The 131,562-nt window shown below is 41.9% G+C and overlaps 1 protein-coding gene across 1 annotated transcript; it reads left to right on the plus strand.

Annotated features, from left to right (window-relative positions):
• The first annotated feature begins 57,569 nt into the window (after positions 1-57,569).
• LOC109873548 (interleukin-6 receptor subunit beta) lies at positions 57,570-120,065 on the plus strand. The gene is made up of 16 exons (XM_031808971.1): positions 57,570-57,863; positions 71,977-72,051; positions 72,662-72,955; positions 81,924-82,065; positions 82,251-82,405; positions 82,502-82,656; positions 83,082-83,241; positions 83,428-83,510; positions 88,691-88,928; positions 92,844-93,044; positions 93,306-93,407; positions 94,721-94,864; positions 95,123-95,263; positions 99,897-99,993; positions 100,267-100,348; positions 117,335-120,065. The coding sequence occupies exons 1-16, from the start codon at positions 57,836-57,838 to the stop codon at positions 117,968-117,970; spliced, it is 2,733 nt and encodes a 910-aa protein (XP_031664831.1). The 5' UTR covers positions 57,570-57,835; the 3' UTR covers positions 117,971-120,065.
• The last annotated feature ends 11,497 nt before the right edge of the window (positions 120,066-131,562 follow it).

Here is a 131,562-nt window from a genome sequence, read left to right on the forward strand (position 1 = left end):
GGTTCAATTGTTGTGAAGAAGGCTTCAGGGCACCCAAGAAAGTCCAGCAAGTGCCAGAACCGTCTCCTAAAGTTGATTCAGCTGCGGGATCGGTGCACCACCAGTACAGAGCTTGCTCAGCAATGGCAGCAGGCAGGTGTGAGTGCATCTGCATGCACAGTGAGGCGAAGACTTCTGGAGGATGGCCTGGTGTCAAGAAGGGCAGCAAAGAAGCCACTTCTCTACAGGAAAAACATCAGGGACAGACTGATATTCTGCAAAAGGTACAGGAATTGGACTGCTGAGGACTGGGGTAAAGTCATTTCCTCTGATGAATCCCCTTTCCGATTGTTTGGGGCATCTGGAAAAAAGCTTGTCCGGAGAAGACAAGGTGAGCGCTACCATCAGTCCTGTGTCATTCCAACAGTAAAGCATCCTGAGACCATTCATGTCTGGGGTTGCTTCTCAGCCAAGGGAGTGGGCTCACTCACAATTTTGCCTAAGAACACAGCCATGAATAATGAATGGTATCAACACATCCTCCGAGAGCAACTTCTCCCAACCATCCAGGAACAGTTTGGTGACGAACAATGCCTCTTCCAGCATGATGGAGCACCTTGTCATAAGGCAAAAGTGATAACTAAGTGGCTCAGGGAACAAAACATCGATATTTTGGGTCCATGGCCAGGAAACTCCCCAGACCTTAATCCCATTGAGAACTTGTGGTCAATCCTCAAGAGGCAGGTGGACAAACAAAAACCCACACATTTTGACAAACTCTAATCATTGATTAGGCAAGAATGGGCTGCCATCAGTCAGGATATGACCCAGAAGTTAATTGACAGCATGCCAGGGCGGATTGCAGAGGTCTTGTAAAAGAAGGGTCACAATGCAAATACACTGAAGCAGCAAACTTTGTGGAAATTAATAATTGTGTCATTCTCAACACTTTTGGCCACAACTGTACATGGGTACCGGTACAAAGTCAATGTGCGGGGGCACCAGTTAGTCGAGGTAATTGAGGTAACATGTGCATGTAGGTAGAGTTATTAAAGTGACTGCATAGATAACAGAGAAAAGCAGCAGCGTAGAGAGGGGGGGGGGGCAATGCAAACAGTCTAGATAGCCATTTGATTAGATGTTCATGAGTCTTATGGCTTGGGTGTAGAAGTTGTTTAGAAGCATCTTGGGCTTATAGGGCCTTCCTCTAACTCTGCCTGGTACAGAGGTCCTGGATGGCAGGAAGCTTGGCCCCAGTGATGTACTGGTCAGAGGTGGTCAGAGGCCGAACAGTTGCCATACCAGGCAGTGATGCAACCAGTCAGGATGTTCTCGATGGTGCAGCTGTAGACCCTTTTGAGGAACTGAGGACCTATGCCAAATCTTTTCAGTCTCCTGAGGGGGAATAGGTTGTCATGCCCTCTTCACGACTGTCTTGGTGTGCTTGGACCATGTTAGTTTGTTGGTGATGTGGACACCAAGGAACTTTTAGATCTCAACCTGCTCCACTACAGCCCCGTAGATGAGAATGGGGGTGTGCTCTGTCCTCCATTTCCTGTAGTCCATAAACATCTCCTTTGTCTTGATCACGTTGAGGGAGAGGTTGTTGTCCTGGCACCACATGGCCAGGTATCTCACCTCCTCCCTATAGGCTGTCTTATCGTTGTCAGGCATACCACTGTTGTGTCATTGACAAACTTAATGATGGTGTTGGAGTCGTGTCGGGCCATGCAGTCATGCATGAACAGGGAGTACAGGAGGGGACTGAGCACGCACCCTGCGGGGGCCCCATGTTGAGGATCAACGTGGCAGATGAGTTGTTACCTACCCTTACCAGCTGCGGAAGCCCGTCAGGAATCCAGGATCCAGTTGCAGAGGGAGGTGTGTTTGTCCCAGGGTCCTTAGCTTAGTGATGAGCTTTGAGGGCACTATGGTGTTGAACACTGAGCTGTAGTCAATTAATAGCATTCTCACATAGGTGTTTATTTTGTCCATGTGGGAAAGGTCAGTGTGGAGTGCAATAGAGATTGCATCATCTGTGGATCTTTTGGGGCGGTATGCAAACTGGAGTGGGTCTAGGGTTTCTGGGATAATGGTGTTGATGTGAGCCATGACCAGTCTTTCAAAGCACTTTAAGGCTACCGACGTGAGTGCTACGGAGCGGTAGTCATTTCGGCAGGTTACCTTCACTTTGTTGGGCACAGGGACTATGGTGGCCTGCTTGAAACATGTAGGTATTACAGACTCAGTAAGGGACAGGTTGAAAACGTCAGTGAAGACACTTGCCATTTGGTCAGCACATGCTCAGAGTACACGTCCTGTGGCCTTGAGAATGTTGACTTGTTTAAAGTTCTTACTCACATCGGCTATGGAAAGCGTGATCACACAGTCGTCCGGAACAGCTGATGCTCTCATGCATGTTTTAGTGTTACCTGCCTCTAAGCACGCATAGAAGTAATTAAGCTCGTCTGGTACACTCATGTCACGACTATGCTTCCCATTGTAGTCTGTAATAGTTTGAAAGACCTGCCACATTCGACGAGCGTCGGAGCCGGTGGAGTACAATTCAACCTTATTACTGTATTGATGGTTCGTCGGAGGGCATAGCGGGATTTCTTATATAAACTTCCGGGTTAGAGTCCCGCTCCTTGAAAGCGGCAGCTCAACCCTTTAGCTCAATGCGGATGTTGCCATGGCTTCTGGTTGGGGTATGTACGTACGGTCACTGTCGGGACGACGTCATCGATGCACTCATTGATGAAGCCAGTGACTGATGTGGTGTACTCCTCAATGCCATAGGAAGAATCCCAGAACATATTCCAGTCTGTGCTAGCAAAACAGTCCTGTAGATTAGCATCTACTTCATCTGACCATTTTTTATTGACCGTGTCTCTGTTGCTTCCTGCTTTAGTTTTTGTCTGTAAGCACTAATCAGGAGGGTAGAATTATGGTCAGATTTGCCAAATGGAGGGCGAGGGAGAGCTTTGTACGCGTCTCTGCGTGTGGAGTAAAGGTAGAGTTGTTTTCCCTCTGGTTGCACATTTTACATGCTGGTAGAAATTAGGTAAAACGGATTTAATTTTCCTTGCATTAAAGTCCCCTGCCAATAGGAGCGCCTCTGGATGAGCGTCTTCCTGTTTGCTTATGGCCGTATACAGTTCATTGAGTGCGGTCTTAGTGCCAGCATCGGTTTGTGGTAGTAAATAGACAAATACGAAGAATATAGACTAAAAATCTCTTGTTAAATAGTGTGGTCTATAGCTTATCATGATATACTCTACCTCCGGCTAGCAAACCGTGAGACTTTCTTCGATTTTGTGCACCAGCTGTTGTTTACAAATATGCATAGACAGCCACCTCTGGTATTACCAGAGGCTACTGTTCTATCCTGCCGAAAAAAAACTCCAGCTGTATGTTTTTCATGTCGTTGTTCAGCCACACCTCGGTGAAACATAAGATATTACAGTTTTTAATGTCCCGTTGGTAGGATATACACTACCGTTCAAAGGTTTGGGGTGACTTAGAAATGTCCTTGTTTTTGAAAGAAATTTCCATTAAAATAACATAAATTGATGAGAAATACAGTGTAGACATTGTTAATGTTGTAAATGACTATTGTAGATGAAAATGGCAGATTTTTTATGGAATTTCTTAATAGGCGTACAGAGGCCCATTATCAGCAACCATCACTCCTGTGTTCAAATGGCACGTTGTGTTAGCTAATCCAAGTTTATAATTTTAAAAGGCTAATTGATCATTAGAAAACCCTTTTGCAATTACGTTAGCACAGCTGAAAACTGTTGTCCTGATTAAAGAAGCAATAAAACTGGCCTTCATAAGACTATTTGAGTATCTGGAGCATCAGCATTTGTGGGTTCGAATACAGGCTCAAAATGGCCAGAAACACTTGGCTAAGCACTTTCATTTGAAACTCGTCAGTCTATTCCTGTTCTGAGAAATGAAGGCTATTCCATGCAAGAAATTGCCAAGAAACTGAAGATCTCGTACAGCGCTGTGTACTACTCCCTTCACAGAGCACCGCAAACTGTCTCTAACCAGAATAGAAAGAGTGGGAGGGCCGGTGCACAACTAAGCAAGAAGACAAGTACATTAGTGTCTAGTTTGAGAAACAGACGCCTCACAAGTATTCAACTGGCAGCTTCATAGTACCCGCAAAACACCAGTCTCAACGTCAACAGTGAAGAGACGACTCTGGGATGGGCAGACTTCCTCTGTCCAGTGTCTGTGTTCTTTTTCCCATCTTAATCTTTTCTATTTATTGGCCAGCCTGAGATATAGCTTTTTCTTTGCAACTCTGCCTAGAAGGCGAGCATCCCGGTGTCGCCTCTTCACTGTTGCCATTGAGACTGGTGGCATACCCTCTCATACCGCCTCAATTAGATTCTTGGTTTTAACTTAACAGCCCTTCACTGACACAGAGGTAGGCTATTTAAAGAGCGCATGGTAGGTGGAGGAATTGACTTACAAATCGATGGATTTAGCAGCCTTTAGCCTAATTCCTTCTGTCAAACAGGTAGGCCTACCTCATCTTTCTTAAATAGGAAGAAATAGGCTCCAACACAAAGCCCTCTTTTTGTTCATAAAGTCTAATTAAAGTTAAGACCATTTAAATGAATTATGCCTACTTGAATTTGCCTACTTTCAACACCATGAGCTGTCCATTTCCGATTGATTGTGCCGCTTCTGTTGCTTCAAGTTTTAGCACCACAATGTAAGTTATTTGAATCAAGTTAATTGTGAGGTCTATAACTCTGATTAATACATAATGGGCAATAAAATCAATTATAGTAGTATCAAACTATCAAAGTTGACCTTCAGTCCTCCTTCTCATCTTTGCGCTCTCGCTCTCCTTCTCTCCCAACATGCACTTCGTAGGCTATAGCTTATAGGTTATGGATCATTTGGTTAAAACCACACTAAATATCCTATAGGTGCAATTGATATTGCGCACCCAGCGGCGAATCAGAGGTAAGGGGCAGCATCGGGCACACATTGATATATAGCCTAATAAGCAACTAATTCTAAAACACTGAGAAATATTGACTTTTCATCAATTACAAATGACATGAGACTCCCCTGGACTAAACACTCCCCTTAACTGAAATTTTAAAAGCATGACCATCCCCCATTTTCCTGCAGGTAACCATTCTGTACATTTTGATCTGTCTCTAATTGTTGCAATTGAGATCAGCTGTGTGGGTCAATTTAGTGCTTATTGATGGCTTAACGAGACATCAACTGGTGTCTAGTGCCGTCGATGGTTGCAATAAGCCCCTTGTTATTTAGTTATATTCCAATAGGCTACATTCGGTAGGCTACCCGTTAGCCTATCCATTGTCACATAATGAAAGGTGTGAAAACGAATAATAGTCTACTATGTTTCCCTGGCTGAGTTGATCTGATTTACACCATCTGTTGATTGACAGATGTAGGCCTACTGAACAAACTGAGCTCCAGTGTGGATGCTCATCCACGTTTTATAGTTAGGCTAGGTATAATTTGTCAATATACTGTGGTTGTGCTTTTTTGGTGTGCAATGGAAGCCTGTATTGTGTGGCTTTAATATTTAATTTCATAAAGCTGTCAAGATTTTTATGCATTTAGGCCTGGACTACAGGAGAAAGAGGGAAGAGCACGCCCCCATCCACAGTGCTGTAGTGGAGTGGGTCGAGTTCAAATTCCTTGGCATCCACATCACTAAGGACTTTACATGGTCCACACACACCCACACAGTTGTGAAGAGGGCACAACAGTGCCTCTTCCCCCTCAGGAGGCTGAAAAGATTTGGCATGAGCCCTCGAATCTTCAAAATGTTCTACAGCTGCACCATTGAGAGGATCTTGACTGGCTGCGTCACTGCTTGGTATGGCAAATGCACCGCCTGTAACGCGTATGCTAATAATCGGGAAGCAAGTACAAGGAGTAAATTTAATAAATAAACGAACATGGCACAAAACAAGAAACACGAGTAGCGTACAGATATGAAACATATAAATAGAAACAATAACTCCTGAGGAAAGAACCAAAGGGAGTGACAGATATACAGTGCCTTGCGAAAGTATTCGGCCCCCTTGAACTTTGGTACCTTTTGCCACATTTCAGGCTTCAAACAAAGATATAAAACTGTATTTTTTTGTGAAGAATCAACACCAAGTGGGACACAATCATGAAGTGGAACAACATTTATTGGATATTTCAATTTTTTTTATTTTTATCAAAAACGGAAAAATTGGGCGTGCAAAATTATTCAGCCCCTTTACTTTCAGTGCAACAAACCCTCTCCAGAAGTTCAGTGAGGATCTCTGAATGATCCAATGTTGACCTAAATGACTAATGATGATAAATACAATCCACCTGTGTGTAATCAAGTCTCCGTATAAATGCACCTGCACTGTGATAGTCTCAGAGGTCCGTTAAAAGCGCAGAGAGCATCATGAAGAACAAGGAACACACCAGGCAGGTCCGAGATACTGTTGTGAAGAAGTTTAAAGCCGGATTTGGATACAAAAAGATTTCCCAAGCTTTAAACATCCCAAGGAGCACTGTGCAAGCGATAATATTGAAATGGAAGGAGTATCAGACCACTGCAAATCTACCAAGACCTGGCCGTCCCTCTAAACTTTCAGCTCATACAAGGAGAAGACTGATCAGAGATGCAGCCAAGAGGCCCATGATCACTCCGGATGAACTGCAGAGATCTACAGCTGAGGTGGGAGACTCTGTCCATAGGACAACAATCAGTCGTATATTGCACAAATCTGGCCTTTATGGAAGAGTGGCAAGAAGAAAGCCATTTCTTAAAGATATCCATAAAAAGTGTTGTTTAAAGTTTGCCACAAGCCACCTGGGAGACACACCAAACATGTGGAAGAAGGTGCTCTGGTCAGATGAAACCAAAATTGAACTTTTTGGCAACAATGCAAAACGTTATGTTTGGCGTAAAAGCAACACAGCTCATCACCCTGAACACACCATCCCCACTGTCAAACATGGTGGTGGCAGCATCATGGTTTGGGCCTGCTTTTCTTCAGCAGGGACAGGGAAGATGGTTAAAATTGATGGGAAGATGGATGGAGCCAAATACAGGACCATTCTGGAAGAAAACCTGATGGAGTCTGCAAAAGACCTGAGACTGGGACGGAGATTTGTCTTCCAACAAGACAATGATCCAAAACATAAAGCAAAATCTACAATGGAATGGTTCAAAAATAAATATACCCAGGTGTTAGAATGGCCAAGTCAAAGTCCAGACCTGAATCCAATCGAGAATCTGTGGAAAGAACTGAAAACTGCTGTTCACAAATGCTCTCCATCCAACCTCACTGAGCTCGAGCTGTTTTGCAAGGAGGAATGGGAAAACATTTCAGTCTCTCGATGTGCAAAACTGATAGAGACATACCCCAAGCGACTTACAGCTGTAATCGCAGCAAAAGGTGGCGCTACAAAGTATTAACTTAAGGGGGCTGAATAATTTTGCGTGCCCAATTTTTCAGTTTTTGATTTGTTAAAAAAGTTTGAAATATCCAATAAATGTCGTTCCACTTCATGATTGTGTCCCACTTGTTGTTGATTCTTCACAAAAAAATACAGTTTTATATCTTTATGTTTGAAGCCTGAAATGTGGCAAAAGGTTGCAAAGTTCAAGGGGGCCGAATACTTTCGCAAGGCACTGTATATAGGGGAGGTCATCAGGAAGGTGATGTAGTTCAGTTGTCTCATTAGGTGCAGGTGTGTGTAACGATGGTGACAGGTGTGCATAATAATGAGTAAACTGGCGACAACGAGCACCAGAGAGGAGGAGCAGACGTGACACCGCCCTGGACTGCAAAGCGCTACATAGGTTGGTGCGGATGGCCCAGTACATCACAGAGGCCGAGCCCCCTGCCATCCAGGATCTCTATATCAAGTGGTGTCAGAGGAAGGGCCTAAAAATTGCCAAAGACTTCAGCCACCCATGCCACAGACTGTTCACTCTGCTAAAGTCCGGGAAAACGGTACCGGAGCATCAGCTCTCAGACCAACGGGCTCTGAGACAGCTTTTAGCCCCAAGCCACAAGACCGCTGAATAGCCATAAGACTGCTAAATAGTTAACTAAATGGTGACAGAGACAATCTGCATTGACCTTATCTTGCACTGATTATATACACACCCAAGACTGTACACTGAGTTCACAAACATTAGGAACACCTTCCTAAAACTAAGTTGCACGCCCCCCTTTTGCCCTCAGAATGACCTCAATTCGTCAGGGCATGGACTCTACAAGGTGTCGAAAGCATTCCACAGTGGTGTTAAGTTGAATGGATGACCTTTGAGTGGTAGACCATTCTTGATACACACGGAAACTGTTGACTGTGAAATACCCAGCAGCGTTGAGACACAATCCATGTCTCAATTGTCTTAAGGCTTAAAAATCCTTCTTTAACCTGTCTCCTCCCCTTCATCTACACCAATTGAAGGTAACATCAATAAGGGATCATAGCTTTCACCTGGTCAGTCTGTCATGGAAAGAGCAAGTGTTCAGAAAGAAAGAGGAAATATTTTGTACACTCTGTATACAATCACTGGTTCTTCCTTTAAAAGTTGTCATACTGCAGCCCAGCTTGCGGGGTGTCACAGAATTCTATAGAACGTTATTTATTAAGTGTTAGTCATTGTTGCCAGAATGGCGTAATTTACCACAATCTGCCACCATCTACCACAAATGGTCGCGGCATAAACTCAAACTTTTAAAGACAGAACCACTGTACATACTCACTCATACACACTACACTGACACTCTCACACAAAACCCACACATTAATTTACACTACAAACTCACACAAACACACACTTTCACACTCATCCTATGCTGTTGCCACTCTGTTCTTTATCATTACTCGTATTATTATCTATTCTGAAAGGACTACGTTGTTCCGATTACAATACCAACCAGAGGGCGAACATAATGTTACTTGAAAGACACCGTAGAGATAGATAGAGGACTCATTTTGTATCTGTACCTTTATAGCGTCTGTGATAGCAAGGGCAGCTCCACTGAGGCTCTCTCTATTTTGAAGTAGTCCATGTGCTCTACCCAGGACCTAAAAATGATGCCTGTTGCACCACCTGGGCGCAAGCCCTTATATGAGCGATGCCTGGACGTGGATTCTACGCCTGGTAGGGAGCAGATGTAGGGTGTTAAATTGGGACTATTTTCTTTCATGATATGCACAGAAAATAATCTACATTTTCAATAGGATGTGAGTCTCGTGTTCATATTTCACAACCTCCGTGTGCTTTCGAGTTGCCTATATACACGAGTCAATAGCAAAATAATACACTTGATTTATGCTACATGCTAAATGTGCATTCTCAATATGTCTGATCAGATATTACGTATTTGCCCAGCCAGAGATCAAATGACCAAATGTACAGAAGGAGATTTGATTAAACAAAATTGATTGATTATCAGCCAAGTACTTTTTGTCGGGATATAGCCTAGGCTACTACGCAAGTGAAGAGCAAAATAATCCACCTGTTATACTAGGCTAGCTACATAACATGCTAGCAAAATGTTCTGATAACACTGTTAGACGAGCAAAATGGACAATACATTATTTTCATGAACACTCACCTCAATTTCGTTAACATTTTCCAAGCCTAATTGTAACCAAATATCCAAACGGAGCTTCCATGAAAACAAAAACATTTATTTATTTATCGAGACCCCACGATAACGCTGTCCCAATCATAACAGTGCTGAAATTCTAGTTGACCACACTATTTAAAGTATTTAAACGGCTGGATGACTTTGGGAGTTTCAGTGAGCAACAATATGATAAATACCTTCAATGGCATTAGCCTATTATTCCAATTGGAATTCATTGATATTCAGTGATATTCAATCCCCCAGTCATTATTGATTGATCCCCCGGTTGTGGTTAGAAAGCCTGCATGCATAGTGGTGGGACATGCCTCACAAAGTTTAGAACTGATCTGAATCTGAATCCAAATCTGAACCAAATCATAGACGTCTATGTTTCACAAGTTTGGACAGCACAGTACAGTGGGGTATAGAAAAGAAAAAGTAGAGTAGAGCACAGTAGAGTACAGTAAAGAAAAGTATATTAATGAAAGGTTCAGTACAGTACATACAGTACAGTTAGACTAAGAGTACAGTACAATAAAGAAAAGTAGAGTACAGTAGAATTCCACACTATAATGTACTGAACTATATATATATATATATATCACTCTTACTGTACTGTACTGTCTATCCAAACATTTTTGATTGGATCAGATTTGGTCTTGTTTGGCGGCAGAGCTCATTATTGTAATATTTTTTTTATTTAACTAGGCAGGTCAGTTAAGAACAAATTCTTATTTACAATGACGTTAACTGCCTTCTTCAGGGGCAGCTCAGGGATTCGATCCAGCAACCTTTCGGTTACTGGCCCAATGCTCTAACCACTAGGCTACCTGCCGCCCCATTAAGTCATTAATACTAGCCATTGTGTAGAATAATACCCAAATATGCAAAAGAGGATATTGCATATTTCTACCTTTGTATACCTATTTAAGATACATCACCTTGAAGAGAATGACATTCAGAGGAAGGCCCTAAAAATTATAAATTGTCAAAGACTCCAGCCACCCTAGTCATCGTCTGTTCTCTCAGCTACCGCACGGCAAGTGGTACCGGAGTGCCAAGTCTAGGTCCAAGAGGCTCCCAAATAGCTTCTACCCCCAAGCAATAAGACTCCTGAACAGCTAATCAAAAGGGCTACCCAGATAATTTTCCTCCCTCTCTGGAATGCTACTTTTACTCTGTTATTATCTATGTATAGTCACTTTAATAACTCAGCTACTCTGTTATTATCTATGCATAGTCACTTTAATAACTCAGCTACTCTATTATATATGCATAGTCACTTTAATAACTCAGCTACTCTGTTATTATCGATGCATAGTCACTTTAATAACTCAGCTACTCTGTTATTATCTATGAATAGTCACTTCTACCTACATGTACATAATACCTCAATTACCTTGACTAACTGGTGCCCCCACACATCGACTCTGTACCGCTACCCCCTGTATAAAGCCCCGCTACTGTTATTTACTGCTGCTCTTTAATCATTTGTTATTCCTATATCTTACTTTTTTTTAAGGTATTTTCTTAAAACTACATTGTTGGTTATTAAGGGCTTGTCAGTAAGCATTTCACTGTAAGGTCTACACCTGTTGTATTCGGTGCATGTGACTAATACAATTTGATTTGACATTCATATCCACCCAGTAACATAATGCAATTCTGTTACTGGGTGTAAATCCAATGTAGTTCAATAACCAAAATATTTTTTTTCAAACTCAAGGTGTCATTATAAGGGCACAAGGAGAGACCCAAATGCAGACACAGGAGGCAGATGGTTGAGCTCCGATAGTTATTATAACAAAAGGGGTAGGCAAAAGGCAGATCGGGGAGTCCAAACAGTACAAGGGGATAGGCAGGCTCGAGGTCAGAACAGGCAGAGTGGTCAGGCAGGGAGGTTCGGCTTCAGGACAGGCAAGGGTCAAAACCAGGAGGACTAGGAAACCACAGAGACTGGGGGAAAAAGGAGCTAGGAAAAATGCTGGTTGACTTGGCAAACAAGAGGAACTGGCACAGAGAGACAGGAAACACAGGGATAAATACACCAGGGATAATAAGCGACACCTGGAGGGGGTTTGGGACAAGCACAAGGACAGGTGAAACAGATCAGTATGTGACAGTCATGTCATAGCTAATACCCCATTCTTCTGCAGACATCTTTGAATCTTAATTCGAGCAGATATGTAAAGTTTTGGAAAACTTACATTAAAAACTGAGGGAGCTTATACTAAAATTCTGTTACCAAAGTTTGTAATCGGCACAATTTTTCCAGTAAATGTGGTTTTTGTCAAATGTTCAGTGTAAATTGAAAAAGTAGTTATTGTGAATATAGTTGTATGGTTTGTTAAACTTTAAAATCAATGGGTTTTGTTTGGCATAAATTTTAAGTGAAAAAGTCTCAGTGCATTTTAAGGCTCAGCGCATTTTTGTTACAATGGAACTGCCCAGAACTAAAGTTCAAAGCAAATCTTTTGTCACGAATCCCGTTTCCTGAGTCTGTTTTTTGCCTGTGTTCTGTCCTGGAGTGTTTTTTCCGGCGTCCTGGAACGCACCCTGTCTGGTTGCCGGGCAATGTAGCCAGTTGGGAGTTCTGATTACCCGCACCTGTATCCCATCAGCTATCTGCACACCTGGTCCTGATCATCATCTCTCCTTCTTCATAAGCCCGGACCTGACATCCATTCCCTGCCGGATCGTTAGCCATGAACAGTATGTTGTGCCATAGTATCAGCCTCAAGTTGGATAGAATTTGTTTTGTTTTACGTTTTGCTTGCCTTAAACTTACCTCTGTTTGTTCTGTCTTCAGTTACTCACCCGGATCATTTACCCCATTCCCGCCTGGTCGTCGGAGGATTCCGCTTCCCCATTGGATCCACCTATTTACTCCCATCAACTCACCACCGCTGCCCGCTACGCCACCTGGATATATCTACCCATTCACATTCACTTGTAAATAAATACTCACCTTCTTCCTACTCTCCTTGTCCTGGTCTGCTTCTGGGTTCGATTTTGAAAAAACGTGACATCTTTAGTGCAAACAAGTGATGATGTAATACTAAAGATGCCAACAAGACCTTATTATACCTCTGGAAAAAAAACTTGTTCTCCATCCTAAATGGCACCCTATATACCTATACAGTGAACTACTTTTGACTAGAGCTGCCTGGGCAATAGTTCAAAAGTAGTGCACTGTATAGGGATATAGGGACAGAACCTTAAGCTGTTGTTGGGAGAAAACAGAGCCAAGCATTCTGGTTCAGTTGAAGATTAGTTTGTCAGACTAATCGCCATGTAGAGCCCTCAGCCTGCGTTCCAAATGGCACCCTATTCCCTATTTTGTGCACTATTTTTGACCTGATCCCATAGGTACTGTATGGAGGAGGACTGACTGCTGGGTTTAAATCCTGTTCACAGGTCTGCTGGGAATGGAGCATTAGCTATGCCCATGGCTGAGAAAACTCACAGTCATGTAGTTGAGAAACAGCCTTTTGCAGAACAAGGGCAGCCTACTCCAGTAATTAGTCTGTTGCTATCCCAATAATCCTATTTCCATCTGTGCATGGAGGCTGGATGTTTAGTCACCTTTCAGACAGGATTTGTAATATTAATTGATCTCTTTGTAGAGAGCTACCCTTTAGTAAGGGGCGGCAGCGTAGCCTAGTGGTTAGAGCATTGGATTAGTAACCGAAAGGTTGCAAGTTCAAATCCCCGAGCTGACAAGGTACAAAATCTGTCGTTCTGCCCCTGAACAGGCAGTTAACCCACTGTTCCTAGGCTGGTATTCCTAGTAAAATAAAAGGTAAAAATAAAATAAAAAAATACCAATCAGGTGGTTAAAGTGTTGGACTAGTAACCGAAAGGTTGCAAGTTCGAATCCCCGAGCTGACAAGGTAAAAAAATAACCCATTGTTCCATTGTAACCCATTGTTCCTAGGCTGTCATTGAAATAAAGGTAAAAAAATATATATATATAACCCATACATTTATTATCAGTACAATTTATGTCAACAACAAAAAGTGATTTTCTTCTCACTGTTGCAGTTACCCATATGTATGGCTAGGGGTTATGAATGAGTTGGGAATCATTTATGTACAGTTCCAGTCCACCGACTCATTCAAGGGTTTTCTGTATTTTTACTATTTCTATTATTTTAGAATAATAGTGAAGACATCACAAAACTATTTGAGTTTCCTCAAACGAGCCAACCTTTGCCTTGATGACAGCTCTGCACACTCTTGGCATTCTATCAACCAGCTTCACCTGGAATGCTTTTCCAGAGGTCTTGAAGGAGTTCCAACATATGCTGAGAGATTGTTGGCTGCTTTTTCTTCACTCTGCAGTGTAACTCATCCCAAACCATCTCAATTGGGTTGAGGTTGGGTGATTGTTTAAAAAAAAAATGTATTTCACATTTATTTAACCAGGTAAGCTAGTTGAGAACAAGTTCTCATTTACAACTGTGACCTGGCCAAGATAAAGCAAAGCAGTGCGACACAAATGGCGTGAGGAGGTAGGCAATAAATAGGCCATAGTGGCGAAGTAGTTACAATTTAGCAGATTAACACTGGAGTGATAAATGAGCAGATGATGATGTGCAAGTAGAGATACTGGTGTGCAAAAGAGCAGAAAAGTAAATAAAAAACAATATGGGGATGAGGTAGGTAGATTGGGTGGGCTATTTACAGATAGACTATGTTTAGCTGCAGTGATCGGTTAGCTGCTCAGATAGCTGATGGTTAAAGTTAGTGAGGGAAGTCTCCAGCTTCAGCGATTTCAGCGATTTCTGCAATTCGTTCCAGTCACTGAGAACCGGAAGGAAAGGCGGCCAAAGGAGGTGTTGGCTTTGGGGATGACCAGTGAGATATACCTGCTGGAGTGGGTGCTACAGGTGGGTATTGTTATCATGACCAAAGAGCTGAGATAAGGCAGAGCTTTACCTAGCATAGACTTATAGATGACCTGGAGCCAGTGGGTCTGGCGACGAATATGTAGCGAGGGCCACTAGAGCATATAGGTCGCAGTGGTGGATGGTATAAGGGGCTTTGGTAACAAAATGGATGGCACAGTTTGGCAGTGTGAGTGAAGGAGGCTTTGTTGCGAAATAGAAAGCCAATTCTAGATTTGATTTTGGATTGGAGATGTTTAACTTCTTGGTGACTGGGGGGCAGTATTGAGTAGCTTGGATGAAAAAGGTGCCAAGAGTAAACTTCTTGCTACTCAGCCATAAAAGCTAGAATATGCATACAATTTGTATATTTGGATAGAAAACACTAAAACTGTTTGAATGATGTCTGAGTGTAACAGAACTCATATGGCAGGTGAAATCCTGAGAAAAAAATCCAACCAGGAAGTGGGAAATCTGAGGTTGGTTGGGGGGGGGGGGGAAGCTGGCCAGGTGTAGATGAATGCTTATTGAAATTCTCGATTATCATGGATTTATCGGTGGTGACCTTGTTACGTAGCCTCAGTTCAGTGTGCAGCTGGGAGGAGGTGCTCTTGTTCTTCATGGACTTTACAGTGTCCCAAAACCTTTTGCAGTTAGAGCTACAGTATGAGAATTTCTGTTTGAAAAAGCTAGCCTTTGCTTTCCTGACTGACTGCGTGTATTGGTTCCTGACTTCCTTGAACAGTTGCATATCGCGGGGATGATATTTGATGCTATTGCAGTCCACCACTGGATGTTTTTGTGCTGGTCAAGCGCAGTCAGGTCTGGAGTGAACTAAGGGCTATATCTGTTCTTAGTTCTACATTTTTTGAAAGGGGCATGCTTATTTATGAATGTGAGGAAATTACTTTTAAAGAACGACCAGGCATCCTTGACTGGCGAGATGAGGTCAATATCCTTCCAGGATACCCGGTCAATTAGATTAGAAATGCCTGCTCGCAGAAGTGTTTTAGAGAGCATTTGACAGTGATGAAGAGTGGTCGTTTGACCGCGGACCCATTACGCACGCAGGCAATGAGGCAGTGATCGCTGAGAACAGCAGAGGCTGTACCTGGTGCGTTCCTTGATGATTTGTGTGAGATTGAGGGCATCTAGCTTGGATTGTAGGACTGCCGGGGTGGCATATCCCAGTTTAGGTCACCTAACAGAACGAACTCTGAAGATCGATGAGGGGCAATCAATTCACATATGGTGTCCAGGGCACAGCTGGGAGCTGAGGGGGGTCTATAACAGGCGGCAACAGTGAAAGACTTATTTCTGGGGAGATTCATTTTTAAAATTAGAAGCTCGAACTGTTTGGGCATAGACCTGGAAAGTATTACAGAACTTTGCAACTCCTCCCCCTTTGGCAGTTCTATCTTGACAGAAAATGTTGTAGTTGGGTATGGAAATCTCAGAATTTTTGGTGGGCTTCCTAAGCCAGGATTCAGACACGACAAGGACATCAGGGTTGGCGGAGTGTGCTAACGCAGTGAGTAAAACAATCTTAGGGAGGAGGCTTCTGATGTTGACATGCATGAAACCAAGGCTTTTTCCATTACAGAAGTCAACAAATGAGAGTGCCTGGGTACACGCAGGGCCTGGGTTAACCTCCACATCACCCGAGGAACCGAGGAGGAGTAGGATTAGGGTGCGGCTAAAGGCTATCAAAACTGGTCATCTAGTGCGTTGGGGACAGAGAATAAAAGGAGCAGATTTCTGGGCATGGTAGAATAGAGTCAGGGCATAATGTGCAGACACGGGGTGGGGTGCGGGTATAGTGGAGGTAAGCCCAGGCACTGAGTGATGATAAGAGAAGTTGCATCTCTGGACATGCTGGTTATACTGGGTGAGGTCACTGCATGTGTGGGGGGTGGGACAAAGGAGGAATCTGAGGCATGTAGAGTGCGACTAGGGGCTCCACTTTCAACTAAATTAATGGCAACTTTCCAAAACAACAGTATACAAGGCAAATTGACATTGTAGAGAGACATAAAGTGAGGCGTAATGCAATCACAGGTGTTGATTGGGAAAGCTAGCTAAGACAACAATGGGTAAGACAACAACAGCTAATCAGCTAAGACAACAGGTAAATTGGCGATGAATGTTCAGAGAGGGTCGGTTAACTATACACAGAGCCTGAGTTCGGGGCTAGGGCAGTCCAACAGGCATCAGCTATGTAGCCAAGTGATCAAAGAGTCCAGTGAACAGTAATACATGGAACAGGAAAGCCGCAGGGTAGTTGTTACTACGCTAGCACGCGGGAGACACGGCATTTAAAGTTAGCAGGCCGGGGTATGTAGAACCGTCTGCTCCGACATCCGGCAACGGCCGGTTGAGGGCAGAGCTGATGGAATTACGTCTGCGGACCAGTCGTGGTGGTACGACAGGGCGTTGTGTCGACAAAGGGTCCGGGCCAGATGGCGAAAGAGGTATTGTGGTTGTAGTAATTTTGTTTGTTAGCCGGGAGATGCGCCTGGCTCGCGGCTAACTGGTGATGGCTTCGGGGCAGGGGCATTAGCCTCTATAGCCACTCGGCAGCTAGCAGGCAGCGATGATCCGCAGCAAAGGTCCAGAGCTTATAGCAAGTATCCGGTGGAGTAGTGGATTCTAGCTGTGTCCGGGAGGCATCGGCTGGGTAGCCGGGTTATCACAGAGTAGGCCAGGAGGTGGGCCTGGCTCAGGGCTAGCGTCGGGGCTGGGTCACTCGGTGGCAGCAAGCTAGGTGGCAGCAAACTGCTACGCCATCTTGGATAATGATGTAGGCTAGGTCATCTGATGAAGCACTCCATCACTCTCCTTCTTGGTCAAATAGCCCTTATACAGCCTGGGGGTGTGTTGAGTCATTGTCCTGTGGAAAAACAAATGATAATCCCACTAAGAGCAAACCAGATGGGATGGCGTATCGTTGCAGAATGCTGTGGTAGCAATGCTGGTTAAGTGTGCCTTGAATTTTAAATAAATCACAGACAGTGTCACCAGCAAAATCACCCCCACACCATCACACCTGCCCTCCATGCTTCACAGTGGGAACCACACATGCGGAGATCATCAGTTCACCTACTTTACGTCTCACAAAGAGACAGTGGTTGGAACCAAAAGAAATCCATAATCCATAAAGTCCATTGCTCGTGTTTCTTGGCCAAGCAAGTCTCTTCTTCTTATTGGTGTCATTTAGTCGTTTCTTTGCAGCAATTCAACAATAAAGGCCTGATTCACACAGTCTCCCCTGAACAGTTGATGTTGAGATGTGTATGTTACTTGAACTCTGTGAAGCATTTATTTGGGCTGCAATTTCTGAGGCTGGTAACTCTAATGAACTGATCCTCTGCAACAGAGGTAACGCTGGGTCTTTCAATCCTGTGGTGGTCCTCATGAGAGCCAGTTTCATCATAGCGCTTGATGGTTTTTGTGACTGCACATGAAGAAACTTTCAAGGTTCTTGAAATTTTCCACATTAAGACACGAAGGTCAGTCAAAGTAATGATGGACTGTCGTTTCTCTTTGCTTGTTTAAGCTGTTTTTGCCATAATAAGGACTTGTTATTTTACCAAATAGGGCTATCCTCTGTTTTACCCCCCTACCTTGTCACAACACAACTGATTGGCTCAAACACATTAAGGAAAGAAATTTCACAAAGTAACTTTTAACAAGGGCACTCTTCCTTGGCTAAATGGAGAAATCTGGAAATTGATGAAAGAACGAGATTATGCTCTAAAAATAGCCCTAAAATCTAAATTAGAGCATGACAGACGTAGGTTTACCATGTTGAGAAATAAGGTGATGAAAGAAATCAGACAGGCCAAGGCAAACTTTTTTATTAACATAATTGGTGAAGCAAAGGGAAATTCTAAATTGATATGGGAGAATCTAAAAACGTTAACAGGGAAAGACCATAGTAACACTGCAAAAAGACTAGAAATCATGGTGAATAACAATCTAACACAGGATGCAGTCGAAATAGCAATAGCTTTCAATTCCTACTTTATTGACTCTGTCAGGGTACTGACACAGAACCCCTCCACTTGTTTCTTGGGCTCAGTGCTAGTGAATGACACTCAACCTGTCTTCATCATAAGGGAGGTTTCTGAGTCAAAGGTGAACAAGGTGATTAGCTCACTAAAGAACTCTAAAGCCAAAGATGTGTTTGGGATGGACTCTACCTTTCTTAAAAACTACAAAGAGTCACTCATTGGCCCCATTACTAAGGTCACCAACACATCTATTGGTCTCGGTGTGTTTCCAAGGGTATGGAAGTCGGCCATAATAACGGCCATCTTTAAATCAGGAGACCCTGCTAACGTGAGTAACTACAGGCCCATTAGTATATTACCTGTGGTGTCAAAGTTTGTTGAAAAGTGTGTAGCAGAACAACTGATTGCCCACCTCACCAACAGCCCCTTCACATTACACTCCATGCAGTTTGGCTTCAGAGCGAAACACTCCACAGAAACGGCCAACTGCTTTCTTCTGGAAAATGTGAAGTCCAAGATGGACAAAGGGGGTGCTGTTGGGGCTGTGTTTCTGGACCTAAGGAAGGCTTTTGATACTGTTAACCATGAGATTCTCATCACAAAATTGTCCAAGTTCAACTTTTCCCCTGATGCCTTGAGATGGATGAAATCATACCTTGAAGGCAGAACTCAGTGTGTCAGAGTGAGCAATGAGCTGTCGCCCACTCGTAGCTATGATGTGGGCGTGCCCCAAGGGTCAATACTGGGGCCCCTCCTGTTCAGCCTGTACATTAATGATCTGCCTTCTGTCTGTACTGGGTCTGAAGTTCAAATGTATGCAGATGATACAGTGATATATGTGCATGCAAAGAGCAAACAACAAGCTGCACAAGAACTCACTACTGTAATGGTCCAGGTTACAAAGTGGCTCAGTGACTTGTGTTTGCATCTCAATGTGAAAAAAAATGTTTGCATGTTCTTCACAAAGAGGGCAACAGATGCTACTGAGCCAGATGTCTATGTGTCAGGGGAGAAGCTCCAGGTGGTATCCGATTTTAAGTACCTTGGCATCATACTTGATTCCAACCTCTCTTTTAAAAAGCATGTGAAAAAGGTAATTCAAATAACCAAATTCAACCTAGCTAATTTCCGATTTATACTAAATTGTTTGACTACAGAGGTAGCAAAACTGTACTTCAAATCTATGATACTCCCCCACTTAACATACTGCTTGACTAGTTGGGCCCAAGCTTGCTGTACAACATTAAAACCTATTCAGTCTGTCTACAAACAGGCTCTCAAAGTGCTTGATAGGAAGCCCAATAGCCATCATCATTGTCACATCCTTAGAAAGCATGAGCTCTTGAGTTGGGAAAATCTTGTGCAATACACCGACGCATGTCTTGTATTCAAGATCCTCAATGGCCTGGCTCCCCCTCCACTCAATATTTTTGTTAAACAGAAAACCCAGACATATGGCAGCAGATCCACAAGGTCTGCCATGAGAGGTGACTGTATAGTTCCCCTAAGGAAAAGCACCTTTAGTAAATCTGCATTCTCTGTGAGAGCTTCCCATGTCTGGAATACACTGCCATCAGACACACATAACTGCACCACATATCACACTTTCACAAAATGCTTGAAGACATGGCTAAAGGTCAATCAGATTTGTGAACATGGTCCCTAGCTGTGTGTTGCCACTCCATGTTGTCTGTTGTCTGTAGCTTGTGAGGTGTGGAAACACTTTGTTGCTTTTATGAATTTTGTCTTGCTGCTTTTTGTTTTATGCTGCTCTGTCTGTATGCTACGTCTTGCTTGTCCTATGTTGCTCTGTCTGTATGCTATGTCTTGCTTATTCTATGTTGCTATTGTCTATATTGTAATTGTTTTTAATAACCTGCCCAGGGACTGCGGTTGAAAATTAGCCGGTTGGCTAAAACCGGCACTTTTACTGAAATGTTGATTAATGTGCACTGTCCCTGTAAAAAAAAAAATCAGGGCACACCTGTTAATTGAAATCCATTCCAGGTGACTACCTCATGAAGCTGGTTGAGAGAATGCTAAGAGTGTGCAAAGCTGTCATCAAGGCAAAGGGACACTACTTTGAAGAATCTTTGTTTAACACTTTGTCACTTTTTTGGTTACTACATGATTCCATGTGTGTTATTTCATAGTTTTGATGTCTTCACTATTATTCTACAATGTAGAAAATAGTACAAATAAAGAAAAACCCTGGAATAAATATGTGTCCAAACTTTTGACTGGTCCTGTAGGTACCCTTCGATTAAAGGGTTACCGCAAACTCTTACAAGTTTAAGAAGGCATCCAACACAATACTGCGTCTGTGATATGAGAGGGTGAAAAACAACAAGATTTGAAAACTGAAATGTTGCTTTGTGTGACTTAAAATCTGACAGAAACTGCTACACTTATAAACAGTTAATTCTAGACCTCAAACAACCAAGTCAATTCAGATATCAACCCAGAAAGATACAGAGAGGCCCACCCTAGTTGTTTATGGCAATTTTGGCTACTTTTACACAAGCCGCTCCCTCTGACATTAGACCCCGCCGAAAACAGGACAATGTCTTAAAATCCAAGAGGGACAATAGACTTTTTGGGTTGTAAAATCGAAAATGCTTATTTGACTTGGCAAATACTAGGTAAATAGCATCTGAAATAGGGTTATAAAATTAAGTGTTATGGAAAACTTCTCGAACTGATCCAAGTTTGGCTCAGCGGAGATGACTTGTAGGCGACCACAGATACAACAGAGAATCATAACTAGAATTATAATATAATAAGCAAATGATACGCTAGATAACAATGCCATCTGTGGTGGTAGCCGGCACTGTGCTCAAGCTTTTAGTGTTAACATTTGGGATGATACTGGATTATGTTGGTGGTCGAGAGTTTTTTCCCCCCTCAGTACTGTGATAAAAGACACGATGCGTGGTATTTGATGGAGTAGTGGAGCACACAAGCTCAGCAGTTGAAGAGTTAAATGTTAAAATAATTATTGTGGTTGCTCTGCACAGAGACTTTAACATGAGGTGTTAACATGCTCAGAAATGTGTTACAACTGTCATCTCACAATGTGTGCGACAGGCACTCATGTTACATGAGTTGGTTTGAGAAGCACTTCTAAGATGAACATTCATGTTGTCTCCCATCTTGATCGCACCATAACTTTGTTTTAAAAAGTATGCCATGTGAACCTCCATTTGACGTTTGGGTGTGTTGGACAAATGACAGACAAGCCAAAGCTTATGTGTGTTAGACAAAGAGGGCAAAGAAGCTGAAATGAGTGGCATTGTACTTGCCCTTACTGGCAGTCAGGAAAAGTGAAGAGCTTATATCGAGGAACCAAAACACACACATCCAATTAACTTCATTTGCACATGTAGTTCATCATTGTCATCTCAGTATGTGAAGAGTAGAGCCAAGTACAATGCTTAAGATACAGCGTCAATGACATGCCTGGGTATACACTTCCTTCTAAAGACATAGGCTTTTCTAGGCAAAATCAACAGCTCATCAGTTTTGGTACGCAACGCAACTGGTACGCAACTGGTACGCAACGAATGACTCAAGAGCTGAATAAGTGTGATTCATTGAGTTCCATGATACAGTTAATCTCATGGGGCTCCTGAGTGGCGCAGTGCTAGAGGCATCACCGCAGACCCTGGTTCAATTCCAGGCTGTATCACAACCAGCTGTGATTGGGAGTCCCATAGGGCAGTGAATAACCGGCCCAGCGTTGTCCGGGGTAGGGTTTGGCCGGGGTAGGCCGTCTATGTAAATAAGAATTTGTTCTTAACTAGTTAAATAAAGGTTTGATAAAATGAATGTAAAGTTATGTTTTACATTTTAAATCACTCATAGCAGGTGAACAGAGTGGGAGAGTGGGAAAAATGAATTGTGGGAAGGGGGAAAGTCTGAATGGTTGTAAATTGATTTTTTTTTTTTAACTGCAAAACGAAACATGAAGCAAATGCAGTGCTCACAGGCAACTACACACAAACAAGATCCCACAAAAACCCAGTGGGAAAAGGCTGCCTAAATATGATCCCCAATCAGAGACAACGATAGACAGCTGCCTCCAATTGGGAACCATACCAGGCCAACATAGAAATAACAGAACTAGAATACCCACCCTAGTCACACCCCGACCTAACCCAATTAGAGAATTAAAGGCTCTCTAAGGTCAGGGCGTGACACATACGTATAATATGATGCAACCACCACCATGTATGAAAATATGAAGAGTGGTACTCAGTGATGTGTTCGATTTGCCCCAAACATAAAACCTTGTATTCAGGACACAGAGTTCATTTTTTTGGGCCATTTTTTTGCAGTTTTACTTTAGTGCCTTATTGTAGCAGGATGCATGTTTTGGAATATATTTTCTCTTATCACAGCCATTAAACTCGAACTGTTTTAAAGTCACCATTTGTCTCATGCGGTGTCCTTCCTCTCCGGCAACTGAGTTAGGAAGAACGGCTGTATTTCTGTAGTGACTGGGTGTATTGATACATCCAAAGCCTAATTAATAACTTCACCATGCTCAAAGTGATATTCCATGTCTGCATTTATTATTTTTAAATCTACCAATAATATTAGAGAGTTATTGGAAAACCTCCCTGGTCTTTGTGGTTGAATCTGTGTTTGAAATTCACTGCTCTGAGGGACCTTACATATAATTGTATGTGTGGGGCACAGAGATGAGGTATTCATTCAAAAATCATGTTAAACATTATTGTTGCAAACAGAGTGAGTCCATACACTTGTAAATAACATTTTACTCCTGGGGCCCTTGTTAAGGTCAACTGCATCATGAACTTTACAGAGTACCAGGACATTTTAGCCACAAACGGGATTGCCTCTGCCAGGAGGCTGACACATGGCCGCAAGTGGATCATCAAGTAAGACAATAACCCTAAGCAATAATCAAAATCAGAAGAGAGGACAGAGACCAACATGTAGACAGAAGAGAGGCAATAATCAAAATCCACAAAGAAATTGTTAATTTGCCGCAAAATCAACATTTTGCAATGGCCATCTCAGTCTCCGGACTTGAACCCCATTGAAAACCTGTATTTTGAATTGAAGAGGGCAGTCCATAAGAGCAGACGAAGGATATCAAGGATCTGCAAAGATGCTGTATTTTAAAATCTCTATGAAAGTGAAGTAATACAATAAGCTTTGTCTCCATCAAAACAATGAAATAACACATATGGAATCATGTAGTGTTATATAAATAAAAATATATTTTAGACTTTAGATTCTTCAAAGTAGCCACTCTTCGCCTTGATGACAGCTTTTGGTTACTACATGATTCCATATGTGTTATTTCATTGTTTTGATGTCTTTACTATTATCTACACTGTAGAAAAAAGTAAAAATGAAGAAAAACCCAAAAATGAGTAGGTGTGTCCAAAATATAGAATATACTTGCAGTGAAGCCGCTCAACAACTACATCACATTAGTCATCTAACAGACTCCCATCCAGAGAGACACACAGAAGCAACCAGGGTCAACGCCCTGCTCAAGGGCACGTCGACAGATCTCCCACAAAGTCAAAAACGGGGACCTGAACCAGCGATCCATCAGCCACCGACTCAACCACCAGCCCTCCAAGATCCCCCACCCACAGTTCCCCAAGAGCTGCACCTCAACCATCCAAGACCCCCCCCCACAGTCCCTCCCTCAAGAAAATTTATAAATTATAATAATTTTAACAGATTATTCCAACCCCACCCCAACAATGAGAAAAAAGAGAAAGACAAAAGGAAAACAGAAAACAAAAATGCAAAAAACAACAAAGACATCAAGGACAACACAAATCATAACAGCAAGAGCAACTGAATATGTTTGAGTTAATGTATGGCAGGCACTATTTACCTGTGTGTGTGTCTGTGTATGTGCACATGTGTGCATTTGAATGAGAGTGTGTGTTTATGCATGTGTACAAACACCTGCACGGCATCAGCCTCAGGCTGTAAGGTTCTGTATTTATTGTCTTAGTCAACCTTGTGTTCTGTTTCGTTGTGTTCTTGAACACTAGCCCTGTCTTTCAATTTTGTTCATTGATTTCACCTGTGTTAGTTACTCACCTGGTCTCATTAGCTCCATATTTTGTTCAGTTCATTTTATTTGTGCCTTTGTTCGTTTTGACTCTACTAAGCCTTTTCCAAGCTCGTTTGTGAGAACCAGTTAAAGCCTTCAGTCCTAGTTTTGATTCACCTGCCGGTTTGCCTATCTGTGTATGACCATTGACTGCCTGTGACCACAATTCCTGCGTTCTGAGAAGGCGAAATAAACACCTGCCGTGCTCTGCGCGTGAATCTACACCTTTTTCTCCCTGAGTATTCATTACACAGGCAAAACGCCATTAGCTGTAAGAACACTGCCCCTCAGTGTCATTCAAACTTTTGTTTTATTTTGACTTGATTTTTTTATACTTTCATCTTTGACTATCATTCGATGGTTGAATGCCCCAAATATTCAACATTTTGTTGGTGGCAAGAATCCTATACAATCATTTTTGCTGAAAGACATGAAGTCTTGAATCTTGCGCTGTTTTATATACAGTGTCAACTCATACAACCTGTACCATGGAAGCGGTACATCAAACATCTCTTCCCAACTATTTTGCAATCTGTATGGCACAGCTGTCCACATCCTGGTCCTCAAATGAAACTGGTAGACTTTCCTATATATGCAATTTTTTATTCCTCTGCCAGCTTTGATCCTTTATATTGGGCAGACAGACCAGTTCCCTACCTCCTCCTGCTGCCACCTGCCACCTCCATTTTTGGGGTAATGCTGTAATCAATTGATTGTACTCTTGGATTGAGCAGACCTTCCTGTACAATTCTGATAACTCCATGAAAGAAATAACTATACCATTCCAATTTACAATATCATATAAGAACAAAATACCCTTTTCAAACATCTTTCCCATAAATACAGGTATTTTATCAACGAGTATATTTGCGTTCAGCCATAATATTTGTGTGTTCTATATTTCCAGGGGAAAGAAATTGTAGCCAGCTCAGCAATTTTTGTTTGAAAAAGACATACTCTTTCAATTAACCAAAAAGGAGACATGGCAATCGGCAAAAAGGCTATTTTTAAACAATGGATGAACCTTTCTTAGTAATCTACTTGAGAACCATTTAGGGTTAATTTTTAAACAATGGATGAACCTTTCTTAGTAATCTACTTGAGAACCATTTAGGGTTAATTTTTAAACAATGGAAGTTTAGTGCTTTTACATTTAATCATCTCAACCCATTCATTTTATAGATAGGCATGCTTAATTTGTCTGGTTTAGCGCCCCAGATAATGCAAATATTTTTTGCTCTTATGATTTGAAAAAATAAAATAATAATCAGGAGTAGGCAGTGCCATAAGTGAGTGAGTAAACAGGAGTTAATCAGGACAATTTTTCCATAAATAGACAGGTATTTACCTCTCCATGGTTGCAGGATCTTGTCTATTTTTACAAGTTTTCTATTGAAATTCATTGTGGAGAGCTCATTTATAAATTTTATATAAAAATACTAGTTATGTGAATTAGATGATCCGATCGTATTCTGTCTCCTATTAAAACGTTTTAACCTTTGATGCAAGAGAGAAAGAGACAAGAAAGTGGTCAAGACGACTAGCTTGATGTAGTCTTAATGTATATCTCACTAGGTTGTTTAAAAATTTTTTTAAATAATATTTGTGATTTCCTTAAAGGTTCTTAAGGCCAGGCATCCCTCTAGCGCGACAACTTCCGGTGGAACTGGAGGAAACTGCAATTCAAATAAATAATAATAAAAATTATGGATATTAAACATTTAGGAACATACAAGTGTCTTATATCGGTTAAAAGCTTAAATTGTTAATCTGACTGCACTGTCCAATTTACAATAGGCTTTACAGCGAAAGCATGCTATGCGATTGTTTGAGGACAGTGCCCCACATCAAAATATTTTTCCACCAGCACCGAATTCTAATGTGTCCATAATATTTACGGGCACGGTGATGATAGTTTGTAGAGTGATTAACTTTACGGTCCATTGAGGTACTTAACACTGCGTTATAGTCTCCTACCATAATGATTTGATAATTTGTTGCCTATAAGTGCAACATATTGGTAAAAATGTTTTCAAAGAAGTATGGAACATCCTGATTTGGACCATATAGATTAATGAGCCAAGTCTCTTTTTGTCCACTCTCATACTCAAAAAGATTCGCCTTCCTTGCGAATCATTCCTATTTGCACATTCAGATTGACATTTTTGTTAATTAATATCATCACACCTTTTAAGTTCCTTTGTCCATGACAGAAAATTGCACCACCCCATTCCTTTTTCATGCAACTTCATCTAATGATGTAGAGGGAGTTTCCTGTAAACAGTATGTTCTATTCCTTTTCTTTTAGTCATGTAAAGGCTGATATTTTTTATAATCTACTAAACCGTTACAATTACAACTGGCTATACTTATTTCACCCCTTACCATAACTAGATACTATTCTCAGTCTAAATTGACCATAATTAGTGCTTGTGAAGTTACTGCCATCAGAGGTATTATGACGGTCAAAACTAGAGCTTTCAAATGTCTGATATTTTGAATTCATGAAATAGGTTCTAGCAATATTTGTTTTATTCCCTTGCCTGTTTGCCTGTGAGCCAATGACACAGATGTAAAGAAATTGAGACAAGATATTATGTGCATAGTAAATCTAAGTAGGTTGATGTGTATGATATTGGAAGTGATTTAGTGAGTGTGTGTACGATTTCTGTATAAGAGTAAGACTATAATGTGTGATGTCCAAATAAATAACTCTGCCAATTTGTATGGTTGAGTGTCTGTGTGTAACATGTAGTGCGTAAAGCCTTAATATTCATGTTGATAATTGTAATCCATATCGTATCACCGTCATAGTTGCATCATAATTATTTTAAACATCATTGAAAAAACACATCCCAGCATTTCCATAGCAATTGTTACGGTTTTCTTGCGGTGAAGGAGAGGACCAAAATGCAGCGTTGTAATTTTGATACATGTTTAATAAACGAATAAACATGAACAATACAAAACATGAAACGTACCGTGAAAACCTAAACAGCCAATCTGGTGCAAACAAACAGAGACAGGAACAATCACCCATGAAACAGTCAAAGAATATGGCTGCCTAAATATGGTTCCCAATCAGAGACAACGATAAACACCTGCCTCTGATTGAGAACCACTTCAGGCAACCATAGACCTTTCTAGATAACCCCACTATACCACAAACCAAATACCTACAAAAACCCCAAGACAAAACACACCACATAATTAACCCATGTCACACCCTGGCCTGACCAAAATAATAAAGAAAACACAAAATACTAAGACCAGGGCATGACAGAACCCCCCCCCCCCAAAGGTGCGGACTCCCGGCTGCACACCTAAACCCATAGGGGAGGGTCCGGGTGGGCGTCTGTCCACGGTGGCGGCTCCGGCGCGGGACGTGGACCCCACTCCAACAAAGTCTTAGTCCACTTGCATAGCGTCCTTTGATTGGCGACCCTCGACGCCGACCTTGGCCTAGTAACCCTCACCAAGGGCCCCACTGGACTGAGGGGCAGCACGGGACTGAGGGGCAGCTTGGGACTGAGAGGAAGCTCGGGACTGAGGGGAAGCTTGGGACTGAGGGGAAGCTCAGGCAGGTAGTTGGCTCTGGCAAATCCTGGCTGGCTGGTGGTTCTGGCAGATCCTGGCTGACTGGCGGATCCTGGCTGACTGGCGGATCCGGGAGATCCATGCAGACCGGCGGCTCTGGCTGCTCCACGCGGACCGGCGGCTCTGGCTGCTCCACGCGGACCGGCGGCTCTGGCTGCTCCACGCAGACCGGCGGCTCTGGCTGCTCAACGCGGACCGGCGGCTCCACGCGGACCGGCGGCTCCATGCAGACCGGCGGCTCCACGCAGACCGGCGGCTCCACGCAGACCGGCGGCTCTGGCTGCTCCACGCAGACCGGCGGCTCTGGCTGCTCCATGCAGACCGGCGGCTCTGGCTGCTCCATGCAGACCGGCGGCTCTGGCTGCTCCATGCAGACCGGCGGCTCTGGCTGCTCCATGCAGCTCTGGCAGCGCTGAACAGGCGGGAGACTCCGGCAGCGCAGAACAGGTGGGAGACTCCGACAGTGCTGTAGAGGAGGAAGGTTCTGGCAGCACTGGACAGGCGAGGCGCACTGTAGGCCTGATGCGTGGTGCTGGCACTGGTGGTACTGGGCCGAGGACACGCACAGGAAGCCTAGTGCGGGGAGCTGCCACCGGAGGGCTGGTGTGTGGAGGTGGTACTGGATAGACCGGACCGTGCAGGCGCACTGGAGCTCTTGAGCACCGAGCCTGCCCAACCTTACCTGGCTCAATATCCACTCTAGCCCGGCCGATACGAGGAGCTGGTATGTACCGCACTGGGCTATGCACCCGCACTGGAGACACCGTGCGCTTCACAGCATAACACGGTGCCTGCCCGGTCTCTCTAGCCCCCCGGTAAGCACAGGAAGTTGGCGCAGGTCTCCTACCTGGCTTTGACATACCTGTGTGCCCCCACCAATACATTTTTGTGGCTGACTCTCGGGCTTCCATCCGCATCGCCGTGCTGCCTCCTCATACCAGTGCCTCTCCGCCTTTACCGCCTCCAGCTCTTCTTTGGGGCGGCGATATTCTCCAGGCTGAGCCCAGGGTCCTTTACCATCCAATATCTCCTCCCATGTCCAGAAATCTGGATTTCGCTGCTCCTGCTGCCGCTGCCTGTCACCACGCCGCTTGGTCCTGTTGTGGTGGGTGATTCTGTTACGGTTTTCTTGTGAGAGGAGGACCAAACTGCAGCGTGGTAATTTTGATACATGTTTAATAAACGAATAAACATGAACAATACAAAACATGAAACGTACCGTGAAAACCTAAACAGCCAATCTGGTGCAAACAAACAGAGACAGGAACAATCACCCACGAAACAGTCAAAGAATATGGCTGCCTAAATATGGTTCCCAATCAGAGACAACGATAAACACCTGCCTCTGATTGAGAACCACTTCAGGCAACCATAGACCTTTCTAGATAACCCCACTATACCACAAACCAAATACCTACAAAAACCCCAAGACAAAACACACCACATAATTAACCCATGTCACACCCTGGCCTGACCAAAATAATAAAGAAAACACAAAATACTAAGACCAGGGCGTGACTGCAATTGACATTTCACATGATCATGAATGGTCCTTGCACTACTCTAGAGACGACTTCACTACAGTATAAATGTATTCCGTACAATGTTATTATTCCCCAATGCCCCTATTCTGATATCTTCCATTGGCTTGTTGTAAACATATAAACTTGTAGACAAATACATAAAAAAGATAAACAATAAACATATTAAATTATAAAAACAGTTTGACAATCGAGAAAGAGAAGAGAAAAGAGTGAGAGAATGAGCCTCAAGATCAGATTTGTGTATGTATAAGTCCGTATGTGTAAGTGAGAATGTAATTGAGTGTGTGTGTGTGTTCATATCCACTTCATAGTGTTCAGATGTTTTTTACAGTTCCCATACCTCATTTTTTTTCAGAACTTGAAGTCCCTGTCAAATTTAGTACAGCCATCGTGTTATGGAGCGGTCTCAGAATAGCTGTCCAACTATAAAGAGTTTGTCCACAATGAGAAAGGCACGCTTACCCTTCTCCCTTTGTTGCCTTTGTACCAGATACAGTCTCTTACGACGTTCGTTTATCTCCCTTGGAAATTGGTCATTGAGACCGAATTTGGTCCCTTCAAGCTCCATTCCCCTGCTTTTGATCAGCTCCTTTTGTTGGTAGTGTTCAAATTTTGCGATGATTGGTCGGGGACCCTTGGTCTTGTCGCTCCGAGCTCCAAGCCTGTGTACTCGGGGGAAAGCCACCTTGTTTACAGTCGCTATAGGAAGTTTTAAGGTGGATTGCATGAATTCTCTGATCGCGCCCTCTGGATTATTGGATGCGTCCTCAGGAATCCTGAGTAGACAATCCATGTTGGAATCGTGGGCGAGTGCCTTGTTTTCTCCTTGGAGCGTGAGAATTTCACTCTGGCTAATCTCCAAACTCCCCATCAGCCCTGCTACCTCCTCACACATTTTTTTCAGTCTCACCTTGATTGATAACATAAATAAATTTAATTATATTTCATATTATTACAAATACATTTGTTGAAATACTCAAGTCTAAGTAAATTTACACTGCTGTCTTTCTCTCTCTGTTTCCCTCCATCTTCCACTGTCTTCCAACCTCACTTTCTTCCTATCCATTTTTTTCCATATTTTTTTTCTAATTTCTTTTTGGGGGGGGGGGTGGGTGTGTTAGAATACCATTTTGGTATTTTGTACATAGTTATTTGTTTCAAAATGTATACCTTCACCAATTTGGCCACTTGGGTACATTTGGGCTACTTGTGTGGGACACCTGGGTGACTTCATGGTAAATGTCATGTAGCACACTCATTTTGGAAGTTATCATTCCGAAACTTTGCACAAGTACTGTTGCCCTCTTGAAATTTTCACTGAAATTGTCCCCATCATCCTATCTGAATGTTTGTTTAATCTTGTTCATTTTAAAGATGATACAAAAAAAATTGATTGTTTTATCTAAACCAGATCTATTATGTTATATTCTCCTACATTCAATTCACATTTACACAAACTTCAGAGTGTTTTCTTTCAAATGGTACCAAGAATATGCATATCCTTGGTTCTGTGCCTGAGCTACAGGCTGTTAGATTTGGGTATGTCTTCAGGCGGAAATTGCACAAAGTAGGGGGGGAGCTCTAAGAGGTTTTAATTAACTTCTTATGGGCAGGTGGGACGGTAGCGTCACACCTGGCCAACATCCGGTGAAATTGCAGAGCGCGAAATTCAATCTACAGAATTATAAATATGTAACTTTCATAAAATCACAAGTGTAATACATAAAAATAAAGCTTAACTTCTTGTTAATTCAGCTGCTGTGTCAGACTTCAAAAAGGCTTTACGGCGAAAGCACACCATGCAATTATCGGAGGACAGCGCCCCACATACAAAAGCATGAAAAACATACTCAATCAGGCAGGTGCGCCACGAAAGTCAGAAATAGCGATATAATAAAGGCCTTACCTTTGATGACCTTCTGGTGGCACTCCAAAAGGTCTGATACATCACAAATGGTCCTTTTTGTTCAATAATGTCCTTCTTATATCCATAAAAACTCAGTTTAGCTGGCTCGCTTCTGTCAATAATCCATCCAGTTTCTCTCCATCAAAATGCATACAAAATTAATCCCAAACGGTACTAATAAACTTTTCCAAACAAATCAAACCTTAGGTACCCTAATACGTAAATAAATGATACAATTTAAGATGGAGAATTGTTATTGTCTTTACCGGAGAAAAATACCAAAGAACGCGCTCTCTTCCACGCGCTTGGAAACACTACAGCCAAAATGGGAGCCACCTAGAAAAACAACCATTTCTGGCTAATTCTTCCAAAAACCAGCATGAAACTCTTTCTAAAGACTGTTGACATCTAGTGGAAGTCCTAGGAACTGCAATCTGGGAGTATTTCACCTTATAATAAAAGTGACAGCCATTGAAAACAGTGGTAGGCTTTTTTGGGATGGTTTGTCCTCGGGGTTTCGCCTGCCATATCAGTTCTGTTATACTCAGACATCATTTTAACAGTTTTAGAAACGTTAGTGTGTTTTCTATCCAAATCTATGAATTATATGCATATCCTAGCGTCTGGGACTGAGTAAAATGCAGTTTACTTTGGGCACTCTTTTCATCCGGATGTGAAAATACTGCTCCCTACCCAAGAGAGGTAAACAAACTATAGTTTTGGCAAGTCGGTTAGGACATCTACTTTGTGCATGACACAAGTAATTTTCCCAACAACTGTTTACAGACAGATTATTTCACTTATTGTTCACTGTATCACAATTCCAGTCGGTCAGAAGTTTACATAAACTAAGTTGACTGTGCCTTTAAACAGCTTGGACAATTCCAGAAAATTATGTCATGGCTTTAGAAGCATCTGATAGGCTAATTGACATAATTTGAGTCAATTGGAGGTGTACCTGTGGATGTATTTCAAGGCCTACCTTCATACTCAGTGCCTCTTTGCTTGACATCATGGGGAAATCAAAATTCATCAGCTAAAACCCCAGAAAATTTGTAGACCTCCACAAGTGTGGTTCATCCTTGGGAGTAATTTCCAAACGCCTTAAGGTACCCAGTTCATCAGTACAAATAATAGTACGCAAGTATAAACACCATGGGGCCACGCAGCCATCATACCGCTCAGGAAGGAGAAGCGTTCTGTCTCCTAGAGATTAACGTACTGTGGTGCGAAAAGTGTAAATCAATCCCAGAACAACAGCAAAGGACCTTGTGAAGATGGAGGGAACAGGTACAAAAGTATCAATATCCACAGTAAAACGAGTCCTATATCGACATAACCTGAAAGGCCGCTCAGGAAGGAAGAAGCCACTGCTCCAAAACCGCCGGAAAAAGCAAGACTATGGTTTGCAACTACACATGGGGACAAAGAGCGTACTTTTTGGAGAAATGTCCTCTGGTCTGATGAAACAAAAATAGAACTGTTTGGCCATAATGACCATTGTTACGTTTGGAGGAAAAAGGGGGATGCTTGAAATTCCTTTTTGATACTGTCGCAAAGCTAACTAAAAAGCAGCATTCCCCAAGACAGGATGACTTTCACTTTAGCAGTGATAAATTCATGAACTTCTTTGAGGAAAAGATTATGATTATTAGAAAGCAAATTACGGACTCCTCTTTAAATCTGCGTATTCCTTCAAAGCTCAGTTGTCCTGAGTCTGCACAACTCTCCCAGGACCTAGGATCAAGAGAGACACTCAAGTTCTTTAGCACTATATCTCTTGACACAATGATGAAAATAATCATGGCCTCTAAACCTTCACGCTGCATACTGGACCCTATTCCAACTAAACTACTGAAAGAGCTGCTTCCTGTGCTTGGCCCTCCTATGTTGAACATAATAAACGGCTCTCTATCCACCGGATGTGTACCAAACTCACTAAAAGTGGCAGTAATAAAGCCTCTCTTGAAAAAGCCAAACCTTGACCCAGAGAATATAAAAAACTATCGGCCTATATCGAATCTTCCATTCCTCTCCAACATTTTAGAAAAGGCTGTTGCGCAGCAACTCACTGCCTTCCTGAAGACATACGAAATGTATGTATACGAAATGCTTCAGTCTGGTTTTAGACCCCATCATAGCACTGAGACGGCACTTGTGAAGGTGGTAAATGACATTTTAATGGCATCTGTCCTCATGCTCCTAGACCTTAGTGCTGTATGTGTTTCAGACACATTCTTCTAGCAAGGGCAATTTTGGGGCTTCACCATGTTTCATTGAAATGTACAGCTGTGTGTCATCCGCATAGCAGTGAAAGTTAACATTATGTTTTCGAATAACATCCCCAAGAGGTAAAATATATAGTGAAAACAATAGTGGTCCCAAAACGGAACCTTGAGGAACACCGAAATTTACAGTTGATTTGTCAGAGGACAAACCATTCACAGAGACAAACTGCTATCTTTCCGACAGATAAGATCTAAACCAGGCCAGAACTTGTCCGTGTAGACCAATTTGGGTTTCCAATCTCTCCAAAAGAATGTGGTGATCGATTGTATCAAAAGCAGCACTAAGGTCTAGGAGCATGAGGACAGATGCAGAGCCTTGGTCCGATGCCATTAAAATGTCATTTACCAAACGTTCTACTTTTAAACTCGGACAAAACAGAGATGCTTGTTCTAGGTCCCAAGAAACAAAGAGATCTTCTGTTGAATCTGACAATTAATCTTAATGGTTGTACAGTCGTCTCAAATAAAACTGTGAAGGACCTCGGCGTTACTCTGGACCCTGATCTCTCTTTTGAAGAACATATCAAGACCATTTCAAGGACAGCTTTTTTCCATCTACGTAACATTGCAAAAATCAGAAAATGTCTGTCCAAAAATGATGCAGAAAAATTTATCCATGCTTTTGTCACTTCTAGGTTAGACTACTGCAATGCTCTACTTTCCGGCTACCTGGATAAAGCACTAAATAAACTTCAGTTGGTGCTAAATACGGCTGCTAGAATCCTGACTAGAACCAAAAATGTTTATCATATTACTCCAGTGCTAGCCTCTCTACTTAAAGGTTGAGACCGAGTCTGCGTCTCTCACATGGGTAGGCAGACCACTCCATATAAATGGAGCTCTATAGGAGAAAGACCTACCTCCAGCTGTTTGCTTAGAAATTCTAGAGACAATTAGGAGGCCTGCGTCTTGTGACCGTAGCGTACGTGTAGGTATGTACGGCAGGACCAAATCAGAGAGATAGGTAGGAGCAAGCCCATGTAATGCTTTGTAGGATAGCAGTAAAACCTTGAAATCAGCCCTTGCCTTAACAGGAAGCCAGTGTAGGGAGGCTAGCACTGGAGTAATATGATCAAATTTAGTGAGAGGTCTAATGCTTTAAATTTCTGCCCTCCGAATTCATATTCGTTATATAAATAGGCCCTTTTAATTTTGTCTGGCTTGCCATTCCAAATCAAAAAAATGTTTTCGTTCAAATCATTTAAAAAGCAGGTCACGAGGTATAAGCAAATAGTTAAACTGTGATTTGACTAAAGAGTTCATCAGGGTGAGTTCTCCACAAATAGACAGGTATTTTCCTTTCCATGGTAGCAAGATCTTATCTATTTTTGATAACTTTCAGTAAAAATGTATTAGCGTGAGATCCTTTCTTTCGGGATTTGTATTCCGAGTATGTCCACATCCCCGTCAGACCATTTTATTGGTAAACTACACGGTAATGTAAAATGTAAATTTTTTAGGGGAGCACGTGATGCGGTGGAGCTGAGCAGACACTGACAAACCGAGCTCTTCAAAGTTATTCTATTTTTACCTAAATAACAAAGTTGAAACAATATTCAGTCTCTCGATGTGCAAAACTGATAGAGACATACCCCAAGCGACTTACAGCTGTAATCGCAGCAAAAGGTGGCGCTACAAAGTATTAACTTAAGGGGGCTGAATAATTTTGCACGCCCAATTTTTCAGTTTTTGATTTGTTAAAAAAGTTTGAAATATCCAATAAATGTCTTTCCACTTCATGATTGTGTCCCACTTGTTGTTGATTCTTCACAAAAAAATACAGTTTTATATCTTTATGTTTGAAGCCTGAAATGTGGCAAAAGGTCCGAAAGTTCAAGGGGGCCAAATACTTTCGCAAGGCACTGTAGATGGAGACTAAATTCTACACTCCTAACGAAACCTGAATTTTGTGCATTCATCAAAGAGCAGATCAATATTTTTACTTTGACAAACAAACCCTCCGCTCCTGACAGTTTCATTCTTTGGGACACCTTTTTGGGCCTATCTGAGGGGACAGATAATTTTCTATACTAAAGAGCTGAAGAGAAAACACGGTGCGGAACTGAGTGCCCTTGAATCTGAAATCTCTGAGCTAGAGAAAACCTACCAAAGAGGCCCGACAAAAGATCTATACAGGTTTTTGGTAAATAAAAAACTGAAATATAATATTCTGAACACATCAAGCTGAGAGGGCCATCACTAAATCAAAACAGCGTTATTACGAGCTTGGAGAGAACGCTCACAAAATATTGGCATGGCAACTGAAAGCCGAGGAAAGTAAGAGGACAATTAATGCCATAGAAACTCTTACTAATGAGATCTTTCGACCCTACTGAAATTAATAATACTTTTAAGAAATACTATGAAGACCTCTACACTTCCCAATCAAGCGATGATCTATCAGAGATCGACTCCTTTCTCTCCTCTCTCAACCTCCCATGCCTGTCAGGGGAAGACAGCGAGAGCCTGAGTGAACACTTCTCAGTTCCTGAATTGTTGGAGGCCATTAAATCCTTACCTTCTAATAAATCTCCTGGGGAGGATGGCTTCCCTCCAGAGTTCTATAAAGAATTTTTAGGAGCTGTTGGTCCCCTACCTTATGGAGGTACTTAAAAAAGCCGGGGAAGACAACTGCTTTCCAGAGTCCTTCTCTCAAGCAGTGATTACTGTAATCCACAAGAAAGGGAAAAACCCGCTAAAGTGTGCCTCCTATAGACCAATCTCTCTCCTTAAAACAGATTGTAAACGGGTCACCAAGATGTTATCTAAGAGACTGGAGTCATGTCTTCCCCTGTTGGTCAACCCAGATCAGACTGGCTTCATAATTAATAGATTGCCCTCCAATAATCTCAGAAGGTTTTTTGATATAATTCACCTAGCTAACAAAAACAAAATACCTAGTGTCGCAGTCTCCCTCGACGCTGAAAAGGCCTTTGATAGGGTTGAATGGCCATACCTCTTCCGCGTCTTGGAAAAGTTTGGTTTAGGTACCGTATTTGTAAATTTGATAAAATCACTCTACAAATATCCTAAAGCTAGGATTGCTACCAATGGGATTACTTCCTCCTCTTTCCCTCTTTCTAGGGGGAACAGACAAGGTTGCCCAATTAGCCCCCACCTCTTTGCCCTCGCCATCGAACCGTTGGCTGAGGCTATTAGAACGTGCCCTGACATACATGGCTTTGAGGTGGGCCCCGATACCCATAAATTATCACTCTTTGCGGACAACCTTATCTTATTTCTAACAAACCCAGAACACTCCCACTCGCAGATCCTACTACAGTGTTATAGTTCTTTCTCTGGATATAAGGTCAATTTTGATAAAAGTGATATCTTACCGTTGTCTGTCTTTGACCATCATACCATCAAGCACAAGTTTCCTTTTAGATGGTCGCCTATGGGCTTCACATATTTGGGCATAATGGTGGATGGTAATCTGAACAACCTTTATAAACTCAATCTGGCCAGTTTGTTGCAAAAGGTGGAGGGTGACCTTTGTAAATGGACTTACATTGATTCTACCCAGTAGAGTGAGAGGTAAGTAAAATGAATGTCCTGCCCAGATTTCTATATCCGTTTCAATCTCTCCCTGTTCCAGCAGCATTTTTTTCCTCTCTTGACAAGCTGACCAGAAGGTTTTTCTGGCACGGCAAAACCCCTAGGGTTGGCCTTGATAAACTGACCCTTGATTACAGTCAAGGGGGCTTAAACCTCCCCAATTTTAAAATGTACTACTGGGCTGCACAGTCTAGGTTTCTAGCTCAGAGGTTTGACAATGGTCCCTCTCCCTCATGGTTGAACATTGAAAAGTTTGAGGTGAATGATGACACTGGGGCAGAATTGTTTTACAAATGGGACAGAAAATCTATAAAAACCATCACAGACAACCCTTTAATCATACATTCTGTCCTGGCATGGTGCAAACTGCTGTTCGGACGAGGGGAATTCCTTTCCCCTAAAACCCCGTTATGGAACAATAGACTGATTCCTATGTTTTTCCAGAATAGTAACTTTAGACCATGGTCTGATAAGGGGGATCACTCTTCTGGAACATTGTTACGAGGAGGGAGTTCTTATGTCTTTTGATCAGCTGAAACAGAAATACCACTTGCCTAACAGTGGCTTCTTTAGCTACCTACAACTATGAAACTTTATTAGGGTGACTCTCAAGGGATAATGGAACCTACCTAAGATGTCACCTATTGAACAACTCTGCCACGCAGACCAACCACTGTTCAATACCATTTCCTGTGTATATGATGCTCTTATGTCAAGACTAACAGTGCCTGGGCTAGATAAACCCTGACTTAGATGGGGAAAAGATCTGGGTATTGATCTTGATGAGGGTCTATGAAGTGACCTATGCAGGGATGGAGTTACATCCACATTGAACTCCAGATACAGACTGATCCAGTTTAATTTCCTCCATCAGCTCTATATCACCCCATCTAGACTGCACAAGTTCAACCCTGATATCTCCTCCCTATGTTTTAGATGTGGCTCAGATGAAGGAACATTCCTCCATTCCACTTGGCAGTGTTCAAAACTACACGGTTTCTGGCAGGGGGTATGCGATACCATATCCTCAATTCACGGGGTTGCATTCCTTTTAGACCCAGAGGTCTGTCTACTGGGCAACTTTACTAACACCAATCTTAGGCAAAGCCATACTATAAAACTAACAGAAATATTGCTAGCGATTGCCTTGAAATGGAAATTGGATTCCTCCCTGCCAGTTGCAATGTGGCTATCGGAAGTTAATAGTTGTATCCCTTTGGAGAAAATCACTTACTGCTTGAGGAATAAGTTACACATTTGACAGATTTTGGCAACCTTTTATTGGCTATATGGAGAATCTCCCCCCACATCACATTGATTGAATCTCTATATAATCCTCACATAGTGTTTCACACGTAATGTATAATATGGAGCTTACAGCAGGTGATCCAATGTCTCATTATTATTATTTTTCTTATTGTATGTTTGTATATATAATTTTTTTTTAAATGTTTTGTTACGCTCGTCTGTTACTGTCACTTTGTCCTATCGTTGTCTAATATCTTTTCACTTTTGTTTTGAATGTTCTTAACAATAAATTTGTGAAGTCGTTGAAAGGTGAGTTTTAATGACTCCAACTTAAGTGTATGTAAACTTCCGACTTCAACTGTATAAAAAAGCTGTCAACAAACAACGACGATATTTGTCCTCCGAAGACGGAGGGGTTAAAAATATAAAAACATATTGTTTAAACTGTATTGAGATCAAATGTTTCTTCAATGAGAAGATTGGCAGAATGTTTGCCCAAATACATCTCGCTCCATCTTCTCTCACTGCCAGACACTGGGCTTCCTCTCACATCCATATTTGGTAGTGAACGAAACACCAACCAGATGCTTCAGACTTGCTTGCTGTTTGGGGATTTAGCTTGGGTTTCTGTACAGCACTTTGTGACATCTGCTGATGTAAAGGCTTTATCAATACATTTGATTGACTTCATATTAGGGTTTTAGTCATTTAAAGTTTCACATTGAAAACATTTTTTTCAATTATATTTTTTGAGAGTGGTCCACTACTGCTAGATGAACATAGGGGAAACTGCAATGTCCAATATGAATATATTGTTATTCCGTTTCAGGTTCATATTATATACTATAATTTATTTGGTTGATCATTTTATTTCAGTTACCATATGGTAATTATTTCTGCCATCATTCAGGGTTTGCAATAATCTTCTACATATGAAACCACCTAAGGGTTGAAAGCTTCTACACTACATTTTTTGAAATCTCTATTAATTATGTTACTAGTATGCAAATCAAATCAGACACCATGCAGCAAGGAAATAAACATCAAGGTAGGTATTTAGGTAAGAATTATGTAAGACTGCATTTACACAGGCAACCCACTTCTGATGTTTTTTTTTCACTAATTGGACTTCTGACCAGATCTTTTTCATCCTTTCTGATTAATGTGATTGGTCAAGACCAATTAGTGGAACAAATATCAGCATTGGGCTGCCTGTGTAAACACAGCCTTTGTATCTAAAAGCTTGTAAGTAAATGTACATTACATAACTATGTTTTGTAGATAACATAAGAGAGAGACTCACACATTTGAGCCGCCATGCAGTGATCATGCATTAGTTCTGATTTTTGTTTCCCATGTAGGAAACCACAGTGCCACCACCTGGCACATATTCTGACATGTGACATCCAAAAATAGTCTGCAATGAGGAAGTGTCTGGTTAGACAGATCAGTAGGCCTACACAATATTCTAATGTGTGGTCAGAGTTATTTAAGTCAGCTTGGTAAATTCAATAAATTACTGTGACTGCAATTATTCATACCAGTTACCACATTTCCATCCACGGTTTAAGTAACTAAAGTCATACCGTCAAAGAAATTCATCACGACAGCGGTGATGGAAATGGGATGTTTCGGTTGAATTTTAGAAAAATGACGACATATCATTTATTCGTTCGTGGCGGGATCTTTTTGTGCCGATAAAATTAATTATCCTGTCTAGGACTGCCTCGCCAACAGCCAATGAAATTGCAGGGCGCCAAATATAAATCAACAGAAATCTCTAATCAAATTTCTCAAACCGACAAGTACTAAGCACCATTTTAAAGATAAAATTCTCATTAATCCAGCTAGTGTCTGATTTAAAAAATGCTTAAACCTCTGAACCACCCATCCCGGATCCGGGATAATTGTCATCAGCAATGCTGAATAGCATAGCACAACAGTCAAATAATATTACTAGAAAATATTCATATTCATGAAATCACAACTGCAATATTGCAAAACACAGTTTAGCCTTTTGTTAATCACCCTGTCGTCTCAGATTTTGAAATTATGCTTTACAGCGAAAGCAATCCAGGCGTTTGTATAAGTTTATCGATAGCCTAGCATAGCATTATGTACACTTAGCATCAGGAAGCTTGGTCACGAAAATCAGAAAAGCAATCAAATTAACCGTTTAACTTTGATGATCTTCGGATGTTTTCACTCACGAGACTCCCAGTTACACAGCAAATCTTCCTTTTGTTCCATAAAGATGATTTTTATACTCAAATTACCAATGTTTGTTTGTCGCATTATGTTCAGAAATCCACAGGAAAGAGCGGTCACGACAACGCAGACGGAAATTCCAAATAGTCTTCATAATGTCCACAGAAACATGCCAAGCGTTTTTAATAATCATTCCTCAAAGTTTTTAAAGTATATATTCGATAATATATCAAACGAGTGTGTAGTGTTTTCCATAACAGCGGGAGGAACAATGGCCGTTTTACTCAATTGCGCACCAACTCACTCTGAGAGCCCCCACCTATCCACTTACGCAATGTGATCCTTCACGCTCATTTTTCAAAATAAAAGCCTGAAACTATGTCTAAAGACTGTTGACACCTTAGGGAAGCCACAGAAAAAGGAATCTGGTTGATATCCCTTTAAAAATGAAGGACAGGCACGCATAGGAACACAGAAGTTTCAAATAAGAGGCACTTCCTGATTGGATTATCCTCAGGCTTTCGCCTGCAATATCAGTTCTGTTATACTCACAGACAATATGTTTACAATTTTGGAAACTTTAGAGTGTTTTCTATCCTAATCTGTCAATTATATGCATATTCTAGCATCTGGTCATGAGAAATAGGCCATTTACTTTGGGAACATTATTTTTCCAAACATAAAAATAGTGCCCCCTAGCTTCAAGAGGCGAAAGCTCCACAAAAGATTTTGTTAGGTCAGCACCAACTCCCAGAAAAACCCAGCCATTTTTCCAGCCAAAGAGAGGAGTCACAAAAAGCACAACTAGAGATCAAATTAAATCACTAACCTTTGATGATCTTCTTCAGATGACACTCATAGGACTTCATAGGACTTCATGTTAAGTCCAAGATGGCGTAGCAGTAAGACCTGTCGTGTCGTGTCCCTTGTATATATCGTTTTTTTCGTTTTACATATTTTTCTTCGCATATCTTTTAAAACATTCTACTAAACCTCAGCTTCTAAATACTCTCCTGCAACCCGCCTCACCCAATGTAGCTATTTTTCCTAAAGTATTTATATTTACTTCGGACCCGGAACCCCTCAACTGAAGCTAGCCAGCTAACTACCAGCTATGCTAGCGTTCTTCAGCTAACCGGTCACCAGCTAACCTTTAGCTCGGAAAGCTCTCGCCAGTTCGAACAACGCGACTCTAACCAGAGCATAACGGACCTATTTATATTTTTATCCCCGGATTCCACCGCAAACGGAACATTTTTCAGCTGGATCTTCACAACTAGCTATCTAGCTAAACCGCAACCCCGGATGATTACTCCTGGCTAGCGTTTCCACCCACTTAGCTTGAAGCTAGCCTGGCCAGAGCCCCTGTGCTACCACCGTAGCATACTCCTGGGCTACAATACCCGGACCCACGACCGGTCTATCGATGTCACCGCATGAAGAGGAATAAACAGACTCACCCCATCGCGACGTCCCCCAAAGGCTAACTCTCTCTCTAGCCCTTGCTATCTCCTTGTTTGCTAATTCAGCCTGCTAACTGCTAGCTTGTTTAGCCCCGGTCCGCTAACTGCTACCTTGTTTACCCCCTGCCTACTAACTGTTAGCTTGTTAGCACAGGCCTGCTAACCGTCTGAATCGCCGCGGCCCAAACACTCACTGGACCCATATTTACTTTCTATCTCTTTTCAATTTTTTATTTGTTTATACCTTCCGGTAACCTGCCTCACCCAATGTGATACGGAATCGCTATTATTTTTTATTTTTAGAACACACTCAAGAACCTCCAGAAGCTAACCAGCTAACTAGCTACAAGCTATTTAGTCATTGTTCGTTTTTTTTAACCTGGATAACACTCGCCAGTCCAGCTTCCCTGCCCCATCCACCGCTGCCCCCTGGACACTGATCACTTGGCTACATAGCTGATGCACGCTGGACTGTCCATTAATCACGGTACTCCATTCTTCTTGTTTATGTTTTATCTGTCGGCCCCGTTGCCTAGTCAACGCCATTTTACCTGCTGTTGTTGTGCTAGCTGATTAGCTGTTGTTGTCTCACCTACTGTTTTAGCTAGCTCTCCCAATTCAACACCTGTGATTACTGTATGCCTCGCTGTCTGTCTCTCTCAAATGTCAATACGCCTTGTATACTGTTGTTCAGGTTAGTTATCATTGTTTTAGTTCACAATGGAGCCCCTAGTTCCACTCTTCATACCCCTGATACCTCCTTTGTCCCACCTCCCACACATGCGGTGACCTCACCCATTACAACCAGCATGTCCAGTGATACAACCTCTCTCATCATCACCCAGTGCCTGGGCTTACCTCCGCTGTACCCGCACCCCACCATACCCCTGTCTGCGCATTATGCCCTGAATATATTCTACCGTGCCCAGAAACCTGCTCCTCTTATTCTCTGTCCCCAACGCTCTAGGCGACCAGTTTTGATAGCCTTTAGCCGCACCCTCATACTACTCCTTCTCTGTTCCGCGGGTGATGTGGAGGTAAATCCAGGCCCTGCATGTCCCCAGGCACCCTCATTTGTTGACTTCTGTGATCGAAAAAGCCTTGATTTCATGCATGTCAACATCAGAAGCCTCCTCCCTAAGTTTGTTTTACTCACTGCTTTAGCACACTCTGCTAACCCGGATGTCCTTGCAGTGTCTGAATCCTGGCTCAGGAAGGCCACCAAAAATTCTGAGATTTCCATACCAAACTATAACATCTTCCGTCAAGATAGAACTGCCAAAGGGGGAGGAGTTGCAGTCTACTGCAGAGATAGCCTGCAAAGTAATGTCATACTTTCCAGGTCCATACCCAAACAGTTCGAACTACTAATCTTGAAAATTACTCTCTCCAGAAATAAGTCTCTCACTGTTGCCGCCTGCTACCGACCTCCCTCAGCTCCCAGCTGTGCCCTGGACACCATTTGTGAATTGATCGCCCCCCATCTAGCTTCAGAGTTTGTTCTGTTAGGTGACCTAAACTGGGATATGCTTAACACCCCGGCAGTCCTACAATCTAAGCTAGATGCCCTCAATCTCACACAAATCATCAAGGAACCCACCAGGTACAACCCTAAATCTGTAAACAAGGGCACCCTCATAGACGTCATCCTGACCAACTGGCCCTCCAAATACACCTCCGCTGTCTTCAACCAGGATCTCAGTGATCACTGCCTCATTGCCTGTATCCGCTACGGAGCCGCAGTCAAACGACCACCCCTCATCACTGTCAAATGCTCCCTAAAACACTTCTGTGAGCAGGCCTTTCTAATTGACCTGGCCCGGGTATCCTGGAAGGACATTGACCTCATCCCGTCAGTTGAGGATGCCTGGTCCTTCTTTAAAAGTAACTTCCTCACCATTTTAGATAAACATGCTCCGTTAAAAGAATGCAGAACTAAGAACAGATACAGCCCTTGGTTCACTCCAGACCTGACTGCCCTCGACCAGCACAAAAACATCCTGTGGCGGACTGCAATAGCATCGAATAGTCCCCGCGATATGCAACTGTTCAGGGAAGTCAGGAACCAATACACGCAGTCAGTCAGGAAAGCTAAGGCCAGCTTCTTCAGGCAGAAGTTTGCATCCTGTAGCTCCAACTCCAAAAAGTTCTGGGACACTGAAGTCCATGGAGAACAAGAGCACCTCCTCCCAGCTGCCCACTGCACTGAGGCTAGGTAACACGGTCACCACCGATAAATCCATGAATATCGAAAACTTCAACAAGCATTTCTCAACGGCTGGCCATGCCTTCCGCCTGGCTACTCCAACCTCTGCCAACAGCTCCGCCCCCCCCGCAGCTACTCGCCCAAGCCTCTCCAGGTTCTCCTTTACCCAAATCCAGATAGCAGATGTTCTGAAAGAGCTGCAAAACCTGGACCCGTACAAATCAGCTGGGCTTGACAATCTGGACCCTCTATTTCTGAAACTATCCGCCGCCATTGTCGCAACCCCTATTACCAGCCTGTTCAACCTCTCTTTCATATCGTCTGAGATCCCCAAGGATTGGAAAGCTGCCGCAGTCATCCCCCTCTTCAAAGGGGGAGACACCCTGGACCCAAACTGTTACAGACCTATATCCATCCTGCCCTGCCTATCTAAGGTCTTCGAAAGCCAAGTCAACAAACAGGTCACTGACCATCTCGAATCCCACCGTACCTTCTCCGCTGTGCAATCTGGTTTCTGAGCCGGTCACGGGTGCACCTCAGCCACGCTCAAGGTACTAAACGATATCATAACCGCCATCGATAAAAGACAGTACTGTGCAGCCGTCTTCATCGACCTTGCCAAGGCTTTCGACTCTGTCAATCACCATATTCTTATCGGCAGACTCAGTAGCCTCGGTTTTTCGGATGACTGCCTTGCCTGGTTCACCAATTACTTTGCAGACAGAGTTCAGTGTGTCAAATCGGAGGGCATGCTGTCCGGTCCTCTGGCAGTCTCTATGGGGGTGCCACAGGGTTCAATTCTTGGGCCGACTCTTTTCTCTGTATATATCAATGATGTTGATCTTGCTGCGGGCGATTCCCTGATCCACCTCTACGCAGACGACACCATTCTATATACTTCCGGCCCGTCCTTGGACACTGTGCTATCTAACCTCCAAACGAGCTTCAATGCCATACAACACTCCTTCCGTGGCCTCCAACTGCTCTTAAACGCTAGTAAAACCAAATGCATGCTTTTCAACCGATCGCTGCCTGCACCCGCATGCCCGACTAGCATCACCACCCTGGATGGTTCCGACCTTGAATATGTGGACATCTATAAGTACCTAGGTGTCTGGCTAGACTGTAAACTCTCCTTCCAGACCCATATCAAACATCTCCAATCGAAAATCAAATCAAGAGTCGGCTTTCTATTCCGCAACAAAGCCTCCTTCACTCACGCCGCCAAACTTACCCTAGTAAAACTGACTATCCTACCGATCCTCGACTTCGGCGATGTCATCTACAAAATTGCTTCCAACACTCTACTCAGCAAACTGGATGCAGTTTATCACAGTGCCATCCGTTTTGTCACTAAAGCACCTTATACCACCCACCACTGCGACTTGTATGCTCTAGTCGGCTGGCCCTCGCTACATATTCGTCGCCAGACCCACTGGCTCCAGGTCATCTACAAGCCCATGCTAGGTAAAGCTCCGCCTTATCTCAGTTCACTGGTCACGATGGCAACACCCATCCGTAGCATGCGCTCCAGCAGGTGTATCTCACTGATCATCCCTAAAGCCAACACCTCATTTGGCCGCCTTTCGTTCCAGTACTCTGCTGCCTGTGACTGGAACGAATTGCAAAAATCGCTGAAGTTGGAGACTTTTACCTCCCTCACCAACTTCAAACATCTGCTATCTGAGCAGCTAACCGATCGCTGCAGCTGTACATAGTCTATTGGTAAATAGCCACCCAATTTTCACCTACCTCATCCCCATACTGTTTTTAATTATTTACTTTTCTGCTCTTTTGCACACCAATATCTCTACCTGTACATGACCATCTGATCATTTATCACTCCAGTGTTAATCTGCAAAATTGTAATTATTCACCTACCTCCTCATGCCTTTTGCACACAATGTATATAGACTCCCCTTTTTTTCTACTGTGTTATTGACTTAATTAATTAATTGTTTACTCCATGTGTAACTCTGTGTTGTCTGTTCACACTGCTATGCTTTATCTTGGCCAGGTCGCAGTTGCAAATGAGAACTTGTTCTCAACTAGCCTACCTGGTTAAATAAAGGTGAAATAAAAAAAAATAAAAAAAATGTTACACAATACATGTATGTTTTGTTTGGTAAAGTTCATATTTATATCCAAAAATCTTATTTTACATTGGTGTATTATGCTCAGTAGTTGCAAAAGATTGCAGTGATATTGCAGAGAGCCACATGAATTCACAGAAATACTCATTATAAATATTGATGAAAATTCAAGTGATATGCTTTACGGAAAAAGCATAATCTGAGAACGGCGCTCAGAGCCCAAACCAGCCACAAGAAATATCCGCCATGTTGCGCAGTCAACATTAGTCATAAATAGCATTATAAATATTCACTTACCTTTGATGATCTTCATCAGAATGCACTCCCAGGAATCACAGTTCCACAATAAATGTTTGTTTTGTTCGATAATGTCCATCATTTATGTCCAAATAGCTTCTTTTGTTAGGCCGTTTGGTAAACAAATCCAAAAGCGCGTCCAGTCGGACGAAAAGTAAAAAAAGTTATATTACAGGTCGAAGAAACTTGTCATATTAAGTATAGAATCAATCTTTAGGATGTTTTTATCATAAATGTTCAATAATGTTCCAACTGGAGAATTCTATTGTCTGTAGAAAAGCAATGGAACGAGATCTCTCATGTGAAATGTGCGTGACTAAGAACAAGGCTGCTGGCAGAGCCCTCAGTCAAACAGCTCCCATCCGGCCCCCCTTCACGCGAGAAGCCTTACACAATGTTCTAAAAGATGGTTGACATCTAGTGGAAGCCTTAGGAAGTGCAACATAATCCATATCCCACTGTGAATTCGATAGGGGCCGAGTTCAAAAACTACAAACCTCAGATTTCCCACTTCCTGTTTGGATTTCTTCTCACTTTTTTGCCTGCCATATGAGTTGTTATACTCACAGACATCATTCAAATAGTTTTAGAAACGTCAGAGTGTTTTCTATCTAATACTCATATGCATATATTTGCATCTAGGACTTAGGAGGCAGTTCACTCTGGGCACGCTATTCATCCAAAAGTGAAAATGCTTCCCCTATCCCAAAGAAGATTTATGCGAGAAATGGCGGTGAAATGCTTTATTAGCAAATATTGATAATAGCCATCATATCGAAGTAAAATTGGAGTCAGACGATGATATGGTGTGTGGTCCTCCCACTACGACTCAGGAAACTATGCAGTTAATTAGACTACTTTAGAAAATGTTTTTAATGATTAACTTCACAGGGTGGTGAAAGTGCCCGGTGATGATCATGATGCTTTCCCAGACATTTACCAAGAAAGACTCTTTGGAAAGTATTCATACCCATTGTCTTATTCCACATTTGGTTGTGTTACCGCCTGAATTCAAAATGGATTAAGTAAATAAAAACATTTCACCCATCTACACACAATACCCCATTATGACAAAGTGAAAAAAACATCTCACCCATCTACACACAATACCCCATTATGACAAAGTGAAAAAAACATCTCACCCATCTACACACAATACCCCATTATGACAAAGTGAAAAAAACATCTCACCCATCTACACACAATACCCCATTATGACAAAGTGAAAAAAACATCTCACCCATCTACACACAATACCCCATTATGACAAAGTGAAAAAAACATCTCACCCATCTACACACAATACCCCATTATGACAAAGTCAAAAAAACATTCCACCCATCTACACACAATACCCCATTATGACAAAGTGAAAAAAACATCTCACCCATCTACACACAATACCCCATTATGACAAAGTGAAAAAAACATCTCACCCATCTACACACAATACCCCATTATGACAAAGTGAAAAAAACATTCCACCCATCTACACACAATACCCCATTATGACAAAGTGAAAAAAACATTCCACCCATCTACACACAATACCCCATTATGACAAAGTGAATAAAACATCTCACCCATCTACACACAATACCCCATTATGACAAAGTGAAAAAAACATCTCACCCATCTACACACAATACCCCATTATGACAAAGTCAAAAAAACATTTCTTTAAATTGTGGCAAATTTATTCAATTTAAAATAAAATATAGAAAGATGTAATTTACGTAAGTATTCATACACCGGAGTCAAAACTTTGTAGAAGCATCTTTGGCAGCGATTACAGCTGTGAGTCTTTCTGGGTAAGAGAGCTTTCCACACCTGGATTATGCAACATGTTCCCATTATTCTTTTCAAAATGATTCAAGCTCAAATTGTTCGTCGATCATTGCTAGACAACCATTTTCAGGTCTTGCCAAGTAGATTTAAGTAAAAACTAACTTGGCCACTCAGGAACATTCACTATCTTCTTGGTAATGAACTCCAGTGTAGATTTGGCCTTGTGTTTTAGGTTATTGTTCTGCTGAAAGGTGAATTCATCTCGGTGTCTGGTGGAAAGCACACTGAAGCATGTTTTCCTCTAGGATTTACCTGTGCTTAGCACAATTCTGTTTCCTTTTTATCCTGAAAAACTCCCCAGTCCTTAATGACTACAAGCATAACTGAAACCTTATGCAGCCATCACCATGCTTGGAAATATGGAGAGTGGTACTCAATAATGTGTTGTATTTGCCCCAAACATAACACTTTGCATTCAGGACACAAAGTTAACTGCTTTACCACATTTTTTACAGTATTACTTTAGTGCCATGTTGCAAACAGGATGCATGTTTGGAATATTTGTATTCTGTACAGGCTTCCTTTTCATCCTGTCATTTAGGTTAGTATTGTGGAGTAACTACAATGTTGATCCATCCTAATTTCTCTCTTATCACAGCCATTAAAGTCTAACTGTTTTAAAGTCACCACTGGCCTCGTGATGAAATCCCTGAGCGGTTTCCTTCCTCTCCAGCAACTGAGTTAGGAAGGATGCCTGTATCAGTGTACTGACTGGGTGTATTGATGCACCATCCAAAGTGTAATTAATAACTTCACTATGTTCAAAGGGATATTCATTTATTCAATGTCTGCTTTTTTTGGTTTTACCCATCTACCAATAGGTGTCCTTCTCTGCGAGGCATCGGACAACCTCTCTGGTTGTTGTAGCTGAATCTGTGTTTGAAATTCACTGCTCAACTGAGGGACATTACAGATAATTGGACTGTATGTGTGGGGTACCGAGATGAGTTAGTCATTTAAAAATCCGTAATGAGTGAGTCCATGCAACTTATTATTTGACATATTAAGCACATTTTTAGTCCTGAAATGATTTAGGCTTGCAAAAGGAATGAATACTTATTGACTCAAGACTTTTCAGCTTTTCATTTGTAATTCATTTATAAAAATGTCGAAAAAAAGAATTCCCATGGATGTGGATGAACAGTAAAAAACAGCAGCACAACGTTTTTAATGAAACTGCACTCCCCCAGTCTACACCGGGAAAGGACATCAGATTATGCCCTCCGAATTCATACAGTCCCATTTTTACCACATTCTTGCCTGGATAAGCTTTTTATACACGGAGTCTACAAAACATTAGGAACTCTATCCATGACAGACTGACCAGGTGAATCCAAATGGATGCTATGATCCCTTATTGATGTCACCTGTTAAATACACTTCAAATCAGTGGTGATAATGGGGGGGGGGGGGGGGGGGGGAAGAAGGATTTTTAATTATTGAGACAATTCAGACATGGATTGTTTGTGCGTGCCATTCAGAGGGTGAATAGACAAGACAAATTTAAGTGCCTTGGAACGGGGTATGGTAGTAGGTGCCAGCCATATCGGTTTGAGTATGTCAAGAACTGCCACGCTGCTGTGTTTTTCACATGCAACAGTTTCCCGTGTGTACCCAAAGGACAATCCAGCCAACTCGACACAACTGTGGGAAGCATTGGAGTCAACATGGGCCAGCATCCCTGTGGAACACTTTCAACACACAAATTGTAGAGTCCATGCCATGAGCAATTGAGGCTGTTGTGAGGGCAAAAGGGGTGCAACATAATATTAGGAAGGTGTTCTTAATCTTTCCCATGCATTGATATTGACATTGATATTGCTTCAAATGTTTTTGTGGAAGTGGAGTTGGTGGAATTGCCCTTTAATTGATGTCAACTTTCGCAGATTCCAATAATATTTTAGTATTATACATTTCATACTAAACCGTAGGCAGAACTTAACCGCAATCACGACTAGGTCGGTTGGTGGAAATAAAAGTAGAGGCTTTGTCGCCGGCATTGCCTTTCATATCAAGAAAAGTCAGCAAAAGGTTTCACAGGAGTATAAGTGTTATTCATTTAGAAAACCGATATGCAAATGCATTGACTTATCATGAATAACTGCACTAATCATGGTAAGATGATCTACTGTATATAAGAAGATCTGTTCATCCTCCAGGATCCCTCTTCATCAATGGAGGCTCCTCAGAGGAGGAAGGGGAGGACCATCCTCCAAGGTGAATTTCATAATGTAAATTGTAAAACATTTAAGAAGTTATCCCTTTTAGATGAAACTATACTAAATATAATCACGTCACCAAATACCTGATTAAAACACACTATTTTGCAAAGAAGGTCTACAGTAGCCTCAATAGCACTCTGTAGGGTAGCACCATGGTGTAGCCGGAGGAAAGCTAGCTTCCATTCTCCTCTGGGAACATTGACTTCCTTGGAGGATCATGGTTCTCACCCCCTTGCATAAAAGTATGACAACTTCTGGAGGACGTCCTCCAGCCTATCAGAGCTCTTGCAGCATGAACTGACATGTTGCCCACCCAATCAAAGGATCAGAGAATGAATCTAGTACTGAAAGCATTAAGCTACAGCTAACTAGCACTGCAGTGTATAAAATGTGGTGAGTAGCTGACTCAAAGAAAGAGAAAGACAATAGTTGTACAGTTTTGAACAAATTAATTTCTTCCAAAATAAAGGTGATTCAAGAGAGTGCCATTTTTTTCACTTTTAGTTTCACTTATTTAGCTAGCAAATGCAGCTAGCAAGTTCAGCCTACTGAAACACCCTGATCAAACAGAGGGATGCTATGATAGCTAGCTGGCTATGACTATCCAACACAACACTGGAACTCTTCCAAGTCAAGGTAAGCTTTTGGTATCACTCATTTATTGCCACCGCTGGTGTAACTGCTTACTGACTGTACATTAACGTTACTGCATGAATGAAGTGGGTTTACTAACACATTAGTTCTATTAGCTATGCTATGACGGTACTTTAGCTAATATGGTGACAATGATGTAGGCTGGAATGGTATTCTTTGCCTGGTAACATACGGCTGATTTGTTGTGCATTGAAGTCCACAAGCAAAGGGAAAAGAAGGAGTACAACGCGACTGTTATGAGTTTACGCTGTTATGAGTTTACGCATAATCAGGGGTGTATTCATTCCACCGATTCTATTTAAATACGTTTCTTAAATGGAAGCAAACAGAACAAAACGGGGATAAACATACCTGAATTTGTCCAATAGAAACTTGTTTGCAACTTTTGGACTAATGATTACACCCTATATCAGCTAGATGCAGGCAAGAGTGTACAAGGCGGCATTGAATGTCACTGTCTGTCGCCTCAAATTTGTCTCTCGACCTGTGTGCACCTACATTGTAAACTTTAATTCATAGCCTAGGTTGTAGCAACCTCATGATGGGTATAGGGAAACATTGAGTATCATGTTAGTAGCCTAAACCTATCGCTGTTACATTGAACTGGGTGAATGGAATATGAATGAGAGTCATCCAATATGCTGTAATAGAAAAAATGATCCAACATCTTAAACCGGCACTGACTGCCACTGCTCCTCATTGGGCAGCAGCAGCGGGGATGGAGGACTGTGTCCAGGCCTTACTGCAGCTAGGGGTGGAGCCTTGACCTAGGGCTATCAATGAGAACACACCTCTCACATATGCAATGTACTGTGGCCACACTGCCAGCATCAATCTCAGCTGACAACAGGTTGGTTAACATTGCATTTTGTATGCATTTCTTATTTCACCTTTATTTAACCAGGTAGGCTAGTTGAGAACAAGTTCTCATTTGCAACTGCGACCTGGCCAAGATAAAGCAAACAGTGTGACACAGACAACAACACAGAGTTACACATGGAGTAAACAATAAACAAGCCAATAACACAGTAGAAAAAAAGAAAGTCTATATACAGTGTGTGCAAAAGGCATGAGGAGGTAGGCAATAAATAGGCCATAGTAGCAGGGTAATTACAATTTAGCAGATTAACACGAGTGATAAATGAGCAGATGCTGATGTGCAAGTAGAGATGCTGGTGTGCAAATGAGCAGAAAATACAATTAAAACAGTATGGGGATGAGGTAGATTGGGTGGGCTATTTACAGATGGACTGTGTACAGCTGCAGCGATTGGTTAGCTGCTCAGATAGCTGATAGTTAAAGTTAGTGAGGGAAATACAAGTCTCCAACTTCAGCGATTTTTGCAATTCGTTCAAGTCAATGGCAGCAGAATACTGGAAGGAAAGGCAGCCACATGAGGTGTTGGCTTTGGGGATGATCAGTGAGATATACCTGCTGGAATGTGTGCTACGGGTGGGTGTTGTTATCGTGACCAGTGAACTAACCCTAACCTAGCATAGACTTATAGATGACCTGGAGCCAGTGGGTCTGGCGATGAATATGTAGCGAGGGCCAGCCGACTAGAGCATACAGGTCGCAGTGGGTGGTATAAGGTGATTTGGTAACAAAACGGATGGCACTGTGATAAACTGCATCCAGTTTGCTGAGTAGAGTGTTGGAAGCTATTTTGTAGGTGATGGCGCCGAAGTCGAGGATCAGTAGGATAGTCAGTTTTACGAGGGTACGTTTGGCGGCGTGAGTGAAGGAGGCATTGTTTGCGAAATAGAAAGCCGATTCTAGATTTGATTTTGGATTGGAGATGTTTAATATGAGTCTGGAAGGAGAGTTCAGTCTAGCCAGACACCTAGGTATTTATAGTTGTCCACATATTCTAGGTCGGAACCGTCCAGGGTGGTGATGCTAGTCGGGCGGGCGGGTGCGGGCAGCGAACGGTTGAAAAGCATGCATTTGGTTTTACTACCGTTTAAGAGCAGTTGGAGGCCACGGAAGGAGTGTTGTATGGCATTGAAGCTCGTGTGTGTGTAGTTACTATTAATTTAAAGTGGAAATGGCCATGCAATAATTCTGTGTGCAATCGGACATGTTGATTATTTGTTGATTATTAAAGACAAAAATAATTGTAAAAAAGAAAATGCTTGCCATCCGTCTTAAACCACAGAGTTGTGAATAAGACTACATGGTCACATTGATTGATTCTCCACAGATCTGACTCAGTCAGACAGCTGCCTTCCCAGGGGAGTGACCAGTCCCAGAAGGAGGAGGTCAAGTTCTGCATGCACAACCAGATCTTCTCTTGCAAGAGGAAGAAAGAGCACCACGCCGCCGGCCACAGAGAGCTGGGCCGCGACAGACATCTGAGGGAGGAGACTGCTTGGCGGACTCCTCCTCGGCCAAGGAGCCGGGAGACGAAGGACCCAAAGTCAGAAAACGGCCTTCGGTGGAAACGGGGCAGAAAATCAATCCATTCGAAATCTGCACAGCGAAGGACTGCCTCACATATGGATGCAAAGTCTTCCGCCCATCAATCTGGGCACATCTTTGTTGGTCAGCTCCCAGAGTGCCGTTCAGCAGAGTCAAGCCACAGGGCCGATGGTCAACCACTTTGTACCCTGCTCTTGGAAAAGCAGGAGCGAGCATGACTTGTTTGATAGTAGGGCGAAGGGACAATCGTTGGTCAGTCAGTCATTTCTGTACAGCACTTTGTGACATCAGCTGATGTGAGAAGGGCTTTATAAATACATTTGATTGATTGATCGATCATGCCTAGAAGATCAAGTCCAATCAATCTATTTTGGCCCACAAATCCCATTTTGGCCCACACCCCCTTTAGAAAGGCTATTATACAATGGATGTCCTCTGCCCACACCAAGCCCCATACATACAGAAGAATGAACAAGGTAGGATGAGTTGAGTCTTAAATCGTAAACATATAAACTTGTGGGGCATTCACATGATGTATCAAGTGAGTCATCTAACAGTCCTTTCACCAGAGCAAAGCACCAGGTAGCAATAAAGCCACATCCTGCTAAGATAGCTAGACTTGGCTTCACAATTCACACCTTGAGTCCGCTTTAATTCAAAACCTGTATGCCTAAAACATTATTTTGCAAGGGAGTGCTGCAAGAGAAAATGTGTGAACTTCTATGCAGTTTAGTTTAGATAACGAGGGAACATAACATTAGATTTTTTCAGTTTTAAAATGTATGCAGAACAAAAAACATTGATTTCAAAGTAAAACAAACATACAACTCTATTGACAAGGATTTCTTCAAAAAAATGGACATTGTCGCTCCTAACAGTGCAGATGGAAAGTTTCGTAAAAGAATGGCAGTAAAATCTCCCTCACTTTATGTGACCAAGTTTTTCAAAACGTCTTAAATATCTAGTCTGAATGGAGGCCTCCTGAGTGGTGCAGCGGTCTAAGGCACTGCATCGCAGTGTTGAGGTGTCACTACAGCCTGGGGTTCGATCCCAGGCTGTTTCACAGCCGGCCGTGACTGCGAGTCCCATACGGCAGTGCACAATTGGCCCAGCATCGTCTGGGTTAGAGGAGGGTTTTGCTGGGGGCTTTCCTTGGCTGTTTGCGCTCTAGCGACTCCTTATGGTGGGCCGGGCGCCTGCAAGTTGACATCATGTGGGACTTGGTTTGGAGATTTGGAAGTAAGGGGCCTAACCCAAATCATGAAAAACTGCTGTTCCTTCTCCACCAAACTGTACTGTTGGCACGATGCATTGGGGCAGGTAGCGTTCTCCTGGCATCCGACAAACCCAGAATTGTCCGGCGGACTACCAGATGGTGAAGCATTATTCATCACTCTAGAGAACGCTTTTCCACTCCTCCAGAGTTCAATGGCGGTGAGCTTTACACCACTCCAGCTGACGCTTGGCATTGTGCATGGCGATCTTAGGCTTATGTGCATCTGTTCGGCCATGGAAACCCATTTCATGAAGCTCCTGACAAACAGTTATTGTGCTGATGTTGCTTCCAGAGGCAGTTTGGAACTCGGTAGTGAGTGTTGCAACCGAGGACAGATTATTTTTACGCGCTTCAGCACTCAGCGGTCCCATTCGGTGAGCTTGTGTGGCCTACCACTTCACGGCTGAGCCGTTGTCGCTCCTAAATGTTTTCACTTCACAATAACAGCACTTACAGTTGACAATGGCAGCTCTAGCAGGGTAGACATTTAACGAAAAGGTGTCATCCTAATATGGTGCCACGTTGAAAGTCACGGAGTTCTCAGTAAAGCCATTCTACTGCCAATGTTTGTCTATGGAGATTGTGTGGCTGTGTGCTCAAGTTTATACACCTGTCAGTAACGGGTGTGGCTGAAATAGCTGAATTCACTCATTTGAAGTAGCGTCCAAACTTTTGTATATATTAGCTGTTAGACAAAACCCAGGCTGTAGTGAAACCTCAACATGACTAAACTCAAAAAGGGACTCTGTATGCCACAGTAAATTGCTCCTGACTTTGCAAACATTTGCTAATAAACAGCATCCTATTTGTACACATTTATGCTGTACTTGGTGGTGGAAACTCTACAATTCAACGCATGCACTGAGTACGGTTTGATTTTCATGCACTGAGTACTGTTTGATTTTCATGCACTGAGTACGGTTTGATTTTCATGCACTGAGTACGGTTTGATTTTCATGCACTGAGTACTGTTTGATTTTCATGCACTGAGTACGGTTTGATTTTCATGCACTGAGTACGGTTTGATTTTCATGCACTGAGTACGGTTTGATTTTCATGCACTGAGTACGGTTTGATTTTCATGCACTGAGTACGGTTTGATTTTCATGCACTGAGTACGGTTTGATTTTCATGCACTGAGTACTGTTTGATTTTCATGCACTGAGTACTGTTTGATTTTCATGCACTGAGTACGGTTTGATTTTCATGCACTGAGTACGGTTTGATTTTCATGCACTGAGTACGGTTTGATTTTCATGCACTGAGTACGGTTTGATTTTCATGCACTGAGTACGGTTTGATTTTCATGCACTTTTGAAATTGAGACTGTCATGTGACTGTTTTGCAAAAATGAATAAAATATGAAATTTGTATTATTTTTGGCTGCATTCTGATATTTCTCAGTTGTCAGGGAGAGGAAACAGAAGTTGGTCTATGCTTGATCAACTTAATTCTCCTGAACATCATAAACATGTATGATTCAACATTATTACTATTCTGACTGCACCCCTTTTCTCTTAAAGACATCCTGGCAGAGAGCATTTTTTTTTGTACAATTAAAAGCAAGCATGTTCATTGTGGTAGTGTGACATTGGTGACCGGTGTGATATACTTACTAGAATTGGGTAACTGTCCTTACCTGAGACCTGAAGACTTGTGTTAGCTCCCCCAAGCAAGCTCATACCCAAAGGCTTTAACTCAGTGAGTTGTTAACAGTCTAGTGGTTGGAGGCCCGAATAGACAGTCGCAGGTCACATTTAGTCAGGTGAGTCATCACCTCAACATGCAGGGCATTTGTCACACATGAAGGAGAGACAGGGTAGCACTGTCCTGCCATTAACCCATTTCATTTATACCATTTTCCATAGCTTACTCTGTTTTTGGTTCGGATATTTATTAAACAACGCATCAAACAGTGCTTGTTGTTGAGCTTGTTGCGTCAGGTACACAATGATTCAGCAGCAGACAAAGCATTCAAACCAAGCTCCGTCATGGCCTGGCACACATTGGAGCATTTCGGGCAAGTGGGTGCAGATTTACTGGAAAACAGTCATGCGAAACAATCTGGCGTCTTGATTGGTTAGTAGTTGTGTGACAGACGATTCTCCTGGCAAATCAAAAGAGCAGCAATTCTGCGCAGATCTCTAAACAAGTCGTTGACAAACTAGACAGATACTTAGATCAGTCGTTATGTTTGTAGCTAATTTATATTATTTAATGCAAGGGGAAGTATTGGAACTCGTGGTTATGCAATACACTGGAATTGGGAAAGAGAAGACAGACCCAGACGTGCAATTTTATAGTTTAAGCTGAGTGATGTGAAATCTACACGTCTTTACGCAGCTAACGTTAACTAGCTAGAAAACATGAACCCAACAAGTAAAGATATGAAAGGTGAGTGTTTTTGTTGTCATAACATGTCGGGCCCTGTTTAACAGGCTGTTACGGACGTGTTTTCCTGGTTTTGTTGAATATAGTCGACTAGGGGTACTGCAAATACGACTTTCCCGTATTGTTTGTGTTTCCCGGAATTAGAAATGTATCAATCATTTTTTTTCCTCCAAAAATCTCCGTGCTAGCTACAGTAGCTAGCTATTTAAAATGATCAGTAATACTTATTTTATAGCTCTATCACTCTGATGGAGGTAACGTTATATAGCAAGCGTCAGACCGCGAGATAAGATTGTCTTTCTTTTGAAGTAGCTAGTCATTTTTTTATTGGTTTTATTGGGATTCTCAATACTATATGGCATTAGCCAGCAGATAGTCTTAGGCTGGACACATGACATTTAATCTTATAAAAACTAGGTTCATCGCTTCTGCCATGGAGCCCAGCTCCCAAATAATATTACCTATTGGCCCAGCTGCTTGCCGTAGTTTTTAAATAATCGCGAAATAACAGGCCTTATTTTAGGGTGGTGCCAACTCCTACTAGTTATATTGATTATGGTGGCACGAACTCACTTTCCCATAATTACATTTCCCTGTATGTTGGCAATGAGACCAGCCCTGGTTAAAATAATAGGCTTACCTCGGGTAACTTATTATTAACAAGGTTACGGCTACTTGGTGAGCTCATTGTTTGTCTGTGTAAATATATTGCCAGCGATGGCTGGGGTATGCCCATCAGACGGTAAACATGTTCTGGTCATGGTTAACCAGATTTCTCTTCAGAAAAAGGTGTAAACCCTAAACAAAATGCATGTTCCTGTCCTCTTTTTCAAGATGTGGCAGATTTAAAAAGCCAGAATGCATTTTTTTAATCAAGAAATAACCTTTTTATAACGATTTTTTGTTTGAAATTACTGCTGGGTAATTTAAAATGCGTCAATCTAAAATCGTAGGGAGTGAGACTGCACAGATTCACTGAGTTGCAAACGAAGTTAATTGATTTGTGGATCTGACGCAGTTGCTACCTCAGATTATGAGCCGAGCAAGTGTCTCGAATGAGGTATGTAATACACACAAAGCCACAGGCAGGAGCAAGAGAGCTATAAACCATACTATTTTTTGCCTTATAAACCCTAAACCTAACAGTCAATCAAATGTATTTATAAAGCCCTTTTTACATCAGCAGATGTTACAACGTGCTATACAGAAAATTTTACCCTACATATAACCTATTGTCCTTTTTTTTAAAAATGATTTCACCTTTATTTAACCAGGTAGGCTAGTTGAGAACAAGTTCTCATTTGCAACTGCGACCTGGCCAAGATAAAGCATAGCAGTGTGAACAGACAGCACAGAGTTACACATGGAGTAAACCATTAACAAGTCAATAACACAGTAGAAAAAAAAGGGGAGTCTATATACATTGTGTGCAAAAGGCATGAGGAGGTAGGCGAATAATTACAATTTTGCAGATTAACACTGGAGTGATAAATGATCAGATGGTCATGTACAGGTAGAGATATTGGTGTGCAAAAGAGCAGAAAAGTAAATAAATAAAAACAGTATGGGGATGAGGTAGGTAAAAATGGGTGGGCTATTTACCGATAGACTATGTACAGCTGCAGCGATCGATTAGCTGCTCAGATAGCAGATGTTTGAAGTTGGTGAGGGAGATAAAAGTCTCCAACTTCAGCGATTTTTTTTTTGCAATTCGTTCCAGTCACAGGCAGCAGAGAACTGGAACGAAAGGCGGCCAAATGAGGTGTTGGCTTTAGGGATGATCAGTGAGATACACCTGCTGGAGCGCGTGCTACGGATGGGTGTTACCATCGTGACCAGTGAACTGAGATAAGGCGGAGCTTTACCTAGCATGGACTTGTAGATGACCTGGAGCCAGTGGGTCTGGCGACGAATATGTAGCGAGGGCCAGCCGACTAGAGCATACAACCCTACCCTAGAATTAACCCTAATTCTAGGGTAGGGTAGCCTATAATACTTTTAGAAAATATTTTAGTAATAATATTATCATAATAAATACCATATAGTACTAAATAGCATTTGGATTATTTTGTTCATTAAAACCTGTCTAAGCATTTTTATTTTATTTATTTTATTTCACCTTTATTTAACCAGGTAGGCTAGTTGAGAACACCTTTATTTAACCAGGTAGGCTAGTTGAGAACACCTTTATTTAACCAGGTAGGCTAGTTGAGAACACCTTTATTTAACCAGGTAGGCTAGTGGAGAACACCTTTATTTAACCAGGTAGGCTAGTTGAGAACACCTTTATTTAACCAGGTAGGCTAGTTGAGAACACCTTTATTTAACCAGGTAGGCAAGTTGAGAACACCTTTATTTAACCAGGTAGGCTAGTTGAGAACACCTTTATTTAACCAGGTAGGCAAGTTGAGAACACCTTTATTTAACCAGGTAGGCTAGTTGAGAACACCTTTATTTAACCAGGTAGGCTAGTTGAGAACACCTTTATTTAACCAGGTAGGCTAGTTGAGAACACCTTTATTTAACCAGGTAGGCTAGTGGAGAACACCTTTATTTAACCAGGTAGGCTAGTTGAGAACACCTTTATTTAACCAGGTAGGCTAGTTGAGAACACCTTTATTTAACCAGGTAGGCTAGTTGAGAACACCTTTATTTAACCAGGTAGGCTAGTGGAGAACACCTTTATTTAACCAGGTAGGCTAGTTGAGAACACCTTTATTTAACCAGGTAGGCTAGTTGAGAACACCTTTATTTAACCAGGTAGGCTAGTGGAGAACACCTTTATTTAACCAGGTAGGCTAGTTGAGAACACCTTTATTTAACCAGGTAGGCTAGTTGAGAACACCTTTATTTAACCAGGTAGGCTAGTTGAGAACACCTTTATTTAACCAGGTAGGCTAGTTGAGAACACCTTTATTTAACCAGGTAGGCTAGTTGAGAACACCTTTATTTAACCAGGTAGGCTAGTTGAGAACACCTTTATTTAACCAGGTAGGCTAGTTGAGAACACCTTTATTTAACCAGGTAGGCTAGTTGAGAACACCTTTATTTAACCAGGTAGGCTAGTTGAGAACACCTTTATTTAACCAGGTAGGCTAGTTGAGAACACCTTTATTTAACCAGGTAGGCTAGTTGAGAACACCTTTATTTAACCAGGTAGGCTAGTTGAGAACACCTTTATTTAACCAGGTAGGCTAGTTGAGAACACCTTTATTTAACCAGGTAGGCAAGTTGAGAACACCTTTATTTAACCAGGTAGGCTAGTTGAGAACACCTTTATTTAACCAGGTAGGCTAGTTGAGAACACCTTTATTTAACCAGGTAGGCTAGTTGAGAACACCTTTATTTAACCAGGTAGGCTAGTTGAGAACACCTTTATTTAACCAGGTAGGCAAGTTGAGAACACCTTTATTTAACCAGGTAGGCAAGTTGAGAACACCTTTATTTAACCAGGTAGGCTAGTTGAGAACACCTTTATTTAACCAGGTAGGCTAGTTGAGAACACCTTTATTTAACCAGGTAGGCAAGTTGAGAACACCTTTATTTAACCAGGTAGGCTAGTTGAGAACACCTTTATTTAACCAGGTAGGCTAGTTGAGAACAAGTTCTCATTTACAATTGCGACCTGGCCAAGATAAAGCAAAGCAGTTCGACAGATAAAACGACACAGAGTTACACATGGAGTAAAAACAAACATACAGTCAATAATGCAGTATAAACAAGTCTATATACAATGTGAGCAAATGAGGTGAGAAGGGAGGTAAAGGCAAAAAAGGCCATGATGGCAAAGTAAATACAATATAGCAAGTAAAATACTGGAATGGTAGTTTTGCAATGGAAGAATGTGCAAAGTAGAAATAAAAAAATAATGGGGTGCAAAGGAGCAAAATAAATAAATTCAAATTAAATACAGTTGGGAAAGAGGTAGTTGTTTGGGCTAAATTATAGGTGGGCTATGTACAGGTGCAGTAATCTGTGAGCTGCTCTGACAGTTGGTGCTTAAAGCTAGTGAGGGAGATAAGTGTTTCCAGTTTCAGAGATTTTTGTAGTTCGTTCCAGTCATTGGCAGCAGAGAACTGGAAGGAGAGGCGGCCAAAGAAAGAATTGGTTTTGGGGGTGACTAGAGAGATATACCTGCTGGAGCGTGTGCTACAGGTGGGAGATGCTATGGTGACCAGCGAGCTGAGATAAGGGGGGACTTTTTGCTGTTTTTTGTTGTTAGTTTTTTAAATATTTATTATTGCAAGGCAGAAGACTTGATAAACAAACCACATTTTATGTTTTATTTTTCAAATGTAGTTTGAACTGGGTGACCTAGTAACCTCTGTGGAAGTCCAGGAATTGGTATGGGGCAGGTTTGAGACTGATCTAAGGAATTGACATCACAAATACACTATTTCTCAGTTGCCTCACCTATGTCTTTATGTGAATTAATGACTTGCTAAATATTTCCCATAGACTGCAACATAAGACCACAAATAATCAGTTATAGGTTACAAGCAACCCTATAATTCATATGAAATAGCATGCAACCAAAGACTATATGTCTCATATTTTTCTAAAATGGTCACTCATTACTTTATAGTTAGCTATATATTGTGTATTAGGCCTGTGTTGCTTTTGGGAGAGCAAGAAAATAGTGACCATAGCAGGTATTGAACCCCGGCCAAATATTCAGTAGCCAATGCGCTAACCTCAACCCTAGTACACAAACATGATAAAAATCATCTTAATATCTCTTATTGAGAGTAAACAGCCTCGGAATAGAGAAGACATAGTAATGAAGAATAATATCAAAACATGAGCATAAAAACAGTTAATAATAAACATGAATCATATATTACTTCACAGTAATCTGGGATATAAAAAGCGCGCAGGGGAGTGGTGAATTCAGGGAGAGAACTAATCTTCTGAAATTTAATTTGTGGTCTTATGCTGCCGTTTATTGGAATTATTTAGCAACTGCAGTAGTGCTGAATAAAGTGTATATCCTTACTAAAGTAGTAATTACTCAGAATTGCAAAATATAAAATGTTCTAGTTCATTTGATCACTTACAACCATAAAATAACAATTTATAGCATAACAAACAATTAAACTGACACAAACCAGAAACACCTACATTTAGTTAATTATACAAATATCTGACATTATCTGCCAAAGTAACACCCCTTAACATATAAACACAGACACTGGAAATGAGCTTTTTATAAAAATCTGGTATCTCTCAATAGAGCCTTAGCTGAGCAGTTTGTTTTCAGGAGTGGTCTGCCTGCCTTATCAGAGGAGGAGATCTGTGAATAAGGAAAAGTTCATAAGTTATTGCCACGCTTTCACATAAACTAGTCATTTCACATAAACTAGTCATAAACTAGTCATTTAACAGACTTTCTTAGCTACAGTGCCTTGCGAAAGTATTCGGCCCCCTTGAACTTTGCGACCTTTTGCCACATTTCAGGCTTCAAACATAAAGATATAAAACTGTATTTTTTGTGAAGAATCAACAACAAGTGGGACACAATCATGAAGTGGAATGACATTTATTGGATATTTCAAACTTTTTTAACAAATCAAAAACTGAAAAATTGGGTGTGCAAAATTATTCAGCCCCCTTAAGTTAATACTTTCTAGCGCCACCTTTTGCTGCGATTACAGCTGTAAGCCGCTTGGGGTATGTCTCTATCAGTTTTGCACATCGAGAGACTGACATTTTTTCCCATTCCTCCTTGCAAAACAGTAGTAGTCAGTGAGGCCCTCATAAAACTAAACAGTTAAGTTACTACTTATTGGTAAAGTACTGAATACAAAATAAAATCTGGTGAACCCCTGTGCCAGTGATAAGGGTGCATGCCTACCCAATGAATTACACAACACAAATAGGCTACACAGCTGTTGTTGTTTTACAGTAGTTAGTGATGCACTGATATTACATTTTTGGCCGATACCGATATTTTCCTTGCCAAAAGACCTGATTCTCGATTTTTATTTTATTAGAAAAATGTTTTTAAGCATTCTAGTACAGTTAAATAGTTAACACACACACATATGTGGACACAGCAGTGTCACTACAGTTCCGGGTTCGAATCCAGGCTGTATCACATCTGGCCGTGATTGAGAGTCCCATAGGGCGGCGCACAATTAGCCCAGCGTCGTCCGTGTTTAGCTGTAGTAGGCCGTCATTGTAAATAAGAACTTGTTCTTCACTGACTTGCCTTGTTAAAGGTTACGCACACGATACTGACCAAAAAGTTATTCAATTGGCATTTACATATGTCCCCATTTCCAGTAAAACATAATCAAAACCTATTTCTTTCACTTACTTGCTGTGCTGTTTCATTTGTTCAGTTGTTTCATTCTCAACCAGGACTTCTATGGAACGCCGTTGGGTCTTTGCATGTCAAAAAAGACGTGTCAAATAAGCTTGTTGACCAATCAGGACCCGAATATGACTTCACGTCACATAATAATTTAACGTGTTCATAACTTTTTTACGTAGTTATTACATATTGATTACAATATCACACGTAAAAAAAAGATGGCTCATGGATGCAAGCAATGTTCTTCCCCCAAAACATAGCAAAATGACAATCTGTTTCAGTAGATATAGTTGGCTAGCTATCTATAAGTGTCATCTAAAATGACCTTCATTTATAAGACAGTTCTTATTGATTAATGGTGGTCGGACCCATCTATGTGAAGCTAATCATGATAATAATTAGCCACAATAGTGGAATTGACAGTGATGCAAATTAATACAAATAGTAGACTTATGCCGTAATTGAATAGATCATGCTAAACGAGGTTGGAATATTATATAAAATCACCGTAAGACAATAAATTGTTAATTTGACAAATCTGTTGAAATCACACTGGCTGTATTATACTTTAGAATTGCATTGGGGGCATACTTATTTCACTGCTCAGCCTTACCTATGGATTGTGGATCAATAACATGGGGTATTTGTCTACTCAGTGACACCCAGAGAACATTAGCATCGTAGCTCTTATTGCGGGACTCTGAAACATCTGAATTGAGCCACATTTATTGTCAACCTATGTGTATTGAACACTTTCCCTAGCAAAACAAAACTGTGTGGATGTTTTGGAGTCTGAAAACTCTGAGGAGGATGTTGGGAAAAATATATTTTGGGTTTTGAGTAGACTGATACCCCATTTCATTGATCCCCAATCCTTAGGTAAAGTTGTACAGTGCAATATGAATGTCAGTACACACAATAGGCTGACTGGGGAGGGGATTTCACACAGTCACAGTCTCGTGATGAGAGCTTCAACGCTAATATTTGTGTAAACTCTTCACAGTTGTGTTCTGTGGGTAGACTGATACCCCATTTCGTTGCTTCACATTCCAACCTTGTTTAACATTATCTCGTCTAAATATGGCATGATTCCACTAATTGTAACCTCCTGTGTCACTTTCAAATAGGTGCTTTTTATTTTGAAGGCAAACCGCAAATTCCACTATTGTGCCTAACCCTTATTGTGGCTAGCTTCACAACACATTACATGGTCCGGTTGAGCATCACTAGCCAGATGAAGCTATCTGCTTTATAACGTTAGTTTTGGGCAACAGCTGCCTAGCTATTTATTTTCATGAACTGAAGTTAAATTTCAATAGGCGAACAACAAGTGGCTACCTAGCTAATAGTTACTCACAAGGATTGCTAAGAATAATGAAAATGACTGCAGTTTCTACTAGTCATTGTTTTCAGGTTGGTTGTATTGGTGCTAGCTAGGTACAAAGCTAAAGCTAGCTACCCTAGAAGTTGCGGTCAAACAAATAATGCTTCATTACTAACATGGTATTTCAAACACGTCATTTGTGGCCGGTGTTTGCTTCTTTGCAGACTTCTTTGTACAGCTTTGACAGTGCTACTGATAGTAGTGGTGGCGCTTGGCTTGCACGCTTAAATTCAGAACACACAACATTCTATAATAGATCTGACCACAATTTTCAGATCTCATGATTCCAAGACGGACCAACAAAATGGCGGACGGAAGACAGGGTGGTGCGGCAGGTGCCGCTTCTCATTCGAATGCTGTAATTTGATCTAAACCATCAGGTGTACGCCGATCCCAGCTAAGTAACTCATGCAAAGAGTTAAAGCGCAATTATGTGTTTTATCTCCAGTACTCTGCCATGATTGTCAGTTATGTAGCTGCTCTACTGATAATCTCAGTGCGTCCTTGCTGGGATGACACAATCAGTCTACTACCGGAGAATATCAACACCAAACACATTGGTTCACCGTTCCACGGGAGCGGACAGTACACAGCATACCATAATGTTCTGAATAATGGCCAAGTCTACCTCGCTCCTTATTCTACTGAACCGCTTAGGCGTAACAAACACAAGTCCAACATTTATCGGAAACTGTTAAACTACATGTTCGCTACCCTCCTGCTCTCCGGGGATGTACAACTCAATCCTGGGCCCAATATCACCGAGCCAGTGATACGCACCGGAGTGGAGAGCGGTGGATGGCCTCGTCCACTGGTCGTCGCCGCAGTGGAGGTGGGTGAGTGCTATGGTCCTATGGTTTCTCTCGACTCACCCGGTTCCAGGATAGATTTTGACTCTTCAAACATACCAGAGTCGCTATATGCGATCCCTGACTCTGCTTCTGGTACGCAAGCTATTTTAATTAGTTCCCCGCATCCAGTGCAGGCGGGAGGGATTGTTAATTGCGCTACCGAACTGCCCCTAATCAAAACGAAACAAAACGGCCTAAACCCAGCCGTCAGAAAACACAGAAAATGTAACTTTTTTCAATGTGTCAATCACTCTCGAGTCATCTGGGACCCACGAGCTAAGCCCAAGGGACTACTAGGGGGGCACTTGAACATTCGTAGTGTCATTCCAAAAAGTGATCAAATTCAACATCTACTCACAGACTCCAACCTTGACTTTCTCTGCCTCTCAGAGACATGGCTTCATAAACACTCTCCATGTGCTGCTTTGGTTGTGCCTGGCTACAATGTTTTCAGGAGAGACAGGATTGAGGGAAGAGGAGGGGGTGTGATGATTTACATTAAAGAACATATCCGATGTAAACAAATTGAGTGGTCATGTGATAATGAACTAGAATGTATCGGCCTGAACGTTACACTGTCTCCCCAAATGTCTTTTACCCTCATTGGAATGTATAGGCCACCTTCCACCAAAAGTGTTTTTTGATCAGTTTAATACCATGCTTAGGGAATGTGATTTTGGGAAAGAGGTCATCTTAATGGGAGATTTTAACATTAATTATGAAGACAAGTGTTGTAGGAAAACCCTCAAACGGATCACTAATACCTTTGACCTTACACAGCTAGTTAAAGGGCCAACCAGGGTGACTTGTTGCTCTAAAACACAGATTGATTTGGTGTTCAGTAATAAACCAGAGAGAGTGACTAAATCATTCAATATGGTTACTGGGCTGTCTGATCATAATCTGACACTTATAGCCAGAAAGCTCTCTAAGAGCAGGTTTAACCTCTCTACTGTTAGAAAGCCGGATCAACTCAGAATACCTAAGAGTGAATTAAATAATTTTGAAAAAGCAATTAAGGGAATAAACTGGAATGATCTCTTGTCCTATACAGACGTGGAAGCTGATAGTCAGGTTTTTCTATTCACAATCCAGACTACAATAAATGGCTTCCTAAAGAAAATCAAATCCAAACCTGGCCAAAAGAGCACTCTTCCTTGGCTAAATGGAGAAATCTGGAAATTGATGAAAGAACGAGATTATGCTCTAAAAATAGCCCTAAAATCTAAATTAGAGCATGACAGACGTAGGTTTACCATGTTGAGAAATAAGGTGATGAAAGAAATCAGACAGGCCAAGGCAAACTTTTTTATTAACATAATTGGTGAAGCAAAGGGAAATTCTAAATTGATATGGGAGAATCTAAAAACGTTAACAGGGAAAGACCATAGTAACACTGCAAAAAGACTAGAAATCATGGTGAATAACAATCTAACACAGGATGCAGTCGAAATAGCAATAGCCTTCAATTCCTACTTTATTGACTCTGTCAGGGTACTGACACAGAACCCCTCCACTTGTTTCTTGGGCTCAGTGCTAGTGAATGACACTCAACCTGTCTTCATCATAAGGGAGGTTTCTGAGTCAAAGGTGAACAAGGTGATTAGCTCACTAAAGAACTCTAAAGCCAAAGATGTGTTTGGGATGGACTCTACCTTTCTTAAAAACTACAAAGAGTCACTCATTGGCCCCATTACTAAGGTCACCAACACATCTATTGGTCTCGGTGTGTTTCCAAGGGTATGGAAGTCGGCCATAATAACGGCCATCTTTAAATCAGGAGACCCTGCTAACGTGAGTAACTACAGGCCCATTAGTATATTACCTGTGGTGTCAAAGGTTGTTGAAAAGTGTGTAGCAGAACAACTGATTGCCCACCTCACCAACAGCCCCTTCACATTACACTCCATGCAGTTTGGCTTCAGAGCGAAACACTCCACAGAAACGGCCAACTGCTTTCTTCTGGAAAATGTGAAGTCCAAGATGGACAAAGGGGGTGCTGTTGGGGCTGTGTTTCTGGACCTAAGGAAGGCTTTTGATACTGTTAACCATGAGATTCTCATCACAAAATTGTCCAAGTTCAACTTTTCCCCTGATGCCTTGAGATGGATGAAATCATACCTTGAAGGCAGAACTCAGTGTGTCAGAGTGAGCAATGAGCTGTCGCCCACTCGTAGCTATGATGTGGGCGTGCCCCAAGGGTCAATACTGGGGCCCCTCCTGTTCAGCCTGTACATTAATGATCTGCCTTCTGTCTGTACTGGGTCTGAAGTTCAAATGTATGCAGATGATACAGTGATATATGTGCATGCAAAGAGCAAACAACAAGCTACACAAGAACTACTGTAATGGTCCAGGTTACAAAGTGGCTCAGTGACTCGTGTTTGCATCTCAATGTGAATTTTTTTTTTTGCATGTTCTTCACAAAGAGGGCAACAGATGCTACTGAGCCAGATGCCTATGTGTCAGGGGAGAAGCTCCAGGTGGTATCCGATTTTAAGTACCTTGGCATCATACTTGATTCCAACCTCTCTTTTAAAAAGCATGTGAAAAAGGTAATTCAAATAACCAAATTCAACCTAGCTAATTTCCGATTTATACTAAATTGTTTGACTACAGAGGTAGCAAAACTGTACTTCAAATCTATGATACTCCCCCACTTAACATACTGCTTGACTAGTTGGGCCCAAGCTTGCTGTACAACATTAAAACCTATTCAGTCTGTCTACAAACAGGCTCTCAAAGTGCTTGATAGGAAGCCCAATAGCCATCATCATTGTCACATCCTTAGAAAGCATGAGCTCTTGAGTTGGGAAAATCTTGTGCAATACACCGACGCATGTCTTGTATTCAAGATCCTCAATGGCCTGGCTCCCCCTCCACTCAATATTTTTGTTAAACAGAAAACCCAGACATATGGCAGCAGATCCACAAGGTCTGCCATGAGAGGTGACTGTATAGTTCCCCTAAGGAAAAGCACCTTTAGTAAATCTGCATTCTCTGTGAGAGCTTCCCATGTCTGGAATACACTGCCATCAGACACACATAACTGCACCACATATCACACTTTCACAAAATGCTTGAAGACATGGCTAAAGGTCAATCAGATTTGTGAACATGGTCCCTAGCTGTGTGTTGCCACTCCATGTTGTCTGTTGTCTGTAGCTTGTGAGGTGTGGAAACACTTTGTTGCTTTTATGAATTTTGTCTTGCTGCTTTTTGTTTTATGCTGCTCTGTCTGTATGCTACGTCTTGCTTGTCCTATGTTGCTCTGTCTGTATGCTATGTCTTGCTTGTTCTATGTTGCTATTGTCTATATTGTAATTGTTTTTAATAACCTGCCCAGGGACTGCGGTTGAAAATTAGCCGGTTGGCTAAAACCGGCACTTTTACTGAAATGTTGATTAATGTGCACTGTCCCTATAAAAATAAACTCAAACTCAATAAACTCAAACTGTTATTTGACGTGTCAAATTAAAATCTTATTTAATGCGTCAAATAGTGTTATTGTCAATTAGTGTTTTTTGATGTGTATCTTTTTTGACACGCAAAGAGCCAAGTGGTGTTCCATAGTATGTCGGGGCAAATCTGTCGTTCTGCCCCTGAACAGGCAGTTAACCCACTGTTCCCAGGCCGTCATTGAAAATAAGAATGTGTTCTTAACTGACTTGCCTGGTTAAATAAAGGTAAAATAAATAAATAAATAAAAATGTCATGAAGCTAATAGCAGTGACGCTACTACTGTGTAACTCCGGTAGGGCAACATCTGAAAAATAGCGCAGTTGGTAGTGTGTACCGGTGCTCGACCAGTTGCGAAAGCCAACATCACCCACAACAGAGAATGGTTGATTGTCGAGGGCAATGAATTCCATTATCTTGGCATTAATGGGTTTCACCTTTGAGTTGTGTCGCTGAAATTGTTTTACTCTTTCAAATGACTGCTCGACTTGTTGACTGCTCGATGCAGACATTGTGGGCTAGGTTAGGAATGCTGTGTTGCACGTGTAGCGCAAACATTTTACATGGCCATGTACCTACATTATATAGGTATGCACGTTAGCTTTGACATCGGTTTTCCACATCGGCATTAAAATAGACATCAGGCCGATAACTGATGCTGGCATTTTTAGCTATTTTCGGCCGATTCCGATATATCGTGCATCCCAAACTGTAGCAGCTATGGTGTTATGACAGTGTTCCTCCAAAGCTTTATTTATTGTAGTTTGAAAATAAGCTGCATAATAATATTCTGTAGTGATATGACTAGCTTTGCTGACACATAGCTACAAAAAGTCCTACATGCAAGAGGACTGTCCTTGAGGAAATGAGATGTTCACAAAGTTTTGTAGCTACCTACCTTCAGTCAGCAATTAAGTGTTGGGGAAGCTGCTCTGAAAGCTACCAATTACTTCACACTAGAAGAAGTTAAGTGACACCTAAAGCTACTCTTAAGAAAAATATAGTTTACTTAAAGCTGCAATATGCAACTTTTTGAGCGACCTGAACAAATTCACATAGAATTGTGTGTTATAGATCTGTCATTCTCATTGAAAGCAAGCCTAAGAAGCGGTATATCTGTTCTATGTGTGCTATTTCTAAACATCCGGTTCTTACGTTTTGTTTTTGCGTCTTTTAGTTTTGTACACTAGCTTCAAACAGCTGAAAATGCAATGTTTTGTGTTATTGAAAGTATATTTCTGTGGTTTAGATGGTAAAGTGATTCTCTACACTATACCTGCTTGTTTTGTCACATAAACTGAAATTCAGTGACCTATTTGAATTTTAACAACCAGGAAATGGCGGAGTGATTTTGGCATAGTGCATCTTTTAAAGTAGATCACTACATCCAAACTACTTTGATACATTTTGGTGTCTAAATCTGAAATGTCATCGACCACAAATTGAAAGACTGATCACTCTGGAGTCAGATGTTAACAGAATTTGTAATTTAGTCTATTAAATCCCAAAACTATGTTTCAAGTTAGAATTTGGCAGGTCTGATGCCTACTTCACCCATATTTTCTGTTGTACTTAGCTACACCATTACCTGGCAAAAAACACTGAAAACACTGCAAATGTTATTTCGTTTAAAGGGATACTGAGGGATTTTGGCAATGAGTCCCTTTACTTCCCCAGAGATGAACTCGTGGATAAAATGTTTGTCTATGCTTGCGGTTTCAAGGAAGTTGCTAATTAGCGCTGGCGCAATTGCTAACTAGCATTAACGAAATGACTGGATGTCTATGGGTATATGCTAGCAGATACCCATAGACTTCAAGTCATTATGCTAACCCTGGTTAGGGGCTCGTGAAACTACCTCTAACCTTCTGCATACTGGACAGAGAGACATAAAAATGGTATCCACATGTTAATCTGACTGGGGTAGTAGATCTCAAAGTATCTCTTTAACTACCACCACGCTACTGCAAAATGTAGCTAACTACATGTAGTTCCACTAGTAATTTAATTGCTCTCCAACACTAGCAATTAATTGGGTGGGAAATGGTTTGCGATAAAATGTAGGCTAGGCTTGGCGAGTCTGTGAATTTGTGAATCTTCCCTCAGGCATCATGGACAAGTCATCATACCGTTTGCTGCAGCTTCTGTCCTTGGCATGGCTGGCCTGTAGGCCCACCAGTAGTAAGTGTACCACTACATTTCAACAACAATATTTGCTGCAGCTTCTGTCCTTGGCATGGCTGGCCTGTAGGCCCACCAGTAGTAAGTGTACCACTACATTTCAACAACAATATTTGCTGCAGCTTCTGTCCTTGGCATGGCTGGCCTGTAGGCCCACCAGTAGTAAGTGTACCACTACATTTCAACAACAATATTTGCTGCAGCTTCTGTCCTTGGCATGGCTGGCCTGTAGGCCCACCAGTAGTAAGTGTACCACTACATTTCAATAACAATATTTGCTGCAGCTTCTGTCCTTGGCATGGCTGGCCTGTAGGCCCACCAGTAGTAAGTGTACCACTACATTTCAACAACAATATTTGTTATTAAGTGGTGCTTAGCAGGCGCTCTTTTCCACAGTGACAGACAGTCTGATATGTTTTGATTCAACCTCTCTGCACATTAACCCTAGAATGAGCTGTCTTCTTCCTTTAAGTTGCTGTGCTTTTTGTACTGACCCTAGTGATATGTTTCCAAATAACCATGAAAACAACCACATATGGACTTTTCCCTCTGTGTAAAATTCACCATGCATTTCCTAGTAGCATTGACTTGATGCATGGGTTTTCTCTAGGTTCTATCACCACCTATGGAACAATAATCCCACAATCTCCATTGGTGGAAATTGGGAAGGAATTCACCGCCACATGTGTACTCTACAAAGCTGCTAAAGCCACAGCGGAGGACATCTACTGGAAGTTGAAAAACGTCACAGTGCCCAAAGAGCAGTACACCAAGATAAATGACTCGGCTGTTAGCGTGACCATCACCATCACCAATGAAACGGCCAACTGGTTACTTTGTGAGAAGAAAGGGTCTCCCTTAAACCGAAATCAAGTAATCCATGGGATTCTATTGACCAAAGGGTGTAAGTATGCCTCCAATGATTTCACATCAACTTTAGGTTATTTCATATCAAAAGAAAACAAAATGTCCACGCAAGTATTTTCCTCTAATATCTCCATTTAAATTTCATTTCTGAGTAATTCATTTGGATACAAGTGCAAAAATTTCATACAGAAATACAGTGAAAATGTATCCAAAGGACATGCCTTTGTACTGATATTCACGAAAATGTAACGTACACATTCATAACTTTTATTTTTACGTGCACTAGTACAGTGAAATGTCTTGCTTGCTCTTTCCCAACAATACAGTAGTACTATTAAAAAGTAAAGTAGAACAATAGAGTAATAGAAATAAGAAGAACAATAAAGTAAGGAAGCTATATAAAGGGTCAGTGCCAATACCATTTTTACTAGGGGTGTGCCGACATGGCCATACTCATGTTCGTTATCGTATCTGTAAATTGACAGTTGACAATCGGATCACACGATACTCGTGATTGGAAAAAGAAACTGAAGTGTTTTAATATTCCTAAGTATATGTTTGTAAAATACCTCCCTGGGGCCAAGCTTCCTGCTGTCCAAATCAAATGTCTTTATATAGCCCTTCTTACATAAGCTGATATCTCAAAGTGCTCTACAGAAACCCAGCCTAAAACCCCAAACAGCAAGCAATGCAGGTGTAGAAGCACGGTGGCTAGGAAAAACTCCCTAGAAAGGCCAAAACCTATGAAGAAACCTAGAGAGGAACCAGACTATGTGGGGTGGCCAGTCCTCTTCTGGCTGTGCCGGGTGAAGATTATAACAGAACATGACCAAGATGTTCAAATGTTCATAAATGTCCAGCATGGTCAAATAATAGTAATCACAGTGAACAGGTCAGGTTTCCATGGCCACAGGCAGAACAGTTGAAACTGGAGCAGCAGCACGCCCAGGTGGACTGGGGACAACAAGGAGTCATCATGCCAGGTAGTCCTGAGGCATGGTCGTAGGGCTCAGGTTCTTCTTCTTCGAGAGAAGGAGAGAATTAGAGAGAGCATACTTAAATTCACACAGGACACCGGATAAGACAGGAGAAATCCATATATAACAGACTGACCCAGCCCCCGACACATAAAGTACTGCAGCATAAATACTGGAGGCTGAGACAGGAGGGGTCAGGAGACACTGCGTCCCCATCCAATGATACCCCCGGACAGGGCCAAACAGGCAGGATATAACCCCACCCAATTTGCCAAAGCACAGCCCCCACACAACTAGAGGGATATCTTCAACCACCAACTTACCATCCTGAGACAAGGCCGAGTATAGCCCACAAAGAACTCCGCCATGGCACAACCCAAGGGGGGGTGCCAACCCAGACAGGAAGATCACATCAGTGACTCAACCCACTCAAGTGACACACCCCTCCTAGGAACAGCATGAAAGAGCACCAGTAAGCCAGTGACTCAGCCCCTGTAATAGGGTTAGAGGCAGAGAATCCCAGTGGAAAGAGGGGAACCGGCCAGGCAGAGACAGCAAGGGCGGTTTGTTGCTCCAGTGCCTTTCCGTTCACCTTCACACTCCTGGGCCAGACTACACTCAATTATAGGACCTACTGAAGAGATGAATCTTCAATAAAGACTTAAAGGTTGAGACTGAGTCTGCGTCTCTCACATGGGTAGGCAGACCATTCCCATAAAAATTGAGCTCTATAGGAGAAAGCCCTGCCTCCAGCTGTTTGCTTAGAAATTCTAGGGACAATTAGGAGGCCTGCGTCTTGTGGCCGTAGCGTACGTGTAGGTATGTATTGCACGACCAAATCGGAAAGATAGGTAGGAGCAAGCCCATGTAATGCTGACACGTGAATTTTCTATCCCAATGATAATAACTGACAATCAATAGCTCTGACCAATCCCCGAGGTTTGTAAGACCCTGGGTATAATAATAATTAGTCAAAGATTTGGCTTATGCAAAAGGTTAGTACAGTTTATTCAGAGAACGTCCTAAAGTCAAGAATACAAAACAATTAATTTTATACCGACTTCTCACACACACACATTCACCCAACCATACGCACACACATTCACCCAAACATACGAACACAATGTCCTGCTACGCACACACTCACTACCCAGCCGACAGAGATTAGGGAGACCTTGAGCCGTACCGTTCTCTCCCAAGTCTCTAGTCAGGTCGGCGCTGACAGTCTGTCTTTAAAATACCATAAACATTAGCTATATTGTTTTACCATAATTCTGACTAGAACTACACATTTATTGATTATAATTTTATACATTCTAATGAGTTCCAAACAATTATATGGTTTCAGGGTGGAATATTCTAATCATTCAATTAACCGATAAATCCCATTAACAAATAGTTTGTAGGTTAGCAGTAAAACCTTGAAATCAGCCCTTGCCTTAACAGGAAGCCAGTGTAGGGAGGCTAGCACTGGAGTAATATGATCACATTTTTTGGTTCTAGTCAGGATTCTAGCAGCCGTGTTTAGCACTAACTGAAGTTTATTTAGTGCTTTATCCGGGTAGCCGGAAAGTAGCGCATTGCAGTAGTTTAACCTAGAAGTGACAAAAGCATGGATTCATTTTTCTGCATTATTTTTGGACAGAAAATTTCTTTTTGCAACCTTACGTAAATGTAAAATGTAAAATGTAAAGCTGTCCTTGAAACAGTCTTGATATGTTCGTCAAAAGAGATCAGGGTCCAGAGTAACGCAGAGGTCCTACACAGTTTTATTTGAGACGACTGTACAACCATCAAGCTTAATTGTCAGAAGATCTCTTTGTTTCTTGGGACCTAGAACAAGCATCTCTGTTTTGTCCGAGTTTAAAAGTAGACATTTTGCAGCCGTCCACTTCCACGTCCAGCACGTCCACCACTTCCACGTCCACCATGTCTGAAACACAGGCTTCCAGCGAGGGCAATTTTGGGGCTTCACCATGTTTCATTGAAATGTACAGCTGTGTGTCATCCGCATAGCAGTGAAAGTTAACATTATGTTTTCGAATGACATCCCCAAGAAGTAAAATATATAGTGAAAACAAAAAGTGATCCTAAAACGGAACCTTGAGGACCACCGAAATTTACAGTTGATTTGTCAGAGGACAAACCATTCACAGAGACAAACTCATATCTTTCCGACAGATAAGATCTAAACCAGGCCAGAACTTGTCTGTGTAGACCAATTTGGGTTTCCAATCTCTCCAAAAGAATGTAGTGATCGATGGTATCAAAAGCAGCACTAAGGTCTAGGAGCACGAGGACAGGTGCAGAGCCTCGGTCTGACGCCATTAAAAGGTAATTTACCACCTTCACAAGTGCAGTCTCAGTGCTATGATGGGGTCTAAAACCAGCCCGAAGCATTTCGTATACATTGTTTGTCTTCAGGAAGGCGGTGAGTTGCAGCGCAACAGCTTTTTCTAAAATCCAGGACCTGTGTCAGAGGAAGGCCCTAAAAATGGTCAAAGACTCCAGCCACCCTTGTCAGAACCTGTTCTCTCCGCTACCGCACGGCATGCGCTACCGTAGCGCCAAGTCTAGGTCCTAAAGGCTTCTCAGCAGCTTCTACCCCCAAGCCAGAAGACTCCTGAACAGCTAATCAAATGGCTACCCAGACTGTGTGTGTGTGCAGTAGGCTTGGGTGGTATACTGTATCCCAGGGTATTTTGAAATACCCTCAGTATGATTTTCCAATTTTGTCTCATTTACAAAAATAAATATATTTGAATATTAGTACTTTTTAAATAAATACCTGCAGTCAACTTGTGCACTAGGTAATAGATAAAGCAGATTGCTTTTATAATTTTGCCTGTTAGATTAATTTTCATTATGAAGCTTACCAGTACTAGTTTCCCAAAACAGTTGTTTTGACCAGTCGTGTGTTTGTTTACAAAGAAGCACAACAAGCCAAATGGGAGCTTCTTGAGGTGAGTCACTCCTGCAGCGCAACTTAAGAGAGGTGATAAAGTTACACTTCTTGAGGTGAGTCACTCCTGCAGCGCAACTTAAGAGAGGTGATAAAGTTACACTTCTTGAGGTGAGTCACTCCTGCAGCGCAACTTAAGAGAGGTGATAAAGTTACACTTCTTGAGGTGAGTCACTCCTGCAGCGCAACTTAAGAGAGGTGATAAAGTTACACTTCTTGAGGTGAGTCACTCCTGCAGCGCAACTTAAGAGAGGTGATAAAGTTACACTTCTTGAGGTGAGTCACTCCTGCAGCGCAACTTAAGAGAGGTGATAAAGTTACACTTCTTGAGGTGAGTCACTCCTGCAGCGCAACTTAAGAGAGGTGATAAAGTTACACTTCTTGAGGTGAGTCACTCCTGCAGCGCAACTTAAGAGAGGTGATAAAGTTACACTTCTTGAGGTGAGTCACTCCTGCAGCGCAACTTAAGAGAGGTGATAAAGTTACACTTTTTGCCAGCTATATATCTTATAACTATTAAGTTAACTATTTTTATTTAACCAGGTAAGTTGACTGAGAACTCATTCTCATTTACAGCAACGAGCTGGGGAATAGTTACAGGAGGGGGCATGAATGAGCCAATTAGAAGCTGAGGATGATTATGTGGCCATGATGGTTTGAGGGCCAGTTTGGGAATTTAGCCAGGACACCAGGGTTAACACCCCTACTCTTACAATAAGTGCCATGGGATCTTTAGTGACTACATGGGATCTTTAGTGACTACAGAGACACCCATTTTAACGTCCCATCCGAAAGACGGTACCCTGCCCAGGGCAATGGCCAAAATTACTGCCCTGGGATCTCTTTTTACATTTTTCCCTTCCTAACAAAGAGAGCCAACCACCAAACGGGGGATGATTTAACAAAAGCGCATTTTGCGAAAAAAGCACTCGTTGTACGAATGTACCTAACCATGAACATCAATGCCTTTTCTTAAAATCAATACACAGAATTATATATTTTTTAAATCCTGCATATTTAGTTAAAAGAAATGTCAACATGAAATATTAAACTAGGGAAATGGTCACTTCTCTTGCATTCATTGCACGCAGAGTCAGGGTATATGCAACAGTTTTATAATTAAGTCTATGATTTGATAAAGCAGTCTGACTGAGCGGTGGTAGGCAGCAGCAGGCTCGTAAGCATTCATTCAAACAGCACTTTACTGCGTTTGCCAGCAGCTCTTTGCAATGCTTCAAGCATTGCGCTGTTTATGACTTCAAGCCTATCAACTCCCGAGATTAGGTGGCAATACTAAAGTACCTATTAAAAGTACCTATTAGAACATCCAATAGTCAAATGTATATGAAATACAAATGGTATAGAGAGAATAGTTCTATAATAACTACAACCTAAAACCACCAGCTTTCATATGTTCTCATGTTCTGAGCAAGGAACTTAAACATTAGCTTTTTTACATGGCAATATTGCACTTTTACTTTCTTCCCCAGCACTTTGTTTTTGCATTATTTAAACCAAAATTGAACATGTTTCAATATTAATTTGAGACTAAATTGATTTTATTGATGTAATTATAGTAAGTTAAAATAAGTGTTTTTTGTTCATTCAGTATTGTTGTAATTGTCATTATTTTTGAATTTTTTTATACATATCTATATATCATATCTATGGTTCTCTACAGTTATATATATATATAAAATCGTCCGATTAATCAGTATCGGCTTTTTTTGGTCCTCCAATAATCAGTATCTTTGAAAAATCATAATCGGTCGACCTCTAGTTGTGTTGGTCTTTTTCTCAAATGCAAAGAGTGGTATCCAGTTTCTCTTAACCATCATGTGTACTGCCACTCATTTCCCTGAGGCCATTTCACTGAGGAAAATCACAGCTCCCAGTATTGTTGAGGCCCTGGTGAAATTATTTTCAATGTTTTGGACTTCCACGGGTAGTGCAATCACACCGAGGTTCAAAGTTCATGTCAAAGGTCTTTCAGCTAGTGCTACAACAGTTGGGTGTAACCCACTGCCCCTCTGGAGCCTACCACCCAGAATCTCAAGGTGCTCTTGATGAGATTTCATCAGACTTTCTATGTTGAGTTTACAGCTTTGAGTTTGAGAGACTGAGATGAAGGGTTCCCTCTTCTGCTGTTTGAAGCAAGTTTTAGTCCGAACGAGCTCGTGTTTGGACATCATGTCAGAGGTCCTTTTGAGCTTACTGAGAGAGAGGTTGTTGAAGGGCAACACCTTAAAAACAAATCTGTTTGAGCTCGTTAGCGCTTTTTGATACAGATTGCACCACACCAGTGAGAATCTGGAGAAGGCACAAATTAAAGTTTGGTTTGATTGAAAGACCCGAAACTGCATTTGAGGTGGGTGACCAAGTCCTGGTTTTGTTGCCCTTTCTGGGTTTTAACGTTTCAAGCTTCCTTTTCAAGCCTTTACCTTTTGTAAAAAAAAAATACTATCTGGAGTACATCGCCACAGGAAAAAAATCCTGGCTGTCATGTCAACATTTTGAAACCATACTTCACCCGCTACGATCGGGCAGAGAAGCCGGTGGAAACCGGTAGAGATGTTCTTCCTATAGCCACTGCTGTCACCCTTGACTATAGTCTTCCTCAATAGCATGAGGGAAGCCCAATACACCCTGTGCCTGTTGGACGGTTAAGTAACTCAGAGATTCTAGAAGACTTGTCTCCAGAGGAAAAAAGCAACATTGTTGCAGTACTTTTAGAATATCAGGGTTTATTCTCAGAGAGCCAATTCAAACAATTGTACTAGAGCATGACATTGACGTTGGGGACTCTGCCCCAATCAAAGAACATGCCTATCGAGTGAACCCTGAAAAGAGAGAAAGTCTGCAGTGAGGCAGAGTTAATGTTTGAGAACGACATTACAAAAAATGGCAACAGCCCGTGGAGTTCGCCCTGTATATTAGTACCTAAGGTGGATGGGTCTCTACGGCTTTTCACAAATCTAATGCCAATTGTATGGACCGTGTTGGCGCTGCTAAGTATGTTAGAACTTGCTATCTGCTGAAGGGAAATTGGCTGATCCCTCTGAGCGCGCCATGGAGTTGTCTGCTTTCATTCCTCCTGACGGTTTGTTTTCCTACCTTTTTACATTCCGTTTGGGTTACCCTCCTACAGAAAGACGATAACACTGTTGAGCACCCTGTGGAATGCTTTTAATAGAAATTGGACACACATCAAAGAAACAACTCGACTATCGAAGAAGAGACGCTCACTCATTTTCCTGCAAAAGACTGACTCTTTTGCTGGAGTCTCGTATTGTGGGAGTTTCCCCATGAAATCAGACATGGCTGTATTAAGGACAACTTGCTTGCTGATTTGTCTTTCAAGGGTCTAAGTTTTGTTTAGCCAGTGTGTAGCCCTGGCTCACAATTTATTTGAGTTTTGTTTTTGATCGGCTCATTCCAAGGGAATGATTTGAGATTGTTGGTTCCAACTGACATGTCTTTGTGAGACGCAGAGTAGGTGAACAGATGCTCTCCGCGTGTGTGGTTCCCACCGTGAACGTGATGTTGTGGGGGTACTTTACTGGTGACACTCTCTGTGATTTATTTAGAATTCAAGTCACACTTAACCAGCATGGCTACCACAGCATTCTGCATCTGGTTTGGGCTTAGTGAGACTCATTTGTTTTTCAACAGGACAATGACCCAAAACACACCTCCAATCTATGGAAGGGCTATTTAACCAAGAAGGAGAGTGATGGTGTGCTGCATCAGATTACCTGGCCTCCACTGTCACCCAACCTCAACCCAATTTAGATGGTTTGGGATGAGTTGGACCGCAGAGTGAAGGAAAAGCAGCCAACAAGTGCTCAGCATATGTGGGAACGCCTTCAAGCTGTCATCAAGGAAAAGGGTGGCTACTTTGACAAATATCAAATATATTTTTATTTACACTTTTTTGGTTACTACATGATTCCATGTGTGTTATTTCATAGTTTTGAAGTCGTCACTATTATTCTACAATGTAAAAAAATGTCAAAATAAAGAGTCCTGTGTGTTCAAACTTTTGACTGGATATTATTTAGTGTATGTTCTGTAAATACGAGATTAAATCATTAATATTCTGATGGGTGACAATTAGCCTATCACTTGTGAATGATGCCCAGCATAAGGCCAGAAACAATGCATACCTTTTTTTGTAGGCTTATGTAGCCCATAGGCCTACATGTTTTGATGAGGGTTATTTAGACTCAAGTGGCCAAATAATTTTCTTAACATGAAGCACATTAATCTGCTTTCCAATGGGTGTAGAGCATAAGTGGCATTCATAAGCAGCCCGTGAGTTTCCAGTTTGGGGAAGATAATTTTCACCATAAAAACCACCTTTATCATTATTATTTCCAGTTTATCATAAAAGCATTACATGCATTATTGCATTTCCGGTCACTTTTGATATTTGTATTTTCCTGCTATTGGAACATTTAAGCTGCTGATTTTATAATGTGAAGAAATAGCCTAATAGTTTATCAATATTTTAAATGTTCTGTTGCATCAGCCCCATTGCTTAAAACAGGTGTTTTGATGCCAGTGGTTGTATTAATTTGGTAATTCTATCGCATCCCACAACTGTCCCAGACTATTTTAGGCAGAAGAGTACTGGCCCGGTTTCTTCCTAGGTTCCTCCCTTTCAATGGAGTTTTTCCTAGCCACTGTGCTTCTACATCTGCATTGCTTGCTGTTTGTGGTTTTAGGCTCAGTTTCTGTACAGCACTTTGACATCTGCTGATGTAAAAAAGGGCTTTAAAAATACATTTCATGTTCAGGTACAACTTGCCATGTGGAAGCAGAGAGAACAGTCTGTGGCTGGAGTCGAACAATTTTCTGGTCTTTCATGTTCACACTGAATGACCCTAAAGCTTTCTCAGTGTCAGGTTTGGGTTCACTTCAGTTTTCAATTGAGGAAGTGAATTTCAATTGACTTCCTGAATCGAAATGAGTTTTGACCCCATCCTGCTCAGTGTAGTAAGTACATAGCCATTGGTATGTTTCTCTGACATTAAATAATGGCAGCTGTTTGGTTTATTGGTCAGATCCCCCTGAGAAGCCTGTGAACCTGTCCTGCATGGCTGTCCAGTCTGACCAAAAGATTTCCTCCAACGTCACGTGCACATGGCAGCCTGGGACAAGAGACGAGATTCTGAAAACCACTTATACCTTGTTTGGCAGTCTAATGTGAGTGTCATACATAAGGTTAGATACATGGTGAATACCAACATTATTTTTTAAATCGGTGAATGGAAAACCTGGCTTCAGTTCTGAGAACCCCTAAATATCAAGGTTCTTAGATAGTGTATGTGACTTGTTAATTACTGATTTCTGATCGATTAACAATGTAGATCATTGTTGTGTTTATTCAGTGTCTCAAATAAGAGCAGAAAAGCTCACAGAAGCAGTGGATACATCGACTTCGGCACCTTTCCAAGCTTCATGCAACTTGCTATGTGGGTAGAAGTTGAAAACAAGTTGGGGAAGGTTCGATCTGACATTCTGGATATTTATGCTGCTGATTTGGGTAGGTGGAGTGAAATGTATTTTCTGATTGCCCTTGAGGTTTTTACAATGATTATCACCTCCCCCATATAGTTTAATGGTTTGTCCTGTTTTGCAGTGAAAACGAATCCCCCATCAGATGTCAATATTCTTTCCGAGAATAACTTTTCCAGGACACTCTTAGTGAGTTGGAAGCACCCTATCCATGTAACCTATGTAACGCTGAAATACAACATCAGGTTCTGCACTGTGGGCTCTGGAGACTGGACTGAGGTAAATAGCTCACAATACATGTTAAAATGATGTTCTTTAGACCTCAGAACTAGACTAATGTTGATATGTTCCGTGCCATTTGTTGTCACCTCAATCCCAAAATGAAAGGATAAGCATCATATCATTTCCTGGTGAAGGGATATGGTATGATCTACACAATGTGTATGATCTGCCATACACATTGGGTGTGTATGGCATGGGCTTGACGTTGGACTTGTTATAAGGTGTGTAAACATCTGGCAAATGTTGTAGTGAAATCTCTCTTTAATGTTAAAAGCCATCTATCCTATCCTTATTCTGTGTTATCAACAGTGAATCAAACATTCTACTTGTATTGTTGGTGTTGCAAATTCACTGTAATCAGGCACATTGTTGCCCTCTTGACTCCATTTGTCATTATGTCCATTTAATTGACTCTCTTTTAGGTACCCCCAAATGACACTGAAAGCTACAAGGAGTCTTTCCGTCTTCAGTACCTCAAGCCGGACACGGAGTATGTAGTGCAGGTGCGATGCATTCATCATATGGGCTATGGCTATTGGAGTGACTGGAGCGCTAACTCTACCGCCAGGACCCCAGAGGACAGTGAGTAGCCATGACAACAAGCATATATCATTCGATTGTGTTTCATTTAGCATGTTAAGCTGTAGAACTCATATGTGAAGTCAGTGTATGAGTGATTGTGATCCAGGTAGCTAGTCTATGGATGGCTCAGTTTGTCATATCTCAGATGGCTGAGTTATATCGATTTTGGCTCTGTTCTTTGCCCAGAGCCTACAAGTAAGCCAGACCTATGGAGAGTCATCATTCCCAGCCAAGTCAAAAGTGAGCGGAGAGTGCAAGTGATGTGTAAGGTAATGAAGGCCATACTGAAAATAGAGTGCCACAGTGATGTCTTCATAATACCCATAAAACCTAGTGGTCAAACACGGAAATGGTTGCAATAGTCGTTTTTGACCATCATTTGGGTGTAGACCTCACTGTGAAATACTGACTTACAAGCTCTCACTGTGTGCGTTCCTATGAATGGAACAGTCCTCCACATGTTGGCAAGTATTCGGCCAGCAACCTTCACCTGTCAGCGGCAACCGCTTTCACGAGCTCCTCATTTGTACAAATACAGAAGGTAAACCACTCCATTATTTTGATGACCCAACTGTGAAACATAATTTATGTAAACTGACATTTGTTGCTTATTTCCTACTTTTTAGATGTGAAATAGAACTGTAAACTCAGCGTTCAGGTTGGTTCCACCAGGCTTATCATAATCGTGTGTGTGTGACCAGTATCTTTGAGGGGCCAGGCGCTGATCTACGCTGCTTTCCCCATCAATGGGGCTCTGGCAAAGACCTAATTTCTTGCCTTCACACCAACGGTTGTCAATGGGGAGAACAGAATTTGGTATGTTTAGGCTGGCCTGGTAACTTCAACATCATATCTGTTTATGTCAGATATCACCTATTCTAACTACCATTAGAAATAGAACAGTGACTGTATGTGTGTTCAAAGATACCTGTATGAGCAAGATGATGTGATGGAATCCGGTGGGCTTGATGCTGATGTCTGAAATGGAGACACACATCACATCATCTTGCTCATACAGGTATCTTTGAACACACATACAGCGGCCCTCAGCAAGATGATGTGATGGAATCCGGTGGGCTTGATGCTGATGTCTGAAATGGAGACACACATCACATCATCTTGCTCATACAGGTATCTTTGAACACACATACAGGGGCCCTCAGCAATAAAATGTAACTTTTTTTTATGTGTCTTTTGATATTTGTTGAATCGAATGGTATCAATGGACCTGTGTATTCTTCAAACATATTAGGGAACTCCTTTCTTAGGCTACATGGTGTCCTGTACACCATATAGGAAGGTTTGACGACTGACATGTTTGGCAAGGTAGCCCCTGCCCCACCAGACTAATATCTGTATTGGCGATGAATGGCAATTGGATGAAAGACGAGTGTAATATTCGCACATTGTTATATTGCCAGAAAATAATTTAAACAGTTATGTGAAAGATGGCTTATTCTGTGGAACTGTTACACTTGGAAGTTATCAAAACACTGATCTCACATCTGTAGTTATTGAACTTTAGCTGGACACATGAGGCGTACCCAGGATGGAGTGTCATGCACTCCACATTTGCTGCCACCTGACTGCACATGTCCTTAACATGTAATGCATTATATAGATGGAAGGGACTCCCCCACTGGAGAGTAGAAGACATAACCTCATCCAGAGAGTTAGAGAGCCACATCCTTAGATTTGGGCAAGTAATACCACAGAAATGCCATTCTGGTCAGACAGCTGAAGTTGTACTCCAGACACAACTGATTTTGATTAGTTAGGTAAAGTGTAGGCATAGTCTTTATAAGCACAATATATTTACAGCAGAAAATGCTTTGTATTTGTAACATGAACATAAAATATTTTATATTTTTTTAGGTGATGTATTTACTCTCAAGGTGGGCGACGTTTGTGCAATGTCCACATGTAGCCCACACCTGTAGGCGTATTAGTTCTGGGATTTTGTCTCCCGGGAAAGATAAACAGTGGACATAAGGACAGACGAGACAAAACTAGCCAGTTTTAGAATTGTGTTGTAGGACAGCTGAGCTGATTTTAAACTAGCAGTAGTTGATATTGTTTCCACAGTAACATGTATTTATATTTTGGTATTTGGTATTTTTTTTAGGATCCCCATTAGCTGCTCTTCCTGGGGTCCACATGAAACATGACATAATACAGAACATTAATAGACATACAGTTGAAGTCGGAAGTTTACATACGTTTCGGTTGGAGTCTTTTAAAACTCGTTTTTCAACCATTCCACAAATTTCTTGTTAACAAACTATAGTTTTGTCAAGTCAGTTAGGACATCTACTTTGTGCATGACACAAGTCATTTTTCCAACAATTGTTTACAGACCAATTATTTCACTTATAATTCACTGTATCACAATTCCAGTGGGTCAGAAGGTTACATACACTAAGTTGACTGTGCATTTAAACAGCTTGGAAAATTCCAGAAAATGATGTCATGGCTTTAGAAGCTTCTGCTAATTGACATCATTTGAGTCAATTGGAGTTGTACCTGTGAATGTATTTCAAGGCCTACCTTCAAACTCAGTGCCTATTTGCTTGACATCATGAGAAAATCAAAAGAAATCAGCCAAGACCTCTGAAAAAAATTGTAGACCACATGTCTGGTTCATCCTTGAGAGCAATTTCCAAATGCCTGAAGGTACCATGTTCATCTGTACAAACAAGAGTACGCAAGTATAAACTCCATGGGACCACGCAGCCGTCATTCCGCTCAGGAAGGAGACGTGTTCTGTCTCCTAGAGATGAACATACTTTGGTGCGAAAAGTGCATATCAATCCCAGAACAACAGCAAAAGACCTTGTGAAGATGCTGGAGAAACAGGTACAATCTGTATTGGCCACCCATTCTATATCACAGTAAAACAAGGAATATATCGACATAACCTGAAAGGCCGCTCAGCAAAGAAGAAGCCACTGCTCCAAAACTGCCTTAAAAAAGCCAGACTATGGTTTGCAATTGCACATGGGGACAACACCATCCCAACCATGAAGAACGGGGGTGGCAGCATCATGTTGTGGGGGTGCTTTGCTGCAGGAGGGACTGGTATACTTCACAAAATAATTGGCATCATGAGGCAGGAAAATTATGTGGATATATTGAAGCAACATCTCAAGACGTCAGGAAGTTACACCTTGGACGCAGATGGGTCCAAATGGACAATGACCCCAAGCATACTTCCAAAGTTGTGGCAAAATGGCTTAAGGACAACAAAGTCAAGGTATTGGAGTGTCCATCACAAAGCCCTGACCTCAATCCTATAGACAATTTGTGGGCAGAACTGAAAAGGCATGTGCGGGCAAGGAGGCCTACAAACCTGACTCGGTTACAGCAGCTCTGTCATATGCCTTTTATACATAACACCTGACTTGAAGTAAAGATTCAATTATGTATTAATCAATGCCACAAAACTGGGACATTGAAAATAAACCATAATTACATTGTGAGAGCGCACAGATTTTTCTGCTTTTCCATTATACAAATTGGACCAGCACAAATGACACAATGTAAACAGCATATTGTGATTTTTGGTGGGGGAGTTACAAATGAGTGATTCCTCACAAAACCCAGGACTGGTTTTCACAAAATATAATCCAAAACCCAGACATTAAAGGACTGGTTTTCACAAAATATAATCCAAAACCCAGACATTAAAGGACTGGTTTTCACAAAATATAATCCAAAACCCAGACATTAAAGGACTGGTTTTCACAAAATGTAATCCAAAACCCAGACATTAAAGGACTGGTTTTCACAAAATATAATCCAAAACCCAGACATTAAAGGACTGGTTTTCACAAAATGTAATCCAAAACCCAGACATTAAAGGACTGGTTTTCACAAAATGTAATCCCATTGAAGAAGTGTCCTTTTGGAGGAAGGATTGTTGACGTATACTGAATAAAAAGCCCTAATATATGGATTTCACATGACTGGAAATAAAGACATGTATCTGTTGGTCACAGATACCTTTAAAAACTGTGGATCAGAAAACCAGTCAGCATTTGGTATGACCACCATTTGCCTCATGCAGCGTGGCACTTCTCCTTCGTATAGAGTTGATCAGGCTGTTGATTGTGGAATGTTGTCCCACTCCTCTTCAAAGGCTATGCGAAGTTTCTGGAGATTGGTTGGAACTGGAACATGCTGTTGTACACGTCTGGGACATTTTCAGCTACCAGGATTCATGTACAGATCCTTGGGACATGGGGACTTGCATTATCATGCTGAAACATGAGATGATGGCGGCGGATGAATGGCATGACAATGGGCCTCAGTATCTCTTCACAGTATCTCTTTGCATTCAAATTGCTATCAATACAATGCAATTGTGTTCGTTGTCCGTAGCTTATGCCTGCCCATACCATAACCCCACCGCCACCATGGGGTGGCTCTCTGTTCACAACGTTGACATCAGCAAACCGCTTGCCCACACAGCGCCATACACGTGGTCTGCAGTTGTAAGTCTTTCTCTAAAATGACGTTGGAGGCGGCTCATGGTAGAGAAATTAACATTAAATTATCTTGCAACTGCTCTTGTGGACATTCCTGCAGTCAGCATGCCAATTGCATTCTCTCTCAACTTGAGACATCTGTGGCATTGTGTTGTGATACAATTGCACATTTTAGATTGGCCTTGTATTGTCCCCAGCACAAGGTGCACCCGTGTAATAATCATGCTGTTTAATCAGCTTATTGATATGCCACACTTGTCAGGTGGATAGATTGTCTTGATAAAGGAGATATGCTCACTTGCTTTTGTGCACAAAATTTGAGAGAAATGCACTTTTTTTCAGCTCAATGAACAACACTTTACATGTTGCGTTTTCATATTTTTTTTCATTTTGTATCTACAAATTGGCATAAAATCTGACATTTTGGCCTTACACAGCACTCTTTTAAGACTCCATTGTGTTTCATCTGTAGGTGCTGCAAAGCAAACATTGGTGTCATATGAAGCTTTGTCGCTTGTTCTGTGATATGAGTATATTTATGAATATAAAAAATAAACATGAATATTGAATAATATTTGTAAAACTAGCAGAGATCCCACTCTGGAACTTTGATATGCCCATTAAGTATATTATGTTCATCAATGTATTGAAAGAAATCTAATAAAAAAATGTAATATATTCATTAAAGTCACCATGTCTGAGAGAGATTTACATGGTTCTCAATACGTCACGCTAGGAAACCCTATATGAAATACCTTATTTGAAAAGGTTATAAAATCCCACATTTGAAAGTGTATGGTGAAAAAAATTATTGGAACCATTTCCGTGTGTGACCGCTAAGTTTTATGGGTATTACTGTATGACTCACACTGTGGTACTCTATACTACTGATTTATTATCAGCTCCATCTAAGGAATAATAACAGGTGATTGGTTGTTGCCTTCTTCTTTTCCCTGCTACAGGATCCAGTGGAGTCCAATGGAAGGATACAGGGCTACAGCATCAAGATCCAAGATGGAAACTGGGAGACGGTGGCGGTCAATGACTCTGACCTGGATTCTAGGTCGCAAGAGAGGAAAATTATCCCCCTTTACCAGATTCCCTGGTCTGACAAGAGAAGAGGCCTCATTGAATTGAAGGCCTGGAATTCTGTTGGCGAGTCTCCCCAAGCGTCTTTGGTCATCCCAAAATTGACACAAGGTATTTTGACCTTGTCAGCTATACACTATGGTGTTACACTCATACTTCCTTCTCAATCTTACCAATGAAGTAACTGAACAAAAATATAAATGCAACAATTTCAAAGATTACAGCTACAGTTCATCAGTCTGTAATGTAAATAAATGTATTAGGCCCTAATCTATGGATTTCACATGACTGGGAATACAGATCTGTTGGTAGGGGCATGGATCAAAAAACATTCATTATCTGGTGTGACCACCATTTGCCTCATGCAGCGCAATACATTTCCTTCACACAGATTTGATCAGGCTGTTGATTGTGGACTGTGGAATGTTGTCTTATTGCTGTGCGATGTTGCTGGATATTGGGGGGGGAACTGGAACACGCTGTCGTACACGTCGATCCAGAGCATCCCAAACATGCTCAATGGGTGACATGTCTGTTGAGTATGCAGAAAGTGGAAGAATTGGGACATTTTTAGCTTCCAGGAATTGTGTACAGATCCTTGCGACATTCGGGCCTTGCATTATTTATTTTTATTTCACCTTTATTTAACCAGGTAGGCCAGTTGGGAACAAGTTCTCATTTACAACTGCGACCTGGCCAAGATAGAGCAAAGCAGTGCGACACAAACAACACAGGGTTACACATGGGATAAACAAACATACAGTCAATAACACAATAGAAACGTCTACATACAGTGTGTGAAAATGTAGTAAGATTCAGGAGGTAAGGCCATAGTGGCGAAATAATTACAATTTAGCAATTTAACACTGGAGTGATAGATGTACATTCATCTTCTGCACAAGTAGAGATACTGGGGTGCAAAGGAGCAAAAAAAAATAACAGTATGGGGATGAGGTAGTTGGGTGGGTTATTTACAGATGGGGATGAGGTAGTTGGGTGGGTTATTTACAGATGGGGATGAGGTAGTTGGGTGGGTTATTTACAGATGGGCTATGTACAGGTGCAATGATCGGTAAGCTGCTCTGACAGCTGATGCTTAAAGTTAATGAGGGAGAGCTAAGTCTCCGTGTTACGAATCCCTTTTAGCCCGACAGTCTAGGGGGGATGGTAATGAGACCCGTAACATAACTCATGCAATTTATAATAGTGACAAAGTAAAAGTGTGAACGAAATAACCACGACAACTGAAATCTACCGTCAAACTCAGGGTTTATTAATAAACACACGGTAATGGGGGGGAGCAGGAAAAGGGGCTGAGCTGGACCCAAGGAAAGGCACAATAAGTATTCAAAAACACCCCTAAGCTAGACTAGCCTACTTTAACAACAGCTAACTAACTAACCAAAAATACAGTGGGTGGTCCGCCCAGTTCTAACTAGTGTATTTAACAAAGTTTACCTACGGGTAGTGTAGGCCCATGGGCGACTTGTCTTGGTTCCCCCTTTTTCCACCAGCAAACACCATAACCAAAAACAATACTCACAGGTGATGACAAAGGTATATGGAGGTGCTCAAACAAAAGAGAGGTCAATACACAAAGAGAGAGTGAACCAGCGAGACCTACAGACATGGCATTTACAGAGAGATTGATTTCAACAGCAAACAACTGATAGGGTTTGCTGTCAGGCCTGGAAAGGGAAAGGAACGGTGATTGGGTAGGAAACAGGAGGTGTGTCTTCTGATTGATGATTAGTGACTGATTGGGGAGTGATGATTTTCACCTGTGAGGGGAGAAGGAGAGAAAAGAAACACACACACAGGATACACACACAGGATACTTGTATCCGTAACACTCCGGCTTCAGTGATTTTTGCAATTCGTTCCAGTCAGTGGCAGCAGAGAACTGCAAGGAAAGGCGTCCAAATGAGGAATTGTCTTTGGGGGTGACCAGTAAAACATACCTGCTGGAGCGCGTGCTACGGGTGGGTGTTGCTATGGTTACCCGTGAGCTGAGATAAGGCGGGGCTTTACCTAGCAAAGACTTCTAGATCACCTGGAGCCAGTGGGTTTGGAGATGAATATGAAGTGAGGGCCAGCCAACAAGAGCATACAGGTCGCAGTGGTGGGTAGTATATGGGGCTTCAGTGACAAAGCGGATGGCACTGTGATAGACTACATCCAATTTGCTGAGTAGAGTGTTGGAGGCTATTTTGTAAAGGACATCACCGAAGTCAAGGATCGGCAGGATAAGTCCGTTTTACGAGGGTATGTTTGGCAGCATGAGTGAAGGATGCTTTGTTGCGAAATAGGTAGCCAATTCTAGATTTAATGCTGAAACATGAGGTGATGGTGGCGGATGAATGGCACGACAATGGGCCTCAGGATCTCATCACGGTATCTCTGTAAGCTTTTCGTTTATATGGAACATTTCTGGGATCTTTTATTTCAGCTCATGAAACATGGGATCAACACTTTACATGTTGCGTTTATGTTTGTTCAGTGTATATCGTCGCTCTCTGATGGAAATATCTCCAAAAAGGCAATTTTTCAGGAAGAGAGAAAGTTATTTCAACATTGATGGACACAGCATCACAAAAGTTCATAACGACCGCATTCTGGGTTAGATATTCACTAAACAATTGCTGTTTTACAACAACAAAAAATTATTGGGAGTTACGAGTTTGGTGCATATTATATGTGGAGAACATGTTGCCATTTTTGCTTTAATTTTCCAATATTGTTTTATCATGTGAATAATTTATAGACTGTTCTGATGAACTGTACTTTATAATCAGAGAGCCACATCAATTTACAGAAATACTCATAATAAACATTGATAAAGATACAACTATTATACATGGAACTTTAGATAAACTTCTCCTTAATGCAACCACTGTGTCAGATTTCAAAAAAACTTCACGGAGAAACAAACCATGCAATAATCTGAGTACAGCCATTAGACAACAAAGCAGCCAAAAAGATAACCGCCATATTGGGTAGTCAACATTACTCAGAAATAGCATTTTAAATATTCACCTACCTTTGATGATCTTCATCAGAATGCACTCCCAGGAATCCCAGTTCCACCTTCTTTTTTTTTAGGGCGTTTGGTAAACAAATCCAAAAGCGTGTTCAGGTCGCGCCAAACGTCGGACGAAAAGTTCTAAAAGTTCCGTTACAGCCCGTAGAAACATGCCAACCTAAGTATGGAATCAATCTTTAGGATGTTTTTCACATAAAACTTAATTAATGTTCCAACCGGACAATTCCTTTGTCTGTATAAATGAAGGGGAACGTAGCTACCTTTCACGTGAGCGCGCCAGACCGACGCTGTGGCACTCTCGGTTTCACACCTGCCATATTAGTCCTGTTATACTCACAGACATCATTCAAACAGTTTTAGAAACTTCAGCGTCTCTTCTATCCAATACGAAAAATAATATGCATATATTAGCATTTGGGACAGAGTAGGAGGCAGTTCCCTCTGGGCACGCTATTCATCCAAAAGTGAAAATGCTGCCCCCTATCCCAAAAGAGTTAAGAAAATATTTACCAAATAATCTAAAGTAAAAAATTATAAAAAGTAACGTAATAAAATAACAATAACGATGCTATATATGTACTGGTACCGAGTCAATGTGCGGGATCTAGGTTTTACATTTAGATTTAAAGAAAATGTACAACTAAAGGATGCATTTTTTTACTCCTCCCATTGACTTGCCAAACCCCAAACCCTGGTCTGGTCTGCCGTGTCTGCTTCACAAGCATTCCCAGAAATCTTGCAATGTTGTCCTTCTGGGTTTAGAAACGGTGATATTATATTTATCTTATCTATCTAGCTAGCTTGGTTTAGCTCTGTTCATATATTTATACGAATGTGTGTCAGGAGAGACTACAGTATATTGATGTAAACGGTTCACTGATGTCATGTGTTCTGCATATTTGTGTTCTTAAAGCGTTGTAGTTTGGCATTGAGATGCTCATATCATGGTGTCACGTTGTATTTGCGTGTGCTGTGTATTTCAGAGCCCCCTTCGGTGGAATGGCTCAGCTGGTTTACCCAGCAGGGGAGGCTGTGGGTGAAATGGCAGCCCCCCAATGTGACGGCCACAGGGGAGCCCTACAGGTCCGAGGTGACGGAGTACATACTGGAGTGGGTGTCTGTCAGTGATGGCGCTATGGACTGGCAGAGAGAACGTAGGCATACTAGGACGGCAGCCATTAAAGGTAAGAAGAAGACACACATGCTATGTATTGTCTTGTAGTTTGGCTATAAACTCTTTGGTTGTATTCCTGCTGGTTTTGATGTCTTATGTTGACTAGGGATGAGTTCGATTAAAATACAATGTAAGTGACACCCATCAACTGATTTGATTCTGGAAAAACTTGTGTGGAACTCATCCCTAATGTTGACTATATTGGTAAACGGGTCACAGGGATCAAATAAATCCAAATGTTATTGTCTTATGTCTAATGTTCCCAATCAAGGTAACCTTCAGAAGTTCAATCGCTACAATATATCTGTGTATCCCATGTACTCTGGGTGGACTGGGAAGCCATTGACCATAGCAGCCTTTCTGGAACAAGGAGGTAAGAAATAGTACTAGCCACTGAACTACTGTAAAGTATACACAGTATTTGCTGTGTAATATACCTATAGTGGTGGTTTCCCGGACACAACTTAAGACTATTCCTGGACCAAATTTATTAGTAATTTTTTTTTTTAACCTTTATTTAACTAGACAAGTCAGTTAAGAACAAATTCTTATTTTCAATGACGACCTAGGAACAGTGGGTTAACTATACCTATAGTGGCCTTGTTCAGGGGCAGAACAACAGATTTTTACCTTGTCAGCTCGGGGATTCGATCTTGCAAACTTTCGGTTACTAGTCCAACGCTTTAACCACTAGGCTGCCTAAAAGAGAATAGAGAAACTCCACTGAAATAGCTTTTTTGTATTAGGCTTAATCTGTGTCTGTGAAACCACCAAATGAAGTTCAGACATTGGTTTATTAATATCATGATATTTGCTACACTAGCTGGTAAATAAATATATTTTTTATTTATTTGATTTATTTCACCTTTATTTAACCAGGTGGGCTAGTTGAGAACAAGTTCTCATTTACAACTGCGACCTGGCCAAGATAAAGCAAAACAGTGCGACACAAACAACCACACCGAGTTACACATGGAATAAACAAACATACAGTCAATAACACAATAGAAAAAAAGTCTATGTATAGTGTGTGCAAATGAGATAAGATAAGGGAGGTAAGGCAATAAAATAGGCCATAGTGGTGAGGTAATTACGATATAGCAATTAAACACAGGTGATATATGTTCATAAGATGAAGGTGCAAGTGGAGATACTGGGGTGCAAAGGACTAAAATAAATAAATACAGTATGGGAATGAGGAATATTGGATGGGCTATGTACAGGTGCAATGATCTGTGAGCTGCTCTGACAGCTGGTGCTTGAACTTAGTGAGGGAGATCCAAGTCTCCAGCTTCAGTGATTTTTGCAGTTCATTCCAGTCATTGGCAACAGAGAACTGAAAGGAAAGGCGGCCAAAGTAAGAATTGGCTTTGGGGATGACCATTGAAATATACCTGCTGGAGCGCGTGCTGCGGGTGGGTGCTGCTATGATGACCAGTGAACTGAGATAAGGCGGGGCTTTACCTAGCAAAGACTTGTAGATGACCTGGAGCCAGTGGGTTTGGCAACGAGTATGAAGCGGGGGCCAGCCAACGAGAGTGTACAGGTTGCAGTGGTGGGTAGTATATGGGGCTTTGGTGACAGACTGCATCCAATTTGTTGAGTAGAGTGTTGGAGGCTATTTTGTAAATGACATCACCGAATAATGTTAATAACATATTTTTTCACCTGTTCTGGTTGATGCAGCTCCGCTGGAGGGCCCCTCTGTGAAAGTGAGGCGGACGGGGAAAAACGACGCTGAGCTAGAGTGGATGGAGATTCCACTGGACAAACAGCGAGGGTTCATCACCAACTACACCATCTTCTTCATCACAGGGGGCAAGGAACACTGTAAGGAACCACACCTTGTAGACATTACTGCACAATCATACCTCTTTATGAATGTGTTTCTTTGGCTATAGTTGGACCTTTACTGCTATTTGAAAATACCAGTAAGTATTTGCAAGTATTGGTATTTGTAAGTGCAGTACTTGTAGGTACTGATATTTGTAAGTACAGTATATGTTTTTTGTTGTTGTCCAAACTAAACATTTACAGCTGCAAATAAAAAATTAAAAAATGGTACACATTTATTTTGTTTTTTTTCAGCAATAGTTGTCTCTACCGACACCTACTCTTACACTGTGAAGCGCATGGCCAGCAACAGCAAGTATGTGGTGCGGGTCATGGCATCTACAGTACAAGGCTCTACAAACAGCTCAGACCTGTCATTCAATACTCTGATGTATGGTGAGTGAAGCATTGTTAACTGGACACTTCATGATATAAGGTATACAGTATGTATAGAGTGTGTATATGGTGCATTCTGAAATTATTCAGACCCCTTGACTTTTTCCACATTTTGTTACATTAGACTTATTCTAAAATGTATTACATTTAGGTTTTTCCCTCAACAATCTACACACAATACCCCATAATGACAAAGCAAAAACTGAAATTTGTGCAAGTTTACTACAAATAAAAACCTATTACATTTACATAAGTATTCAGACCCTTTACTCAGTACTTTATTGAAGAGGCGGCAGCCTAGTGGTTAGAGCGTTGGACTAAGTAACCAGAAGGTTGCTAGATCGAATCCCCGAGCTGACAAGGTAAAAATCTGTCGTTCTGCCCCTGAACAAGGCAGTTAAACCACTGTTCCGTCATTGTAAAGAAGAATTTGTTCTTAACTGACTTTCCTAGTTAAAAAAAAAAAAAGCACCTTTGGCAGTGATTACAACCTCAAGTCTTCTTGGGTATGATGCTGCAAGCATGGCATGCCTGTATTTGGGGAGCTTCTCACATTATTCTCTGCAGATCCTCTTAAGCTCTGTCGGGTTGGATGGGGAGCGTCGATGCACAGCTAATTTTCAGGTCTCTCCAGAGATATTAGATCGGGTTAAAGTCCAGGCTCTGGCTGGGCCATTCAAGGACAGTCAGAGACTTGTCCCGAAGCCACTCCTGTGTTGTTTTGGCTGTGTGCTTAGGGTCGTTGTCCTGTTGGAAGGTGATCCTTCGCCCCAGTCTGAGGTCCTGAGTGCTCTGGAGCAGGTTTTCATCAAGGATCTCTCTGTACTTTGCTCCGTTCATCTTTCCCTCGATCCTGACTAGTCTCCCAGTTCCTGCTGCTGAAAAACATTACAACAGCATGATGCTGCCACCATGCTTCACCGTAGGGATGGTATTGGCCAGGTGATGAGTGGTGTCTGGTTTCCTCCTGACGTGAAACTTGGCATTCAATCTTGGTTTCTCATGGTCTGAGAGTCTTTAGGCGCCTGTTGTCAAACTCCAAGTAGGATGCCTTATGCTGAGGACCTGTGCCTCGACACGATCCTGTCTCAGAGCTCTATGGACAATTCCTTTGACCTCATGGCTTGGTTTTTGCTCTGACATGCACTTTCAACTGTGGGACCTTGTATAGACAGGTGTGTGCCTTTCCAAATCATGTCCAACCAATTGAATTTACCACAGGTGGACACCAATCAAGTTGGAGAAATATCTCAAGGATGATCAATGGAAACAGGATGCAACTGAGCTCAATTTCAGTCTTATAGGAAAGGGTCTGAATACATTTGTAAAAACCTGTTTTCACTTTGTCATTGTAGGGTATTGTGTGTATATTGATGAGGAAAAAATCTATGTAATTCATATTAGAAAAATGCTGTAATGTAACAAAATGTGGAAAAAGTCTAAAAGTCTAGGAGTCTGAATACTTTCCGTGTGTATACAGTACCAGTCAAAGGGTTTAACACATATGGAATAAAATGGAATAATGTAGTAACCAAAAAAGTGTTAAACAAATCAAAATATGTTATTTTAGATTCTTCAAATGAGCCACTCTTTCCCTTGATGACAGCTTTGCACACTCTTGGCATTCTCTCACCCAGCGTCACCTGGAATGTTTTTCCAACAGTCTTGAAGGAGTTCCAAAATATGCTGAGCACTTGTTGGCTGCTTTTCCTTCACTCTGCAGTCCAACTCATCCCAAACCATCTAAACTGGGTTGAGGTCGGGTGATTGTGGAAGCCAGGTCATCTGAAGCAGCACTCCATCACTCTCCTTCTTGGTCAAATATCCCTTACACAGCCTGGAAGCGTGTTGGGTCATTACTGCAGAATGCTCTGGTAGCCATGCTGGTTAAGTGTGCCTTGAATTCCAAATAAATCATAGACAGTGTCACCAGCAAAACACCCCCACACCATCACACATCCTTCATGGTGTGAACCACATATATGGAGATCAGCCTTTCACCTACTCTGCCTCTCACAAAGACACGGTGGTAGGAATCAGAAATCTCAGATTTGGACTCATCATACCAAAGGGCAGATTTCCACCGATCTAATGTTCATTGCTCGTGTTTCTTGCACCAAGCAAGTCTCTTCTTATTATCGGTGTCCTTTAGTAGAGGTTTATTTGCAGCAATTCGACCATGAAAGCTGATTCACACAGTCTCATCTGGACAGTTAATGTTGAGATTTTGAACTCTCTTGAACTTGAACTCTCTGAAGCATTTATTTGGGCTGCAATTTCTGATGCTGGTAACTCTAATGAACTTTTCCTCTGCAGCAGAGGTAACTCTGGGTCTTCCTCTCCTATGGCAGACCTCATGAGTGCCAGTTTCATCATAGCGCTTAATTGTTTTTTGTGACTGCATAGAGTTCTTGAAATGTTCCACAATGACATACCTTCACATCTTAAAGTAATGATGGACTGTAGTTTCTCTTTGGTTATTTGAGCTGTTCTTTCCATAACATGGACTTGGTCATTTACCAAAAAGGGCTATATTTTGTATACCACCTCTACCTTGTCACAACACAACTGATTGTTTCAGACGCATTAAGAAGGAAAGAAATTCCACAAATGAACTTTTAACAAGTTACACAAGTTAATTGAAATACATTCCAGGTGACTACTTCATGAAGCTGGTTGAGAGAATGCCAAGAGTATGCAAAGCTGTCATCAAGGCAAAGGGTGGCTACTTTGAACAATCTCAAATATAAAATATATTTTGATGTGTTTAACACTTTTTTGGTTACTACATGATTCCATATATGTTATGTCATAGTGTTGATGTCTTCACTATTATTCTACAATGTAGAAATGTGTCAAAACAAAGAAAAGCCTTTGAATGAGCAGGTGTGTCAACTTTTGACTGGTACTGTATATACAGTATGTTCCATCCTAGAACTTTTCAATATATTTCCAGGATTTTTTATGAATTTATTTGCGAATTATGGTGGAAAATAAGTATTTGGTCAATAACAAAAGTTTATCTCAATACTTTATCTACCCTTTGTTGGCAATGACAGAGGTCAAACGTTTTCTGTAAGTCTTCACAAGGTTTTCACACACTGTTGCTGGTATTTTGGCCCATTCCTCCATGCAGATCTCCTCTAGAGCAGTGATGTTTTGGGGCTGTTGCTGGGCAACACGGACTTTCAACTCCCTCCAAAGATTTTCTATGGGATTGAGATCTGGAGACTGGCTAGGCCTTGAAATGCTTCTTACGAAGCCACTCCTTCGTTGTTCGGGCGGTGTGTTTGGGATCATTGTCATGCTGAAAGACCCAGCCACGTTTCATCTTCAATGCCCTTGCTGACGGAAAGAGGTTTTCACTCAAAATCTCACGATACATGGCCCCATTCATTCTTTCCTTTACACGGATCAGTCGTCCTGGTCCCTTTGCAGAAAAACAGCCCCAAAGCATGATGTTTCCACCCCCATGCTTCACAGTAGATATGGTGTTCTTTGGATGCAACTCAGCATTCTTTGTCCTCCAAACACGACGAGTTGGGTTTTTACCAAAAAGTTATATTTTGGTTTTATCTGACCATATGACATTCTCCCAATCTTCTTCTGGATCATCCAAATGCATCCAAATGCTCTCTAGCAAACTTCAGACGGGCCTGGACATGTACTGGCTTAAGCAGGGGGACACGTCTGGCACTGCAGGATTTGAGTCCCTGGCGGCGTAGTGTGTTACTGATGGTAGGCTTTGTTACTTTGGTCCCAGCTCTCTGCAGGTCATTCATTAGTTCCCCCCGTGTGGTTCTGGGATTTTTGCTTTCCGTTCTTGTGATCATTTTGACCCCACGGGGTGAGATCTTGCGTGGAGCCCCAGATCGAGGGAGATTATCAGTGGTCTTGTATGTCTTCCATTTCCTAATAATTGCTCCCACAGTTGATTTCTTCAAACCAAGCTGTTTACCTATTGCAGATTCAGTCTTCCCAGCCTGGTGCAGGTCTACAATTTTGTTTCTGGTGTCCTTTGACAGCTCTTTGGTCTTGGGAATAGTGGAGTTTGGAGTGTGACTGTTTGAGGTTGTGGACAGGTGTCTTTTGTACTGATAACAAGTTCAAACAGGTGCCATTAATACAGGTAACGAGTGGAGGACAGAGGAGCCTCTTAAAGAAGAAGTTACAGGTCTGTGAGAGCCAGAAATCTTGCTTGTTTGTAGGTGACCAAATACTTATTTTCCACCATTATTTGCAAATAAATTCATAAAAAATCCTACAATGTGATTTTCTGGATTTTTTTTCTTCATTTTGTCTGTCATAGTTGAAGTGTACCTATGATGAAAATTACAGGCCTCTCTCATCTTTTTAAGTGGGAGAACTTGCACAATTGGTGGCTGACTAAATACTTTTTTGCCCCACTGTATTTTGTATTCCAGTAATACATTTTCATATTTTGTAATGTGTCCCAGTAAAGCTTTTTCAAAGTAGCAGTCCTGAACACCCAATGCTCCAAATACACTTCGTAGTCGCTACTTCAACCTATTCATTGTGCCCTTCTGTCATTTATCCTTTTAGTTGTAGTCGATTTTAAGGCATGTTCCTATCTTCCCAATGTCCATTGTAGTTCTGTGTGTCTATCCCTCAGCTCCCGGGCAGATAGAAGCCATTGTGGTGTCTGTGTGCATCAGCTTCCTGTTTTCCGTAGTGCTGACCATGCTCTGCTGCATTTACAAAATGGACTCGTAAGTCTCAACTACACTCTTGAATTGTATGAAGTAGAATGTCTCTACATTTTACATTTGGATGTTTACAATGGCTGAAGTGTGATGTTCAATTGTAAGAGCATTTACTCAGATTTGAGTAACACAATTAGTATATATTATTATAAAATACTATAATTTACCAAAATTTGACGACACAATATAGCTCAGTATTTAAATGATTTATTGTATACAGCCATTTTTTCTCATCTTTATCAAGGATGTCAATAATTTCCACTGTTGTTTTCTATGTAGGATAAAGAAGAAGATCTGGCCACCGGTACCTGACCCCTCCAACAGCACTATCGCTAAATGGTCTCCTGATTTCACATCCAAAGTAAGTTTAAGTGCCTCCTGTGCTAGTCAAAGAGGATGTTTACGTAAGATAAGATGGTACTTTATTTCTAAAACGTTATAGTACAACTCACCTGCTGAGCCACTTGTCAATTAAGTTTATCTGTGTTGCTGAACTCTCAAAACATTTATTGCTCTTATCTGCTCTCCACTGACCGTAACATCCACATGGGTCGTTCCACCACAAAAACGAGATTGACACCCACCATCTCAGATTGTTCTAAAATCATTTCGGTTGTTAGAAACAGAAGATTATTTTGTTGAAATATAATTTGATCTCTGAGAAATTAAGCTAATTGATTGCATCCAAATTGGCCGTTTATATGAATGGAATTCATATAATATTCAATACATATAGTACCTATCATCTAATTTGGACCATGTTTTTTCCTAACTATGAGTAAGACAAGTAGTATTGTTTATTCATCCTATCCTTCATCCAAACTTGCAATGCCTCTCATTCATAATGCGATTTATAACTGTGTATGGCAGAGTCATCAGTTGGACTCATGGTATTTCTCCATTTGTCTACTTTGCCTTTAAAATATTCATTAAGGTCATTTGCAATGTCATGTCGTTTTGTAAAAAAACATACCCTTTGATTCAAGAAAGGAGGCAAACATGTTTGAATACCTACCCATTATAACATTCAAACATTCTCCATATTTTTTTTCCGTCACCCTTGACTTCATATATTTTGTGCTGATAATATTCTTTCTTTTTACCTTGGTCTCAAGATTTCTTAAATGTACAATAACTTTGCTTACCCGACAGAGTTCCAGATCTATCTGCTTCCTTTTTGGCATCATTACGTTGAAGCATTACATTTCACAGCTCATCATCAATCCATGGGGCACTGTTTGACATCACAGTGCGTTTTCTTAATAGGGCATGCTTATCAACAATACTCATAAATAATTTCACAAACACACTCAGTACCATTTCAGGATCATCCTCACTACACACTTCCAGCCATTGCACATTCTTAACCTCATCCACAAATGAGTCCTGATTGAACCCCTTGTAGGACCTTTGGTCAACCTTTTGGTATTTTGGTTTTTCTAGTGAGTGCCATTCAGCCACAAGAGCATTGGTGAGGTCGAGCAGTGATTAGCGATTAGGCCTGGCTCGCAGTCGGCGTTCCAATTCATCCCAAAGGTGATCGATGGGGTTGAGGTCAGGGTCCAAGCTTTACACCACTCCAGCCGACTTGGCATTGCACATGGTGATCTTAGGCTTGTGTGCGGCTGCATGGAAACACATTTCATGATGCTCCCGACGAACAGTTCTTGTGCTGGCATTTCTTCCAGAGGCAGTTTGGAACTTGGAAGTGAGTGTTGCTGATTTTTACACTCTTCGTGCTTTCCACTTCACAATAACGGCACTTACAGTTGACTGGGGCAGCCAGGCTGGCTTTGGCTGAAATAGCCGAATCCACTAATTTGAAGGGATGTCCACATACTTTTGTGTATATATAGTGTACCTTATCCAACATTTCACAAATTACATCAAGCTATTTCACATCAGCATTAGACCTATAGCAGAAGCCAACTAGTATAGGTTTCAAATGTGGTAAATGCACCTGTACCCACAGAGCCTCTATTTCACTCAACATTAAGTCATTGCATTGTTTGGCTGGAATATGACTCTGGACGTAAACTGTGACTCCATTTCCATATCTATTCCTTTCCCTTCTGAACAAATGATGTCCCTATATTTAGATCTCAGCATCCTCATATGAAAACTCCTAATGAGTCTGTTATTGCTAATACATGAATCTTATGACTGCACTAGACCGCATATTTCATGAATCTTTATTCCTTAAACTGCATATATTCAAATTGGCAATCAACAGACATTTTCTTTGGTAAGTTTAGAGTAGGGATCATCAACTAGATGCAGCCACGGACCAATTATTTCTTCAGTGTATGGTCAGGGGGCTGGAACATAATTTGTAGACTGCAAGTTGACCGCAAGAAGTCCAAACAGATCCTGACTAAAACATAATAAGCTTACATTTGTATACGATCACATATCTCTCTCCGTTATGGGATCACTTGGAGCTGATTTGCTGGTGTTTTTACGTTATGTCCAACAATTCACCCACATGCCACATTTCGGCCCGCTGGTTGCCAGTTGGGGATCCCTGGTTTAGAATATTTGATTGTCCAAGCATGAATCAGCAGTTGGAATCTGAGAGATACTCTGTGTGCGTGTTTGGGGGTGGGTCAGAACCTGGTAATATCAAGATGTAGGATGGGACATAAACCTAACAATTTCAATGACTAATTTCTATGAACTTGGAGGGAAAGCATCACCAAATTCACAGAGAATACATTATATAGGATGAGAGTACTCTGAGCCGCTGCTCCATTCTACTTGTCTTACTCATTGTTCGAAAAAGTTTGGTACAAATCGGATGTGAGGTACTATATTCAATATTATTTGAATTACAATAGGCAATTTGGTTGCAATCTATTAGTTTAATTTCTCAGAGATAAAATGATATTTCAACAAAATAATAATTTAGGAATGCTAATCTTATCTTTTAATAACTGCAGAATGGTCTTTGTTTCTGGCCATTTTGAGCCTGTAATCGAACCCACATATGCTGATGCTCAACTAATCTAAAGAAGGCCAGTTTTTTTTATTGTAGTTTTCAGCTGTGCTAACATAATTGCAAAAGGGTTTTCTAATGATCAATTAGCGTTTTAAAATGATAAACTTGAATTAGCTAACACAACGTGCCATTAGAACACAGGAGTGATGGTTGCTGATAATGGGCCTCTCTACGCCTATGTAGATATTGAATTACAAATCTGCCGTTTCCAGCTACAGTAGTAATTTACAACATTAACAATGTCAACACTGTATTTGTAATCAATTTGATGTTTTTTAATGGACCAATTTGTTTTGCTTTTCTTTCAAAAACAAGGACCCCAAACTTTTGAACGGTAGTGTGTATATATATTTCCTGAGCTTTCTTACATCTCCTAAATATAGGACCAATATATTCCACTTCTCAAATGCATTGTTTCAGTTTTCAAATTCAGTTCTCTAAATTCAGATTAGAAAAACCAGAGACAACGTCCTGGTACTTTGCCAGCCAGGAAAGGTAGAAGAGAACAGATAGAATCAAACTCTCACTGTGGTAAACAGAAAGGTCCACTCATGGGGTTGGCATGATAAGCTTGGATCATCTGGTCACTCAATGTAGAGGGGATGAAGACGCGGTAATGGGTGCTGTGTGTTCCATCTCCTCTTGGAGTTTTTCGATACACTTTATCCTGAATTATGAAGAACTTCTCATTGAAGCGAGTCTTCAGACAGATGCACCACAATTGATGATCATCACCATGATGGCGGCATCATTCTGCCGTGCTCTCCACACACTCATCATCCAGACACTTAGCGGTAGTGTAAGTGCGGCACAATGGAAGACAAACATTGACAGCCTCTGTAATCCAAGAAAAGGCATCTGGTACAACATTCAGTTTTCCTTTGCGATACTCAATGATGAAGTCAAACCTCTGAAGTCTGATAGACCAGTGAATAAGATGGCCGTTGGTCTTGCCTGATGCCAGAACCCACTGCAGAGCAGCATGGTCTGTGACAACTGTGAAGACCTTCGCCTCCAAGTAGTCCATTTCTCCAAAGCCTAGACCACAGCGACGCACTCCCTTTGTCGTTGAATAATCCCTCTCGGCTGAATTAAGGGTGTGACTTGCATAGGCAAGAAATTATTCTATTCCAGGTCCTGTTTGATGAGCCAAGACTGCTCCATGTCCTGTTTAGGTTAGGATGTCCAAGCACTGGAGGAGTGTTTGAGTGCTTTAAATGCACTTTTGGCATGCCGGGGTCCATTGGAATTTCAGCCCCTTTTTACGGTGATTGAGTGATTCAGCAACCTTTGAAAAGTCAGGCACTAACCTGGGGTACCATCCAGCCATACCCAGGAAGTGCTGAACAGCCTTGTGGGAATTGGGAACTCCTGCACTGCTAAAACTTTGGCTGAATCTGCATGGATATCTTCAGCATTAACCACATGACCAAGGAACTTGAGTTCTGGCTGCAGGGTCAAACCTGCAGCCTTTAGTCTGTCGAAGATGGTGTCATCCAGATAGACAAGACAATTTCTTCCCCTCAGATCTCCCAGGACAGTGTCCATCAACCTTTGGAAGGTTGCTGGAGCATTCTTCAAACCAAAAGGCATGACTTTGAGTACAAACCAGCAGGGGTGACAAAGGCATTCCTGTCCTGACTGGCGGGACCCATTGCCACCTGCCAATATCCACTGTTCAGATCCAGATCACTGAAGATGGATGCTCCTGCCAGAGATTCCAGTATGTCATTGATGTTCGGTAGAGGGTAGGCATTACTTTCTGTAATCTATACAGAATTGATGCTCTTGAGCTGTTCATTGAGGGGGACAGCCTGTAAGGATGCTGCTTAAGGGGGACTTCATACTGGGTATAGATGTTGTGTTTGAAGACAGTTATATGGCTGGGTGTAAGTGTACAGATTTCACCTGGGAGAGTTGCCACCTCTCGTCATCCGGGGGGGGGGGGGGGTGTATGGCCTTAAGCAGGGTGATAGCCGGGTTCTCTGGCATCACTGTTGGAACTTGTTTTTGTCTGTCTCTTCTTTGTATTTTCCCTGTCCTTGTCTTCTACTTGAGCTAGCCAGGACTCTGAGTAAGGTAGCAGGCTCCAGCCTGAAATCAGTGCATTTCCAGGTTAAGATGGATGAGGCCGGGAATGCTCCAGGCCAAGGACTACAGCAAATGCAAGGCTCGAATTTGCAAGAAAATCCACAGGAGGTTAATAATAACATCATGCAGCTTTATTTTCATATCAATCCAGCCCAAAGGAGTGGTAGGTTCTCCATTGGCCAAGTAGAATTGTCCTTCCAGGTTCTCCTCGTGAGGTAATGCCCTATTTCGCCACAGGGCTCCTACATCAAGGTGTAATCTTGTGTCGATTATGGCCTTCCATAACAGTCAGAGGAACCAATAGTTGTTGCGGAATTGGAATAAGACCGCTAGTTGTACTGTCTGAAGGCTTCATGGTGGTCATTGAGGCCGACCCTTCGGTGATAGCTGGGTTCGCTGGCCATAGAGGGAGCAAGAACCTGGAGCATGTTGGACTTTACACCTCCAGCACATCACTGGACTTTTGTCTTGGATCTTGGGCACAAACGGCTAAGATGGTTTAGCCCCAGTAGAGCTGTTGGGATACCGGGATGAGGGAACAGGGTTTTGAGTTTGGAGGTAGTGCTTCCAGTCCTTCTCAAACTGAGTCCCACGACACCAGATCATCCACATTCTGTACACATTCCCGAAGTTGATTGACAAGGCGGGGTACCATGTTCTTAAGAACGAGTTTGATCATCTCCTGCTCAGTAATGTCAGCCTTCCATCTCCTACATATAACTCGATAGGAGAAGCCAAAGTACCGGTTTGGCTCTGCTTCACCCTGGACTCCGCCAGTTCATCCTCATAGAGAGGGTTAGAATCGTTTATGAAACTCCTCCCAGGTTGACACATGTTCACCAGCTATCTCCCACCAGTCTCTTGCTGTACCATGGAGAACAATGTGGAGGGTAGCAAGAACCTCCAAGTCAGTAAGGGGCCGGATAGAAAGGAAATCATTACACTCAGATAGGAGAAACAGTGGATCAACATCCTCTTCTGGGCTGCCAAAAGTGGGGAAAAGTAGTTTGATAGGGAGGGAGAGCACTAGAGGAGACATGACAGTGGCATGGGGAGTTCTGTTGTTTAACAGTATCTTCAGAGGGGTTTTTGTAGTACTACCATATTCCCTTAATGGCAGAGCCTGAGGCAGAGGTAAACCCTGAGGGAGGTACAGAGGATTTGTCCAGAAGGGAAAAGCACTGCATTACCTCCTGGTGCAGCTCCTCCAGTTGAAGGTCTGTGGCTTTTTCCATCTCATTACAGGTCTCTTTTTGAGTCTGTTCAATCAAAAATAATAGTTCCCCTCAGAGAGTTCTTCATAACCTCTTTCAGATAAGAACATACTCCCCTTCACAACACAGGCTGAATCCTCTGCTCTCTGTTTTTGTTCCTCCTCAAGGTAGATTATGACTAGATTGTTAGTTTCTATGAGTGTTTTGAAACTTTGCATTTTCCATTGAACATCCTGCTTCAGAGAATCTAGCAAATATTTCTGTCTCTGAGCAGTTTGTTGTTGGTTTTCCTCCATTTGACGGGGGAGGTGAGCCAACCTCGGCAGCACATCTTTCTGATCAGCCTCCACACTTTCACTGAGTTTGCGAATGGAATTCCCCTGCATTGTCAAACTATGGTTGTTGTGTGTCCATTGGTGTTCCCTTTGTCCAGTGAGCACAGAGACACCTCTCCCAGTCTGTCTGTGCAAGGTAACAGGAAGAGGTTGAGGGGAGGGTAATGGCGGAGAAGTTATAGCTGAGCCTGAAGCCTGAGGACCAGTGCTCTCCAACTCCATTACACCATCAAGTCCTTCCACAATGAAAGAATCCCGGTCATAATTTCCATTAGGTGTGTCCAAATTGACACAGTATGGGGTTCCAACAAAAGACATGATTCAACTTTGTGTGGGTGGTGTCATGGGTGCTTTTCTTTTCAAGCCCCTGTTTGGGCTCCAATTCTTTAGCGGTATTGTTAGAGGGGGGTAAAGAGAGATTTTGTTCGGGCGCCAGGCAGGTATTAACCCTGTTGAAAGGAGAAGAGTAGGCTAGATGGAGTACCACTACCAGACATGCACATCAGCAGAAGAGACTGCCTAGAGTGTAGCCTGTTAGCCAGATAGCCAGTGGAGAGAAAATGTAAGACACACCATATAAAAACACACATCACAGCACAGGGGGAACCCCACCAATAATACCTCATACAATAATAATGGCAGAGCAATTTAACGGCAACTTCATAGAAACAATCGACAAGAAAGAACCCAGTCATCAACGTTCGAGGACTTCCAGTGTATTACCTTTTTTTATATTTTTTTTTTCCACCTTTATTTAACCAGGTAGGCTAGTTGAGAACACCTTTATTTAACCAGGTAGGCTAGTTGAGAACACCTTTATTTAACCAGGTAGGCTAGTTGAGAACACCTTTATTTAACCAGGTAGGCAAGTTGAGAACACCTTTATTTAACCAGGTAGGCTAGTTGAGAACACCTTTATTTAACCAGGTAGGCTAGTTGAGAACACCTTTATTTAACCAGGTAGGCTAGTTGAGAACACCTTTATTTAACCAGGTAGGCTAGTTGAGAACACCTTTATTTAACCAGGTAGGCTAGTTGAGAACACCTTTATTTAACCAGGTAGGCTAGTTGAGAACACCTTTATTTAACCAGGTAGGCTAGTTGAGAACACCTTTATTTAACCAGGTAGGCTAGTTGAGAACACCTTTATTTAACCAGGTAGGCTAGTTGAGAACACCTTTATTTAACCAGGTAGGCTAGTTGAGAACACCTTTATTTAACCAGGTAGGCTAGTTGAGAACACCTTTATTTAACCAGGTAGGCTAGTTGAGAACACCTTTATTTAACCAGGTAGGCTAGTTGAGAACACCTTTATTTATCCAGGTAGGCTAGTTGAGAACACCTTTATTTAACCAGGTAGGCTAGTTGAGAACACCTTTATTAACCAGGTAGGCTAGTTGAGAACACCTTTATTTAACCAGGTAGGCTAGTTGAGAACACCTTTATTTAACCAGGTAGGCTAGTTGAGAACACCTTTATTAACCAGGTAGGCTAGTTGAGAACACCTTTATTTAACCAGGTAGGCTAGTTGAGAACACCTTTATTTAACCAGGTAGGCTAGTTGAGAACACCTTTATTTAACCAGGTAGGCTAGTTGAGAACACCTTTATTTAACCAGGTAGGCTAGTTGAGAACACCTTTATTTAACCAGGTAGGCTAGTTGAGAACACCTTTATTTAACCAGGTAGGCTAGTTGAGAACACCTTTATTTAACCAGGTAGGCTAGTTGAGAACACCTTTATTTAACCAGGTAGGCTAGTTGAGAACACCTTTATTTAACCAGGTAGGCTAGTTGAGAACACCTTTATTTAACCAGGTAGGCTAGTTGAGAACACCTTTATTTAACCAGGTAGGCTAGTTGAGAACACCTTTATTTAACCAGGTAGGCTAGTTGAGAACACCTTTATTTAACCAGGTAGGCTAGTTGAGAACACCTTTATTTAACCAGGTAGGCTAGTTGAGAACACCTTTATTTAACCAGGTAGGCTAGTTGAGAACACCTTTATTTAACCAGGTAGGCTAGTTGAGAACACCTTTATTTAACCAGGTAGGCTAGTTGAGAACACCTTTATTTAACCAGGTAGGCTAGTTGAGAACACCTTTATTTAACCAGGTAGGCTAGTTGAGAACACCTTTATTTAACCAGGTAGGCTAGTTGAGAACACCTTTATTTAACCAGGTAGGCTAGTTGAGAACACCTTTATTTAACCAGGTAGGCTAGTTGAGAACACCTTTATTTAACCAGGTAGGCTAGTTGAGAACACCTTTATTTAACCAGGTAGGCTAGTTGAGAACACCTTTATTTAACCAGGTAGGCTAGTTGAGAACACCTTTATTTAACCAGGTAGGCTAGTTGAGAACACCTTTATTTAACCAGGTAGGCTAGTTGAGAACACCTTTATTTAACCAGGTAGGCTAGTTGAGAACACCTTTATTTAACCAGGTAGGCCAGTTGAGAACACCTTTATTTAACCAGGTAGGCTAGTTGAGAACACCTTTATTTAACCAGGTAGGCTAGTTGAGAACACCTTTATTTAACCAGGTAGGCTAGTTGAGAACACCTTTATTTAACCAGGTAGGCTAGTTGAGAACACCTTTATTTAACCAGGTAGGCCTAGTTGAGAACACCTTATTTAACCATGTAGGCCTAGTTGAGAACACCTTTATTTAACCAGGTAGGCTAGTTGAGAACACCTTTATTTAACCAGGTAGGCTAGTTGAGAACACCTTTATTTAACCAGGTAGGCTAGTTGAGAACACCTTTATTTAACCAGGTAGGCTAGTTGAGAACACCTTTATTTAACCATGTAGGCATAGTTGAGAACACCTTTATTTAACCAGGTAGGCTAGTTGAGAACACCTTTATTAACCAGGTAGGCTAGTTGAGAACACCTTTATTTAACCAGGTAGGCCTAGTTGAGAACACCTTTATTTAACCAGGTAGGCTAGTTGAGAACACCTTTATTTAACCAGGTAGGCTAGTTTGAGAACACCTTTATTTAACCAGGTAGGCTAGTTGAGAACACCTTTATTTAACCAGGTAGGCTAGTTGAGAACACCTTTATTTAACCAGGTAGGCTAGTTGAGAACACCTTTATTTAACCAGGTAGGCTAGTTGAGAACACCTTTATTTAACCAGGTAGGCTAGTTGAGAACACCTTTATTTAACCAGGTAGGCTAGTTGAGAACACCTTTATTTAACCAGGTAGGCAGTTGAGAACACCTTTATTTAACCAGGTAGGCCAGTTGAGAACACCTTTATTTAACCAGGTAGGCTAGTTGAGAACACCTTTATTTAACCAGGTAGGCCAGTTGAGAACACCTTTATTTAACCAGGTAGGCTAGTTGAGAACACCTTTATTTAACCAGGTAGGCTAGTTGAGAACACCTTTATTTAACCAGGTAGGCCAGTTGAGAACACCTTTATTTAACCAGGTAGGCTAGTTGAGAACACCTTTATTTAACCAGGTAGGCCAGTTGAGAACACCTTTATTTAACCAGGTAGGCTAGTTGAGAACACCTTTATTTAACCAGGTAGGCTAGTTGAGAACACCTTTATTTAACCAGGTAGGCTAGTTGAGAACACCTTTATTTAACCAGGTAGGCTAGTTGAGAACACCTTTATTTAACCAGGTAGGCTAGTTGAGAACACCTTTATTTAACCAGGTAGGCTAGTTGAGAACACCTTATTTAACCAGGGTAGGCTAGTTGAGAACACCTTTATTTAACCAGGTAGGCTAGTTGAGAACACCTTTATTTAACCAGGTAGGCTAGTTGAGAACACCTTTATTTAAACCAGGTAGGCTAGTTGAGAACACCTTTATTTAACCAGGTAGGCTAGTTGAGAACACCTTTATTTAACCAGGTAGGCTAGTTGAGAACACCTTTATTTAACCAGGTAGGCTAGTTGAGAACACCTTTATTTAACCAGGTAGGCTAGTTGAGAACACCTTTATTTAACCAGGTAGGCTAGTTGAGAACACCTTTATTTAACCAGGTAGGCTAGTTGAGAACACCTTTATTTAACCAGGTAGGCTAGTTGAGAACACCTTTATTTAACCAGGTAGGCTAGTTGAGAACACCTTTATTTAACCAGGTAGGCTAGTTGAGAACACCTTTATTAACCAGGTAGGCTAGTTGAGAACACCTTTATTTAACCAGGTAGGCTAGTTGAGAACACCTTTATTTAACCAGGTAGGCTAATTGAGAACACCTTATTTAACCAGGTAGGGCTAGTTGAGAACACCTTTATTTAACCAGGTAGGCTAAGTTGGAGAACACACCTTTATTAACCAGGTAGGCTAGTTGAGAACACCTTTATTTAAACCAGGTAGGCTAGTTGAGAACACCTTTATTTAACCAGGTAGGCTAGTTGAGAACACCTTTATTTAACCAGGTAGGCTAGTTTGAGAACACCTTTATTTAACCAGGTAGGCCTAGTTGAGAACACCTTTATTTTAACCAGGTAGGCCTAGTTGAGAACACCTTTATTTAACCAGGTAGGCTAGTTGAGAACACCTTATTTAACCAGGTAGGCTAGTTGAGAACACCTTTATTTAACCAGGTAGGCTAGTTGAGAACACCTTTATTAACCAGGTAGGCTAGTTGAGAACACCTTTATTTAACCAGGTAGGCTAGTTGAGAACACCTTTATTTAACCAGGTAGGCTAGTTGAGAACACCTTTATTTAACCAGGTAGGCTAGTTGAGAACACCTTTATTTAACCAGGTAGGCTAGTTGAGAACACCTTTATTTAACCAGGTAGGCTAGTTGAGAACACCTTTATTTAACCAGGTAGGCTAGTTGAGAACACCTTTATTTAACCAGGTAGGCTAGTTGAGAACACCTTTATTTAACCAGGTAGGCTAGTTGAGAACACCTTTATTTAACCAGGTAGGCTAGTTGAGAACACCTTTATTTAACCAGGTAGGCTAGTTGAGAACACCTTATTTAACCAGGTAGGCTAGTTGAGAACACCTTTATTTAACCAGGTAGGCTAGTTGAGAACACCTTTATTTAACCAGGTAGGCTAGTTGAGAACACCTTTATTTAACCAGGTAGGCTAGTTGAGAACACCTTTATTTAACCAGGTAGGCTAGTTGAGAACACCTTTATTTAACCAGGTAGGCTAGTTGAGAACACCTTTATTTAACCAGGTAGGCTAGTTGAGAACACCTTTATTTAACCAGGTAGGCTAGTTGAGAACACCTTTATTTAACCAGGTAGGCTAGTTGAGAACACCTTTATTTAACCAGGTAGGCTAGTTGAGAACACCTTTATTTAACCAGGTAGGCTAGTTGAGAACACCTTTATTTAACCAGGTAGGCTAGTTGAGAACACCTTTATTTAACCAGGTAGGCTAGTTGAGAACACCTTTATTTAACCAGGTAGGCTAGTTGAGAACACCTTTATTTAACCAGGTAGGCTAGTTGAGAACACCTTTATTTAACCAGGTAGGCTAAGTTGAGAACACCTTTATTTAACCAGGTAGGCTAGTTGAGAACACCTTTATTTAACCAGGTAGGCTAGTTGAGAACACCTTTATTTAACCAGGTAGGCTAGTTGAGAACACCTTTATTTAACCAGGTAGGCTAGTTGAGAACACCTTTATTTAACCAGGTAGGCTAGTTGAGAACACCTTTATTTAACCAGGTAGGCTAGTTGAGAACACTTATTAACCTTTAGGCTAGTTGAGAACACCTTTACCCCTTTTAACCAGGTAGGCAAGTTGAGAACACCTTTATTTAACCAGGTAGGCTAGTTGAGAACACCTTTATTTAACCAGGTAGGCTAGTTGAGAACACCTTTATTTAACCAGGTAGGCTAGTTGAGAACACCTTTATTTAACCAGGTAGGCTAGTTGAGAACACCTTTATTTAACCAGGTAGGCTAGTTGAGAACACCTTTATTTAACCAGGTAGGCCAGTTGAGAACACCTTTATTTAACCAGGTAGGCTAGTTGAGAACACCTTTATTTAACCAGGTAGGCAAGTTGAGAACACCTTTATTTAACCAGGTAGGCTAGTTGAGAACACCTTATTTAACCAGGTAGGCCTAGTTGAGAACACCTTTATTTAACCAGGTAGGCTAGTTGAGAACACCTTTATTTAACCAGGTAGGCTAGTTGAGAACACCTTTATTTAACCAGGTAGGCTAGTTGAGAACACCTTTATTTTAACCAGGTAGGCTAGTTGAGAACACCTTTATTTAACCAGGTAGGCTAGTTGAGAACACCTTTATTTAACCAGGTAGGCTAGTGAGAACACCTTATTTAACCAGGTAGGCCAGTTGAGAACACCTTTATTTAACCAGGTAGGCTAGTTGAGAACACCTTTATTTAAACCAGGTAGGCTAAGTGTGAGACACACTTTATTTAACCAGGTAGGCTAGTTGAGAACACCTTTATTACCAGGTAGGCTAGTTGAGAACACCTTTATTTAACCAGTAGGCTAGTTGAGAAACACCTTTATTTAACCAGGTAGGCTAGTTGAGAACACCTTTATTAACCAGGTAGGCTAGTTGAGAACACCTTTAGTTTAACCAGGTAGGCTAGTTGAGAACACCTTTATTTTAACCAGGTAGGCTAGTTGAGAACACCTTTATTTAACCAGGTAGGCTAGTTGAGAACACCTTTATTTAACCAGGTAGGCTAGTTGAGAACACCTTTATTTAACCAGGTAGGCTAGTTGAGAACACCTTTATTTAACCAGGTAGGCTAGTTGAGAACACCTTTATTTAACCAGGTAGGCTAGTTGAGAACACCTTTATTTAACCAGGTAGGCTAGTTGAGAACACCTTTATTTACCAGGTAGGCTAAGTTGAGAACACCTTTATTTAACCAGGTAGGCTAGTTGAGAACACCTTTATTTAACCAGGTAGGCTAGTTGAGAACACCTTTATTTAACCAGGTAGGCTAGTTGAGAACACCTTTATTTAACCAGGTAGGCTAGTTGAGAACACCTTTATTTAACCAGGTAGGCTAGTTGAGAACACCTTTATTTAACCAGGTAGGCTAGTTGAGAACACCTTTATTTAACCAGGTAGGCTAGTTGAGAACACCTTTATTTAACCAGGTAGGCTAGTTGAGAACACCTTTATTTAACCAGGTAGGCTAGTTGAGAACACCTTTATTTAACCAGGTAGGCTAGTTGAGAACACCTTTATTTAACCAGGTAGGCTAGTTGAGAACACCTTTATTTAACCAGGTAGGCTAGTTGAGAACACCTTTATTTAACCAGGTAGGCTAGTTGAGAACACCTTTATTTAACCAGGTAGGCTAGTTGAGAACACCTTTATTTAACCAGGTAGGCTAGTTGAGAACACCTTTATTTAACCAGGTAGGCTAGTTGAGAACACCTTTATTTAACCAGGTAGGCTAGTTGAGAACACCTTTATTTAACCAGGTAGGCTAGTTGAGAACACCTTTATTTAACCAGGTAGGCTAGTTGAGAACACCTTTATTTAACCAGGTAGGCTAGTTGAGAACACCTTTATTTAACCAGGTAGGCTAGTTGAGAACACCTTTATTTAACCAGGTAGGCTAGTTGAGAACACCTTTATTTAACCAGGTAGGCTAGTTGAGAACACCTTATTTAACCAGGTAGGCTAGTTGAGAACACCTTTATTTAACCAGGTAGGCTAGTTGAGAACACCTTTATTTAACCAGGTAGGCTAGTTGAGAACACCTTTATTTAACCAGGTAGGCTAGTTGAGAACACCTTTATTTAACCAGGTAGGCTAGTTGAGAACACCTTTATTTAACCAGGTAGGCTAGTTGAGAACACCTTTATTTAACCAGGTAGGCTAGTTGAGAACACCTTTATTTAACCAGGTAGGCTAGTTGAGAACACCTTTATTTAACCAGGTAGGCTAGTTGAGAACACCTTTATTTAACCAGGTAGGCTAGTTGAGAACACCTTTATTTAACCAGGTAGGCTAGTTGAGAACACCTTTATTTAACCAGGTAGGCTAGTTGAGAACACCTTTATTTAACCAGGTAGGCTAGTTGAGAACACCTTTATTTAACCAGGTAGGCTAGTTGAGAACACCTTTATTTAACCAGGTAGGCTAGTTGAGAACACCTTTATTTAACCAGGTAGGCTAGTTGAGAACACCTTTATTTAACCAGGTAGGCTAGTTGAGAACACCTTATTTAACCAGGTAGGCTAGTTGAGAACACCTTTATTTAACCAGGTAGGCTAGTTGAGAACACCTTTATTTAACCAGGTAGGCTAGTTGAGAACACCTTTATTTAACCAGGTAGGCTAGTTGAGAACACCTTTATTTAACCAGGTAGGCTAGTTGAGAACACCTTTATTTAACCAGGTAGGCTAGTTGAGAACACCTTTATTTAACCAGGTAGGCTAGTTGAGAACACCTTTATTTAACCAGGTAGGCTAGTTGAGAACACCTTTATTTAACCAGGTAGGCTAGTTGAGAACACCTTTATTTAACCAGGTAGGCTAGTTGAGAACACCTTTATTTAACCAGGTAGGCTAGTTGAGAACACCTTTATTAACCAGGTAGGCTAGTTGAGAACACCTTTATTTAACCAGGTAGGCTAGTTGAGAACACCTTTATTTAACCAGGTAGGCTAGTTGAGAACACCTTTATTTAACCAGGTAGGCTAGTTGAGAACACCTTTATTTAACCAGGTAGGCTAGTTGAGAACAAGTTCTCATTTGCAACTGCGACCTGGCCAAGATAAAGCATAGCAGTGTGAGCAGACAACACAGAGTTACACATGGAGTAAACAATTAACAAGTCACTAACACAGTAGAAAACAAAGGGGGAGTCTATATACAATGTGTGCAAAAGGCATGATTAGTGAGGGGGTATGAATGGGTGTGTGGGGGTGTGAGTTCATAGACAAAATAAAGGCCTTAAAATGTCACAAAAATCTTCTCGGCCAAATGTTAATAGTCCTACACAATATCAACTCTTACGCAAACTTCCTTTAACTAAAATGTCACACCAACTACAAAAAAAAAAGTCTGCTGCAGTGAAAGACACTGGAGGGATAGAGGGAAAAGGAGAGCGAGAGAGGAGGGGGTCTTAGCTGTTGACTTCAGGCTTACAGTTGCACTGTCTGTCCATCTGATACACCTGATGGCTTGTTTTTCAAAGCTTGGCAACAATGTTGCTACTGCTAGGCCTCCTGAGTGGTGCAGAGATTAGAGATTCTGGGTTCGAGTCCAGGCTCTGTCACAGCCGGCCGCGACCAGGAGACCCATGGGGTGGCGCACAATTGGCCCAGCATCGTCCAGGTTAAGGGAGGGTTTGGCCGGCAGGGATGTCCTTGTCCCATCGCCTACCTGCGTACACAGTGCAGTCACAGTGTTTTCTCTGACACATTGGTGCGGCTGGCTTCCGGGTTATGTGGGCATTGTGTCAAGAAGCAATGCAGCTTGGTTGGGTTGTGTTTCTGAGGACGCGCGGCTCTCGACCTGCGCCTCTCCCGAGTTGTATTGGTTCCATGATCTCTAAGTATGAGGTCAGAGGGGTGAAATGTAACCGAGATGGTTCAATGAATCAAGCTCTTTTGACGAGTAACCTTACCGGAGACGTGAAGACTTGTGTTAGCTTCCAGAACTGATCCCTTTGGGCTTTAGCTAAGTGGGCTAACACAGTCTTGTGAAATGCAGGAGACCTAGTTTGAAAGAGCAAGATTAAATCGGGAGTGGAATGTCTATCCTTATGTCTATGACAGGGCTAATCAACTGTATTCTTATGGTGGCCTATTTCTTGAATGGGTTCATAATAGTTTATAGTCGAAACGGTTCAAACAGTACAGCCAAATACATAGAAAGATAATAAATTCTACATGCCACATTTGCTTCAGAAACTGCCAGAAACTTCTGTTTACCACAGTGAGCATTTAATTGTATCCGGTTCTTCTCTACTTTTCCTAGCTGGCAAAGTCTCAGCATGTTGTCTCTGGTTTTGAATCGGAATTTGAAAACTGAATCGGAATGCATACACAGACAATGAATGTAATATCTACCATATTGAAACTGAATATATAAATATTGGATTTGAATATTCAATTACATTTAAATACATTTTAAAACTGAAGTCAATATTCACTTAATTCAGTTTCAAATCATGAAATACAAGTGCATTACAAATTCAATATCCTAATACAAAATGAAAAATAATGGAATACAAATATAATTTCTGTTGGCACTGAAATTGCTCTAAACTGTGCTATGTGCTCTATTTCTATGCTATTTCCAAGTTTTGTTTTTGTGTCTTACTTTCTGTTTTCTACACCAGTTGAAAATACAATATTTTGGAAAATATATTTCACAGTAGTTTAGATGGTTCAATGATTCTCTACTCTTGACTTGCATGTCATGGCACATAAACTGAAATCAGGCGAACTATTAGAATTTTAGCAACCAGGAAATGGCGGAGCAATTTCTGCGTAGTGCATCTTTAGGAAACACTGGGCCTGTTACAATACATAAATCATGACGGATTTGACGAATATACACTTTGGTTCACCTTCAACAATTCTGATCTAACAATCTGGTCAATGGAAAGTCTGCGCTCTTTTGACTGCATCAAAAGGCACATGTTGCTAAATGCAGATGTGTCCATTTCAGTCATTTTACCATTTCAGTCTTTTTTTCAGCGTATTGTAACATAGATGTGAAATGCACTTTAAAGAGAACTTGACTTGACTTAACCCTCCCTTTTTGTTCCAGGCTGACACTCCTAACGAGAGCGTGCTGGGTGACGTGAGTATTGTAGAGGTGGACGTGTTCGACAGGAAGTCTCTGTGTGAGGAGGACAAGGCAGGCCTGCCGCTCAAAAAGGACAAATACCTGTCAGAGGAGCATAGCAGCGGCATCGGCGGCTCCTCTTGCCTGTCATCGCCTCACCAGAGCGTCTCAGACAGCGACGAGGGCGGCGACGAGGGCCAGACTACAGCCAGCACCGTCCAGTACTCGTCGGTGGTGGCATCCTGCGGCTACAAGGGCCAGACCCCCTGCCCTCTCCCCCAGTCCGGCTCGTCCCAGACGCCCAGCTTCACCCGCTCCGAGTCCACCCAACCCCTGCTGGACAGCGAGGAGCACCCGGAGGGCCCCGAGTCACAGCGCTACCTGCGGAACCCCTACTTCGGGCGCTTGCCTGGGGGGAACAATGGCGACAGCGGAGACCTGGAGGACTTGAACCAGATGGAGATGAAGAAGCAGGGGTTGGCTTTGCGCCGGTTCTGCCCCCTGGAGGAGGACTTTCAGCAGACCACACCCACAGAGGAGGGTCACTCACCTGACGGACAGCCAGGCCCTGACCCTAGCTACATGCCTCAGCTCAGCGGCTACAGGCCTCAGTGTTAGGAGGACGTATGGTGACTTAGTTCGAGGTTGTCACACTTCATGTACAGTGACTCTTCCTTGCGCCTTTGTTCATTTCACTTTTGTTCCAAACTTTGTCAGCCTATTATTTTTGCACTTACCCAAATGGCAATCATGAACTTCATGTGGGCATCGTGACTTGCCTTGTTAAATCTCTTTTAAGTGGATGATATAGTTTGCCTGTATGTCAAGGTTTTATTGTTTTAAGATCCTAAAAAGGAAATAGATGCCTACGTGCAGACCCGTTTATTTTCAGTTAATTACTGACCTAGGTAGTTGGCGTCACCTATTGACCTCTTAAGAAAAGTCCATAGCCTAAATGTGGACCCCTATTCTCTACAAGCCGGCCAAGTTGAACTTTGAATGGACAGTGTGATGACGCATCATTCCAAGAAAGAAGACTTGAAGGAAGCGAAAAGGTGATGCTAGCCAATACAACAGGACCCTCTTGAAATGCAGTACCTTCAGAAAGTATTCATACCCCTTGACTTGTTCCCCATTTTGTGACATCCTAAATTCTAAAAGGATTCAATGTAAACATTCTCACCAATCTACACACAATACCCATAATGACAAGGTGAAAACATGTTTTTTGACATTTTAGCAAATTTATTGAAAATGAAAAAGCGATATGATTTACATAAGTATTCACACCCCTGACTCAATACACGTTAGAATCATCTTTGACAGCTGTGAGTCTTTCTGGGTAAGTCTCCAAGAGCTATGCGCAGCTGGATTGTACAAGTTAGTTGTTGTCATTGCTCGACAGCCATTTTCAAGTCTTGCCATAGATTTTCAAGCTACAGTCAAAACTGTAACTAGGCTACACAGGAACATTCCATGTCATCTTGGTAAGCAACTCCAGTGTATTTATGGACTTTTGTTTTAGGTTATTGTCCTGCTGAAAGCTGTATTTGTGTCCCAGAGTCTGTTGGAAAGCAGACTGAACCAGGTTTTCCTCTAGGATTTTGCCTGTGCTCTATTCCATTTATTTATTTATTTATTTCCCCCCCAAAAAACCTATAGTCCTTGCTGATGACAAGCATACCCATAACATGATGCAGGCACCACCATGCTTGAAAATATGACGTGTGGTACTCCGTGATGTGTTGGATTTGCCCCAAACATAACACTTTGTATTCAGGACATAAATTACATTTCTCTGACACATATCTTTGAAATTATGGGCTATTGTTTGTAGGCCAGTGAAATACGATTTCAATTGAATACATTGTAAATTCAGACTGTAACACAAAATGTGGAAAAAGTCGAGGGGTGTGAATACTTTGAAGGCATTGTATGCTACACTAGTAGGTGTATGGTTAATGACATATCTTTCCAGATAGAAAAACTGTTTGACAAATGTACATTTTGCCTTTTCACAATGCCTTATTGACTTTACGTTATGAATTAAATTAAGAAATGCTATGCAATTTCCCTGCCCATCAAAACTTATTGTTCAAGGTCAAATATAGAGATATTACTGTTGTATTATTATTAGATACTGAAAAGGAAGTTTGTATAATTTGTTTCTGGGAAATGTTTTTCATATAAATTTTTGTGTTGTCATGAGTGCAGTATATTTAGTTAATTTGTTTGAGATTCTTTTGTTTGGAACATATGTACAGATCTCAACAGGACAAACTTCCATATTTGTTCCTACAGAGAATATGCTCAGAAAGGGATGTTGCATGTACAGACCGTTTAAATATTGCTACATTGAGGGTTATAAAAAATATTCTTCCACCATCACTCAGTTAACACTACTTTTCCACATATACGGGAAACAAGCATAGCCTAGTACTTCAGTGCATGCCACCAGAATACATGTGCCCTTTTTGGAGCATGGTTTGTGAATGTGTGACATTATACAATATGAAATAAACCAAAAGTGTTATCCATGTGAACTAATAATTGACTTCTAAGGCAGGATATCTTTATAGAGCTTTATTTTCAGTGAGACTTTCAACACTAATAGAACAGAATATATTAGTCCATTGTACGGGGAGGAAGTAGGAGTTCACAATACAATATTGTTTTGGTGTGCTCAGGAAATAAAATGTCCTCTCCCACTCTACCTTACCAAGTCACTCCATTATTTAGGGTCAAGTGTTGATAAAAATATATCAACTCTATGGGGTATATCAGCTTTAATATTGCAGATTGTGATTCCATCATTTGTCTGCATCATTATATATTCAATACATTTCCCTTTATTTTCCCCTGACATGTGTCCCATATGTAACGCTCGTCGTAGGTGGAAGAAGAGGAGGACCAATACATTTCCCTTTATTTTCCCTTGACATGTGTCCCATATGTAACGCTCGTCGTAGGTGGAAGAAGAGGAGGACCAATACATTTCCCTTTATTTTCCCTTGACATGTGTCCCATATGTAACGCTCGTCGTAGGTGGAAGAAGAGGAGGACCAATACATTTCCCTTTATTTTCCCCTGACATGTGTCCCATATGTAACGCTCGTCGTAGGTGGAAGAAGAGGAGGACCAATGCATTTCCCTTTATTTTCCCCTGACATGTGTCCCATATGTAACGCTCGTCGTAGGTGGAAGAAGAGGAGGACCAATGCATTTCCCTTTATTTTCCCCTGACATGTGTCCCATATGTAACGCTCGTCGTAGGTGGAAGAAGAGGAGGACCAATGCATTTCCCTTTATTTTCCCCTGACATGTGTCCCATATGTAACGCTCGTCGTAGGTGGAAGAAGAGGAGGACCAATGCATTTCCCTTTATTTTCCCCTGACATGTGTCCCATATGTAACGCTCGTCGTAGGTGGAAGAAGAGGAGGACCAATGCATTTCCCTTTATTTTCCCCTGACATGTGTCCCATATGTAACGCTCGTCGTAGGTGGAAGAAGAGGAGGACCAATGCATTTCCCTTTATTTTCCCCTGACATGTGTCCCATATGTAACGCTCGTCGTAGGTGGAAGAAGAGGAGGACCAATGCATTTCCCTTTATTTTCCCCTGACATGTGTCCCATATGTAACGCTCGTCGTAGGTGGAAGAAGAGGAGGACCAATACATTTCCCTTTATTTTCCCCTGACATGTGTCCCATATGTAACGCTCGTCGTAGGTGGAAGAAGAGGAGGACCAATACATTTCCCTTTATTTTCCCCTGACATGTGTCCCATATGTAACGCTCGTCGTAGGTGGAAGAAGAGGAGGACCAATGCATTTCCCTTTATTTTCCCCTGACATGTGTCCCATATGTAACGCTCGTCGTAGGTGGAAGAAGAGGAGGACCAATGCATTTCCCTTTATTTTCCCCTGACATGTGTCCCATATGTAACGCTCGTCGTAGGTGGAAGAAGAGGAGGACCAATACATTTCCCTTTATTTTCCCCTGACATGTGTCCCATATGTAACGCTCGTCGTAGGTGGAAGAAGAGGAGGACCAATACATTTCCCTTTATTTTCCCCTGACATGTGTCCCATATGTAACGCTCGTCGTAGGTGGAAGAAGAGGAGGACCAATACATTTCCCTTTATTTTCCCCTGACATGTGTCCCATATGTAACGCTCGTCGTAGGTGGAAGAAGAGGAGGACCAATACATTTCCCTTTATTTTCCCCTGACATGTGTCCCATATGTAACGCTCGTCGTAGGTGGAAGAAGAGGAGGACCAATACATTTCCCTTTATTTTCCCCTGACATGTGTCCCATATGTAACGCTCGTCGTAGGTGGAAGAAGAGGAGGACCAATACATTTCCCTTTATTTTCCCCTGACATGTGTCCCATATGTAACGCTCGTCGTAGGTGGAAGAAGAGGAGGACCAATACATTTCCCTTTATTTTCCCCTGACATGTGTCCCATATGTAACGCTCGTCGTAGGTGGAAGAAGAGGAGGACCAATACATTTCCCTTTATTTTCCCCTGACATGTGTCCCATATGTAACGCTTGTCGTAGGTGGAAGAAGAGGAGGACCAATGCATTTCCCTTTATTTTCCCCTGACATGTGTCCCATATGTAACGCTCGTCGTAGGTGGAAGAAGAGGAGGACCAATACATTTCCCTTTATTTTCCCCTGACATGTGTCCCATATGTAACGCTCGTCGTAGGTGGAAGAAGAGGAGGACCAATACATTTCCCTTTATTTTCCCCTGACATGTGTCCCATATGTAACGCTCGTCGTAGGTGGAAGAAGAGGAGGACCAATACATTTCCCTTTATTTTCCCCTGACATGTGTCCCATATGTAACGCTCGTCGTAGGTGGAAGAAGAGGAGGACCAATACATTTCCCTTTATTTTCCCCTGACATGTGTCCCATATGTAACGCTCGTCGTAGGTGGAAGAAGAGGAGGACCAATGCGCAGCGTGGTAAGTATTCATATTTTTAATAACGTAACACTGAACAAAATAAAACGACAAACAAACAGTCCTGTATGGTGCTGAAAAAACACTGAACAGAAAATAATCACCCACAACTCAAAGGTGAAACCAGGCTACCTAAGTATGGTTCTCATTCAGGGACAACGATTGACAGCTGCCTCTGATTGAGAACCAGGCCAAACACCGAAATCACAAATTATAGAAAAAAGAACATAGACTGACCACCCCAAATCACGCCCTGACCATACTAAAACAAAGACAAAACAAAGGAACTAAGGTCAGAACGTGACAACATACTGTGATCGGACTGAGCTTGTTGTCATTGCAGGCAATCTCAACACTGTGCGTTACAGGGAAGACATCCTTCTCCTTCATGTGGTACCCTTCCTGCACGCTCATCCTGACATGACCCTCCAGCATGACAATGCCACCAGCCATACTGCTCGTTCTGTGCGTGATTTCTTGCAAGACAGGAATTTCAGTGTTCTGCGATGGCCAGCGAAGAGCCCGGATCTCAATCCCATTGAGCATGTCTGAGACCTGTTGGATCGGAGGCTGAGGGCTAGTGCCATTCCCCCCAGAAGGTGCCTTGGTGAAAGAGTGGGGTAACATCTCACAGCAAGAACTGGCAAATTTGGTGCAGTCCATGAGGAGGAGATTCACTGCAGTACTTAACGCAACTGGTGGCCACACCAGATACTGACTGTAACTTTTGATTTTGACCCCCCCGCTCCCCCCCCACCCCTTTGTTCAGGGACACATTATTCCATTTTTGTTAGTCACATGTCTGTGGAACTTGTTCAGTTTATGTCTCAGTTGTTGAATCTTGTTATACTCATACAAATATTTTCACAAGTTCACAAGTTTGCTGAAAATAGACGTAGTTGTCAGTGAGAGGGCGTTTCTTTTTTTGCTGAGTTTACATACTGTACAAATTGTCATTCAAGTATAATTATAAAAGGTATATTTCAAAGTGCCCTTCACACATAAAACAGCCTATATGAGACAAAAAAAATGAGTGAATAAAGAAAGGAAAGACACCGAGAAGTCCAAGATGGATCCAAGATGGCGTAGCAGTCAGACGTCTTTGACCGTAGTCTTGTCGTGTCTCATGTATATATCGTTTTATATCTTTGTCTTCGCATATCTTTTAGATTTTTTTCTAAACCTCAACTTCAAAATACTCTCCTGCAACCCGCATCACCCAATGTGTGGATCTGTTTTTTCTAAAGTATTTTTATTCACCTCGGAACCGGAATCCCCCATCAGAAGCTAGCCAGCTCACTAGCTACTAGCTAGTAGTCAGCTAACCACTGCTAGCGGTCATCAGCTAACCTTTAGCTCGGAAAGCTCTCGCCAGTTTGTACAACGCGACTCAAACCAGAGCATACTGGACCTATTTTCTCTCTATATCCCCAGATTCCTACCGCAAGCTCTGAACCTTTTCACCTGGATCATCGCAGCTAGCTAGCTGCTATCCGAGTGACTACTCCTGGCTAACATCTGTCCCAAAGCAAGCACCAATTAACCTGGAGCTAGCCCATGCTAGGCCCATTCTCCCAGCTAGCCCATCAGCCACTCCTGGGCTACAATACCCGGACCCCTTCTACTGCCGGTGCGGGGCATGGAACCCCGCCGATCCTTCACGACTGGACTATGACGTAATCTGCTTGAGGGGGTACTCACCTGTCCCCTACATCGTCACGTCTCCTAAATGCCCATCTGCTAGCCGCGGCCCGCTAGCTGTCTAAAGCATATTGGACTGTTAGCTGAATAGATCCATCGGCCAATTTCTTGGGCCCCTCTGCTACTCGGAACCCTACTAATCCATCACGACTGGTCTATCGACGTCACCGCACGCGGAGGCTAAAACAGACTTTCCTCCATCGCAACATCCCTCTAAGGCGCTTCTGGTAGCTTGCTAGCCCCAGCCTGCTAGCTGTCTGAATCGCCGTGTCTCCAGCCAGCCCAACCACTCACTGGACCCCTATGATCACCCGGCTATGCATGCCTCTCCCTAATATCAATATGCCTTGTCCATTACAGTCCTGGTTAGTGATTATTGCCTTATTTCACTGTAGAGCCTCTAGTCCTGCTCATTATGCCTTAGCCAACCATTTAGTTCCACCTCACACATATGCGATGACATCACCTGGTGTAAACATCTCTAGTGACAATATCTCTCTCATCATTACTCAATGACTAGGTTTACCTCCAATGTACTCACCATACCTTTGTCTGTACATTACAACTTGAATCTATTCTATCGTTCCCAGAAACCTGCTCCTTTACTCTCTGTTCCGAATGTACTAGACGACCAGTTCTGATAGCATTTAGCCGTACCCTTATCCTACTCTGTTCCTCTGGTGATGTAGAGGTTAATCCTGGCCCTGCAGTGCCTAGCTCCACTCCTACTCCCCAGGTGCTCTCATTTATTGACTTCTCTAACCGTAAAAGCCTTGGTTTCATGCATGTTAACATTAGAAGCCTCCTCCCTAAGTCTGCCAACCCGGATGTTCTAGCCTTGTCTGAATCCTGGCTTATGAAGACCACCAAAAACCCTGAATGTCCATCCCTAACTATAACTTTTTCCGACAAGATAGAACTGCCAAAGGGGGACGGTTTTGCAATCTACTGCAGAGATAGCTTTCAGAGTTATGTCTTACAATTTGAGCTTCTACTGTTAAAAATCCACCTTTCCAGAAACAAGTCTCACCGTTGCCACTTGCTATAGACCACCCTCTGCCCCCAGCTGTGCCCTGGACAGCATATGTGAATTGATTGCCCCCCATCTATCTTCAGAGCTCGTGCTGCTAGGTGACCTAAACTGGGACATGCTTAACATCCTGGCCGCCCTACAATCTAAGCTTGATGCCCTCAATCTCACACAAATTATCAATGAACCCACCAGGTACAACCCCAAATTCGTAAACACGGGCACCCTCATAGATATCATCCTAACCAACTTGACCTCCAAATACACCTCTGCTGTTTTCAACCAAGATCTCAACGCTCACTACCTCATTGCCTGCATCCGTAATGGGTCTGCAGTCAAACGACCACACCTCATCACTTTTAAACGCCCCCTAAAACACTTCAGCGAGCAGGGCTTTCTAATCGACCTGATCCGGGTATTCTGGAAGGATATTAACCTCACTCCGTCAGTAGAGGATGCCTGGTTATTCTTTAAAAGTGCCTTCCTCACCATCTTAAATAAGCATGCCCCATTCAAAAAATATTGAACCAGGAATAGATATAGCCCTTGGTTCTCTCCAGACCTGTCTGCCCTTGACCAGCACAAAAACATCCTGTGGCGTTCTGCATTAGCATCGAATAGCCCCCGTGATATGCAACCTTTCAGAGAAGTCAGGAACCAATATACACAGGCAGTGAGCAAAGCTAAGGCTAGCTCTTTCAAGCAGAAATGTGCATCCTGTAGCACAAACTAAAAAAAGTTCTGGGACACTGTATTGTCCATGGAGAATGTGAGCACCTCCTCCCAGCTTCCCACTGCACTGAGGCTAGGAAACACTGTCACCACCGATAAATCCACTATAATTGAGAATTTCAAATAAGCAATTTTCTACAGCTGGCCATGCTTTCCACCTGGCTACCCCTACCCCGATCAACAGCCCTCCACCCCCCACAGCAACTCATCCAAGTCCCCCATTTCTCCTTCACCCAAATCCACCATGGCCTATTTATTGCCTTACCTCCCTTATATCCTTTCTCAATTGCACATACTGTATATATACTTTTTCTACTGTATTATTGACTGTATGTTTGTTTATTCCATGTGTAACTCTGTGTTGTTTTATGTGTCGCACTGCTTTGCTTTATCTTGGCCAGGTCGCAGTTGCAAATGAGAACTTGTTCTCAACTAGCCTACCTGGTTAAATAAAGGTGTTCTCAACTAGCCTACCTGGTTAAATAAAGGTGAAATAAAATACATTTTAAAAAGTCCACTGGATTCAGGTGTGTGTTTATGGCCATTTACTTTTCATCACCTGCCCACTTGTGTCCAAACGTACTGTGTTAATTCTATGCTGTGATAGGGGCTGTGCTGTTAATCTGCTTTGTCTCCAACAGGCTCCTACTCTCATCTGTTGCGCCGACCATACCTCGTCCAATAACAAGATGGCGCCAGAGAACAAGGCTGATGTTTTATGTATTCCTAACCTTTTTTTTTCTTTGCGTTGTTTGTAACTTATTTTTGATATACTGTTGCTGCTACCATTTCTTATGACCGAAAATAACTTCTGGGTATCAGAACTGCGATTAGTCACCACAGACTGGCAGAATCCTTTTATTCTTTTAACGAGTTTAACGAGCCCGACGTGAACGATATACTGCTTTTGCAGAAAGAGGCCCAGATCCCCATCATTTGCATGAAGAGAAGGTGGAGAAGAGAAGAGAAGTGGGCCAGAGTGCAGGCTGCCTTCTGAGAATTTGTAGGCGATCGAATAAACCCCCATTTCCTTCCATTCTGCTAGCAAACGTGCAATCTTTGGAAAACAAAATCTCTGACCTACGCGGAAGATTAAAATACCATTCAAAACTGTAATATCTTATCCTTCACGGAGTCCTGGCTGAACGATGACATTATCGACATACAGCTGGCTGGTTATACGCTGTATCGGCTGGACAGAACAGCGGCGTCTGGTAAGACAAGAGGCGGCGAACTATGCATTTTGTAAATAACAGCTGGTGCACGATATCTAAGGAAGTCTCAAGGTTTTGCTTGCCTGAGGTAGAGTATCTCATGATAAGCTGTAGACCACACTATTTACCTAGATAGTTTATCTGTATTTTTCATAACTGTCTGCATACCACCACTGACTGATGCTGGCGCTAAGATCGCACTCAATGAGCTGTATTCCGCCATAAGCAAACCAGATGCTGCGCTCCTAGTGGCCGGGTTCTTTAATGCAGGGAAAACTTAAATCCGTTTTATCACATTTCTATCAGCATGTTAAATGTGCAACCAGAGGGAAAAAAACTCTGGACCACCTTTACACACACAGAGAGATGCATACAAAGCTCTCCCTCACCCTCCATTTGGCAAATCTGACCATTCTTATATCCTCCTGATTCCTGCTTACAAACAAAAATAAAGCAGGGTGTACCAGTGACTCGATCAATAAAAAAGTGGTCAGATTAAGCAGATGCTAATCTAGAGGACTGTTTTGCTAACACAGACTGGAATATGTTCCGGAATTCCTCCGATGGTATTGAGGAGAACACCACATCAGTCATTGGCTTCATCAATAAGTGCATCGATGATATCGTCCCCACGGTGACCGTACGTACAAACTCCAACGACCGTACGTACAAACTCCAACGAGCAGCCATGGATTACAGGCAACATCCGCATTGAGATAAAGGCTAGAGCTGCCGCTTTCAACAAGCGGGACTCTAACCTGAGAGCTTATTAGAAATGTCCTCTGACGAACCATCAAATAGGCAAAGAGTCAATACAGGACTAAGATCAAATCACACACCAGCTCTGATGCTCATTGGATGTGGCAGGGCTTGCAAACTATTACAGACTACAAAGGGAAGCACAGCCGAGAGCTGCCCAGTGACACGAGCCTACCAGACAAGCTAAACTACTTCTATGCTCGCTTCGAGGCAAATAACACTGAAACATGCATGAGAGAATCAGCTGTTCTGGACGACTGTATGATCACGCTCTCCGTAGCCGATGTAAGACCTTTAAAGTCAATTTACACAATGCTGCAGGGCCAGACGGATTACCAGGACGTGTGCTGCGAGCATGTGCTGACCAACTGGCAGGTGTCTTCACTGCCATTTTCAACATGTCCCTGATTGAGTCTGTAATACAAACATGTTTCAAGCAGACCTCCATAGTCCCTGTGCCCAAGAACACAAAGGCAACCTGCCTAAATGACTACAGACACGTAGCACTCACGACCGAAGCCATGAAGTGCTTTGAAAGGTTGGTCATGGCTCACATCAACATCATTAACCCAGAAACCCTAGACCCACTCCAATTTGCATACCACCCAAAGAGATCCACCGATGATGCAATCTCTATTGCACTCCACATTGCCCTTCCCACCAGGACAATAGGAACATTTATGTAAGAACTATATTCCATATATTGAGCCCTTCTTTTGACCAGAGCCAATGGCACGCTATTCCCTATATAGTGCTCTTCTTTTGACCACAGCCCTATGGAAGGCATTACCTGGACATTTCAAACACTCATTTCCCGTCGTGAAACATTTTAAAAGGTTTTCTGTTGTGTGCTCTAATGAACACAGCCCAGACCAAGCTGACAAACTCCTTGAGACACTGAGGCCTTTTTAAGTTCAAGTCAATAAATGTATTAGTCGTATATACAGGAGACAATAGGAACATTTATGTAATGTTCTCACTTATGTGAGAATGCTATTCATTGACTACAGCTCAGCGTTCAACACCATAGTACCCTCAAAGCTCATCAATAAGCTAAGGATCGTGGGATTAAACACCTCCCACTGCAACTGGATCCTGGCTCCCCAGGGGTGCGTGCTCAGTCCCCTCCTTTACTCCCTGTTCACCCACAACTGCATGGCCAGGCACGGCCCCAAAAGCATCATTAAGTTTGCAGACGACACAACAGTGGTAGTCCTGATCAACGACAAGACAGCCTATAGGGAGGAGGTCTATCCCTCAATGTAACCAAGACTAAGGAGATGATTGTGGACTACAGGAAAAGGAGGACCGAGCATGCTCCCATTCTTACCGACGGGACTGTAGTAGAGCAGGTTGAGCGCTTCAAGTTCCTTGGTGTCCACATCAACAACAAACTAGAATGGTCCAAGAACACCAAAACAGTCGTGAAGGGGGCACGACAAAGTCTATTCCCCCTCAGTAAACTAAAAAGATTTGGCATAGGTCCTGAGATCCTCAAAAGGTTCTACAGCTGCAACATCGAGGGCATTCTGACTGGTTGCATCACTGCCTGGTACGGCAATTGCTCGGTCTCTGACCGCAAGGCACTACAGAGGGTAGTGCGTATGGCCCAGTACATCACTGGGGCTAAGCTGCCTGCCATCCAGGACCTCTACACCAGGCGGTGTCAGAGGAAGGCCCTAAAAATTGTCAAAGATCCCAGCCAACCCAGTCATAAACTGTTCTCTCTACTACCGCATGGCAAGCGGTACCGGAGTGCCAAGTCTTGGACAAAAAGGCTTCTCAACAGTTTTTACCCCCAAGCCATAAGACTCCTGAACAGGTAATCAAATGGCTACCCAGACTATTTGCATTTTGAGCCCCCCACAACCCCTCTTTTACGCTGATGCTACTCTCTGTTTATCATATATGCACAGTCACTTTAACTATACATTTATGTACATACTACCTCAATTGGGCCGACCATCCAGTACACCCGCACATTGGCTAACTAGGCTATCTGCATTGTGTCCCGCCACCCACCACCCGCTAACCCCTCTTTTACGCTACTGCGACTCTCTGTTCATCATATATGCATAGTCACTTTAACCATATCTACATGTACTTACCACCTCAATCAGCCTGACTAACCGGTATCTGTATGTAGCCTCGCTACTGTTATAGCCTCACTACTGTATATAGCCTGTCTTTTTTTACTGTATATAGCCTTTATTTCTTTACTTACCTATTGTTCACCTAATACCTTTTTTGCACTATTGGTTAGACCTGTTGTATTCGGCTCACGTGACAAATCAACTTTGATTTGATTTGACTTAGAACGCTGTAACTGACAGTTAGACTTACAGGTTATGTGGTTGTCTTTTGTTTGAATTGTTTACGTGTACTCAAATTATTGCATTGTTTGCTTTTTCCGTAAAGCTTTTTTGAAATCTTACACAGCGGTTGCATTAAGGAGAAGTTTATCTAAAGTTCCATGTGCAACACTTGTATTTATAATGAGTATTTCTGTAAATTGATGTGGCTCTCTGCAAAATCACCAGATGTTTTTGGAGCTACTGAACATAACGCATCAATGTATACTGAGATTTTTTTATATGAACTTTATCGAACAAAACATACATGTGTAACATGAAGTCCTATGAGTGTCATCTGATAAAGATCATCAAAGGTTATTGATTAATTCAATCTCTATTTCAGATTTTTGTGACTCCACTCTTTGGCTGGAAAAATGGCTGTGTTTTTCTTTGACTTGGCTCTGACCGAACATAATAGTTTATGGTGCTTTTGCTGTAAAGCCTATTTGAAATCTGACACTATGGTGGAATTAACAACAAGATTACCTTTAAAATGGTATAAAATACTTGTGTGGTTGAGGAATTATGGTTGAGGATTTTTTTTTTTGTTTCTGTTTGAATTTAGCGCCCTGCACTTTCCCTGGCTGTTGTCATATCGATCCCGTTAACGGGATCTCAGCCCTAAGAAGTTTTTAAGTCATACCCCAGATTCTCAATTTGATTGAGGTCTGGGCTTAGACTAGGCATTTCCAAGACATTGAAATATTTATCCTTAATTAAACCACTGGAGTGTTGCTTTAGCATTATGCTTAGGGTCATTGTCCTGCTGAAAAGGTGAACCTCCATCCCAGTCTCAAATCTCTGGAAGACTGAAACAGGTTTCCGTCAAGAATGTACCTGTATTCAGCGCCATCCTTCAATTCTGACCAGTTTCTCAGTCCCTGCCGATGAAAAATGAGAGGTGATGAGGATGATGAGAGGTGTTGGATTTGCGCCAGACATAGTGTTTTCCTTGATGGCCAAAAAACTCAATTCTAATCTCCTTTGACCAGAGTACCTTCTTCCATATGTTTGGGGAGTCTGCCACATGCTTTTTGGCAAACACCAAATGTCTATGCTAATTCTTTTTTTAAGCAATGGCTTTTTTCTGGCCACTCTTCCGTAAAAGCCCAGATCTGTGGAGTGTACGGCTTAAAGTGGTCCTATGGACAGATACCCCAATCTCCACTGTGGAGCTTTGCAGCTCCTTCAGGGTTATCTTTGGTCTCTTTGTTGCCTCGCTGATTAATGCCCTCCTTGCCTGGTCCATGAGTGCTGGTGGGCAGCCCTCTCTTGGAAGGTTTGTTGTGGTTCTCCGTGGGTTGTTCAAAGTTTCTGATATCTTCTCCACAACTTTGTCCCTGACCTGTTTGGAGAGCTCCTTGGTCTTCATGGTGCCGCTTGCTTGGTGATGCCCCTTGCTTGGTGGTGTTGCAGACTCTGGGGCCTTTCAGAACAGGTGTGTAT

Source organism: Oncorhynchus kisutch, linkage group LG29 (genome assembly GCF_002021735.2).
Source record: "Oncorhynchus kisutch isolate 150728-3 linkage group LG29, Okis_V2, whole genome shotgun sequence".
NCBI lineage: Eukaryota > Metazoa > Chordata > Actinopteri > Salmoniformes > Salmonidae > Oncorhynchus > Oncorhynchus kisutch.

What these genes read in the sequence shown, in the direction of transcription:
- LOC109873548 (XM_031808971.1), top strand. Translation starts at nt 57,836, where the DNA reads ATGAACCCAACAAGTAAAGATATGAAAG. An exon ending in GATTCTATTGACCAAAGGGT is followed by an intron (nt 72,956 to 81,923) that starts GTAAGTATGCCT and finishes TTTATTGGTCAG; the next exon opens with ATCCCCCTGAGAAGCCTGTG. An exon ending in TGCATTTACAAAATGGACTC is followed by an intron (nt 99,994 to 100,266) that starts GTAAGTCTCAAC and finishes TTTTCTATGTAG; the next exon opens with GATAAAGAAGAAGATCTGGC.